The sequence below is a fragment of the Sturnus vulgaris genome, chromosome 5 (genome assembly GCF_052056855.1).
Source record: "Sturnus vulgaris isolate bStuVul1 chromosome 5, bStuVul1.hap1, whole genome shotgun sequence".
NCBI lineage: Eukaryota > Metazoa > Chordata > Aves > Passeriformes > Sturnidae > Sturnus > Sturnus vulgaris.
The window spans coordinates 34315162-34440217 of NC_142247.1; the positions used below are offsets into that span (position 1 = coordinate 34315162).

Below are 125056 nucleotides of genomic sequence, written 5' to 3' on the forward strand. Positions count from 1 at the left end.
TTGCTGACTACCCATTAGTAGTTAGTCAATATGAGTGCAATTGTGGAGCTCTAACTTATAGGAAGAACTGCTGTTCAACCTTTTACAGATTATTAGATTAATATTTTTAATTGATTAGTCTAGTTAAATTGCAGTTAGAAGACAATACCTATTATCTTGCATTCTTTCTGCACTGCCCCGTGCAGAATTGCTGAGGAGGAGGAGGACGAGGAAAAACTATTCAATGTAGCCGCTGCACTTGTATCAGTTTCCAGCTTTGAGGTGTATTCTGAAAATACCATGTTGTGACAGATTTTTTAAAGCATTTTGCCCCCTGTTTTGGGAGATGATGGATGTGCCATACAGATGACCTTAACACACGGCCGCACGCTAATATTCAGAACCGTGCTTTTGTTTGTCTGCAACAATGGCTGTCATTAAGAAAGCTGAGTTTGCCAATATGCCCCCCTGTCCCAGCGCCGGACCCTTCCTGATTGGGCACCGGGAAGCATCATGTGCCTTTGACTGAAATGACATGGAAGATGTATGGTCTGAGTGCTGTCCTCAGCACCACTGCTGTGATGTGAAGAAAACCACGCTGACCCAAACAGACCTGTGCTCAAACAATGTCACACCAAACGAAGACAACATATTGGGAAGAAAAATGCTTGTAAACTGTGTGTGCTGGAAGATGTATTGGCCAGGCGGCCATAGGGCAATCTTTGAACTATTGAAATCTTTAGAAATATTGTTTAGTTCTTGAAGAATACTTACAAACCTAATTAATCAAGCATAGATGGTTATTTTCACTCTTTACATACTGCTTCATTTTGGGACAAGAATAGGGCTGTCACATTTATTTTGCTGACCACTTCCCAGGTGCTTGCTGGCAAAAATGGAGTTTGAACATACATTTCCACAGCAATCCGCAAATAACAGACTTAGGAGAGCTCCTGGCCTTCTCCTAACCCTTAATATGCTTCAAAACCTCCTGAGTGTTTCCATTTTTCTGTTTGGGTACATCTTGGGCTACAACATTTCATTTTCTTTTTTTGGTTTGACATCATCAGAACAGTATTTTAAACCTGACTGAAATCAATGAGTGATGGAGCAGCTAATGGCATAATTTTAATGTCAAATCAATTGTATATGTTCCTCTCAAGAGATGTGTGGATAAGAAGTTCTTTATAAAACCTGTTATTACTGGTATATTTTCTTAAAGCTTCTACTACAATCTTGTGGAAGCTCTTGGGAAATGTTCTTACCATGAATTCCTCTTGAACTGCACATAAACTGAGGACTTCAGTCTCTGACCAAAACGCTGATTCTTTGGATCCACTATCCCACTGTTTTCTAAATTCTGGTATCTCTACATTTAGATTATTGTTTTAATAATAAATGTTTACTGGTTTCAATTTTTTTTTACATATACCACATGGCTAAAGCCACCTAGAGTACATAAACAACTTCTCTTTTAAAATTATTTTTAAAAGTTATCATTATCTTCAGTAAGTCTTGAAACTAATTTGTACAGGCAGTAAACAATTTATGAAAATGAAAGAAACTTTAAAATTTACCTTAAGCTACAATATACAGTAAGAACCATAACATATTGCCTCTTGTTATAATTAAAATCACTGAAACAACATTTTAATAGTTTAATTCCAATTATTTAAATAAATTTAATAAAAATTATTACTTTATGCATATTTTAATGTAATACATTGTAGTAAATTTTATAGTATTGTAATATTATGTAGTAGCATATTATATCACACCCAACATGGAGTGATTCCTGGGGTTATCTTGTGCCAGGAGGTGGACTTCAGTAACCCTTGTGAGTTCCTTCCAACTCAGTATATTATATGGTTCAATAGCTAGACTACTGTAATTTAATACAAATTACTATTCTTATATGCTTTGTAACATAATAATCACACTAGTATGTTCAGGTGGTCTGCTAAAATAAGCCATCATTCAAAAGAAAAGATATTTTAAATCTAATCTTGGACTTGACATTAAATGAAGTTAAAAGCATATGTTTGAACTGCCTTCAGAGGCAATATTTTCCTGATTAATAGATTACTTACTACAGAAATGGGAATCCTTAAGAACATTCTTCAATGTATTTGAAGGCAATGCAGTGAGATATGCCCAGAAAATATGGAACTGTAGAATGCACTCAGGAACTTTTGTGCAGTTCTAATTGCACATAGCAATTAATATAAATTGCATGTTTGCTATGACCTTTTTTTAAAACCCTACCCCCCTAGTAATATCATGTATGTATGTTGAACATAATAAACTGTACATACCAGAGCATATCCTTCCCAGTCAGGCTAGAGGAGGTGTGGGAAAATATTCAGCTGTTGCTTGTCAAGGTCTAGTGCACAGGAAACAGGAGTGGTCACTGCTAGGAATCTTCCCATTTTCAGAAATGAGTTGGCATAAACCATACAAACCCCCTGTTTTGATCAGACTTGAAACTGAACTCACCCAAAATGAAAAGCAAACAGAAGAAGAGACAGACTGGGTGGGGAGTTAAACTGTTGGCAGCAAATGGTCTAAATGAGGAGAAGGCAAATAAAATGAAGAACATATGTAATCTATGATTCTGTCTGGATCTTAAGGTTCTTCTTTCTGCATACAACCTGATTTTTAAGTAAGAGTAGCTGTGTGGATATATGGGCTAATCTTAAACATTCTGAGCTTCTGGATTGAAGCAGGCAGCATTTCTGTTTCCCAGCACTCAGAAATCCCCTCTTGGCATTTAGAAATTCAGGCTCTTTAATCTATAAATACTGGAAGAGCAATGCCTTCCTGTAAAAGGAAAGATAGTCACTAACTTTAGCTTGGTGTTTGTTGCTCTGCTATACAGTTTTGGGGTTTTTTTCTTCATCTGTTTCAGTCTGTTTTAGAGGTGATGACAAATGGGTTGTGCCATTGTGACCATGGCATTTCCAAGTCATTCCCACCAGGGGGTCTTCCCTACCAGGCTGAGGATAAGGACCCAAATCTCCTTACACCCTGTGGGCCAACACTGGCACTGGATGAAAATGCTGCTGCGTTCAGTGCAAAAACAAAGCTTCTGGAGGCTGTGGCTTGGAGAAAGAAGAGGTGAACTGCTCCCTGGGCTGTGGTGGGGCATTGCTCAGGTGAATCAGTTGTGAGAGAGCATCTGCTGGGCCAGAGACAAATTGGTTCTGTGTTAGCTCTCTCATCCTTCCTTGAATGGACTCATTTGTTCTTTCATCTTCAGTAGCACCAAACCAAGCCTGTTTGAGATTTTTTTATATCAGCTAATATTCTGTAGTATATTTCAGAAACCAGTAACTCCATCACATTTTAAATGCAAATGAAAGACCTATCTTTAGAGTGCATTTTCCAAAGCTTGGAGCTCCTCTCCCTTTCCTCCTACATCAATTTAAATACTGATTACACTGGAAAATGAGAATTTCTATCACAAGGAAACTGATATTGAGGTTAATGCAAAGGAAGAGGAACTGAGCTGTAACTCTCAGCAGTTTAATTGTGAGATGTTATTCTGGCTGTTCAACGGCATAGGATATTCAGGTCCCAGTGACCCTTATGAGTCAAATGAGGTTTTGGTCACTGGCTCAGTATGTCTACCTTCAGGTGAGGATGGAGGTGACTTTCTGGCCTCACTATGGTAGGAAGATGGTCTTCCTTTGTGTCAGGTAGTCTCCAGGCACCATTTCATTGGCCTCCACAACTCACAAACCTTCTGCCTGCACCAGCTGCACAGGTTTTATGTATTTCTCTATCCCTGAAGTGAGAATAAGAAGTCTTTCTGTTTCACTGTGTGTGTCTATATGTCATAGTTGCTGAGCTAAATCCTCAGTTATGTTTATATTCCCATAAATTTGCGTAGCTTTTTCCACATTTGCCAGTGTCCTCTCAGCCGCGGGTGAGGAAGGGGGCAGGAGCAGCATCCAAACCTGACAACCTGAGTGTCATGCAGTATGTGTGTCTGGGTGGCCGAGGGTGGTGGCACTGCTGGCAGCCCCAGAAGCCCCAGTTTCCATGGCACTGAAGACATTCTCCAGCCTTTTTCATATTCCACACACACACACACAAAAAGCTCGGAGCAAACACCTTCTTTTGCAGAAATTTGGCATGACCGTCTCCTTCGCTGCTTGCCTGTTCTTCCACCCATCTTCCCACAAAGAGGTTAATAAATGTTTACTTTTTTTCTTGTTTCCATATGGTTTGTTCGCAGGCTTTTGCTTGTGTGTGTATGAATGCTCACTTGCATTGACTGCTGTGAGGGAATTGTTCTACTAATGCTCGCCATCTTCAAATCAATGCCTGCACATAACAACAGAAAGTGCCTCAGATGTAGTGGTTTCCACAGGACTATTGTTAGGCCTTTGTTAGGCATTTTTGAACCTAATAAATAATGTCAAAAGTCTCTATCCTAGCCAAAAATGTTCCCTTTGAAACAGTTCTAATAGTATTTTTGTTCTGCAATGTCTCCCAGTGTTGTGAAGAATTTGTGCCTCACAATAGGAATCTGGTATATCGCGTGCCGCTTTGCTTTTTTGCCTTTTTTTTTTTTTATAATTTATTTTAAGATGTGAATCATTCTTTCCTGAGCAGGCCTAATTCTAGAGGAATTCCTAATTCTTTACATAAATGTTGATTTTTTTTTAATAACCGTACCACTTGGAACTTCAGTGCTGTAAATTCTACTAAATTTCACGAACTACAGGAAGAACAAATCTTAATAATGATGGAATGAAGGGGAGGGTAGCAAATCATTGAACTTAATTATAGGCTATTTCGGTGAACCTTCTTTATGTTTTGTTGCATAACTCATAATTAAATTATATCTAAAGTAGGGCTTTAACAATTGATTTATGCACTGAAAAGCAGTGATAACAATGGTCAAAGATGATCACAGTAGTCCCCTCTGGCTGTAATATCTATTAATTTAGACCATAATGACTATTTATTCTGGAAAAAGCCTCTAATTGGAGACTGTCTGTGATTCATTATGCCTTACATAGTACATATTAGCAATTTCATCTGTCCTTACTATGAAGTATAATTTGTGGATAATATTCCCATTTCAGTGGTGCAGTAGTGGGTAGCAAAGCATGCTAGGAGAAACATATTTGTTATACATATTTTATTTCTGTGCATTTTACTTTGCTTATTTTAATTAAGCTCTGGGGAAAAATGTCAAACCCACATTTCTCTGCATTTATTTTCTCTGTGGCACCAAAGCTGTTGGGTGCTATCTGTATTAAAATACCTATTTATACTGTGGGGTTTTATTTAGTTATCTCATTTCACCTTAGAGATAAAAAAGACACTTTAACTTGTTTTTTCACTATGGTAAAAATAAGTGTTAGATCTACAGTTGGAACTTGTTTGTGGTGTTACATGAGTCTTAAAAAATTTTACTTCTGTAATTGTAATAGAGAATGAAACTCACTTGGGGCTTGATAAATCAAGCTTCTAATACTCCCAGTGGCAGTTCAGTGGACTTAGATCTGTGTTTATTTCTTTGCAGCTAATGTTAGCAAAATAGCTACCTTGGACTTGCAGAGGGCAGAGTGTGGCCTGCTTAGGAGCATCTCTGGCAGAGTCCATTGGGAGGCAGCTCTGAAGAGCAAAGGAGTCCAGGAAGGATGGACATTCTCTAAGAAGGAGATCTTAAAGATATGGAAGCAGTTTGTCCCCACATGCTGGAAGACAAGCAGGTGAGGAAGAAGATACAGTGACAAAGGATGGGGAAACTGGAGGTACTTAGTGTTTTCTTTGCCTCAGTCTTCAATAGTAAGATAGGCTGTTCTTTAGGTACCAAGCCCCTGAACTGAAAGTCAGGGAGAGGGAGCAGAATGAAACCCCCATAATCGATCACCAGTTAGGCAAAGAAGGTGATTTTCCTGTTCTGTTCACATTGATGTGGGCCCCTTGAGTGTTGTGTACAGTTTTGGGCACCACAATATAAAAAAGGCATTAAGCTCTTAGAGAGTTTCCAAAGGAGGGCCATGAGGATGGTAAAGGGTCTGAAGGAGAAGCTGTATGAGACGTGGCTGAGGACACTTGGTCTGTTCAGGCTGTAGGAGACTGAGAGGAGGCCTCATCATAGCCTACAACTTCCTTGTGAGGGGAAGAAGAGGGGCAGGTACCAATTTCTTCACTCTTGTGACCAGTGACAGGACTCAAGGAATTGAAGCTGTGTTAGGGGAGCTTTAGGTTGGATGTCAGGAAGAGATTCTACATGCAGAGGGTGGCTGGGCACTGGAACAGCTCCCCAGGGAAATGGTCCCAGCACCAAGCCCAACAGAGTGAAGCATTTGGACAATACTCTCAGGCACATGGTGTGACTCTTGTGGTGTTCTGTGAAGGGCAGGAGTTGGACTCAGTGATTCTTATGGGTCCCTTCCAATTCAGCATAGTCTATGATTCCAGGAAGAGGAAATGGTCAGTGACCTTCTAAAACACTTTGATACACACAAGCCTATAGGGTCAGATGGAATCCACCCCAGGGTACCAAGGGAGCTCACAGAAGAGACCACTAAGCCACTTCCCAGTCCTGAATAACTGGGGAGGTCCCAGGTGACTGCATGTTAGCTGATGTGATGTCAATCTACAGAAAAATTTGGAAGGAAGATCTGGGGAACTACAGGCCTGTCTGCCTGAGCTTGGTGCCAGGAAATGTCCTGGAGCAGATCATCTTGAGTGCCATCAGATAGCACATACAGGACAACCAGGCAGTCAGGCCAGCCAGCATGGGTTTGTGAAAGGCAGGTCCTGCTTGACCAACCTCATCTCCTTCTATGACAGATGACCCACTTAGTAGATAGGGAAAGGCTGTGGATGTTGTCTGCCTGCACTTTAGTCCACCTTGACACTGTTTCCCATTGAATTATCCTGATGAAACTGGGTGCTCATGGCTTGCATGGGTTCACTGCTCAATGTGTAGAAAATGGTCTGAATGGCCAGGCCCAGAGAGAGGTGGTAAACTGAGTTACATCCAGCTGGTGACTGGTGAGTAGTGGTGTTCTGAGGGCTCAGGACTAGGGAACTGTTTAATGTCTTTATCTGTGATCTGGATGAGGGGATCCAATGTATCCTTAGTCAGTTTGCAAGTGACACCATGTTGAGTGGGAGCGTTGATCTGATGGAGGGCAAACACGATCCAGTGTCTGCCTTTCCCACACAGAACTGTGTCCTGCTGATGTCCCTGTTCTCAAGAGCAAGGAGAAATTTAACCACAATTCACCTAGATGCACAAAGGATAGGTGAGCATGAACTTGCTTTAATGTAGTCAGCTTCAGAAATGTGCTGTAAAATGGGTCCCAGTAAGTGTTTGGGCAGGTAGCCCATGCTGAATCGGTGTTTTGTTGGTACTTGAGGTGGCTATCCTGGCACAGTGTCTCTGTGCATAGTCATTAATCCCCAAGGTACATTAAGTCTCTGCTGCTTTCTTGCTCAGTTACATGGCTAACAGCTCTTCTTTTCTGAGTTCACCTTTAGTTACTGCCAGTGTGAATTCATTGCTCTCCAGCAGAACCCTGAGGAGGTGCTGCTGGTGCTGCTGGGGCTCTCCAGTGGTGTGGGGCTGGCTGGTCGTGAGCTGGCCAGGCAGGTGGCCAGAACTCTCCTCTGGCAGCAGAACAGGAGCTACATGAAATTCAGCCAGGGGCTTGGCTGGCGTTCTGCATCTGCTCTTGGCTGTGTGCTTTTCATGCCCCTGCTGCTGGGGCTTGGCTGGCAGGACTTCGATGTGTGCACCTGGCCCTGCTGCCTTTTGGACCTAGCTTTGGGAGGAAATATTTGGAAAGACAAGGAGAAGACTGTGCGTGATTCCTTGTTCTCTTTAGTAGATATAAGCAGCAAAATCCTAAAAAATCCTGAAATATTCATTTATGTAGTTAAATTAATGACACATGAAAGGAGAGCAAAGTTATATTTGTTCTTCTAGTGACAGAATCGAATTGCATTGTTACAGTCAGGATACACTCCTGAGATCAGATGAAACAGGCTTTTTTTAATGAAGGAAAACCCCTAATATCTTATGAAAACACTGAAAAAACTACCCAAAGGGGACTTTTATTTTTTTTAATCTCTCATCTTCTGAAGTGTATCTGAAATGCACTGGTTGGTTAAATGATTCATTGCAATTACATTATCAGGTGGACTTAGCACTTTTGCTCTTTAGTCATTAATTAAAAGGACTTTGAATTTCTGAATATATTTACTACCTGCAAAAATTTTAAGTTTGTTTCAGAAAACTTACACCTATATTTTTTGTGAACTGTTCCTTCTCAACCACAGCTAGTTACTATTCATGGAGTAAAATTGCTTTTCTAAAGTTACACATTATTTTCTCCTTCCCCTGATGTAAGGATTGGTCTTTCTACAAAGAGGGGTAATGATTTGTGATTAAAGCTTGTTTTTGAGCAAATGTTCATCCATGAGTACAGAAGAATGGTCAGTGTTGGAGAATATGTCTGCCTTAACACTGTGCAGACACACATGATAAACACATGACTGTAGCCAAGTAGAAAAAAAAAAGACAAATTTGCTGCTTGTCAGCTGCCTTTCACAGAGATATACCAACAGAAAAATTGACCCAGCATTTTTGTGTTATCTACAGAGTGCTATCAATCACAGGGAAATATAAATCCTAATTATATTCTAATTAGAAAAAAACCCATAAACTCAAACCCATATTTGTCATGAAAAGCCTTTGTACTTGATACTGAATTTTCAGTTTATTCAATTTATTGTGCTATTACTGATGTCCATCCACATTCATCATCACAATTTTTTTTTCATTTACACCACTTAGCCAAGCTAATATTAAAGCTGATTTTTCTTTTGCCAGGTGTCAGTGTTAGGATAAAGCATTTTGGAAAATTTCAGCAGGCAGTATTTGCCAATGTACTCCAATAGAAATAGATATGGGCAGTATATTGTTTTCTTTTTTTTTCAGTGAGAAAAATGTATGTGATCATGATAGTAAGTAGAAAAAGGGAAAAAAAGATTGTCTGTATTTATAGTTGGAACTTCGTACAGAATATGAGTTAAGTTTCAGTCTCAGATTATGTAAGTAGGATTTTCCCATGTGTACTGTAGCTCTGTTAAGAGTTTAGTGTTTCATTCTCCCGAGCTGTCACTGACCCTGAGCACACAGAGATTTCACATATCCTGAGAAGACAACTGTGAGTGTGGTATCCCCCTTTCATGATCTCAAACATTGCTTTCCTTCTCTTTTGCCTATGGTGCAGCAGCCTGCTGTCATCCCCAGCATCAAGACCCACCAAGGGGGCAATGATTCCCTTATTCTCTGGGAATGGTCTTCTGTGACTCATGAGCTGTGTAGGGGGAGATGTCACCTGAAGGAAATGCAGTGAATGGGGAGCACGGTGTTGTGGAGGATAGTGGAAGAATATGAGAGGAAATGCAGGATGGAGGAGGAAAACGAGAATAGTGACATAACCTGAGTTGCCTCACACTGCTGGTAGGTAGAGTTTTGTACTTTGACCCCTGTCAGGCATTTCTTGTGAAGCTAGTTTGGCCATATATGTCTAAGTTGTACAGCATGTGCCATTGGTTGTGTAGTGATCATTTTCATCACTGTTTTGAGTGGTCTCGTTCGAGACAGCTTTTGCAGCAAGCCAAAAAATCTTGAAAATAGTTGATTTTGAAAGAGGCACTGATAAAAGGTTACATTTCAATTACATTTTAATTCTGGGTAACCATTTCCATGAGGTTATAAAAGGCTCCTGAAAAAACAAGTTTGAAATTCAGAGGAAAAGGGCATCAAGTATCAAGGATAAACCTATGGGGCTTCCAACTTAGCTTATATTAATAGGCAGGTTTAGTGCTGGTTGAACACTGAGATGTCAATATTTTTGAGTATTTAATTTTTTCTCTTGCAAGCTAGTACATGGACATGAAGTACAGAAAACAAGAAGATAAAAAAGAGATTTCATCATATCTCTAAAAACTGACCAGGGCTTGTCACAAGACAAATTTCCAATGTTATTTGAGATTAAATTCTTTGTCAAAAGACAGCTGAAAGAGATTTTATAGTGATGACTTTGCAAACTCTTGAAATTGTTGAGCTTTGATTTGCATTTTAGAAATATCTAGCTTTAAAAGGGAAAAAACATTATAGAAGTTGTAGGTGATTTAAATTGCTTTTTTAATGGGAGGGGTAATAATGGTAAATAGTGTTATGTCCATTATTTCACAGTCTTGAAGAAGTGGCTCTGGAGTGCATCAGATACAGCATCACCAGCCAGTCGAGGGAGGGGATTGTCCAGCTCTGCTCTTCACTGGGGTGGCCTCACCTCGAGTTGTGGGGACAGTTTTGGGTGCCAGAATATAATGGAGTTCTTAGTGTCCAAAAGTTCTTAGTGTCCAAAGTGGGGCCATGGAGATAGTGAAGTGTCTAGAGGGGAAATCATATGAATAGTGGCTGAGGTCACTGGGTCTGTTCAGCCAGGAGGAGTCTGAGGGTGAACCTCACTGCAGTCTGCAACTTCCTCATGAGCGAGAGAGGAGGGGCAGACTCTGATTTCTTCTCTATGGTGGCCAGTAGCAGGACCTGGGGGACTCCATGAAGTTGTGTCAGGGGAGGTTTGGATATTAGGAAAGGGTTCTACACCCAGTGGGTGATTGGGCACTGGAACAGGTTCTCCAGAGAAGTGGGCACAGCACCAAGTCTGACAGAGTTCCAGGAACACTTGGACAATACTTAGAGGGACATGGTGGGAATTCTGGTTTTCTGTACACGGCTGGACCCAATGATCCTTATGGATCCTTTGGGACTCCTGCTATTCTGTGACTCTGTAGTCACTGACCTAGTTCAGAGGTGCGAGTTAGTGAAAACAGAACTGACTCTTTGCCTGCTGTGGAGTTGTTGGAAGTTTTGCTGCTACCTTCAACAGAACTGAACTTTCAGGCATTTTTCCTGTCTGAAGCTGCTCATAATGGCCCTTTGCTACAAATGCAGATGCAAATGAATGTGCTTCATGGTTGGCTCTGCTGAACTGGGGCTTTTTCAGACTTGGTCACTATATTCCTATGCAATGCTGCATTTAAGAATCAAAAACAAGTCAAAATTTGATTAACAGAGAAATTAGACTTGTAATAATAAAAATGAGAATTTGATTTGGATAAATGAATGGCTTTAGGTGAATCCTTTATTTCATGGAAGATTTACCTTAGGAATTAGATTTCTGTAATTTAAGTCTAGAAGCTTTTATAAAATGGCAGCTTCTGTGTTTCATGTAAGCATGAAGAGAACATGCACACTCAAAGAGGTTTCAGTAGGCAGTATAAGTATTGACTTGGATAATCTGCATGAGAGCAAAAATATTTTCCATCTTTTTTCTTTAAAACAGCTGTTATATACAAATGAGTAAGTCCATTTCAGTATCTAAGATGTACTCATTGCATCTAGCTATGCAACACACAGTGATTCTCAAAGGCATGCTGTGAGAATTGGAAGCAGACAAATGAAAAGTTATGGAAAAATGGCATCTAATTCTGTCAGAATTGCTGTTGTTTTTCCCTTCCTTAGTCAATTTGTATATCTCCTGCCTTTACTGTGCTTTGGATGTATGTTGCTAAGAACTGACATATCTACTGATATTCAGTTTTACCATTTGTATTAATAGGGGTTTTTTATCTCCATTTCACTATGACATTACATCAGCATTTTGTGTGTGCCCGCCCCCCCATACTTCCCCAGCTTCAAGATGTGCTCTTTTAGATTTTTTTTGTGTGTGTGACTTTAACAATGTTCTGTTCACTTTTCCTTGGATAGACCCAACAATTGCTTGTTGACCCATTTTAACCCCTTTTGAGCATCATCTTCAAAGTGTAACTGTCCTTGACAATGAAAGAGACCTTCCTATTGTCTGGTCCTTCCAGGCAATCTTTAGCATTGAGTTAAATGGCTTTCAGATGGAGGAGTTGGCTGGAAGGAAGGAGACAAAGTGGTCTGTTGTTTCTGAGTGACTTTGCTAGAGTTTCCCTTTTTTCTTTTAGAATGGTGCATTTCTATAGAAGATGACAGACGTTTTGACAGGTGCAATATGCTTTGAACTGTTGTGTCAGATAATTCTTTTGTCTTGGTTTTTCCCAGCAGAGTGGTACATCTCCTTAGGATGCTGATATGCATATTGTTTGCTTTTCATTTAGTGTGGTGAAGCCTTCCATCCTCCTTTTCTCTCTCCCTCTCTAACGTTTTTAATGGCTCTTTGCATATATAGCTGACCCAGATGGGAAGATGGAGTGTCCATGACTTAAACCTCTCTTTCCAAACTTTTGATCATGATAACTGACACTTAAAACTCTGGAAATTATAATGGTAATAGAGAAAGAGCTCGCAAAGACACACAAAAGCACAACCTCAAATAAAATATTATTAAAATCTCATCTCTGACTGCAATGAACTATGCTTGGGTGAAAAACATGATTTCAGAGCTCTTACTTCAGAGCAGGAAATATTTAGCTTTAGTCATCTGACCACTGGTCTAGGTGAAAACAAACTGTAGTCCTGTCATATGATGAAAACAGGTTTGAGAGGAAAAGAACAACTCCAAGCTAAGTTTTAATATTTACATTTTGTCTTGCTTCTACTAAGGATGCTTTATTTCTTTCTTAATACTCTTACTGATGAAATTTTTTTCTCAAGTAGGTAGATTAATTTATTTGGAGTATGCAGAGCATGTTCTATGTTTGTAGGCAATGTTTTTGAAGTGTCAGCTCTGGGGGTTTTTAGTCCTGCTATGAATTATTGTGTTGTAAACAGCTGCACTGGTAAACTAGGCATGCAGAGAATATATTGGGATTTGTGCCTGATGCTATCTTTCTGCATCAGTCCCTGCTTCTGCCTGCTGCCTTCCTGCCTGTTTTTGACTTAAACAGAGTGTTTTACTATTACCTTTGATGTTTTCTTTTTATTTTCAGAGTTAACATCCCTTCTTTTCGTGGCCTGAGTATGACTCTCATTCATTGTGTCATGAATGACATCCGTGTTACTGAAAGACAATCTGACCCTGAAAAATTGAAAACAAGATCTTCTTTTGCCGTTGCTTCACATGGCACAAACTCAATGGGGCAGAGAGATTTAAAGGCTGCCAATCAAACAGAGGAATGGACAACATAATTTACTGTAACAGGGAGAGGTAACTTGGAAAGTTCTACTTTATGGATCCTTGCAGAATATCTAAGAACTCAATTTAATAGCTCATGGAATATGTGTTTTTTTAAAATACTCATACGAGATTTTTTCAAAATCAAGGACTAGCAGCTAACTCTCTGTAAACCATAGTTGGCTGACCTAGTGGCCTGATTTCTGAGAATTGCAGGAACCCATCAAACTGTATTTTTCACAGTCAGAGTGACTCAATCTCAATCTAACATTTTAGCCTACAAGGCAATTTAAAAATTACATGTGTTATGGTATATAGTGGGTAATCTTGAATTGAAAAAAAGTATAATTACCTCCTCTAATAATAACATTTATGGGAAGATTTTGAATGGTGCTTATGATAGGCCAAACAATAAAGAGCTATATTTGTCTCTTTATTAGTAGTAGATGCCTCTACTAGTGCTGCAAAGACTTCTGCAGCAGTACTTAAGCACTTGAGATCATGGATCTGAAACACATGGCTAAAACATTGTTTGAAATTCAGTCTCCTTCCATAGAAGGGTGCTAGTAATTGTTACACTTGACTGTAAAAGTACTTATTTGGGATCACTGAAATTTTCAATCTCTACAGTTACCTTTTCTTCTGTGAATTCCTGTTTACATTACAACGCTTACTTTTGTAAGTCAGTCATACAAACAAGATACAAAATCTGTTTTATTACCTATTCTTCTTAGCTGAAAACACAATATTTTTGCCATCTCTGTTCTGTGCTCACCTGTTGCCATAGTCTCTGGTTGTAGATTTCTTTATTTATCAGACTGATAACTGGTTGAAACTCCATATGTCTAAACAGTAGAAAATATATTCACAACACCAGAAATTTCTAAACTGATTTTTGTAGTTATCTATTCTAGTTTTATGTAGGCAGCTAAGAACAGGTTCTCATGAAGGTTGTTGAATGGTCTTAACAAGAGGCCTATTTACTGACACCAACTCTAATTGGAGTGTGTCATGGGAAGCTCTCGTCTCAGGAGATCTGACATTGTTCCAGGAAGAACCAAGCAGATGCAATGTTAAATTGCTTCGGGCTCTTTTGCAAAGTAGAGCATTTCTGAAGCTGGGAGAATTTTGCCAAGGGACTCACAGGGCATGAATTTCTCGGGATGATGTGCATCACATTCAGTTTTATGGTTTCCATTTCACTGTTTGAGGACATTGCATAGCTGAATAGATTGAAGGGGAACCCACGCCTTTTTCACAGGAGTCTAGTGTAAGCATGGCAGAGTCCTTGTTATGCTCATCAGTGAGATGGGTATTTATTAGTTGATCAGTATCTGAAATTTCTATAGGGTTCTCATAAACAAAATGAAGGTGATTGCTCTTTTGATCAGGTCTAGTAGGAAAATATGCAAAGAGTTCTCACAGGCTGCTGATGTCTCAAAATATCTCCACTGTAACAATTCACAGGCTATACAAACTTCATGGTTGTCAAGTGTTCTGCTTGCCCTTGCCATATAGACGTCATGGTTGTCACTGGAGATAGAGCGCTGTACCTTCTGCTCCAAACACATAGGCTCCTACTGTCAGGGCTGGTATCGTGTTGGGAGCATGGGGAGACTATGCAAATTGGATAACATAATGCTGCTCATATGAGAGCTGACTGTGCTAATTCCCACGTTAATCCTGTGAGTGAGAGCAATATGAACAAGACACTCACCCCAAGGCTGGCTAAGGCCAAGCCATGTGCTCCCACCACTGAGAAAAGCTGTGGCTGCTCTCCAGGTAATCAGCTGGACTCCTGACTCCTCACTAAAAGGTGCACCCACCACCTGAGAGCATTTTCTATTATCCTAGAACTGCTGAGTGTGGAATAATCTGTGAGGAATCCACTGATGAAAAGACATTTAACATCAGCTCTGAATCTTTCCATCAATTTGCTGAAATTTGCATCACCCAGTCAGCAAGAAGGCCATTTAGGCTTGCCTTTGTCGCAGGAACTGTTTCACTTTGTCTGGCAAAATAACAATAGATTGATGCAGCTTTCTTAGAGAGACAGAATGGGAGAAATAGTACTTTTCCCTGTTTGATGCTCAGGAACCATTCCAGGCTCATGGGGTGGGAAAGAATCTACTAGTGAGTCAGGCGATGATAGTTGTAAATCCTTTTCAGCTGAAAATATTCTATTCTATTCTATTCTATTCTATTCTATTCTATTCTATTCTATTCTATTCTATTCTATTCTATTCTATTCTATTCTATTCTATTCTATTCTATTCTATTCATGCTATGCTATGCTATGCTATGCTATTCTTTTCCATTCTATTCCATTCTATTCCATTCTTTTCCATTCTTTTCCGTTCCATCCTGTCCCATCTCATTGATGATGCTTAACCATTAAGGTTTTTCATTTATGGGGGATTTCTCTCATGCAGGAATTTAAGGATGAATTGAAAGAGATGATGCACAGAGGCAATTCAAAGTTGCTTTGATTTCTACTGAAATACTTTATGTAGAATTTAGATGGTTTCTAAAATGTTTCTGAATGACTTTGCTCTTTTTATTTGAGCTGAATGTTTCCTGCTTTGATGTATTTTCCTTTTATAAAATATTAATTTTAGAAAAACAGTATGTTTCCCAAAATCATACTGATTATATCACAATATTTAACAAGATTTCCAAAGTGATTTCTTTTCAAGTTCAAATTACTTTGTTCTGCATTTTCTTACTTATCTTTATTTTGTAATTTATTTTATGATACAAGATAAGAAAAAAGGAAATATGAAATATCACCATGACATATTTGATGATGTCAAAATGAGGTCCATCATTGTATGGATCTTTGCAGTAAAAGTTTTTATTCTACTTCCATGGGAAATATCAACATAGAATATTTTAAGTTAGATGCACAACAGGTGCATCACTTTTCCTGTAGTGTTTCTTTTCAGGTTTCCCAGATTTGGATATGAAAACCAAGAAAGCAGCTGCTGCTTCCTTTCCACTGAGTTTAGTTTATACACAGATTGCCGTTTCAGCATTTTTTGTTCTTGCTTGATTGAGAATTGAGACCAATTGATTGGCTTGGCTTCAACCTGCCCGTTTAAAGTCTTGAGGGTGACCCCTAGTATTAGTAGGGTAACTGATAGATAAATAGAAGGAATCAAGTTTCTATTATTAACTGAGACTTATAGTAATAATGTCAATCATTTAAATTGTCTGGGTTATCTGGGCTAGTCAGGGTTTCCTGATCTTGGAACATGACTGTTATGCCCTGGCTCTGAAGGTGAAGGGGATGAGGTTCTTATTAATAGATACCCTTGGGAAGGGTAAAATCACTGGTGCTTATATATATATATATCTATATATCTGTAGGGTTTATTTCGTAGCAATGGAAATGGGGTGCTTGGCAGGTTGGGCTATTATTATCTATAGTAATACAGCAGTATAAAAACATTTCAGACTTCAACTGAAATTCATTTGCTGATGTTGATTGTAGAGAAAAAGATCACAGAAGGTGTTTTAGTACTGTGTTGCGAAAGGCATTTTAGAGGAGTATTGCAATTACTGCAAAAAAGAGGAATACACATGCAAAAAGGCACTGGAAAATCTGGATGCTATATTTTATGTTTATAAATATTTTATATTTATGCTTTAATACCTGTTTTACTTTAATTTAATATTGTGGCATTTTTTCTTTCTTTCTCTCTTTAGAAGTCAGAACAGAAGGGATACTTCCTTAGAATTCTCTTAACTATTCACCAAAAACCCCAGCAAATCACTTTAGCCCTTCAGAAAATGTCAGCATAATTAATAGCATTGTTTTCCTTTTATGAACAGAGTTTTGAGTGTTGGTTATGGATGCAACAATGAATACATTGATGGATAGCATCAACTTTCTGTATTGGAGAGCCAGAAATAGGAAAAGATATACCACAAAAGTATAATTAAAATGATTTAGGAAGAAAGAAAAATTTCCAAAGAGCTTGCAGGATATAAGAGGCCAAATATTATTGAACCTACTACCTGCAATCTACTGTTGAACATAAATGGTAGGAGGCCACATCAATGGGACATTACTTTGCAGTAAATCTTAATCTTCAACTGGACAACAATTAAAACATTTGCCTGTAAATATGCTAAATCTAACTATCTGGAAAGGAAGTCGTGTGTGAAGTGTACCAATCTACAGAGACCAAGAATGTTTTCACTGAGCTCAGATTTATCTTCCTTTTAGTGAAGCTCTTATAAAGCCAGTCCTGGAGGGCACCCTGCTCTTCCCTTATACAGTCCCTCTGGTCAAGGGCAACACCTCAGTGGCTGAGGATGCATAATCATTAATGCTATTTAGGAATACATATTTGTATTCATTGTAGATATCATGAGCTTATTGACAAGGCTCATAAATTGGAAGTTCTGAGCCTGGGAACTCCTTCCTCCAGAAGCACTGAAATGCCAACCCACAGGTGGTGTTCTCAAGGACTTGTGTTTTCTTTGGATGTGTGTACAGTCACGGCATCATGAAGGTGTTTAAGTGTAAATGAGAAAGGAATTTGGTTATTAACTTAGGACTTGTGCTTCTCCTGTGGTGATGAGTGAGCTCTTTCATGGTCCTATCACAGCTCCCAGGATCAGTTAATGATATTAATTTCGGGCACACACAGAGTTTTCCTCAGATTTTCTACAGCCTTACTCTCTCCCTTCTCTAAATTGTATTCTATTGTCTTGAGATGTAATTTGAGAGTTTTTGCTGTCTTTGATTTCCTATTATGTACACTGTGGGAGAAACTGAACTAATCATGACATAGTCACATCTGCAAAGTGGAAATTTACTTTGGTAAAATTAACTGAGACACAGACACATTGCATGTGTAGTAAGTAAAACTGGGACATAATCTCCACTTGCTAATGAATTATTTCATAAGGATGTACAACTTGAAAAATGAACACCTAAGTGGTAAGCTATATTTCTGTGTCCCAGCATTGCTTTGCTGGAATGATGCATATTCCTGGAGGAAATGCAGATGAGATTAAATAGCACACAGCTTTTTAGCCTCCATTCTGAACACGATGCACTTTTCTGGACATAATACAGATGAGAATATAGATCTTGTGCAATCTTTAAAAAAAAATGTTTCTTAAATGGTTTTCACCTTGATAGCTTTAAGGTGGGTTTCCTCTATCAAGATGAAGATTCTTGATGATGAAATATTTGACTTATGGCCCAATTTCAAAATATAGAGATTGCTGTAATTTATTGAGGTGCAGGAAGAGGAATGACATTGATCATCTGTTGTTCAATTTAGTTTTAATTTTTCTGATGGATGAAGGTTGAAAAAAAACCTTAGTTAATTTTTATGTGTCAGCATTTCAGTAAAATGCTGGTGTGGGTTTCTCTAGTACCTATGACTTGGATAAGGTTGGGGGTGGATGTCCCAAAGTGAAATCTATATTTATTTTTTTATTATATGCAAGGGAGGAAGAGAATCCAAGACCTGTATTTTCCGTAGCTGCACAGATTATTTTTGAAACACCTGGTTTGAACAGAGTTTACTCTTGAACCGGCTAGGACTAATTTTGTTCCCAAATCATTGGGGACACTGCAGCATAGCATGTTTACAGTGTGTTTAATCCTATTTTACTATCTGAAAAGGGTCTCTAGTCATATGTGTGTGCCTAATCCTGCACCACTGTCCAGACCAAATAAACCAGGCATCTTTCCAAGGCCAAGTCTTTCAGTTATCTTTCAGAATATCTGTGACCTGGCTACCTAGAACACACCAAAAGAGAGGGTTGCTTCAACCTGCAAGGATCACCCTTGCTCCTACCAGAGTTTTGCTCCTGAGAAGAAACATGCCAGAAGAACATCACTGCCTCTCTTTGACTGAAACTTGCCCTTAGCTGCCTCAGAAGTCATAGTTTTCAGGACATAGAGTGTTTATATTCTATTGTACATACAAAGGAGAAATAAAACATGTATTTATTTTTGCTTTTATTTGCTGGTTTAAGAAAGTGGAAAGTCTAATGTGTCTAAGAACCCATTTTCCATTAAGCACTCTCTTTAGTTGTGGTCAGTATGAATGACAAGCTGCTCACTCAATCTGAATTTTGTGCAATATTTTATTCACCTGTAGGTAACCAATTTAAATTTTGCTACAAGGCTTCTCTTTGTTTCTCACATAACTAATCATATTAAATTATTTAAAAATTTATCTCGTAGTCCAAATTCAGTGCAATAAGGGATAAACAGTAGACAAGGAAACTTGGGACATTCTGGACTCTCTGTCACTTCTGTCTACAGCATGATCCACTAACTGAATGAGCCAGTTCAGCCAGGGAGTAACATTTGCCTAAGTGGGCACGGGTTTCAAAATCTAGGCCATACTTCTTTACAATTATTTTTCTTTATAATTTTATTCAAACTTTTTCACTTCAAGATTACTCCTCCAGAAGAAAAGCAACTGGTATCATTATTATATAGTTCTATGGCTTGTCAATCACAGGATGTTTTCCAATTCTATTAAGTTTTGTTTGTAATGAGACAATGGCAATGTGTTTTTTAGATGTACTAAAAATTATAATCAACAAAGAAAATGGAGCTGTTTAATGGGGATGAGAAGTTATTTTCTTTCTAGTTTCTTATTACTCTACTGCTTAATTTCTGGCAGCATTGCATTAATGTTAAGCACTGGTCCCCAGCACCAAGTGGCAATTTATCATCTATCTTGGCAGGCTTCCCTGCTTCATCCTGCACCTGCCTCCTTGAAAGAAAACAAGACATCAGATACTTATTCAAATAATGCAGTAGCTGATCAGCAGAGTATCTACACAATGGTAAGTTATCCATGATGAAAGGACAACTTTTTCATGCATTATATGTGACATATGTGTCCTTTCTCTTAAGATTTATGACATTCATGACGGTGACTATTGTTACTATAATCAAATCTTTTACAGCCTAGCTGCAAAGGTTCAACTTATTGTCAATAGATTTCTATATGAGTCAATCATGCAATTTCATAAATGCTTTGAAACACCTGCACTCTCGTTGTAAGTGCAGAAATAGCAGTATCATGATCTCATCTTTCAAGTCATGAAACTGCTATGTCTCAGTAATTCCTTATTGGCAAACAAAGTGGGAGAAGAATCAAAACTATATGTTCATTTGCATTTGCTCCATATAATACATACATCTGCCACATATATACATTAGTGTGTATATATATATATTTGTACCCACATATAGAAATGTGGGCCTGTGTATGTACACAAACTTTTTGAAGAATAGATTATGGCTTTAAAGCAGAAATAAGATGTCAAGGGAAAGATGTATCTATGAGTTAGAATGTGAAGAGAATGGCAGGAATTATTCATAAAAAGGATCAATAAAATCTTATTCACAAATATGAAAGGAAAGGTCATGTGTTTTACCAGAAATTTGCATTTTACCAGCCTCACTGGGAACAAAATGTATAACTGCTAGAATGCAGGATGTCATATTCCTGCTGGCATGGAAAGGGGGTCCTTGGCTTAAAGCATTAATTAGCCTGAGGTGTGGAAACCAGTTCTCTGCAGTGTCACTGATCCCCTGGGACTGTCTTCTGGCTTCTCTGAGCCTCACTTCCCATCTGTAAAATAGTTAAATGTAGCCTTTCCTTCTGCATTGTTTGTATGGGCAATTAGCAAAGACACACAGGCACCAGTTAGCTACTTGTATTTGGCCCAGAGTGTTTAAAATATTAGAACAATGCAGCTGTATATGGCAGCATCGTGATTTATAAAGCTAGGTTATGTTCCATTAAGGAATACTTTATTATCTATGATTGCTGGGAATCCATATCAACAATCCACTCTGTTAGGATCTGTTATTAAAGGTAATTCTTTTTTGAGGGCTCTCAGTTTAATGAGAAAAACAAAGAGGGGGTAGAAACACTCAGTGAAAATGGAGCAATTAAAGAAAAGTGGCAAGAGTATGAGGATATGTGTTTTATCCAAGTGGTGGAGGTGAAGAGGTACCCTATAGAAGTACATTGTACAGTGAAGATGTACCATGCAGAGCTGCTCAAATCATTAAAAGACAAAATGCTTCTTCCAGAGCAGACACTTGAATTTAGGAATCTCTATGCCAGGCAAAAGTGTTCTGGGGTTGGGAAATGGCCCATCTCTCTCTTTCTTCTCAAGCTGTTGTAGTCAGACTAAATTTTTGAATGTGGCAACAGAGAAGGACTGCAGTGATGACAACAAAGTACTTTAAGCAAAGCTGTTAATTTAAAGTGCATGTTGGGAAGGATTTTAGCACAGAATGCCACATTTGCCTACTGAAATGCCATCTACAAGAGCCATTTGATCTGGAGGCTGTCTCTGAAAGAATTCTTCATATTGACATTCTGATTAGGAATTTCCTTTTTTTTTTTTTTTTCCCCATAGCCTGGTCTGCAGTGAGGTCCTGTTTTATTTTCTGCCCAAAAGGAAGGTTTTCTAGTTGTCTGCAGAGCTTATTCTATAGCTGTCACATAAATGGGTTTCTAATCTGTCATAGAGTGCTGAGCATTAAGAAATATCTGCCTCCTGAAGATCTGCAGATCTGGTTCGGCTTTTATTCCTGGAGTTGTGAGAGGGTTCCTGTGTATTTGGAAGGCTTCTTGGAAGACCTTTTCCTGTTGTAGTGCTCGCAGTGGTGCAATCATCAGTGCCAAAAAGCTGGAGGTGGGCCATCTTACTGTTGCAGCATGAGAGCTCGGCAGGTATGTTGAATCCAAGCCTTTTTATTGCTGCTCTGTCCTACCTAGAAAATTGGTTTTCATTCTTTCAGGCTAGAATTTTGCTACATTTATGTGACCTTGATATTTGACAGAGGCCATTCTTCCTCCCAAGGGAGCAGAAAAGGAGGAGAAAATCAAAGCATGTTGATCACAGTAACAGTGCTCTTAACTTCTGAAACCATGTTTTAAAAAGAGCCAGGGCCAAGTACTGTGGACTCCTGGAAGCTGACAGACAACACTAATTTAATACTTAAACAAAACCACAAAATTTCAAATGTCTCCTGGGTTGTAGTGGTTGGGGTTCTTGCCATAGCACTAGTGCAGCTCAGTAACCGTGGGCAGGTTTGGCAGCAAAGGGTTCCTGTAGCACATCATCCCCCCACAAATCAGAGTTCTCTGCTCCTCACAGCGTGACCTAGGACTGTGCTGCTCTTGCTCAGCACTCCACAGCTGGGGCTAGTCTGGGGAGTTGATTCTGGCTGTTAGACCTCAGAATCAAGGAGAAAAAAATACTGGGAATGCACATGGACTTTTTTTGGTGTGCCATACTGTATATATGGCTATTTGATTTCTCAAGATTCCTTATGTGTTTGGATACCCTAATATTCTTAATGAGTCCTCGTGTGCAACTGCTTAGTAAATACCAACCTTAATGCTAGTGACTTAAAAGCTTTGTTCAGTAGCCACAAAGGCAGAATAAATGCACAAGGCTTTGTGTATCTGGTTGCTTGGGCAAGTTGCCTTACTTAGCAAATGCAAAGATATTAAATTTCTATTTAGATGATTAAAAAAGAGTTTCTTCATGTTTTACCGCATGACTTGCTCTGTTTACGGTGCATTAGGTGTTTACTATAGTGATAGAAAAACGGCACCTTCTCCATCTCCCTCTCTTCTCCTTTGTAACAGATGTTTCCTCAGAAGGACTTGCTGATCACCTGTATCTCCAACAGCATCTAACAATATTTCATTTTAAAAAAAAGGTGATACATATGCTCACCTTCATTTTGTTAAGTTTTGATTTCTAAAGGTAACAGCTAGTGTCAGGTTTCTCAAACTGCTTCTTCTATTTCTTGTTTTCAATTGACACAGTGTGCTGTGTCAGCAAAATCCACAGCTCGCTGCCACATTCTCTTTTGTGTGGCAGTCGTTTGACACATGAAACTGGCAGCTGCTCTTAAAGGACCCTGCAAATTAACCATATTAAAAATACAAAATGTGGAGGGCTTCGTTTTCACGACGGTGGGAAGCTTTCTTTTTAATTTAGGGGTAAACCTTTAATTCAAGGGTAAACCTTTACTGCCATAATTAAAAAGAAGAAGGAAATAAGAGAGTGTGTTACATGCAACAGGATTGCTAACACCAAAAAGATAGGACGAGATGGGATCAGAACAGCTCAAGGAGGGGTTATAGATTCAGGTCTTCCAATAATTATCCTGACACCTGTGTTTTTGACTGCAAGCAACAGTGTTTTCTGCCTGCTGTCACTGCAGATATTTGTGCTCTGTTTGGCTCCTACACATAATTGTCACCAGGGTCAGAGCCTCTGGGAAGGGTGTGCTGATGATTATGGAAACAGTCTTAGACCCCTTGGAGCACTCCTGTTTTTCAGTGAAGTTGCACATGACCTGTGGGCCTGCATAGACTATAAACAGATGCAATCTATGCAATGCACTGAGTCTGAAAGACTGAAATAGAACCTAGCAATCAGCACTTGAAAAATTACTTTGTTGGCATTCCCCCCCCCCCCCCCCAAATTTATCCAAATCTGGAAACAGTAACTTTCAATTATTTGGGCAGTTTTAGCGTGGGAAGTTTTCATTTATCTGAGGAGAAAGAAAAGATCCCATAAGATGAGTCGGGCAGGGTCTTCCTTTTGGGATGGAGTTTTTAAGCATAAAATGCAGCTTTTTACACTTGAGTTTCTGTGAGGCAAGCTCATCCTGGTTTAAGTCAGTGCTAGCCCAATCTATGCTTCAACAATCTGTGAGAAGTAAGGGGAGACCTCATGGCCAGAGGAGAGGAAGCAACATGAACATCATTTTCCAGAGGAGAGTAGGCAAACCCAGAGAATGAGTACCAGGGAGTCAAACTACCATGGGGAAGTTATGGCCCATTGCCACTGTAAAAAATTCCCATTGTAACAGCATCCAGTCTTTTCCTCTGTGCTATGAGCTGGACCACACTAACACAGAATGTTGAGAAGAATTTCCTGTAGTCCAAAAGGAAAAGAGCTGCAAGGTCTTCAAAACTTCCTAAAGACTTGACTCCTGCCAATCTGTTTTAGCCTGCAGATCTGCAGCATTCATTGCATTGGTGAGCAGTGGCCAGAGCTTCAAAGCAGCAGCTGTGTCAAGTGGCCAGAACCACAGTTGTGTCCACTCACACAAGTGGTAAATGCACTTAAGTGTCTTTCCTTAAGTAATTTCAGATCAAAATGAAAATTTAGAAAAATATTACAGATTTTGAGTGAAAGTGAGAGAATGCAGAGAATTCATTGCTATATTTTGCATTGTTTTCAGAAAGTGTTTGGCTCTCCAGAATTAAAGAGTAAGGAGGACAAAAGCCTTGTGCTGTGTTTCTTCATAATATTAAAAATGTTAAAGATCTATAATAAATTTTTAAAAATATGCATAAGAATTACTTTATCCCTATCCTACTGATCTCTAGGAGAAGATACTCTGTTACTTCAGTTGCATTATGGGCTGGACCTATAATTTTGATCAATATTTACTTTATCAGTGTTTTATCAAAAATCAAAGAATTTAAGGGGTTTAGTTCCTCAGTATCCCAGCAACCTCTCAGTTCAGCATGTACGGAAAATCCATCTTTCATCATGAGTGCATAAAGTGAGTTGTTAATTTGTAGTAGGAAATTTTTGTCAAACTTACATATTTAATTTGCTTCTGTCATATGAATGAAGCCAACCATAGAACATTCATCTGGAAAATGCCTGCCAAAGGTCTGTTTCATGAGTGTCCTTTGCATGGCCTGGAGTTGGACTCAAAGATCCTTATGGGTCCCTTCAACTCAGGATGTTCTATGATTCTAAGTATTGAGCAAAGCCAAGATGTTCTTATAAAGGACTTTATGCTTGCAAGGGAAAGACGAAAAAAATGGTGTAGTCCCCTCCTGAGATCATAGCAAAGCTTTTCTCCCAGTGGTATGAGCAGCACCAACCCAAGGGCTGGAGAAATCTGTGTGTCTGGGCAGATGTCAAAGGACTGACAACCTTTACCCACTGGAAAAGGAAAATACTCGGATTTAGGGCTGTGCTATCTTCCACACAAAGGTCCAAATGTAGCCCAAGAGAAAACCCTGTGAGACATTTCAGGTAGTGTTAACTGGCCTCATCAGCCTGGAAGGCACTGGGTGTCTGGAACAGGAAGAAACTAGGTTAAACTATAAATAGGAGCAGCACATCTCAATCAGCAGCACTCCATGGAACATGCCAAGTTACCTGTTATCATTAAACAGGAGGATTTGTGAATTAGTCTGTCATGTCCATATCAGGTGAGGGTCAGTGACATGAGAGCAACATGTTTCATCAGGACTCTGAAAATTGCTGCTTGCTCCTTTTCCTGAGCATCCTTTTCCTGATATCTGAGAGGGTGCTGCCTTCCTATCCTGAACGGGCTTACAAATCAGTTTTTAAAGCTGAAGCAGTCCCTTAAAAAGTGGTTCCCACTGCATGTTGAGATATAAAAGTTGTGAATTTAGCTGCTTTATTTGGTTAAGGACAGTGTAGTGATACTTCTTCTGTTTCTCGCTGATGGAATTTCAGGAGGAATGTGCAATATGCAGGTTTGGTCTCATCCAAAAGTGATGCACAACAGAAGTTTTTCCTTTGTCTTCAGTAGTCTTTTATCTGGCCATTTGTGCCTTTTGGCAAGCGATATACAAATTAAATGAGTCATAAAAATGGACATACAATTAAAGTTTAGATTGGCTTTGTTTCACTAATATCTGAAGTAACCATGCAAACCAAAAACCAGATATTCAACTGAAATATCAACATACGAACAATTTTGAAACCTGAAAATATGTGGTGAAAGCATTTGTGATAATATTTGAATAATTTATAGGTTATCTACTTGACCATTCTGCCCACAGTAATCCAGGTAAAAATACAGGTGAAACTAATAAAATATATTTCTAATTGCAGCTTATTCTTTTAGTAATTTTAAATTAGGCCAGCAACTGTTAAGTGCTTTTATTTAGGAATAGAAAAAAATGCGGGAGCTCCCTAGTGGTCACAATACATCTCTCCAGCTAAGTCACATTCCCTTTAATGCTAAAAATTTCAGCTGATAAAAAGCTTTATTCTAGCTAATTTAATAATTGCAAGCTATTTTAAAGATATAATTTAATTAGTAATGCTTCTGTCATCCTGTAAACCTATTGTTTTGAAAATTTTCACATCAAAATCAAGAAAAGCAATCAGCACCAAACCCAAATAAATTAAGCAAGGGTAGAAAAAGAGATTCCCTGAATTTCCAGTATTGTGTACTACACATCCTTCCTGAGAATGAAGGGAGTTTAACATAAGCAGAGCAAACTCCAGGTTATTTTCTCCACAGGTGTGTATGTCCCACTACATTGAGGTCTCATCCATGCCTGGAGACCTCACACATTGTGCAAAGCAAGTAACTACTGGTAACTATGTTTTGGCATATGTTTGACACTGAAGAGAATGACTGCCCCTGGGGCAGTGTGACTGTGAACAGGGGCTCTGATGGGCCTCTGCAAGTAAGGGCTGGTTTTAGTAAATACTTAGAAATACATTTCTACTTCTCCATTATTGAAGTGTTTTATGAGCTATAAAGAGAGAGGGGGGGAAAAGGATGTCACATCAAATTGTGTGTATTGTGGCTATAAAACAAGGCTCAGTATTGAGTCTATATGTTTCCTACTCATGGTAACAAAATGTTGTTGCAGCTAGCTTGGTTTCCAAAATCAGAGCTCCCAGAGGATTTATATTCACACTGTATTAGGGTTAGTACTTCTGTTCTCACTGAAGCAGTCTGATACCTAATACACCTGTGAGGCACAGACATTGCAGCAGAACATGTATAATTCATCATTTTGCTTAGGATTTGTGGGAAGAAGTGAAGAGGAAACATTGCAGTCTTTTCTCTCCTGCTCATATGTGGCTGTGAGCACAAGGCTGACCCCCCAGGTGTCCTAATGCAGTCTCTTCTGACACTCACTGGCACTGTGTGGGCATAAGCCAGCTGCAATTTTGAAGTCCTCCTCCTTCCTTTCTGCCTTTGAGCATAACTGCTCTGCCTGATGGCCATCCCCTGAGCTGGGCACTCCTGGAGCAGAGTCCCAAAGCAGCCTTGCAGCCTGGCCCTCCTTGTGCTGAGTGTTTCAGCATGTGCACACTGCTGGCTCATGGATCGTTCCCAGTGCAGGCACTCACGTGCCAGTCCACAGCCAGGGCACTCAGCACTTTGTGAAACTAAATCTTCACTTTGAGCGTCCTTATGTGTGGAGCAGTGTCTCCATAGCACAGCTTTATGCAACCACTAAGGTGTGATTATGGGCATGATGTGTCTGATTTATAGTACTGAAATCAGTGTAAAAGGTCTTGGTTTCTACATTAGGCTGGGACTGTCTAACACAGCCTTGAGTATTCTTCAGTGCTAGGAGATAATTACAAGATTTAGTGTGCTTCTAAAGGAAAGTTACTTCTTATTATGTTTTTATTTGCAGTCTTCTGGAATAAAATCACCAAGGACCCTCAAAAATACTTTCTCTACTCCCAAAATGCATTGAAATGACTGGTTGGGAATAAAAATATCAGAATCTACTTTGTTTAAAGGTTGCTGCTGACCATCCCATTTACTGGGTAAGTAGGGAGCAGAATCAGGTATACAGTTAATTACATACATACTAAGTACATACTGAAGAAGAGATTAATTTTGCAATTTTATGGGAAATGACAGAAACAGCTGATTTCCTGAACTGCATTTTTTTTTTAATACAAAACAAAGAAAAAAATTTTTCATGTCATCCCATAAATCTCTGAGCTCCTCAACGTATTTTAACACTGGGCATACTCCCTTCAGCAAGTATTGTACTATTCCACATAATATTGAGTTATTATAAATTCAAAGTCCATTTTAATGCTAAATAATTAATGCAAGTATGGAATTTTTCCTCTTTGACAAGATATTTGAATGTGTAAAATTAGATATTTAGATTTTGAAGAATCAGACATAAGAAGGTAAGCAGCTGTGACATGAAGGGCAAATAATTATGTGCCCTGAATTCACTATTAAGGATGTATATAGCCAAAAAAGCACTATTTGAAGGCTTGATCTCTTTGTTATGATGCAGGAGTACCCACAGATAGAGCAGGTTTGGGATCAGGAGTAATTTACAGTGTGAGAGAATAAGGGAAGCATGGACAGTTCTGTTGCAGGATGGCTTTGTGCAGGGTTTGTGGGGTGCTCAGTTAGAGCTCGGTGGGGATCACCTTCTCATCAGCCTCCATCAAACCTTCCACTCGTGTCGAGTCTTAGGGTTTCTATTTAAGTGATGAGGCCGTTCCTACCCCTCAGACACTGAAAATTTTGTAGAGTCTCACCAGTCAAATAATTTTGCATTCCTTCAGCTGCTCTTGAACATTAATGCTTTAGTAAAGTGAATATCTTGTATGTACATTTCCTATCCCTGGTATTTCCTGCTACGTTGAAACACACAGAGCTGTGTTGTTGTCCACCTGCCTGCAGCAGGGCTGAGCTCACCCAGTACCACCCAGCTTTGCTTCAGTCCACAGCCAGCCCCAGGCTCTAGAGTGAGCTAGACTGATGGTGCTCTGACAGGCAATACAGGAAAGGAAGCAAAGTGGCAGCCCTGTGTCTGTAGTTCACACCTCTAGAATGTCATTGAAAGTGAAATTTATTAACCATATAATCAGTGCTATTATCAGAAGCAGTCTTCAGTCTTCACCCTCTCTCACAGAGTTGCCCAGCATTTAACTTTTTTTTTTCACATCATTACACTGAACTACATTTTAAAGTTCTCTGTTTAAAAGTCCTCAAATTATCTTTGTTAGCTGCCTAATGTTTTCCTTTTGTTTCTTGAGGTTTTACCGTGAATTAGATCACAAAAATAACATTTAGGTATGTAGCAGAATAATATGTTGTTGTGGAGATGGGGGCCGAAATAACAGCATGACAGTTTCCTCCTTATGGTATTGTATATTTCTGTATGTGATCCTGTTCAAATTACTCTTTCTAAAACTGACTGCTTAGCAGGGGCTGTCTAGGTAGGAAATGTGATCCTGTTTGTCACAGAGTCTGTCAATGTGTGAATGGAACTGCTAAACTGATTTACAGTGCTTTAGCACAGCTACTCCTGGACATGTGAGACTACAGTTACACAAGAATTAGGGAGAAGACATCAGTGGTATTTTATTTATGAAAGGTCTGTACGCATTCTATAATTAGGTCACTCTAACCACAATAATTTATGAGCTGTAGTTGGCAGAAAATAGTCTCAAAAAGTTAATTACCATAGACGATGACTCAAGAAAGTCTGATCTGTAAATGTTTTGCAGCTAAAGCAGTGTTAATTATGCAGATACTTGCTTTAAGAACTTTTAAAGTCCTCCCTATTTCTTGCATAGGACATGCTCAGAGAGCTCAGATAGATGAGATGATGCTCTTCAGACATCTCAAAGGTCTTAGCCTCAAAACAGGCTTGAAGCCTCACCTAAAATTATTAAATTAGCTCTTTTCTTCTGGTTTGCCTTAGAACAAGGGGGTGTACATACACTTCCAGCAAACAGGTCACTTGGGTTATCTCAGTCTTTACAGATAATGGCTTTATATCTTCTTTGTGATTCTTTGGGAAGCTTTGCCTGTCTGAAGACCAAACAATAAACTGCAACCTGAACATGAGCTCTTTTAAAATGCCCCAGCAGCAGAAAAAATACAGATTATAATTTTTTCCTCTGAGATCCCTTGTGAGTTCTCACATCCAAAAATGCAGCATTTTCAGCTCCCTGCATTTTTACCTGCATAAAGTGACTTGAAGGTATAGCTTATTTTGCAAATGATGGTACTTGCTGCTCTTTATCAATGTGTTTTAAAATATTTCTTTAGACTTTTCAGATTCCTCAAATGAACATAGCTACTTATCCTCAATATCTTTTACTGTGGGCAGGTAAAGACCCTTTCTCTCAGTCTCTTTTTTTTTTAAGTCTAAAGGATTTTGTGTAGGAGCCAAGACCACTAAATGTAATATTTTCATTTCCTCTTGCAGCAGCAGGGCAAAATATGCTGCAAAAGCTGACCAGACTGGGGGAAGAGAAGTAATGGAAATGAGGTGACTGAAATGATGCAGCCTGCAAGGAGGTGTTTCAGAGTGAGGGACATCCTCGTGCCCTTGTTTCAGGTCTGAACCCAAATTTATAATGTAATTAGTGGTTTGTCTACCCAACTATGCCCTCACAGCCAGGCTGTTGTGTTCTGTATCTCAGATTTGAGGGTTTTGCAGGAGGGAGAGACAGATTGGCTCCCATCAGTGGGAAAAGAGCAACAGTGAGTCACTACAAATTTATGGCAGGTGATGGCAATCTGGAGGAATAACTTCTAAAATTAACTTTCCACTGTGCTAAGGAAGCAGTCCTTGTTGCAACTACTGCCTTCAAATGGCTTGCACAGCTCTTGCAGTGGCTGGTGAGAGACGTGGCCCTGGAGCCACTCAGGCAACATGCATTTGGTCCTTGCTTTTGCATCTGCCACCCCATGACTCACTGGGCAGAGGGTGACAAAAGTTTTGGGGCATTAGTCTGAGCTAAAATTGCACTGTGTCCATCACTTCATTAGAGAAACTCTTGTAATGTGCAAAACATGGGAAAGCATCCAGATTACAGGATTTTTAAATGTGGTTTCATTTTCCTTTCTCATATATATATATATTTATAAAATATGACTCTTAAAAGATCTTTTAAATATTAAACACGGTTTTAAAGGAAAACATAAAACCTTCTAATGCTGTTATTGTCAAATATTTCTTCACATATTGTTGATTGGAATAATATGAAAAATAAAGACCAATATGCTAAAATAAGGGCTTGGGTAATTTTACTGATAAATTTGTTAGTATTCAGAACATGATAAAAGTATATTGGTCCTTGCTCAGTCTCATTTGTTGCAACATTTTTGGACAGGTTTTAACGAGACTGAATCCACACTGGAGACCTGACAGTCACTTTACTGCACAATTGCTTAAGACTCAAGATGGTACATGTAAGCTGAGGATTGTTTCCTTAAGGCATTCTTAACTTTTATATATTGTGTTCACATTCTTGTTGAAGTGCATCAGCTTGCACATCTAACAACAAACAGTTCTGATTCCCTTGATAAACTCCTGGTTCACCCCTGGGTTCTAGTCTTACTCCTGGGTTTTAGTCACTTTTCTTATCTGATCTCTGCTCATGCTTGCTCTTGGGTTTTATTCATCTGATCTCTCAGTTTGTCTTTATTACACGTCTCACGGGCTGCTGAATGAAGGCTGCTCTCAAGTAGCACTTGCTTTTGAAGGTTTGATTGCTTGATTTGGGAACCTTAAAGCTTGTGGATGGTTTATAATCCAATGATTGTGTTTTTCTTTTCTCCAATATTACACATATTTGTGTTCATTCTTTCTGTGGCCTTATGTATAGTGATATATTTATACAGATAGTAAACTTCATAAATGCTATAATGGGCAATTTTGGATGACACTTATAAGATACTGGATATGGCTCTGTGTATTTGTGTGTGTTTTTGTAATTTCTAAATCACTCGAACATTTCTAAAAGATCCCTGGGCATGAGTTTTATTTTTCTGTCAGTAAAAAGAACCAGGGATAACTGCTGACCTATGAACCTTCATATCACCACGTTACCACCATTGGCAAAAACTCTAAAACAACTAAAGTTCTGAAATTAAAAGCACCTGGAAACCTTACTAAGCTGTCAGTTATATCAGATGCTTCCACCAACTTCTTGCACTAGCATTATTTTTCTGGGAAATTTCCCACAGAAAATTGAATGAGAAGGATTTTTGCATGGTGATAGAAGGCAGGAGCATTTTTGTGCAAAGGAAGTTAGTGATTGGATAATTCAGATTGGGACTGTCACTTCCTACATCAAATAAATGTGAGAAGACAATGGCAGTAGTTGTCAGCAACATGAACAAAGAGGAGCTATTTCTGATGGTGCTTGGAGGATGAGAAACAACGCCTGTTAAAAGAAAAACGTTGTCAAGATTGGTAATGCCACTTTGAAATTGATGACCAAAACCTTGAATTTGATGTGGAAAGATAAGGTGGGGTAACAGGGTAAAAAATGATCTTATTTTTTTCTGGGCATCATACAAAGACTTCCTGACCCTGGCATTGCTAATGTATAAGGTGGTTACTAATGTAGGGGCAATTTCAGCATCAAGGGGCTTAAAAAAAATTCCTCTCCTCTTCTGCTCATTTTTATTTTTTTATGGCCTACTACATGTAAATCACAGCAACATACACTCCACTGTACACAGGCTGGGCAGATGCAACGCTGGTTTAAGAAACCTTTTCTGAATCTAGTTGCTTTAGGAGATCTGATCCTTGTACATCCTTTTGAAACTAGCCCAGTGTTTGATAATTTCCTTCTTTAATTCTGATCCACATATTTGCATGATTGTTGAGCAACTTTATATAACTTTTCTACTGAACACATTTCTACAACTCCAAGCTCCATAAACTGTTTCTGAATCCAGTGCAACTACTATGCAAATGGGAGAAGAATTCAGACTCTTAGGCAAATATCTGAAGCTTAATTTTTATCCTGATCTGATGAAGGTTACTGTGAATCTGGTTGCAGTAATACTGAATTACTGAATAGTACCTCTGAAAACACATGCTAACAATGCAGGTCCATGGTCACTGTCTCCTATTGTATCCCAGTTTTTTATGCTGAGACTGACAATGCAATTGTAAGACTATGTGGGTATAGTTTTTGTTGTGATTAAACAAACTCTTGTTGGATCTTTTTGACATTCAGCTGTTGCTGAAGATGTTAAAGCAAAAGTAAATGTACTAATCATTGGTAACAAAGCAGCCTAATCCAAGCTGACCTACAATTTGTTTAGGATCCTTTGGCACAACAAAGAGATTAAAGTATATAAAAAAAGAAGAGGTAAATAGTGGGTCAGAGATTAGAAGTGAAAAAGGAAAAGGCTGGCTTCTCCCAGACCACACACTGATAGTGGACTTTTGGTCACTGATTGTTAGAAAATGTTTCATGTTTCACTTTCCCCCCAGGACCTTAGAAACAGAAGGTTTGATTGGCACTTGTCATGACTGATAGAGAGACGAAGATGCTTTGGTTAAAAAGGAGAGGGAGGCAGCCGTGTCAAAAGCAGAAGTAGTCAAAGGATGATTCCTCCTTTCTGTGGTTTTGTCTCTTTCTAAATTATTCAAATCTGGGTGGCATCTTAGGATAACTGGCATTTTGACACAGCTTAAAGGATTGTCTCACTAACTCTATTGAGCTAAGGCTGCCATCCTTTTTAAGAAAAATTATAAAGAGGCAGATCTTCTATAATCTGATATGTATACAAACCAAAGGCAGCTTGATGCAGGCATCTTAAATATTTTGGAAGGGGGGCAGCAATTTTATCCATTTTGTGACTGATTGTCTTCCGCATCCATCTGCAAGAATGCTACTTATTGGTCTAAAAAAAAAAGCCTTTATTTGATTTTCTTTAGAATATCCCTAGCTGCTTGCAATGCATCTGGTGGTTACAAATCCAAGTCAGGCCAGCTGGATCAGAATCAACTAATGTGAGGAATTTTCTCAGTCGAAAGAAGGTACCTCACCAACAAGGAATCTTCTCTATTGATGATCATCCTGATTATGGATTTTTTTTGTGGGGCAATTTCCTTTCTTTCTTTTCAGAAAGGGACCGTGTCCCCTCTTAGTGCTTTGTCTGAACCATGCTGGCTGGCTTAAATGGGCTCCCCAGGGTTAGGAGCTCCTCTGTCATTCTAAGCTGCCATTTTATGCTTTGGTGTCCTCTTCACTTATCCATAACCAGAGCCAAATCCTGCTCACATTCACAGGAATCAGCCACTGAAATAAATAATTGCATAAATTTTGGATTAGAAGGATTAGATGTCCAATGGCATTCTGTGCTTAACTTCTTTAAATCAGTCAGCAAAGCCCATGATTCCCACACCATTACAATCATTGCACTAGGTTGTAGTTAGAAGGGAAAATATCATCTTCGCCCTTGTATTGATGTATTTGCTTTGAGCTCCTAGAAAGCCAACCAAAAGCCTTCATTGTTTGTCTCAGTTTTTTAATTCTTCCTGAAGAAAATCTTTGGTTTTCCAAGAAGAACAACTACATTGGATAACTCTTTGCACATACAGTGCTCAGGGGGTTTCAGAGGTCCTTCATCCCCACCCAACAATAGTCACCAAGCTGAAGTGCTGAATGAAATTAATTGGATAAACATAATTTTTAATGAGAACTGAACTCTAGACAAATTTGTCTGATTTTTTTTTCTAGTAGCCAGTTTAGCTTCTAAGATGAATCTTCTAGACTTTTATGAATAGGACATGCACATTCATTATTCCAATAACACATATCAAGATAATTGTACAAAATTTCTGAGAAGACAACTGAAATGAGAGTAGTGGGAATGTGAGGTAGGCAATTTCTTTACTTGACAAGAAAAGTATGAACACTCAACACTTTGAACTATTAACATCTTGATTTTCTTAGCTTCTAACCAGGGAAGGGCCAAAAGATATGCACCCCTACTATCTAACAATTTTTTTCCTGATTTGAAACAATTCTGTACCTTTATATGTGATTTACCTGTTGTTACCTAGTGGTGAAAGAACCAGTTAAGACCCAGATGAAGAGAAAGGTAGTTTTTTGTTGCGGGTAGGACTTCTGAACTCTGCAGAAGGCCTTTATGAGACTTGTGTGGACTTTGGTAGGCTTGTCAGCCTGAATTGCAGAAACCCCTAATGTGCAGAGCAGTGAGAGGAAGAAGAAGCACAAGTCTTTCCTTGTCCTCTGTAGGGGCAGGTGTTGGACTCAATGATCTAGATGGGTACCTTCCAACTCAGCATATTCTATTTTCTATGATTCATATAAATTCATAAGTCAAGAAGACTCAGACCAACTCCTGCTTCCAAGATAGTGACCTTTAATTTTAAGCTTTTATTTGATTCCCCAGATCAAAGGAGAAGGAGGAAGCTGCACCACTTGAATCAAACTCCTGCCTGCACCATTTCCTATTCTGTTCTATACTTCAGACATGATTGTGATTACCAAGTAACCCTTAATCATCCCAAATCCCAACTTCTGAAGGTTATGTCCTCTGTAAAGTGATATCTTTCATGACAGCAGAAGAGACAGGGGGTCTATTTTCAAAACTAAATCATATACTCAAAACCTGGGCAAGCCTTCTTTTTACACAATTGAATCTATTTGTGTCTATAAAATAATTAGATTGTCATGTGCAATTGGCCAGAAGAAATTCAGATTCTGCACCAGTGACACACACTCATGAGAGTTATAATATTTTTGCATGTGCAATTTAAGCTGCTTTGCTGTATAATCCTGACCCAAGGAATTTTCAAATGCACTGTTTCATCTTATTAGAACCAAAAACTTTTTGTTGATTTTACTTTGTGGTTGGCAAACATGATTTACATTCTTTAATCAGTATGTCTTCACAGATTCTGGAATTAGATCTTAAATTTAAATTAGGCAGCAACAAGTAAAGCAAAACATTGAATGATCAAAATATCCTATACTGGAATTATTGTTCAGATTGCTGAAATCTGTGGCCTTAAAGAGCCGACTGTATGGTCTGTATTTTCCCCAAACTGTGAAATTAGATTCCTTTTATGGATCCATCACGGTAGTATGGAGCCATTAGATACATCATCCTACACTTGTCAGCCAGCCTTTCCTGTTCATTGGGACTGTAAAGCATATTGAGCAGACAATAATGGTACCCTTCAGGATGATTAGGTTGTCACATTTTCCAGCTGAATAATGTACTTTGCTCCTGAATCCCACAAGCAGCAGAGGGCTTCTTTCAAACCCAGGTCTTCCATGTTCCTCTTGTATAAGGTGGTGCCAGGGATGTTTCTTTCTCCTCTGCCTCTGGGTTTTCTTCTCCAGTTCTTCCAGTGTGGTACCTATGAAAGTCAGCACAGATGCCAGGTCTTCAGACAGCTATGTTACATCTTGCAGTGCCAGTTCCTGGAAAGAGGCTGAAATGTGCTGGCAAGCTGCAGTCACAACTGAGTGAAAAGAAAGTTGTTCAAACAACATCTAATAGACTTAATCCCCACTTCCTGCCCTTTCAGGATAACAACTGAGTTTCAAAGGCAGTGCAAACTAATACACAACTCCTAAGAACAGTTTGACAAAGTTAAAACATCCATCAGACTGAAATTGGTGGCAAATAAAAGTCTCTCAAGAGACTAGAAAGGTGAAAGACAAATTTCTTTTGTGAGTGTTTCAATCTACCCAGTGACCTGCAGTCAGGACATGGCCAGGCATGAAAAACACAGCCTGCCCAGAGCAGTTCCTGACCTCGCAGCCCCATTTCCTTGCTGTGTATGCCAAGGCTTGGACGACTTTGGAGCTGTTTTGGTGCCTTGCAGGGAAAATTGCATCTGTGTCCTGAAGATGTTTAACTTAACTGGGGACAAACTCATATCCAGCTGTCTGCTGTTTAGAGTCAATAGGTATTTCAGGGGTCAATCTCAGGTTTATCATTCTTATGTTTACCTCTTCTGGTAGCTGCTTCTTTCATTGGTTGCATCTCTACAAGAAAAAGCTCTCAACTCAAACCCCACTGTGATGTGTTCTCTGTTGCTTCTCTGGAAACTCTCTCGCAAGGCAGTGAGTGGGTCACAAGGTGTCACTGACTTCAGGCCTCCTCCTGCTGTGCAGAGGTACCATGGCTGTGATGCAAAGTCATGATCTGTTTTAAGTGGGTTGGTTTTGTACTTGTCAGTTTTGTGTCATATCTATTATCATCTGAGCCACTTTCCCCACCCCCCAATCAGGTCTGCTTTACACTCTTTTTTTGGTGGCATTAAGAGAGCATTAAGAGAGTATTAGCATCACATAACTCCATGTTGCACCTTTCTGGCTGCCTTGGCAAAAATACGACTATGTAGACATGCCTGGTTTGGATCCCATCTGTAGACCTGGGGATCTACCACAGGATGTTCTGCTGTTCGTGACCATAACAGTGCCATGTAAATCTGCTGAGGTGCCAGCAGGAATTTGAACTTTTCCATTTTCACAAGGGTAGGTGTATGTGCACAAATAAGCTGTGGGGTCTCTTGCCCCATTGTCAGCTGTGCTCATTGTGACAGTGCTCCTCTTCTGGGCTGGGGCATCCACCTCCTGAATCACTGCTGACAGCTCCTAACAACACAAGTGGTGGCCTTGTAGCCAGTTTTCCCATCCACACTTGCTGTCGGCAAGATTCCCACTGAAAATGCCAACAAAGCAAATTATATGCTATTGTGCAATCATGCTATAATCATTTCTGTAGAAAATGCGCCTTTAATAAGTGCATTGCAAGAAATTCCCTTCTCTTTTGTGTTTAGCATAATGAGCCTTCAAGACAGCATTTTAAAGAAAGCATAGCAGTCACTAAGCTCCTATTTCTGTGTTTATTTATCGAGCAATTTATGTTAAGCGGCAAGTATAATTAGCTTCTTTGGATAAACACTAAGCAAACTTGGAGTGTTTTTAAAACATAATAGGGCACCCTGCAGTGGTTCTCTTTCTTAATATTTTATTCAGAAAAGATATTCCAGGATGCCACAGGTTCTCCTGTCTGACAATGTTTAATCACTGGTGTTCCTAGATCCTTTCTCAGCCGTGTCTGCCAGCAAGCAGCTGCCCTCAGGAGTCATTAAGAAGTTTTATCTAGCAAAGTGCTGCCAGATAGTTTGGTAAAATTGTCTAATCAAAGCAAAGCAACTGGCCTTGACTCATTCAGGTCAGGAGGAGAATTAATGAGATGGAGCCCACAGCAGAGGTGCAAATACCAAAGGAGGGCTTGATGCTGGTGTATTCAGGTGTGTGTGGATAGCACAGTGCAGCTCCAAGCCCCTTTAAGAGGTTCCCTCCTGAACCTCTGTGCCTGGTCCTGCAGAGTAAACCTCATGTGTGGAGCTGGTGTCTGGGATCCTGGCAAATTTCTGTCCCTGCTCCAGTTGTTGCAGATCATTTTTATGATGCTGACTCTAGAACTGTCTCCTTGTGACTCCTGTGTGCTGTTCCAAGCTTCTAGATGAGAGTCAGAATATATCTATCCTCTTACTCCTGACACATGTCACTCCTTCTGGTAGAGCCCAGTCCTGAAAAACAGTGTTTGCTCTGTGTTCTTCTGAGCAATCTGAAGATGCACAGAAGCACCCATCCCTTGGGACTTCGTGCAGCCTCTGCACTGCTCTTCCTGCCCAGGTACACACTTGGGGGGTCAGCAGAGTGGAGACCTCATTTGCCCATGGAACTCTAAGTTGTAAGTGGGTCTTTACAGGTTGTCTCTTTATTCAGCAGAGACATTTTACTCGTGCTACCCAAAAAAGCCTGTTTCTCTCTATTGGCCAGAGAGGGAACCTGATGCGTCCTCATTTAGGCTGACTGCTAACACCAGCTAGTAAGAAGTGTTTTCCTCCTTTGGTGGGCTGCAAAGAAGCTGTGAAAAGCCCTCTGAGCTGGCACCCCAGGAGCTGTTAGCTACTGCTTTGCTCTGGCAGCAACGCTGACTGGAGCTGTGTGCCCTCTCTGGTAGAGTGACAGCACAAACTCCTCACTGGCAGTTCCTTACACCAGAAGAAAAACAAGGGGAAGTAAGAAGGAGAAGCTATGTTTATGCATCAGGCCTTTCCTCTTTCACACCTCCACAGTGAACAGTTGGATGTTGCTTATTTTTGGAACAAACAAAATTCAGTAAACACCATCTGCTTCTGACAAAATGAGCAACACTCGCTAAAACAGAAACAACAATATGCATTAAAATACCTCTGAAAGAACAACAGGCCCCATAAAAATATAACAAAGGCTGAGGTTTTGTTCAGTGCCAAAAGTGTTGATTGAAAGAAATTTTTGCATTAAGTCTAAAATAGAACTGTACCTAACAGAATCCTAAAATAAACCAGAAAAGTTACATTTTTTTTTCTGCATGAAGTCCAAATCAGAAATTTAGCAACTGCCTATACATCTGTGTGCACCATGAGACAAGTGGGGCGCCATACAGAATTTACAACAGAGTGCATCTTTACTTCTATGGTGTCATGAGCCCGTTTTTTGCCTTACACAGAACTGAAAGGAGCTCAATTTGATGGGCAAATTCCAAGTTGTACTCTCAGATATCACTTGTTCAGCATTGTCTTCCTGGGAATTGTGAAAGTCAGTCCTAATCCTTGCCCTAGTGAAAAATATCACTAAATTAAGACACTTGGAGCAGCTTCCTGACTTTGTGCTGGGAGGGTGACCTGATGCTCCTTTGCTTCTCAGAGCATATCTCATGTAATCATCAGTGTCACAAAGAGAGACTAACAATTATGTAGTTGTGAGAATTTCCCTGCTGAGCATGGCATGACTTTTCTCTGCCCTCTTAAGTGGGCTGTGGAGAGGGACTTGGGCAAGTTTTCTGTGACCTTGACATCAATATCACATTAAGGCTATGTGGGAACTGCTCCCTTCTGAGGTCAGCCTCTGTGAGCATGTCATCACCTGAACTATCATCCACATAAAAGACCCTTAATGTGCTTCAGACTGCTCCAGGCCACCATCCCTGTTGCACCAGCCAGGTAACAAGGTGCTCATGCAGGTTCTGATTTTGCAAGACCTAGACAAATTTGTAATGTCATTGATGTTGTACCTCATCCATACAGAGAAAAATCATGGGGCTGCTTTTGGGAACAGGAGGAAAACCAGACCATGGACTCCTAAAAAACTCAGCAAAGGGTCTAACAAAAACAGGATCGTATTCATGGAAAACTGCACAAGCTGTGGAGCAATGTGTGTTGAAGTGAGTTGGCCATGGTGTAGGTGTTTTAGCTAATTTGGGCAGCTTTAAATGGAAGAAATCTTTGCTGAGTAGATGTGTTGAATAATGCAATAAGGAAGAGACACCATCCTTGTAGCTCTGCCTTCCAGACTGTCTGGGTACTGACAGGACATTAAGGGATAGTGCTTGAGTCTGTTCAGTACATTTCAGCTGAATGATCCTAATTACTCTGGATCAGCAGCAAAGCTGCTTAATAATACATCATCCCTCTGAGGTCTTTAGACACAAATTTTCCTTCTCCATTATTGACAAAGATGTTAAATAGGAGTGAACCAAAATACATCTCGATAAATGTTGTTCATTTGTAATGACATTTTTAGACCTGTCAGCCAGCTTTAACCCACTGAATAGGTAGTATGATAGTTTGGTGTTTCCAGTGTCTTAATCAAAGTTTCATGTGATACCAAGTGAAATACACAGTAGAAGTCCTAAGTCGATTACCTATATCAACCAAACCAGTAATCTTATCCAGAAAACAAATCAAGTTAGTTTGACAAGATCTATTTTCATAAACCCGTGTTGACTGGCATTAATTATATTTTCCTCCTTCCATTCTTTATTAATCAAATCCCTTATCAGCTGCTGCACTGTTTTGCCTGGGTTTGATGTCAAGCTGACAGGTCTATAATTACCTGGGTCGTGCCATTTACCCTTTTTAAACAGTGGCACAATATTAGCTTTCCTCCCAGCTCTGGCTCTTCCTCAGTGTTTGGAAAATGAGGAGCCAAAGAACTGCTTCAATTTCTGTTAAAACTCTTGGAAATAATTTTCCAGGTTGGCTGACGTCTAACTTTTATGCTTGCTTTTTAATACCTCTATAAGCTGCTATTGCAGTAGAAGGCAAGTAATAATCATCCTCTGATTTTGTTTACATCAGTAAATGAAATAAGTGCTCAGTATAGCAATTTGGTGGCTTTTCCTAACTACACTAAAGGGCTGTATATGGAACATGTCTGCTTTTTCCTTGTTGCTGTTATTGGCATTTGTGTCCCTTCTCCTTGAAATCAGTAGTGTAAAGCCATTGTTAGGCGTTTTTGCTTTTGATATAGTTTAAGTCTTCCAATATGGGAATTTACCTCAAAGCACTTTATGAGCTTTGGATGAACAGACTTCCAAAGTTAGAATGAAATAGAATAGAGCAGAAGAATAGAATAGAATAGAATAGAATAGAATAGAATAGAATAGAATAGAATAGAATAGAATAGAATAGAATAGAATAGAATAGAATAGAAATGGTTTGGTTTAGGTTGGGTTGGAAGGGACCTTAAATATTGTCTAATTCCACCCCTATGCCATAGACAGGGATGTTGCCTGCTAGATGATGTTAGAGCACCATTTGATCTGGCCTTGAATACTTCCAGGGAGGGAATATCCACAGCTTCCCTGGGCCTATTCTAATGCTTCATCACTTCCAAGTAAAGAAATTAATTCTAATGTCTAACCTAAACCTCCCCTCTTTTAGTTTAAAATAATTCCCCTTTGTCCTATCATTATTTGCCCATGTAAAAAGTCACTTACCAATTTTTTATAAGATTCCTTGAAATACTGAAAGTACTGAAATTATCCACAATTTGACTAAAGATCTCAGCCTCATGAAGGTCAGCAAGTTTCCAGAGTCCTTCATAGCACACCTGGATGTTGCTGCCATGCCCAATGTAGTACTGTGGAAGAGCCAGAGCAGTCAGGCCTTTGGAGGTTCAGCCCGTGCTGGTTTCATTGTGCATCCTTTCCTGGAGACAAAACAGTGGTAGTGGGGGTAGTTGGTGGATTGTACTGCTTCCTAACTGACCCGAAGACCAAATTGATCTTTCCATGCAGTACCTGCAGGATACCTATTAGAAATATATTTATCACCTTAAAAAAAACAAAAACAAAAAAAAAACAAACAAACAAAAAAAAAAAAAAAAAAAAAAAAGCAGAGGCATGCAGTAATGGGGTAGAAGAGAGATATTAAAAAGAGGGCAAAAGAATTATTTCCTTGTCTCAGTGGTATGGGTGGCAGATGTGAGAAAATATGTCATGAATCTCCCCTCACCTTCCTCCTGTTTTGCTCAGGAATATTCAGATTAAAGATGTCTATTGGGAAAAGCAGGGAGAAGATAATGCTTTTTTAGACAGGTTCTTGCTGTAGATTTCCATTTCATGCTAGACTGCATAGAAGAAAGCAACCTGTGTGCATGAAAGGCGGGTGTGAGGGGTGGGCAGGGTGCTGGTATCGGGAAGGGGAGGCGAGTGCTCAGTATGTAATCAGATAAAGCGAGCTGTTTGGCATTAGTGTGTTAGCTTTGTCCAAGCTCCCAGCATCTCCAAAGGGCCAAAGCACACTCTTCATTTGTCACCCCAGCGCACCTTTTGTGTGAATAATTTCCCATTGGTATTACCCAGAGCTTGGAGTTGATAGCTGGACTGGCCTCTTTGCTTGTACTATTATTTCCAGCAAGCTTCATACATCTGCAGTAAATCCAGGAGGATTTGCAAGTGGGCTGAGGAAGTATGAGTGACAGAATGAGCTGATAAGGCCTGAGTCCCACAGAAACAAAAGGCTTCCCATTTTGTCCTGACAAGACAGGCACTGCCTTGGAATTGATTTGATTTGATCAAGATTTTGCCAGCTGACCCCAAAAGTTCATACAAGGGAAGAATTAAGCCCCCAAGCTCGCTCTCACTCTCTAGTAAACCTTCACATCAGCGCCAAGGATGAGAGTATCTGTTGTGAGTTTGGTTGCCTGTTTGTTTTTATAAAGCAGGATCACTGAGGCTTTTCCTGCTGACGCATTTTTGATGGTAAGAAACTGAAAAGTGTCTAACAACCCACAGCTCTGTGTGGACAGAGCATCTTGAAAGAAACCTCAATTGCAAAGCCAGGCATCAAGCTACAATGCTATTGAACTTTAATGCACTCTGAACGGGTAAGACCTAATGAGGTAAAGCATAATAACTTTCTGTAAATCCTTCTTGAACTTGTGCCTAACCAGGGAAGCATGAGACAGGGGTAGCATGAATCAGAATGCCTGCCTGATATTATAGAGCCAGACATTTTGAAAAGTCACCAGAAAGGAAGGTGTAGAAAGGTACAGGTCTACATCTACTTTGGCAAAAGTGAAGACAAAGTATGAAAGGAAAGCGTGACTGGCCTTGGCAGCTGGGCTAGCAAACGAAAAACTGGTGCTAAAAAATTAAAGCTGTCCAAAAAAATGTGGTCTTGAGACAAATGCATTACTTCATAACAGATGTCATTGTTTGAGCTACACAATTTGGTAATATGCAAGTTTTATCAAGGTGCTGTGAAATAGGTTGTCCTGCCCATTTGTGGGACTTGTGGGAGGGGTACACACAGACCTTCTCCAGTTTCATCACACTTTACTGAGAATCTTCTCTTACCTGTGCCATCTTTATTGAAGAAATTGTGCTTATATATTTATTGCCCAGGGAAGCTGAGTTTGATGATATACTGTTGATTTTTTCCCGTCCTGGCCTTTCCTATTTCATGGCAGAGCTTTGGGAATGGAGGACTGGCTGTCCCTTGCTTTTACAACGGCAACCACACCCTTATTTGCAAAGACTAAGTAACATTTGTGTAACCTAGCGAGAGGTATCCAAAATATTAGGATTTCTATGTTTATGTATATGTGTGAGAGAAAGAAGGAGAGGGGAGAAGAGTGGAGAAACTAGTTTCAGATCAAAGTCTGAATCTTAAATTTATAAGATGTATTTCTTTTTAAGGGGGAATAAAGTGAGTTATTTACAATGCCTCATGGATTCCACACCTGGAAGTTAAAGGACTGTGTGTTGGGGATGCCTGTAAAACGAGGTGCCCTTTGGACCCCCTTAGCCTAGAAAAGAGGTCTCCTCTTTCATATGAAAGTGCTGTGTGTGCTTCAATTTACTTTTACTTGTTTGACACAGGAGTACAAACTTTACAGACTCTTGAACCTATTCTGTGCTTTTATCTACCAGTGGTTGTGTGTTAAATCTATCTCTGCCCATAGTTCATGGCAAACATTGAAAGCCTGTTAAAGTGTTGGATAATGCCATTTAGAAAACATTTTTGATTGAATGTATTGTCATATTTTTCCTGCAATAGGGGGTACATAGAAAGGATTTATTTTGCTTAAAAACATGAAATTTTAAAGTCATTCAAATGCAGATAAGAAAGGAATCCCTTTGCATTTACAAAATATTGATGGACTTTAAAGGGGGCTGATTTTTGGAAAGATAGGTATGTGCCTGTGCATGTACTTTTGACATTCAGTTTATATCTTTTATGCAGTATTAGTTAGACCCCTGGTTTCATATGAAATGGTTGGCTCTGAAAAGCAAGTGTGTTAATTCAGGATTATTGCTAGGAACCTGAAGGTTTGTGTTCCCAGCCCTGATGTTTTAATGGTCAATTCCCAACATAAGTTAGTTTCTACTCCAGCAAAGTTTCTTCAGCTTCTTATAAGTAGAACACTGTTTTTAGAATTTAATTGAGCCCCTGGTTATTCTTTCCCTTGTAGTATCCTTTCTATCTGTCTATAAACATCTAAGATTGCCCAGTCAACAGCATTACTTAATTGGCTGAAGATCCTAATCCAGCTTTCCTGAAAGGAAAAGCATCCTGGACACAGTTGCCAATTATTCCATTATCTGTATTGACAGCCTGGTGTACTTTGATGTCCTTCAAAGCTCTGACACAGATATCCCATGGGAGACCATTGTCTCCAGTTAAAGCACAGTGCTGAAGAGCAGTGATTTCTGTGTCTGCTACCACTGTGTTCGCTGGCTTTGGAAATGTTACTTAATCTTTTGGTTTCCCTATCTGTAAAATGGGAAAAATGTGTTATTCAGGGAAGGTTAAGAGGGTTAATCTTTTGACATTCATAAAATGTTACAAGACCTTCTTTACAGTTTTAAGAACAGACATCAAATGTAATAAAAAACTAAATGGAAGTTATGGAGCTGGGTAGGAATAGAGATTGGTACTGATTTCATGATATGGCTACCTCAGTTTTTCTCTTGTTTTGAAATGTTTTGAAATGACAAGGCTAAAGTTTCCTGTGTAGTGTGACTTCTACCCTCCTTCTTGCATCATGATGTGGCCTTTAAACATGTAACACTGTAGTATTTTCCATAATTTCCTGGCCTTTAAATACTTGACTTTTCAATTGTAATATTTTTTTAATGTGAGAAGCTTACTGCAAGTATGAGAGTTTTAGTTTACAAAAGCAAAGTAAGCCACCTTCCCCTCCTCACAAATGGGGCATGCTGCCAAAACTGATGTGGCCCACGAGCTCTGCACGCCCACAAGATCACCATGCAAGTGTCCCCCACGCCTGGGTGTTCCCCTGAGTGTGTCTGGAACCCTCCTGTATTTGCTTGGCCTATTCCTTCACTACCCTTGTTCATGCTCACGTGCTGGGCCCTCTTTTCTGCAAACTTACAACTCCTCTCGTGGATAGTGCCCTGTGCACCTCGTGAAGCACACAGGAGCCCAGAAACAGATATACAGCCACAACTGTGTGCATGGAGTAAATGCTACAGGTCAGCTCGGAAACAAAGAGCCAAGCACTAATTTTCCTGTTCTTTGCACTAGTAATAAAGCTTGTTTTTCTCTCAAGTGCCTTTTTGAGGTATGATCTTAGAAATATTGGACTAAAAAGTGTTCTAGTACCAGTTACTTCTTTTTTCTTTGAAGGGATTAAATTTTAGTTTTACAACCCTCTTTGAAATATTTTCTTAGAATTATTTCTGGTTTCAATAAAAACAACCTTTTTAATTCTCAGCATTGGACGAAAGTACATTATTCTTCCTGTACCTAAGGAACTAATAGCGCTGCTACTGTGTCTCTGCAAAGCTGGAATACTTACCTGCTTTGGAGTCAAGACTTGGGCTTGTCTTGTGCAGGGGCAGGAGCTGGACTCGATGATACCTGTGGATCCCTTTAAGCTCAGGATGCTCTATGGTACTATGGGTACAAGGTGACTAATTAGCCCAGTCTGAGGGGTGCATGCTCTCTATGTCACCTGTTCATGAGTCTGTTTCAGTACAGACATACTCAGATGGATTCAGAGTTTGGCAGCTGGTTTTTCTTAGGCTTTCCTCCTCTGAGCAAACTGTGTAGCTACAGTGTGAAGGCCTGATCATGACTTTGCATGCAGTCACTCTGTGCTCCCTCCCTGGTAAAGGCAGTGAGAAGAGACAGAGCCTGATGGTGGGAGGGCAGAAGAGTGCTCCTGGCTGTAAAGCACTGAGCAACAGCAGGAAAAATATGGCAGACCCAAACGTGGGTCTGCCCAAGCCCAAAGACTCCTAGCAGCCTTTTAGGGTATATATTATGAGAGGTACAATGCACATGGGGCCCAGTTCCCCCTGACCTCAGTCTCTGTGACTCCTACTGGGGGCACTGCAAGCAAGCTTATATTGAAAGCTATGGAGCTGTTTTTAAACGGTTCTTTACAGCAGAGAATAATTAATTAAACAGGTGGTTCCATGAGCGGTGCTACTAATGATGGCTGCTTTCCAGGATTTCTCTCTCGTATGGATTTCCAGGCTGTAACAAAGGTTGAGCTCATGCTGAGGTCTTTCCCTCAATTGAGGGAATTAATAGGGCCTCCCTCCCTCCCTCTACTCTGCTGTCTATTTTCCTGAAACTTGTAGGTACTTAATTCCTGTCAGCCCTCTACACCTCTGTCTCGCTTGGTCAAAATTGATCAACGATTTTAAAACTTCCTGGGGATGGAGAGAATAAACAAAGAGAGAGAAACAGATGCATGAGGAACATGGCTGGAGAAAAATCCATTTCCTAAGTCGAAATTTTTGCCTAAGATTGGAATGGAAAACTCTCTTTGTTTGCCCCTTTGGCCATGCTGGAGGAAAAGATTAAATAAGAGGAGATCAATGGTGCTGGTGAGGCTGTCCATACAGTTTTGGTGTCCACGTTTTAAATAACTGTCAGTCTTTTTATGGGGGAGAAGAATCACTGAAAAATCTTTTAAGGAATGGTAAAAATGTCTGACAGAAATAATTTAATTTGCTCTGAGCATAATCTTTACTACAGCACGTAAGTCCTTTTACAGGGAGGGTATATTACATAAAGGGTTCTTTAACCTTTCAAAAACTGATTTTCTTGATTTAAAACAAGTTCAAGTGTTGTGTAAGCCAAACATTGGTCTTAGAAACCATGTAACATAAATCCACATGGGATTGTCCATATTCTGCCAGCTTCAGATCAACACAGGAAAGTCTTCCTGAAAGCTGTGCTTTGGCTAGGTACAAATAATTGGAGCAGCTACACAGGAATATATGACATCATTTGGCTTTTGTGTTTCACCAAAGCAGTGTAGATGCTTTAAGAGCCTAATCTGACCTTAAAAGTTGTTTAAATAAGAACTGAAGTTTTCTTTTCCGATCCTCCATTTCTGGCAGAGACACGACCCAGCATCTTTCCCTTCCCGAAGTTGTTACAGGGCCATTTGGTTAACCACTCAGTTGCAAGGGAAGTTGCAATGCTATGAAACACTTGATGAGAGGAAACGTGAAGGTTTATTACGAGTGAAATGTCAGATTTTCCTTCATGGTTTGCTGTTTTCCAGAATCACCAGAGGGCGCCAATGCGGATCTTCCCAGAAGTGATGCTTCCCACAAGATTGGAACATCTACATTTCCCAAGCCCATGTCGGTGTGAAAACAAAAAAAAGGCAACTTCTGAAAATTATCGGTGAAAACAGGTATTAGGTCCTGGGGAAGTGCTCAACACTAAGCACAGTGCAAATCTTTTCTGGAACATATGCCATTAGTGCGTTGGTTGCTTTTGATTTAAATATTTCTTAGATGCTGACAGTGAGATAGACATCTGCAAAAACAGTTTGACCAGAAATTAGTTTTCTCTTTCTTTTCAGCATCATAGTTAAGTTTTGAATTAGGAAAAACACCATGTGATAACAACAATCGTGGAGCATCTGTCAATTTGTGCGTGAAATAGAAATCTCTGCTTCTGTTTTGACATGGAAAGCCAAGACATTTTTGTTGTTTTTATCACACAGATTTGGTTCATCTGGAGTATATAGGATAAGAAACAATGACATTCAGGCATCATTTTTTGTCCTTTTGTACCCTTTAGGACACAGCAATAAACAAACAATGGACATTCCCTCACAATAGGAACCTTTCTTGCACATGCCCAAAAACACAACCTGAAGACAAATGTACTCTTTTAAAAAGAAACAAGAGATTTATGTTGCAAGCTTGTTTAGATACCAGCTAGAATACCACATTGCCACCACATCGTGAATCACTACTTCTCTCTTTACAGTAAAATAATTTTATGGATAATGATGATGATAATAATTCAAATTCTTTTCTGGCACATTTAAAAAAATTATTATCTCTGTTTTCCAGTTCTCATTCTAAATGAACAAGAAATTGGAAGAGCTGAGACTCAACACTTTTTCACCATCAGGTCCTGAATTTCCTGGCAGTTTCCCTTGATGTGAAAGTAGAGTTTCTTTCCTATGAATGTGGTGATGAGGTGACAGAAATAGCAGTCTTGGGACACAGAGAAAGAGGCTAGAAAGGATCTAGTAAGTATTAGGAGGAGTTTGAATGCAGAGGTAACGTAGTTGGTACCATCCACAAAACTCATGAGCTCAGCCTGTGTTTGTGGCATGACCTGACTTTCCCCTCCCATTTTCTCATCCTATACCCAGCAGTTTTTCATGCTGTGTTAGGTGTGAGGAAGCAGGGCCAGCTTCGTACTTTGTCTTTGTGGATGGCAACTCTGGAAACAAGTGAAAAAACTTGAGGATAGGGAATCCTATATGGTGTTTTTTAAATGGTTACATTTGTCCTACTTGATCTCAATAAGAGAGAAATAGGAAAAAGTGTGTCTTTTCTGTGATATAGCTGCTTAATACTGAAAGACAGAAGTTTTTTTGTATACCTGTCCCTTCTGACTGGAACAAACCAAAGGAATTTAATTTCTAGTGGTATCTTTGGGAGAATCTATGGAGGATGCTGCTGTGCAGATCTCAAATCTGAAGAGGTTCTTTTCTTTAACATTTAAAACAAATAACAACAAGCCCTTGCCACACTCCCAGACTGCTGCCTAACCAGGATGGAGCTCTTATGCTTTATACATGTTAAACACCTCCTATTCACAGCTAACTTTGACTTTGTGCCCTGGGCCAGGTGAAAAGACATTTCCAAATAAGAAAGAGAAGTATGAAGAAAAAAAAAAAAGAAAATCCACAACAAAAACAATCAAAGCACAAGAAGCAAACCATAAATTGAAATTTCTGCAAGAGGAGGTGTCAGTGGTCAGTGTTGTTGTGCATCTAAGAAAATAGTTCTCTTTATGGCAATTCAAAGAAAACCTTAAGGAAAAGTAGGGAAAGGAGTTCTTTTATGGGCTATTTTATCCTTTTTTTGTCTGCTCTTGCAGTCGACTTTTTGGCAAAATACTGCATCTTCAGCCAGGAGAAGTTGGCGACGCACAAAAGGGCTTTTGAAGCCGTAAGTGTAAATTCAGACTTCTTTTCTTTTCCTTTCTTCCTTTTTTTTCCCCCTCTCCCTCTCCTCCTGTGTCTGTAGACAGCTAAGCAGAAATAATAAGCACCATTGCTTGCAGTACACGTCCCATGAATTACGCTGACATCAAATGTAACTTTAGAATGGAGGCACGCTTTATTCTTTTCGACGAACTGTTCCCCTATCCATTCTTTATTTACATGTCGTGAGCCTAAGCGCTGCACAGCCAGTCAGAACACACACACAAGAGGGGGGAGAAAAAAGGAGGCCATTAAACAAATTAAAAGGGATGGGGATGACTAATACAGTACTCTTGGAATCTGCAATTTGATTAGTCTGAGTTTAATACACAAAAGCAGCGCCGAAGCAGGAGGGGAGTCGAAGTGCTCTTTAATAACCTTCTACAATTAAATTATGGTGATGAATTTAACTATTCTGTGCTTCTAAAGGGGTCTTATTATCTGATTGACTCTGAAAGAAAGTCAGTATTTAACCAGGGTTCTTGAGTCCAGCTATTGGAAGTCATACAGTAGTTTTATGCATTAACAACTATTTTTTTTGTTGTTGCGTGCCTCTTCCCATTTGAATTCATCTGTGATTTGAGAAAGATGGCTCTAAGGGTTATTCCCACTGCTTTTGATAAGAGTGTATACTGGCTCTTTCTCTGTACTGCCCAGAGTTAAAATGAAAATTGTTTGCTTGGATTTGTCCCTGTTCTGTATTTTTTCTTGTAATTTTTAATTTTCGCTTATAATTTTAGACTACTTCCCTCTGCTGCTCTTCTCTATTGTCTGACAATGCATCATTCAAATGTAGACTCTGTGTAAAGCATGCAGGATCTTTGAAACAGATTTTTTGCCTGTTGAAGTGGTAGGAATACCATTCCACAGTTTATCCTGACTTGTGGTTTTCTCTCTGTCCTTTCCCTTACATGCCTTCTCATATGCTGATGGTGAAGTTGTTGCATGTAAAAAATATTAGTAGAGAGGGGAATTGAATGCATTCCTTAAAATGGTATATTTCCTTTCTTTTTTTACTAGTAAGTATATCTCTTTCAGCTCTTTGATCTTTGACAGAAACAGAGAAAGGAAGGGACAGAGACTTCATAATTAGCCTGATGGCAATATCAGAGAGCTGATTTTATTCAAAGTAGAGGGATATGGTGGAGGCAGAATCTAAATTTTCCAGCTTTTACTTTGATGGCCAAAATGCTGGAGCTACTTTGCAAATTTTGATCTGAATATTTGGAGAGGATCTAGGCTGAGGGGATGAAAAGAGAGAATTATGCAGAGTACTGACTATTCAGCTAGGGCCTTATTCTGATACTTATTTTCATGCTAAGTTGTATCTTTCTCTGCCAGTAGTTTCACTGAAAAAAAAAGAAAAAGAAAAAAGAAAAAGAGAAAGATACTATTTCTGGTGCTAAAATGCTGTGCTATTTGAATGAGGGTGCTATATCCAGCACTCATTTTGTTCATGCCCTGAGTGCCCAAGCAGGGCTTGGTGCCTCTGCTCCATCCAGGGCAGCTGATGACTCTGGAATGGCCCCTGGCACAGCTGAAGGGCAGCACTACCCCACTGCCTACACAACACCGAGTGTGGGGCTGGGCTTCTGGGTCTTCATCCAGCCCTTGTGCAGCTGCTGGCTCTGGTGAATGAGGCCAGAGTGGAATTTCGAGCTCTGCTGCTGCGCAGAGGAGGGAAGGAGCTCTCCCCCTCTCGCCCCGTGTTCCCCACAGTGTCCCCTGCTCCCTGGCAGGCGAGAAACAGGGGGTCCAAGGGGCTGCTTGCCCTCCTTTTGTGGCATTTTGCAGACTGTTACATAAAAAGGTAGGAGAACAAACTATGGTGGTTCACAGCTATGGGATAGCTTGCCATGGGTAGCAAAGGAGCAGCTCATGCAGCTGAGGAGAACACTGCTTAAGCCAGCAGTGAGAGAAAAGTGCAGGCTACATCTCTGGTAGCCCACTGCTGGGTGCCCTGAGTGTCTTAGAGGGGGCTGAAAATTACTCTAATTCATGTTAGCTGCCCCCAGGAAATGTGAAAGCATCCGGAGGCAGTGGCTACAGCAAAGAAGAGACAAGGTCCCTGGGGAGAGAATGTGGGTGCCTGTGCTGTGCTGCTGTTGGCAGGACAATTCCCTGCATCCCTATGCCAAGGAAGCTTGCTCACCCTGAGGCTCCTCTGGCCACGCTGGACACTGCAGATCTCAGCATGGTGAGTCTAGGTGCTCAGGTGTCCCTTTCTTGCTCTGCTCTCGACTCTTGAGCTGCTTAACTGTCTTGGGGCACGTTTCTGAGCACTGATGTTCTCTACAGCTTTGTTAATATGGATGGAGCTGAGGACAAGTTATGTGCCTTTAGAGGCTCTGCTCTATATTTTTTAGGTATGTTTTTTACTCACGGTCTATCTTTACCTCTGTAGAGGGTCGATTAAACCAAACATTTTAGACCAAGGACACTGGAGAAAAATTATATGGATGTTTTGATACTGAAGTTTATTGTTTTGTCTTAACAGTAAAATCCTTCTTTTTGCTTATTAAAACATGTCAGAAATTCCTCATGAGCCAATGATGACAGGCAAACATGATGTCAGTTTTTAACAAGATGCCAACCAGAGGTTTAAGAGAGCTGATTTTTATCAGAAGCTTTTATACTATTTCAGTAGTAAAAAAATACGTTGTGAGTAACATCCATGGCTCATGCATGGTAAAAAGGGCAGCACACTGCATGAAACCTGGGGATGCTGGGCTGAGGAGCGCTTCCTTTTAAGAAGATTGTGCTCCCAAATTAACTTGTTCCTATGCTAAGCATAGCAGAAACAGTGCTGCTGCTAAGCAGAACAATTGCTTTCCCTTTGTAGTCTGCCTGCTGATTTGTTCAGGCCTGCTTTGTGCTCAGCCTTGGCTGGGTCTGGGACGGTGGTTCAGTAACTGTGAAGCTCTGTGTTTAGATCCTAGCCAAATCAGTGACACACAAAATCAGGGCAAGCAGTGAATCCCCAATGTGCCAGGTTTAGGAAATCAGCGCTCTGCACAGATGAGCCAATATCCTGTATTTATTTTGCTGTTTTCTGTACCCATTTCTCTTGCATCTGGGTATTTAATACATATTTCCAACCAGCAACACATCAGCCTTAAATTAAATTCCCTGCTATGAATATCAAAAAACAGGCCCTTCCTTCTCTGTGCTGTTCCAGCTTGCAGCAGTCACCAAGTACAAGACCACACTCCCCCCAAACCTCCTCCCTCTCTCCTCCCTCCCTCCCTAAAAGCAATTTTAAACTGCTTGACTGAATGCAGTATTTGAATGAGGATTTCAGATATGGGCTCAGGCTTTCTCTTTAGCTCACTGTGAGAGAACAGTGCAGAGAAAAGGGTCCATTGCAGTGAGCACACTGACTGTAATTAACTTCAGTATTCACCAGGTAAAACACCAAGGAATTAATCAAGCACACCTAAAATGAACGTGGTAGTACTAATATTAAAAAAAATAAAAATTAATTGTTTAAACCAAGGGGGAATTTGCAAAAAAGATAAATGGAGACTTCTATCTCCTTCCCCTTAGCTAGCTGTGGTGGAGTCACAATGCTGGGAATATGCAGTGTAGAGAAGGAAGCAGGGAAACAAGGAACAAAGGCTATAGTGAAAAGACAAGTGAGAAAAAAAAGTTTGGCTTCCTCAGGTATCCCCCATTCCCCAGTCTGCTGCCAGCGCCATGGATGTGCTGAGCATTGCTGTGTTCATTGCACAAATAAGAGCTTGGATCTGGCCCTTGCTCTCCCTGTCATATAATCTCTTCTGTGAGCTGCTCAAGCTCCATCTAAAAGCTGTCATTCCTGCTCCCCCTGCACTGATTAGCAGGCCTTTCAAGATGCAGACTGCTTTGGTGGTAAGAAATCTCTGTCTAGGTTCCAAAAGACATTGGTTTTCATGCTAACACTGCCAGCTTTCTTTTTTTAGCTTGTTCCTTTTTCCACCTGCTTACCTTGGAGGTATTTAGTGAGGCAGTTGTGCTCCAGCTCAGCTGTGGTGTTGCCAGGCTGACCAAAGCGGGTCCCATCAGTCTCCCTTGTGTTCCTGTTGTCACCTGAACCTGCTCTCCGCAACCAGATTGACTCTCCTCCTGCATGTGGGCACAGCAAGGGCAGGAGGGTTGGAATCAAGGGTGTGGCAGGGCAGCAGGGTGGGCAGGGCAGTGGGCTTCCAGCCCCACAGCGCTGAAGAGAGGAGAGCAGAGTCCATCCACTGGCAGTCACCAGGGTCAAATGCAGCCTAATGGCTCTAGACACATCCATAGCAATTAAGCCGGTCTGAGGTCAAGCCAAGAAGTCAGACCACAGGTCAGGGTCAACAATGTCGCTCATGTGGGGTCCAAGGACAAGTGTGGGAGCTTAAACACAGCTCCTGAGCTCCTGCTTGAGGCCCCAGTGAGGCTCCAGGCTGTCCAATCAGCCAGGTTGGCCAGTGGTGCCACGTCAGAGCTAACCTTGCAGCTCAGCCCACGAGCAGGGGAGTGGCAGCAGAGCCTTTTAGGGTGATCAGAGAGGGCTCTCTGGCAGTCTGGAAGGGGGCAAATAGACTTCCAGCCATCAGCACAAAAGAAGTCTTTCCACTGCTACTTACTGGTAATTCTCTGCAGGAAATATCCTCCTCAACCGACCTGACATCACATTTCTCACATCTGCATCATAATTCTAGCTCAAATTTCTCTCTTGCTTGGCCAATCTCGCGTGAGCTTCTACCTCCTCGGTCATTTGTCACATCCCCGTCTAACAGCAGAAAATCCTGTTCTTAATCCTGAATTATGAGCCTTTGGACATTGAACTTTGCCCCTCCAGTCCTCCCTAACTTCCAATTCTATGAGAGACTGATTCTTCTCTTTTTTGAACTTTTGCTAATTTAACAACTGCTTCTCCTGCTAGGTATTTGCTCACCTGAGCTTAGTGCTTCTGGTCAGGAAGAGGAATGATTCTTTCATCCTCTGACTATTACTGAATTCGAAAAATCTGTGACTCACTATGACACAGACGTTCTTCTTCTGTTTCTTTCTATTTCATTCCATACCCTTCTTTTCTCTTACTCACTCAACCTATCGTTTTAAATATGGGATAGTTATAATTATAGGAGTCACTTTCAATTTTGAATATTGAGTCTGGAATTGCATTTAGATTTTGATTTGTGTAATTTGGGATGTGTTTTTCAGGATGTGTGCTGATTAGCGAGAGTTCTGTCTCTTGCATCATGGTGGGGACACTATATTGGATTGTGCTTTGCATAATGAAGGTGTTTTGGCCCTGCTGCAGAAGTGGAAGACCTCTAGATCTGCAAAACAATCACAAATGGGGACAATAAAACAAGTTTTCCTTTCAATAAAACAACGTTGGTCTTAAAATTTCAACCGTTGATGGCATGGATCATTGCTATGGAAGATTTTAATCTGGCGGGTTGGAAGTTTTAAATCCAATGGAATTCTTAAGGTGTGAACATTTGTTTCCATGTTTCTGATCCTTTGGAAGCTTTGTGTGAGATGAAGTTGGACAATGAAATTTTTTTCACATAAGGTGCCACTGTAGATTTGCTGGAACCTTCTGTTTGTTGGGAGCTCATGTAAGTAGTGGAAATACTTGGTTTCTTAGGGTAAATGTTTGTGCAACCTGACAAAAATAATGTTGTGTATCACATAAATTGTGAAAGATGTGTATTTGTGTATGTGTCTAAAAGAGAGAAAAGTTATATACATAAAACTAAAACCAGCATTACATCAACACTTTACCTTCCCCTGCCCCCAGCACTACCAACCCATAACATGTTCATCAGACTTCTGGAATAGAAGGCTCCATTTCAAGATGTTTGAAAGTTAGGAGTTGGCAAGCTGATCCTAGTCGTGTCCTAAGTCCACTTTATTCTCTTTCCACAATCATTTGCAGAAAAGCCAGTATTTTCCGAGACAGCAAAAGGTGGTTTAGTGGCTGGTCATGAAGAAGGAACTGCATTTTCTAGTCACTTGGTTACATCAGTTTTCACATTGATAACTGAGCTTGCTCAAGCACACTTCCAAACAACCAGAGCTTTGTGGCAGAGTGTAACAGAAGTCCTTAATGTCCTGCCAGGCCCAGGCCATCTGTGTGCAACTGACCCTGTGGTGCTGCCAGTGTCAGTAAGACCTGTGTCAACCTGTGGTCTGAGGGCTGTTTGCACAAATCTGTGTAGCTACAGAGGGCATTTCTGCACAGTTTGCTTCTCTTTGAAAGTGTCTAAGAGGAATGTCCTTGTGTTAATAGCAAAAGCTTCCCTCTGCTTTGGAGCCCTGCCTTGTTCACTGCATGCCTGGCAGGTACATGGAGAGCAGGCAGTGTCCCATGGGGACACAGAGTGGTCCCCCAGCTATCTGCTGGTGTAGGGTACTCCTGCTTTTCTTGCCTTTAGTTCTGCTGAATGGAAAGCTCTAGAGAAATTTGGCTTATCACCTTTTTAAGGTGAAAACTTACTGGAGCACAGGGTCACCTATGCTGTGCATCAGAGTTGTACATCAGACTGGCTGTGTAATGTGTGCTTTCTGCTGTTGCTCAACTATTATTACATAATGAATTCAGTAGTGGAGGGTAAGGATATAAATGTTTAGTGAGAACCCGAGATCATTACCTGTGAGTAATTAGAGCATCTTTTCCTTTCTGCTGCTGTACTTTCTCTGCTGAGAGCTTGTGAAATGCACTCATATTAGCCATCAAAATATTTATTGACTTGAACAGCAAGAGATACTGGCTGTGTGTGCAGGTTCTCAAGGGTGTGGAGGAAGGACATGGTGTGGTGGGATGTGACAGCTTCTTCATTGTTGATTTTCAGTACTGAGCCGAAAACGAAAACTACTGCCTGGAAAGATGCTGAATGGAGACAGAGATCAATAGTCCAGTTAGCCCACAAAAAGTCCCCAAAATACAAATTCTCAGTTTACTTAATGGCAGAACAGCTGTTTGCTACTTGCATATATGACTTGCCTTCTTTTTTTTTTTCATATATTACATTATTATGCACTCAAGTTTAAGTGAGCTTTAGTAGTCACGGATACTCTCCAAAACAGGAATTCAACTCCATGATGTTTACTTCATGGACACCTTTAAAACTGAAAATAGGCTCCTAGCATATATAAGTAAAATTGATTGGGAGTGACTTTATTCTGGATGGGACCTTGAAAACCCTTTCCGTGTCCTGACCATCTCATTCTCATATGTGAAGAGGAGTCCCGTGTTGCTGGAGGTGGGTATCCCTGCTCATCCCTGCTGCAAATCACTGCTCCCCAGGGATTCTCCCCTGATGCCTTGACACATCTGTACTCTGACAGGCCTGCTGCTGCTTCTTCTGTCTGTACAAAACAACTGAAAAAACTCCTTGTTGCTAAGCTACCAACCTCTGCAAGATAAACTTTAACCAAAGGTTGCAACCTGCTCCTTAGCAAAGCTCTGGTTTTGAAACTCCATCACTCCAACACTCTCTTCCAGCTCCCTCTGAAAATATCTGTCACTGCCTGAACGAGCCTGTTCACTCCACTGGCAAGGCCACAGCTGGCTCCCTTTGGGGCTGCCTGCAGAGGATGGGCTGCAGAGCAGGCAGCATGGAGTGTTGATGGTGCACAGTGGTCACCTCCCTCTCTCCTGCCTCTCTTCTTGCTGCCTTTCACTCCCCTTGGAGGGGAGACACAAAAGGAAACTCCACTTTTCAGGACTGTTCCGTTTGTTTCAGGCCAAAATGTGTTTTTGACTGAACAATCACTTTCTGTGCAGACAGTGACAGCTCAATTGGTCCAAGGAGGGGGGTGGGAGGGGTGCTAAGGTTTTCTTTCACTTCTTGTAGTGTTAGACCATGTCAAATGAGACTGTTGAAACAACACTCGGTTTGTTTGTCTTGTGGCCTGTTCTAGGGTGTGAAATGTTAGGACAGCAGCAAAGTGTTTGCATCTCTCCACAGCTGGAGAACACCTCCCACACACCTTCTGCCCCTCTTCTCAATCAGTGGGGACCTGAAGAGCACCTTTCTCTTGACAAAAATTCCCCTGGGTGCCAGGTTTTTGATCTTGGACTCTCTCGAGTATCTAAACAGATCAAAGGCATACTTAAAGAGCTTGACTAAGCTCTCACCCTTACTTGGGATATAAAGTTGATTGAAGTAGGATGCTCAAGTTTCAGGTTATGCCTGATACTGCTTTTTCACTTGATTCTTCCTTTCTATGTGTCATTTCCTGAATGCTATTACTTCATTATCATCTTGATTGAATGGCAAATATAAACCAGTGCAGCTGGTAAACTTGAGAGCAGGGGAGGGAATCTATAACTCTGCAGTTATAAGAAGCATAGAATGCTTCCGTATTTGCTCTCTCTTCCCCAAAAAACAAAAACTATTCTCTTTTTGCCCAATGTCTGCATTACAACTTCAGTTTTTATGTCCTTTTCCTAGAAAAGACATTCCTGGTTTGGAACCAAGACCTACTTTACCATGGATTGTTTGGGTTTTTTTAATTCCCATTACTAATTTTTTTTTGAGGTTCTAGGCATCATCAGAGGCTGACGAAAATCTCTAAGAGATCAGTCCTCCCACTATTTAAGATCTTCTCCAGAAAAGTCTTTCTGTCTATCACTTCAATGAGAGAGAATTGATCTTGCTTCTGCTCTAACTCCTGGAGACAGTATAGAGAAGATTGAACACAAACTTTTAAGAGAGCTCACAATCCTACACCCTGTCCTACATGAACTATTGAATCTGAAGATGCTTTGAGGAACATGTATTTTCAGTAGGCCAGTCTGAATAAGACAGACAATACTAGTAAAACTTCAAGTGTAATAAGAGAACAGCATGACCAGATTTTCTCCACTGACCACATTTACTTACCTTAAACCTCAAAGTGGATGTGTAAGGATCTATGGTCTAGAGGGAGCCAACCAGGCTGGGTCTGAGGCAAAGAAGGCCCCGACACTCAGCAGTTGTGTTAGAAGGTGCACATGTGACTTGGATCTTTCAAATCTAGTAAATATGCTATAGATTATGGTAAGGACTTCTCCAGTCAAAAGCTGGCTGCTCCTTATAATTAGCCAGGTAAGCACTGAAGCTCTGTGAGAGACAGCTGGGGTTAAAAAAAAAAAAGGTAATAATCTTATATGTTAATTACTTTTATCATCAATTCTTGCCTGTTCAAATCTTTTCTTCTATGTCTCTATGTCCCCTCCAGAAGATCATAAAGCCATTTAGATTGTACAGTACCTGTAAATATCTGGTATATCATTTCACTGAGAAAAATAATGAATATTAGTATCTCTGTAGAAAGACTGTAGTGTATTTTAGCTCAGTATAATGGAAAGCCATAGACAGATATAAAATCCCTACTTTCTTTCGGAATTTCTGTATATTCATAAAATTTTTGAATTTTCAAAGTTCTTCTTCTTCTACTACTACTACTACTACTACTGTTGTATTATGTATTGAGACATGACTAATTGGTGAAGAAAGTGGTTTGGAGCCAAAAGAAGCCAAACTACTGTGCTTTCGTGTTCAGTAAAGGGAAGGAGTAAGAGGTTCTAAGGGTTTCCCTCAACTTGAAAAATGAAAGCAGAGCTTAACTATGCATTGTAAAAGCCACACTCTGAGACACTGGAGTTCTGCCCAGAGGGGACTGTCTAATTTTCTGAAAATTAATATTGTGAGTGTTCTTGCAGGAGGATGCTGATGAGATGGGTACTTGAACCCCTAGAAAGTTTTGATGGCCTTGTAAAAAGTTGCTTCTTTATTGACTTACAGTTTAAGTAAAGTCAACAGATCCATTCCTGGAAAGGTGTGAGAAGAGTGGCAAATATTTCCAGTATTTATGCCTTCATTGTTTGTTGTGATATTTGGTTGGTCAATGCTCCCCTTACATAAAGGAAAGCAACCTCACCAGCGGCACTGGCACACGTGTGAGGTATTTTTTTATTAAACAATTCTGTGCATAACCCACTAATAAATTAAATAACCCATGTTCCTTTTCTGTCAGTTTTTGGAAGTTAGAGTAGTATTCAAAGTCTGAAAGGCCTGGAGAGAAATCAGAGCTCTGAAGGAAGGGGAAGGTCAGATGTCAGCACTAGAAATGGGATGTATGCTTTCATTTTTAGACAGGTAATTATGGCCAGGTAGCTGGGATAGAACTAGAAGAACATGAAGTGTACTGTATACTCATGCTACTCAATGTTACATCTTTGCAGATATTTTTTTTCTTTTTTCAGTTGTTAGCATAATTTTGAAAAATGACAGAGGATTTGGGATCTGTCCCATTTTGGTCAGCTAACTTGGCATAACGTAGAGGAGTCTAAATATAGCTGTAGGAGATATTGCTCATTAGGCAACTGAAACCACTAGACAAGATAAAAATATGTCAAATGCTCTGTAGATTTAATTTCAGATTGAGCTAGTCTCCTTGTATAGAAACTCCACTTCTGTGGTAGTTGCTTTTATTTACTTCCTACAACACAACAATTGATTTTATCTTAATGTTTTGTATGTGCTCAAGTATTAGTAAATTTTCCAATTTTACCAATGTCCCATGGTAGTGGCTTGTAAGTTTTTCATGTCCAGAATTAAAACATTTATTTGGCTCTTCAAATGGTGCTGGTTTGTAGCTGATGCACATCAGTGGAGCTGTGCCAGCTTCCTCCAGCTGAGACTTTGGCCCTTCAGTGCTGGCCTTTTTGCAGTTCTCTTATCACGATCCTGTTTGAACCATCCAGACATACAGCACAAACTCTGTTAATGCAGAAAAGCAGTACTGGGAAATACAGAAAAAGAAGTATAAAAACCTCCGTGATTTAATCCAAACCTTACAAAGGCGTTGTTTCTTTGAGCACTTTCTTTGAAAAGACTACCATTTCAAACAAAACAGAAGGAAATTAGTAGGAAGTGATTATGGAGACAGGAAATCTGAAAGCCATGAAACTGTAAATAAAGTGTTATTTGTACTACTGTACTTGGTGCCCTGCTTTGCATTCCCAGCACGAAATGTTAGACAAGGCTTTAGCACTAGAGCAGGGACCAAGTTATTTGGATGTTAAAAATACTCAAAAAAGCAGCAAAAGAATTAAAAAGGTTCCAACCATATATTTCATATGACTTAAACTAGAACGTGTTTTGGACAATTATTTGTATGTAATTCTTCTGGACAGATTTTTATCTGAAACTTGAAGCCTCGCAGCCAGTCTCCATCATAATTTGTTCCTCTCAGCAAAGGATGTGACTTGTTTAGACATCAAACACGTATCAAGTGGCTCAGTGTTAGTATTCTGAAGCATCAGCTCTAAGGCAGGCGCCAGTGCTAACATCATTACACAACTCATGTGGCACTATGATAATACAGTTCAGCACTGCCTGCATTTATTGTTTATCAGACTGCTAAAGCTCATCTTTTCCATCTGTCAGCATTATCTTACGTGATCCATTAATACAGCTAAGAGAGATGCATTACGCTACGCACTTGCATATCTGTTAATGACCCACCTTAACCTATAGTAACAACAATGAGTGAATGAACACGGATTTTAATTGCTTCCATTATGATGTGTTTGCTTTGGGAGTGGTTACTGTCATAGGAAAAGTTAACCAGCAAAGTTATCCCTGCATCTTTAGTTGTTTGTATATGTGCATTCAGAAAATATCCCTTTCCTCTCCCTTCCTCAGCTGCCATGTTTTGTGTTTTCTGCTGTAGTTTCAAAATTATTGGCTCAAAGGGATAATAAAGCAAAGCACTTGAGCAAGACAGCACATACAACTCCAGTATGGTCTGAGGAAATGCTCTCAAGCACCTGAACTTTACAGGAGTGTAGAGCATGTGTTTTCATGTTGTGAGAGTCTTCTGAGTCATGTGGACAGGAACTAGTCCCTGAAAGGCAGAAGGTTGACAGAACCAATACCTAAGGGCTGCCTGTTGCTTCCCATTTCGCTTCAAGCAGAAATGATGTCCTGAAACTGCCATAAGACTTCTGATCCTCAGTGGTTTTTCATGTCAAGAGAACCTGGGGGTAAAATTTGTACCTGGAGGTAGAAGGGACATCCGTTTGGAGGAAGCTTCAAGGAGTCTGGTGGTGAGACCTTCAGTATACTTAGTCTGGCACATCCTCATATGACAAGGAAATGTAGAAGACACCAGCATTATGGTTATTGCTGGTAAGCTTGCTTGCTGCAAGCTTTTAGCCAGGGCAGCAAGGATATGAACAGACAGAATTGGACAGAGCAGACTAAAAGTCAGCTCATGTCAGGAGAGTTAAAATGCAGCTGGTGGCTCACTCAGCCAGTATTACTGCTGGTACAATTTCAATGGCTACAGAAGCAGTTTGCACCAGATATTATCAGTCTTTTTTTAAAACGTGGACACAAAGCAAGGCAAATATGAGGTGGCTGAGTCCTACCTGCAAGTCATCACCATTCTGATGCCTTAAAATCAGCAAACAACTCCTTTGCAAAGGGAGGGGGAAATGATACAGGAAAAGAATTGAATGAAAATACTATACTTACTTTCCTGTGGTACAGTAAGAGTGTGTTGCATAACATAGAGACAAAAATATTTGTGGTGGTCTTCTTTATTGATTTAGAGGATGTTCTTAAATTGTCTTCAGTGTCTACTTGTGTATGGCAGTAACTAAACTACAGCTGTAATTTTTCGTGGCCTCCTTCAACTTTCTTACCCTAAAGCATTTTTCCCCTCACCAATCTGGTGTCCTTGTCAACTTCTTTGGAGAAAGCATTAATATTTGGGGGTGATTGTTTTGCTGGCTGTGCTAATCGGGTTTGTCTCTGCTTCCATCAAGGCTTTTCATCCAGCCTTCCCCCCTTCCCCCTGCTTCCCTCCCTTCCAAGCAAGGCAGCAATCTGTTCTTTTTAAACCCTTCATCATCTTTGCTCTCTCCATCTCAGTTTCCCCAGATTTTAGAGATTGTTGACTATTATGTAACAGATGGCCTGACAGACCTCCGACTCTTTGCGGTGATGGCTAGCTTGGCGCAGAAAATAGCAGCACTGGAGTAAGCATTCAGCAGCATAGACGCTCATGAATTTTAACTCCTCAGTGACAAAGGAATTCAAGGGGGTAAGAGCCAATCTATCAGTAGCCAAAGTAATTAGAAGACTTAGATGGCTCTCTAGTGCAGAGTATCCCTTCTCTGCTATAGGCTGTTCATAGTAGATTAGGATAGTCTATGTCCCATTGATCTCTAAACCATAACTATGCTTCAAAACAATGGGACAGCTTAATCCAGAAATTGAGACATTCAAGAAAGCATCAGTGAGGGCTGTTCTTTTGGCTTGTAATGAAATGTACTTCTCAGCATCAAACTGGGACAATGTATATTGAGCAAAGTTATACTTTGATTTTTGTTTCTATCACATTCCTGGTGAGCAGGCGAAATCACTTGCACTAAATGACCAATATTCTGTCTTTAAACATTTAATACTTGGGGAATTAGTTTTCTTGCCCTCTTTACATCTTCTGTTTTCTTTGTTCTTTGTCGTCCTTGCTTATGTATGTATATTGAAAGAGTTCTTGTAAGTGACAAGAGTTTTGGCACCCTCATATAGCTTTCTGTCATTTCTAGGAAGTTTCTGAATATATCATTCCCTTTCCCAGAAGTCTAGCTGCTTGCCTTTCAGAAACATTTCTGTGTCTGACCAGTCAATGGAAGCTTTTTCTTAAAGTAGGGGAAATGGGGAGAAAAGACAATCAGTTCAGAAAGAACTTCTTTCAAACTCTTTCTTGAAATAGCATCTTCAAAGCAAATCAGTCAGGTATTCAAACCAGAGCTGGTTTATAGTATTTTAAAGATTAGACTAAATAAAAATAACTGGATTAAGTTCTTTCAGAGGCACAAAAGTACTCTACAGAAGTAGGAATGAGGTCAAATTACCCTCCATGGAACTGAAAATAAAGGTAGTCTGTTGTGACTTTGCTGTATCTCTATGTCGCTCTGCATAAATCTGGCAGTGTATGGCTGAGGTAGGTGATGTGTGTCTCTCACAACAGGGTTACCAGCACCACTGGGGCACGTCCAGAGGTGCTGTGTTCTCACACCCATGCTCACAGCAGGGACTCCAGGACTTCTTTTACCCAGAAATATTTGATTTACCTTGAATAACCTTAATTTTCAGTAGGAACCTTACCATCTTCAGCAGAGGGGAAAATCCAGGAGTGGTAAATCAACAAATATCTCCCCTTTCCTCTCTTAGATGTGCTCTTAAACCTCTACAGATGAGGAATAGGCTTTCTTTACATGCTCCTGTAGTTTAGGAATACTTTTCCCATTGGAAGTGAATAGTGGAAAAGTTTAGTTGCAGCCCGCAAAGACTGCAAAGAGTAGTTATGTTATATATGTTATATACGTTATATATATCACTCAGCAAAATGTGTGCTCAGCCACAGTTTGCATTGGATCCTAATCCAGAGCTAGTCCACAGACCCAAACATTTGTAAATGGTGTAGACTATTCTGTAGGGACAAAATTCTCTTTGAAGGTTTTGATTATCTCTTTTCCACTGCCTCTACCTATATGCCGATGCACACATGCAGACACATCCCCCTTCCCTCAGCACATGTCCAACCTCAAATAAGTGCTGCAATACAGGGAGACCCAAGAGACCTTCCACTGCACCTTTGGGACACAAAAGATCACCCCTCCCCATGCCAAATCTCTGTACAAGTATTGGGTTTCCCAAAGATGGTGTATTGAGGAGAGGAGGCATATAGAGGTCAGCCAGAGGCTCCAAGCTCAGCAAGAGGTAACGATCTGCCTAAATTATATGAGCTCTAGTAATGTCATTTAGCAGCAATAAGTCTCTGTTTTAATTAGAGTCACACTGTCCCAAATGGCCATTTTAATAAGGTTTAGAGATTCTGGACAACAATATCTGATCAGCAAAGTCTTCATTTTATGAAACTGCTTAGAATGAGATGAGCAAATGATATCATTGTTGTAAAACTGGCTTCTCCATCTCTGCCTATTGTTTATCCAAGTGGCACAGCTAAGAAATAACTCCCCCAAAAAGAGCACCAGCATCCAGTCTTGGGCAAAAAGAAACCTTGGAAATGTTCCAGCTGGTTGGAGATACCAAGTGACATGAACCCCAATGTTGCAAGCACAGGGGAACGTGGCTGTAGCAAGAGCATTGGTCTCTCATGTTCATGCCTGAGGTCCCTCCTTCAGCAGCAGGAACAAGGATGGCTGTGATTTGAGGGGCCAGGATCCAGGAGGTCAGGAGCTCTGTGCCCACCATGGGGCAGATGCTGAGCTCTCCTCTGGTGAGGTCTCTTAGATTCAAAATTGAGAGTAGTGGTACTTAGTTCTTTAGGAAGGTGTCAGCTGGGATCTGTGAGATGCTTGAGAGGAAAGGCCCTAAAATCCAACTGAGATAAGCTTATGATTAAAACCTGCAGTGTTACTACCCTTAATGGGTCCATCCTGCATCTCAAGTGAAATATTTGGCATCTTTAAATCATAACCAGAAACAGCTGACTTCTGTCTCCAACTTTTCTATGCAAGTATTTATCATGGAATTTTGTACCTTTTGTTGTTGGTGGATTTTTCCTTGCAATAATGCCTCCAAAAACCTTTTCATGTATTGCTTGAACTTTATTAGTTTGGGGAACTTTTCTTAATGCTAATACTGGGCAGCTCACTGAGAAACACAGTAAGGTAGAACTCTCCTGCTGAAATCATATCAGTCATCCCAGGATTTCTTTGACAGTACCCATGATTTTCTGCTTTATTTTTTCCTGGGCTGATGTTTACACAGCCATGTAACAGCAATAATGATAATAATTTTAAGAAAACTTTTTGCATTATTTATTGTTGACTTTGTCTTGTTTAGACAAACAAGTTTCTGAACTTTAGTCAAGTAAACTTGATAGAAACTAGACTTGATAGAACTAGATAGAAATAGCTGGCATCTAAAATCAATAAAAGACAAGTGCAGTGCAATTCATGACTTCTTTGTGAGTCAAATGTTCCAGCCCCAAAATAAACATCTGCAAAAAAAAAGGTCATTTTAATGGGCGTCACATGTGAAAACTACCTGAGGGCAAATAAATGTGGGGATCACGTTCTTATCAACTCTTTCTGTTAATAATAGCCCGGTCACTGGGGACAGTCTGTTAGTGTTGGCCCACCGGGTCAGATAAACAATCCCGAGTCTCTCCCTCTCTTCCCCCGCTGTGACCTGGCCCATCTGCTGCTCTCTGGCCATATGGTACAGAACTATGTGGGACTGGAGACATTATAGTTTTATGCATCTCAATGCTCCTCGCTTTCATTGAAGTTTTGCTGACATGACATTCCTTTGAATATTCCTTGACAAAAGTGGGGTTTGTTTTGGTTTTGGTTTTCATCTCAGAGTATAAATGAACACCAAAGTTTAAATCAACAGACAAGATTTGTAACAGATATATCAGGTACATAGGAAGGTCAGCTACATATTTCCTCCCAGCTTACCTTAAATGAAATGTTATTTTTCCCGATCTTAACAACTAAAAGAGAGTCCAGCATATGCAAAAGAGCATCAGTTTGTTTGTTTTTGTCGTAAATAAGCTCGGTCTAACAGACTGCTTGAGTACCAGGGAGGAAGCACAGTCTGACCTGAAAGCTTTAAGACTTTAGAAAAAATGAAGAAATTAAACCCACTGGGACAAACTATGCCTAGATCAGACATCCCTCTCCTTCTCCAGATGAGGCAAGGGGGTTTCTGGGATGCTGCAGTTCTCTGCCTTGCTCTTGCTGAGGTCTCAACCCCAACCACTGCTCATGGGACCTGTCAGCCATGCTCTGCCAATGCTGGCCCTCAGAGATCTTCATCTGGCCAGCACACCACGGCCTCAGAGCCTCCCTGAAGGAGCCATCCCATTTTCCAGTCGGTCACTGTGTATGGAGAACACACAGGTATAACCTCCACTGAGGGCATGTTGCAAATGTCCAATTAGGCCTAATGAGAGCTCAGCCCAGGCATCAAAGGAGGGAGAGACAATAGCAAATGCACAATACTCCTCCTCAATGATCCCTTTACCACGAGGAGGATGTAATTATTGTGTGGGTTTTAACATAATAAAGCCTATATGTTCATCCTGCACCCAGCATCCTGGGGCCCCTCTCTGCTGGGACCTTGGGACATTGCAGCCACCACATGCATGACAGAGGCCTGAACTAGAAAAGTAAGATGGGGATTATTGTACAAATATTACTACAACAAGCTGATTTACAAATTTTCTGAGGCAAGTACTTGATGGCATAGTTGTCTCTCAGTTTCTGTAAAACTTTAAATAGAAATAAACCCCCAAACAGTCAAATCCGTATCTATGCCACTCCCTCCCCTTGTGTTTCTCACAGTCCCCTCATGTTTTCACCTCCTTTGTTTAAAGTCCCACAGAATATGTCATGTAAAGCTCCAGAGAATTATAAAATCAGTGTCTTCAGAAGAATGCAAGGTTTTAAGCTCTGTTTTCACTTTGTCAATCAATCCTGTTATTTCACAGTTCTAGGGAGGTGTCTAAAATTTGTTCATTAAAAGAAATAAAAACATTATGACAGGCCCTACAAATCTAGAGATTTACTCTCTGAGGCTATATTTAATGCCTAGAAGTCAGAAATTAAAGAACAAATTTTCTTGGAACATCTGAAAATTCAGATGTGATTGAGAGTCTCAGTGCTGGAATTTGATGTAGATAGGCTGCCTTTCCTGCCAGACAAAGAGCCCGACCACCTGCTGCCTCTGTAAAATAGACCTCCAACCTCATGATGTCAGAGTGAGTTTTGGCATGTCCTGGCCCAGCATTTAATGGATCAAAATGTGTAAGTCCATCACTCTGCTGCTGAGTCTGTATGTGCTCTAAGGATGCTAGCAGCACTGTGGAGGGAGAAAGGGGAAATGAAGAAGGAGGAAGGGAGGCAGCCTCATCCTCCTCTCCACTCATCCTGTTGATCAGTGAAGCAAGACTCCCACTACCTGAAAAATAATACTATTCTTTGCATTAAGATCTTTCTGAATCCTCTTTAGCTGGGAAAATTTTACACTTAGAAATCAGGGTTTAGAACTTACTAAGCAGAATGTCATTTCACTAGTTGTTTTGCACCTCAGTAGTGATTGTAGAGCAATGCTTGCTGCCCTGCTGCTAAAGGGAGAACCATATTCCTGCCACAATCCCAGGCTTGACTACCATTTACCTCCTTTCCCTTTGGAGAAACTGATACTCTGGATCTAGATTGCAACTGATACTCTGGATCTAGATTGCATGTTCTGGGGAAAGCTTTCACAGCCTAATTTGCAAAGGAAAAGAACAACCACACCCCTCGCCCCCCCACCACCAAACTTCCATGACAAAAATGAAAAGCAAATAAGAATGTGATACATTTCTTGGATGATATGATAGTATTTACCATTTACAATGACACTGTTATTTCCATTAAACAGCCTATTCCTTTCAAAAGAGGTGAGGAGGGAAGAGATGAAAGAAAAAGATAGTTTACTTGGCAGTTGCATTCAGTGCTGCCTCAGAAATCCTCTGGACCAGGGACTTCTTGTATTAAGGGCTGTAAGGAGATGTTTTAAGATTCATAGAATGTACTGATGTTATACTGTGTCCATCATATCAGAGAATTTCATATGAAATAGGAATTATTGTAAATTGAGTTGCTCAACAATCTGCACCAATCTTGTCATAGCCATGATCTACCTCCCTCTGTACAGCATCTCTGTCAAAATGTGCAAATAGAGTTATAAAAAATTACAGAATAATGTGCTACTAAGAGTTTATGTAATCTTATGTTTCAATCAAGAAACTTATTCTTAGTTTGCAGTATGACATGTGTACGTGTGTTCCTACATAAGCTATTGTGGAACTGAAGTGGCTATTGCAGTATATTTTTCACAGTTTAAGAAGACATTCTAACAAAACCCACAATGCCAAATGAAAATAAAATTGCTGAATACTGATCTTCACTATTCTAATCACAAGCACGTGGATTGTCTCACCACTTCTCTCCCTGGTGGGAGAACTTTCACAAGTTCCCTGGGCCTGTAAGCCTTTAAGAGCCATACTGTGTATTTTTGAACCAATTTATACTATACTGTATCCTATACTGTGTATAGCCTTTAATAATCTTCAGTGAACAGGATTTCTTGTAGGAAATCAGACTTGTGTGAATCCAATATCCTAATGTAAGAAGGGACTATATATGTTGTTTCACTGAATGATGCAGCCAGCCCAGGAACTGCTGATTAGGATATAATGTGCTCCTGGGGAAAGGCTCTTCCCAAACCCATGGAAGTGGATGATGCCCTCAAGCTAGAGTGCATGTCTCATTCTGACTTTTTGCTTCTAATGCTCAATAGTTTGAGTCTGTGTTCTCTTCCCAGATTAGTATTGAGTGACCAATTGAACAAACCAATCGAAAAATTGAGCAAGGTTGGAGTGAAGTTGGATTAATAGATCATGTTAAGTACTGTGGAGAGAAGCTGATGAAGGAGCACGGAAAATGGGTGAGTGGTAGTTTCCTTATGGATTCATTTACAAACATGTTAATAGAAGAGTGATTCTTTTTGCTGTTCTCTTTTCCATTTTCTAATGTGAACTTTTCTGCACAAAATCTATTCTTAACACAGGTTTATTTTCATCCTTACATATAAAAAATCTCTATTACTACCTCAATATACACAGTCAGGATTTCTTATGGTTTGTGAACATAGGAAAGAAACCAAAATCGACTTGACACCTGTCAAGTACAGTACAAAGACTGAGATGGGGTCTGAACTTGAACTTGTGCAAAGCTGAGTAATACTAGACTGTTATCTCGTCATTAAGAATTGCTTTGAGTCCCTATCTGTTCAGCAACTCTAATTAATGATCATTTAACTGTACTGTCAGCCCTGTTTAAATCTGAGTGTTGCCAGTTGCTTCCTTCATGCGGGCAGCCAATAGGTGCTGGGGGAGTCGTTCATGCATAGCATTGTCCCAGTGGCTCTGGGCCTATAGCATCCCAGTTTAATAGGGCATTCAGGGCTCATTAGCGAGGAAACACATCAGGAGTGACCGCTCCACTGCCACACGTTGCAACTAATAGCCTCGCCGAACAGAATCGTTTCTGTTTCTGCTCACTTGTTTTTGAATCCTTTCAATGTCAACAAGTGGTCATGTCGGCAGGAGCCCGCCATTCTCCCCAACAGTTTTATCCGTTGCTCTCCTGAGCCAGACTTGTGTCCTCCTCCATTGTTCCAGCCACAATGGAGCCTGAGCAATCACAAAGGCTTCACAGCCATTCATCATCAGCTCACGAATTCTGGGGTTGAGATTACCCGCCAAACTTTTGGGCCATCGTTTTGGCATGATGTGTGAATGCCCATGAAATACAAATAGTTTCTGAAGTTTACACTTTTGTTGCAAATGCATAGGATGGCAGTGGGGGGCTGTGGTGAGGGGACTGGATGGAGGGAAAGAAGAGGAAATAAAATCCAGTGTTGCTCTGGCTAAAAATAGACAAGATCCTGTGGAGGCAAGATAAGAGACAATGAGATTTCTGCTGGAACGAGAGGTGTTGAAAGGAGCAACTAGGGAAATGGAGGTGTGTCCAAAAAAAGTATGATCCCACTTTTGGCTCACAGATTTGGAAACAATCCCTTGGCTTTGGCAAGGAGGCACAGACAGCTCTTGTGTTGCTGGGATCCAGGAAATACAGGGAGAGGGTGCCTCTGGGTGAGTTCCCCTCCTTCCATTCATGAGGATAACCAGCATTTTTCCTGGTTACTGGAAACACGACAGGCAAAACTCTCCCTGGAAGCACACACCTGCTGCTTGTTATTTGTATTAGGTTAGCATTTAGCCCTTGTTGAGCTAAATGGAGAATGAATGAATGTTTCACACCTGGAAACATGAGATTTGAAGCTGTAGTGGCTTTACCAGGATCATACTGTTAAAGTCAGAGATGAGAATCAAAGCTAAAACATGCATGTATGTGTGTGTTTATCAGTTTATTTTATGTATTGCTTCTATGGTGTTCTGCTCTTCCCTACATCTCCAGTAGCTGGGCTGAAACCCCACCTGCTTGACTACTAGGCAAATGAGATATTCATTTATAGTGTACTGACTATCAACTACTCCAAATGATGCACTTGGGATGATGCAGACAGAGTGCACTGTGGCCATGGCATTTAACAGTACCATCAGATGTTGGCTGGGCACATGGCACAGAGCTTGCTGAGCCCTTCCACTTCTTCCTTACCATGCACTCTTTCAGGCAATTCACATTGTGTTGATTTTTCCTGAGTCAGGATTAATGGCTATATTCCAGTTGAAAGAATTTGATTTGGAAATTTTTGGAAACATTTGGAAATCTTTGAGTATCCTTCAGTCTCTCTCCAGTAATTTCAACATGCCAGGAAGTTATAAGGAAGTTCAAAAGTGTCATGAGAAAAGTAAAGATGATTTTTTTTTGTCTGTCACTGAAAAATTAAGTTTTTCATAAACCACAATCATAGCCAAAGATGCTTTTCAGTGAAAGCACTGAGAAGTGGTCTCCTATTCCATTTTACACTGTACAACAACTAGTGGCATTTCTTTTTACCTATTGCAATAATCAGAATTGGAAAAAAAATTGACTGCCTTTACTCTGTCTTCCTAACAGGTGAGTATGCACTTTATGGCCCAGATTATTATAGAAGTACCAAGTACACATTGCATGTGTATCAAACACATTTCCTGACAAAAGTTTTGGGGGTAGAGCTGAAATGGTCTCCAACATCAAAGATAATGGAAAATACTGAACATTTTTACACCATATTTTATGTGATCATTGCCATTCAAAAACAATCACAAACCACTGAGGGTGTAAGTATTGTGTTTCCTGTTATCACATTAAGATCTTCTGCAATCACAAAGGACTGGCTTTGGAAAGCGAGCTTATATGAGATTAATAGTTATCTATTGGAGAGTTGCACCCAACTGACACTGCAGCAGGGCAGGTGATTCTTCTTGCCTTGCTGCGTTTTTTAACGTGTTACTGATGGGCACAGGGATCACTGATTGTCGTGTCTTGCAGACAAGATAAGCAGGAGGACATCACCACAAGGAATCTCAGCAGGTTCAGGTGTAGTCTAGGTGCATTCCAGACATCAGGACTTTAATGGGCATATCCATGTCAGCACTATATCTTTAGGCATCGTTAGAAATACTAGAACAGGGACCCCAGCTGCCCGTGGGGTTAGGCAGCAGCTTTGCAGATTTTATGTGTAGATGTGTGTAGTGGAGCAGTGGAGTAAAACCCTGACTGTGGTAAATCAGAGGGGTTTTGGGCTTCAGTATATTTTCAGGTACTTGTCCCAGTCAGTCCTACCAGACTCATAATGGTATGCATCTATTCAAGCTTTTCAAGGACAGAATTTTTCTTTTTATTTTCTTTCTTTCTCTTTTTCCTTCTTTTTTTTTTTTTTTTTTCTTTTTTTCCCCCTCTCTAAAGCGGCTTAGGACAGAGGTAACTGCTCCTTTTCACAGTCAAAGCAGGATATTCTGAACAGAATGTTAACTAGACTTGGGGCCAGACTGAAGAAGGATTTGAACAGTTTTCAGATCTGGGTTTTTAGCTTCAGGATCACAAGAAATAATATAGAGGGGAAAATGTATCTGGAAGATTTATAGATATCATACTTTGAAGTTTATTTAGTTATTCTAAGAGTTGCAAATTTTCTCTAAGAGAAGGGAAATCATGCTGTGTAAAAAAATTACTTTTATTTTTTATTTTTTTTCCCTGTTGTTGTAGTTGAATTTTGCAGCAATTTTATGAGATTGTTGATTAGCTGAATGGACTTGAAGGCTTTGAAATTGAAAATGCTCCAGGCTGGGTAGGTAAAGCATTCTGGTGCTCTTCACAAAACTCCTCCCTGAGATGCACACAGCCCTCTACAGCTAGAAACCAGACTTCTTACATTTTAGTCCTGCAAACACTTAACTGTATGCATTTGCCTAAGCATAAACCACTCCTTTGCTTAAAATTCTGCACTTTTTGATGAGGTTTTGTTATTCTGAAACAGAAATGCAGTGAAATTTATGTGAATGACTAAATTTGTGAATTTGAAGCATGTGGACAGACAAAACAGTAAACTGAAATATATGCTTGCCTCAAAAAATGGAGGTTTCTCACTAAAAAAATGCCTTTTATTCATAGCTCCTAAAATCACATCTGAACGCATAATGTTCCTCTGCATAGAGAGATGATGATTGGAAGTTTTTTTTTTTAAATATAATTTATAATGAAAGTAGCTTGGAGGGAAGTATTCTGAACTATACTGAGCAACTGACGAGGAGCAAGCTTTGTCCCTGATACCAACCACATCAGTGAATGATATTGATTTCTTTTACCAGATACCATGCTGGTATTTCAAAATGCCACATCTGAACTGTGGCTTCTTATCATCAGCAGGTACATTTTTCAGTGGTGAGTAAGCAAATTGAGAACCTGATGTGTGACATAAGTAAGAACCCAGGTCCTGTGTTTCTCAGTCTTACTTTGCATTTTGTATTTGCCTGCAAGTGTTATTTTTAGGCCAAAAAGTTATATCTAGTTTGAGTCAAATCAAGGATCTCCCTTACCTCTGTAATGATGCAGATGTTCATCATGTGTTCTTTTATTTCTGTGCTTCACATCTGAAACTTCTGGGTTTAAATAGTAATATTTATGCAGTGGGGTAAGCTTAGATATAACAATAGTACAAGATAGCTGAAGGCTGGTTGTAAGAGGGAAAGCTTAGGCTTCAGCAACAGTCTCAGGGACCTGATGAAAGGATTAATATAATGATTGGGCAACTCACTTTTCACTGCTGCATGCTCCTCTGAACATGGGGATTGCTATGTGTGCAGAGTTCTACAGCTTCAAAAGTGAAAATCCTTTCACACTTTCTGGGGTTGTGATTTTGTGACTTGAGAGTAGTGATTATCTGGTGAAAAACCAAGTGAGCCAAACCAAACCCTATGTTTTAGTGCAAACTTTGTGGTGTAGTTGTTAGTTTCTCTTTTTTTCTTCTTCTTCTTTGGACAAGTAACTTAAAGAATAGCCTTTCCTTGTTGATTGCTCTACCATTCATCGGACAGCATATGGTTTTTGTCTTGGGAATCATCCAACATGTCACAAAGGCAGTGATACTGGACAGTTACTAGGCAGCTTTTGTATACTTTGGGGATAGGGGAAGATGGTATTTTAATAGATTTCCTTGGGGATCTCTTAGAAGGGTAATTTAATTGTTGAAATCAAATTTTGGGCTCCTGTCACAAATCATTACCTTATCTTTCATCCATCTATTCCCTTGTTGTTCAAACTAATAAAACATGCACACTGCTCTCCATTCATGTGACCCCCTTCATAGGTTTTTAACTGGTAACCCTGGCTAATAATGGGTAGGTGGTCTGTTTCTGGGTGAGGATTTTTTTGAAGGAATGGATAGTTTCTCTAGCTACCACATCAACAAGGGTGGCAATACTCATTCACGCAAGATTAAAAGCTACAGAGCCACATCAGTGTTGGTGAAATTCAAGCCTCAAAATACCTCAAAGAGGAGGATGCAACCTGAGGCACCACCTCAAATATTTGCATTCTGGACTTTGGCAGGCAAATTCTGGGCAACTGAGTTATTGGTGGAGTGATCTTGAGACCCTTCTTGGTGAAGCCATTTGTAACGATTGCTATGGTAGCATTTAATCAGTTCCAGCTTTCACTCAGTAATGCTCTCAGAAGACAGATTGCTGAATTTTCTTGCAGCTGTTTGATTGAAACATCTAAGATGAGGTGCATTAAGATAGTGGGAAACAGCCTGTGGTCCCACTGCTCCAGCTGCCCTTCACCTGATCCAAGCAATGTGCCACCTGCAGAAACATTCAGGCAGCACCTGCATCTATCCTGTCCCGGTCTCTCCAACCTCTGTAGTTTCTCTCATTCCTTCAAGAACTTGCAGCTCCCTGCTATCACTTTGAATGCTGCAACTCTCCTGAGCATGCAAAAGTGAGGATCTTTTTTCCAGCAATTCAGACAGTAAGGAGGCAGGCATGGGGGTTGAGGAGCTCTGAACTGCCAGAGGACAGTTAAGGCAAGAAAAAGTGAGCAGCCAGCAGATTTGGGGCAGTATACACTATGAGGCTAGTGGTGTAGTCTTGGGGCATCCTTCACCCTTTGCTAAAGCTCAGCTGACCTTCAAACTTCTTAAATTTGATGGTTCAGCCTTCTGGTTACCCCTTGAATTTAGGAGTGGAGAATAGAAATTTTGCTTATTTCTCACTGTTTGAAAACATTGTTCAAATGTCTCTGTGTGAATGGTTGGGTTAAGTGATTATGATTATTTATAGACAGGATTTCTGAATTTGTCCCAGCTCTACTTGCATGGAGATAACTGGGGTTTTAAAGAAACCCCATTCATTCCAAAGTCCTCTTTAAGGCCCTTTTTAAGTGTTTCCTTTGCAGGCAGTGAACAAGCAATATCCATCCCTACCATTAAGTATTTACAATCTAAAAAAGCAGAAAACAGAGTATTGAGGAGCATCAGGTCCAAAAAAAAAAGTGTGTGTGTTCAGACCAAGGAGGTAATAGTCAGCAGTTGCATGCTATTTGCTCTCTTATTTATTTGCTGCAATTCTGTGGTTACTTCTTGTTTTTCACTACAGCATCCTTTAAATTCTGTTCCCTTTCTTTTTAAAAATATTATTTTGGCTTTGTGGGCTCAGAAAAATTGTATTTAGAAACACAATGAATTATTTAAATAACGTTTAGATACAGCCCCTATCATCCTAGAATGGGAATCATTGCAAGTTTATATGTGAGCTTCTAAAATAAAGGGATTTTTTTCCCTAGTTACTTCTGTGAAAACAAAAACGAATCTGGTACTTTATGCACTCGGGAGCTGGTGCTGGCTAAGTGCAATTCTTATACATTTCTTTATTCCCAGCGCTCAGAAAACCCTAGCTTTTTTTTTTTTTTTTTAATGTTTCATCAAAAATGTTTTTCTGGAACAAACCAAAACAAACAAAACCCAACCGGTCTTTTGTTGGTTGCTCCACTTCCCAAAAGGGTCCAGGGCACTCAGTGACACAGCATCTGTCTTGGATGCTATTGAAGGCATTCAGACTCTAAATGCTCTTCCACTGACGTTCTTTTATGCTGTGGTATTTGAAAAACTCGTACAACAGGGCTGGAGGAAAGGAAAAAGGCATCTTTTGAATAGGGTGGAAAATATTTAATCTTCTCTCCACCTGATTTATCTCTTAAATTCTCAGGAACTTGTCTGTGCTTTTTTCTACTTTAAGGAAAGCAAAGTATCCATAGATCTTTATTAAATTATTGTTTTTGCTATTAACAACAGGTTATTGGAATAATCCCTGTAGGATTTTAAATTGAAAGCTGGCTGAGGTCTTCAAGCACCAGTGCCCTTTTACTAAATTGTGTTCAGGATTAGACCCTAGATTTGTGCTGCTTATTTTGAACTCTATGTTCACTACTTTTAAAGGAGAAAATGAATTAATGCAGTTTCTTCCTTAGCAAAGCCTGTGGACTAATTTTAGTCTTTTCAGGACTGTCCCTTTAAACCATCCGAGGTGTTTATTTTGTGTACGAAGAAAGACTTTACTGCTCTGAGTAACGTAATCCTGGCTGTGTGTAGAAATGGGGTGTGTGTGTATGTAAAGAGGAAGGCCAATTGTTCTTTTTGTTCTTAAAAAACAGTGTTGCTTTTTATAAAGAGATTTTACTGTAGCCCTCAGTATTCTTTCTCATTATAGAGAAATCCAGTGAAATTGTATCTATTTCCTCAGACTGCTGTCCTAGATACCTTAACACCACATGGGTAGTAGATGTAATAAATTAGAGGGGATTTTTTGAATCACCTTTGTAGAAGTGTTTGTTCTTGTATCTTTTATTTTACTTCATAAAAAGGAAAAAAAAACATAAAGAAAGAAAGAAAAAGAAAAACTTCACAGAACAGTAAACCTGAGGCACGGATTCGAATGCCAGACAGTTGAATGAACAGGATAATCGGGGTATTTTTTTTGACAGGTGCGACAGCCTGCCTATGACTGGCATTATAATCATTACCATTTTAATAAGGCTCTAATAGGGGGGCCGATAATTCAATGGGGTGTGAGGATCCTAATTCAACTCCCAATCCCACATGAATGTGCTAGAATTTGTGGGCTTTGTTTTCCTCTTTTGTACCCCTGAATGCAAATAATTACTGGCTATAGATTCAAAAATTCTTAGAACTGGAAGCTAAATTAGCTCTCCTAATACTGCACAAGAATGTCAATACTCAGGGGGGAAAAAAAGGAAGTAAGTGGTTTTTGGTTGTTTTTTTGTATTACACTTGTGGTACTGCAAAGGTTCTTTAGCTTAAGTGGTTTGGTTGGCAGTGTGAATAATACCAGCACTGTTTGTAAAGGACATGCAGCTCCCTTTCCCTCGCTCTCCCCAAAAGGAAAAGTAAAAATATTTGTCTGAAAATAATTTCTGGAAAATCATATGCTGCTTTCTACCTGGCATTTTTGTTGATGTTGCCTTGCTCTGCTCCAGATGTGTCTGTCCTCTCTGAGTTGTTTCAGCAGTGGCAAGTGGTATGTTCAGGATCTGTGGCTGTGCTTTCACAGGAGCCCTATGGGCACTACAGCAGTCGGTTTATCCCATTCAGATCATCCTACAACACAATTTCAAATCCTGAGGCAGCACCCCACACTGCAGTTTGAGGCTGAGTGCTGAAGATACCCTGTGGATGCAGGAGCTGTTAAACACCTGAGAAGAGTTTTTCCAAATGTAAGAGAATACACCAATCTCTGCTTAGGACACCACTTACATTTGTGTTTAATGGCATTTGAGTAGCTATTTTAAAACCCAGGAGGTTAAGGGGTCAGCAACTCTCCTTCCTTTCTCCTACCAACTCCTACCATGCGTCTGAATCTTGGGACAGGACGAGGTAAGGGGGAATGGACACTTCTCTCTGTTAACAGCCAAAACGAAATCTTTTTTTTTTTTTTTTTTTTTGTCTCTGCTGACCTATGCAATGAATTTCTCTATTCATTTTTGATCAACAATGCATATTATTATTTCTAGCTAATGACCAACAGTGCTACATGGGACAAGCCTTTGAAGAATTGAGAGGGATATTTCCATATAACCCCTTGCAGCTGGAATCAGCTTCTCCCGCCCACTATTTCTGATCCTAAATTAGCTGTGGAGTCTTGCCATGCTTTCAGTCCTCTTTCTCTTTCTGCAAATGCATTGCCTGATGTATAAGGAACATGACCAGCACTTAGTCTATAAGGGAGTAAAAGATAAACAAAGGCACTTTATATCATGTAAGAGTGGGAAATAACTGAGGTGGACAAACTGATCTGTGAAAACCAGCCTGAACCTTTGCCCCAAACTGAAATGCAGAGTTTTGGAGCTTGGCCAAAATCTGGTTAATCTTTCTCCCTCTCTGTCTTTTAATGGTATTTATGGTTTCACAGCACTTCCTGGTTTCATCTGGGTCCAAAAGCAGGAGACTGAAATATCATTGAAGAGGCTATTCACAGTGTTTCCAGCTGGCTAGGACCATGAAATGAAAGATGTCTCACAATCAGGTCTGTTCTAGGAGGGTTTCTGCTCAATTTCTGTCCTGATGAGGTTCTGATGAACAGCCAAACTGTTAGAAAATTATCCTAATTAAATTGAAACTTTGAAAATATACCCATGCACAAAATAACTGATATCCTTCACCGGATGAACCTGTGTAAAGAGAATTAACTCATTAGGTTTCTTTTTTGCCTTTCTGTGCAGAAGATATTATTTTTTCTTGACCTTGGAAGGCTCCTCATGGACTTGATATGTACACAGGCTATTTCTGCTCTCTTTGGGATAATGTTTTTTATGCATTTCAAGTTTTCATGAACACTAAGATGCAAACTCAGTCAGTTTCTGTTTTGATTCAGACATTGAAACAACTTCTCAATCCCGTGGCTTCTTTGAGCAGAAAATGACAGGATTTGGAAACAATCACTGCCTTTCTGCAAGTGCTAGAAGGAATATATGGAGGTCTGTTCCTCATTGCACATGGTTTGATTTAGGCTGGATGTTGTTACAGATCAATCTGAGATGCTGGGACAGGCTGTGAGGAGCAAAACCTAGAGATGGAGGGGGTAATCTTTTCCTCTGTTTTAGCTTATCTTTTGCTGCCATTGTGGCTAATTATTGTTCTTGTGTTAAAATTTTCCTAGTTTGGGTAAAACGTTTGTTGAGAAGTTTGTGAAGAACCAACTGAAGATGTCCCTCTTCTTCTTAGGCCTTATTCAGTTTTCAGGGGGGCAAGGTAAAATCCAGTAGTTTGGAGAGGACCCTGAGAGTACCCAAAGCTCTCCCTGCTGACTTGGACCACATAAAATGGTTGTCTTTCTTCTAGGCGCTGGTCAATACCTTTATTCTTCTCTCTTAGACATCACAGGAGGCTGTGCTAGACTGTCTCTTGTCTGGCAAGCAGTGTCCTTAGGGACTCTCTCTGGCTGAGCAAAGGTTCCAGAAAAAAAAATCACAAATATTTTAAAGATTCATGGTGGATGTGTACTCACCTGCTATTCCTCTTATCTGTCAAATTTTGCTACTTTTATCATCACTGTGTCATCACCGTGTCCAGATGTGGGCCCAGAACTGAGCATGGCTCTGGAACAGCTGTCCTGCCCCAAAAAGCTCAGCAGTCTGAGAAAAATACAATATGCCTAAGGAACATAAGGGAACAATATTTGTCCATCCTGTGATGGAGAAAAACTGTTTCTAAACTTTGATGATTTGTTTAGGCTACTGAAAAGAGAGTACAGGGTAATTTATCTTGTTTTGTAGCTCTCCACGTGCTCCCTGTTCCCCGTCTGTTTGAGCAAGGTTTCTTCTTGGGTCATGTTTCAGCCATTGCACCTACATAAGACATTCAGGAAAATGTTTCTGTGGGTTTAACAAGACTGGCTATCAGTCTGAAATCCATGAGGAGAGACCCAAGCCACCAGGACTCTTCCCACTTGATTCCAGCCCAAATGAGTCCAAACTTGCTAAGGAACACAGAACAAAGAAAAACTTTGCCTTCCTCATTGAGGGACAAAGCAGGAGGGAAAAGGGGATGTGAAGATCTGAGTTCCTTTCCCTTAATAGGAGCTAGGAAACTAGGCAAGATTTATTTTTGTTGTTGAGCTTCTAATTGGGTAGCAAACTTTCTTGGAGTTAAAAGATAAGTTAGTTAAAGTTGTCCCAAAAATCCAAAAGAAAGCAAACACCACTCTATTCATAATTTTTAGTGATGCTACCCAGATCCAAAGGGCTGTGATGCAGCATCCAAAGGAATTATTTCTGCCTATGTAACTGGTCTGCTGCCTGGTTCCAGCATTTCTCTTCCCTCTGCTGCAGCTTGCCCTTGTCAAAGCAAAATCTAATACTGAACTGTCCCTCAGCAGATCCGTTCAAGGTTGATGAAGTGTTTTGGAGAAGGGATTGCTGCTAAAAAAGCTGCTGTAAAAGTTTTGACCATTAGCATTCACTTTGATGTATCAAAAGTAACCATTTTTCCCTAAAGTGTTGGAAGTTTCATTGTGTGAAGAATTTAGATTAACATTAAATACAGAAGGTTTTAGAAATCATTCACCTTGAAGACTAGCAAAACTGGCATATTCACAGCAGAAGTGAAAGACATGTTTTATCTGTGTTGTCCTTTGTAATTATGCTGCTGAATAACAGGAGTATTATCACACCAGGGTTAGTGCCAGAGGATTACCCAAAGTTTTTCAAATGGGATGGTAAAGTGGTGCAAACAGGTGCATAGACAAAGAGCAAAAAGAGGGGAGGAAAGTGAGAGAAAGAAAGCTGAAGCCTCCTAATTTCAGCCACATAGCAAAATTAATGGTTTCTCTAAGTGAATAGCATAGCTAGATTACTATTGAGCCTGTAAAATTAGAGGAATGGGTCAGATTCTTCATTTCACTCCTGTTTTAACTTAAGCAAAGGAGGTAATTTTCATTGTGCTTTACCTAAAAAAAAAAATCTTTTCATTGCATAATTTTGCAGTGGATAAAGTGACTCATAAGAAGAATATGAACTCTGAAATTTACTTCCCAAGAACTCTCTTTGCAAACTGGGTGCTACAAACTGGGATTTCTTTCTGAACATTCCACATGTGTGCATCCATAAAGAGAGAGGAAGGCATTTCTAAATGAAGTTAAATACCTTTACAAGCAAAACAGTCAACATAAGCACATGCTCGTTATATTTTGCTGTCGCTTGTTTTTGGTATATATCTGTGTGTTGATTTGTTTGTGTACATTAGAATGAGATGGGTATTTCTTAACCTCTTCAGAAAATAATGTTGTACTTTTGCACAGTTCCTTCGCAAGATTAAACTTGGAGAAAATTTTTAGTGCCCCTTTTGAGCATGAAATGTATCAAGAGATGCATTTCGGTATTTACTATTAATTACCACAAAGCTGTTAAGGTTTTGGATATAGACGTCTAGAATAATCTGGGGAGGGAGGGAACAGGACATTTGGGTATTCTACCATCTTTCTCAAATGGTAGCCTTGGGAACATTTCGTGGTGGAAGGAAGCAAAACTTCAGGAATTTGGGTCACTGGGGAAACTGGCCCATCTCAGATTTCTGTGTTACCTCTGTCTGCTGGCTGTCACTGAGAACAGGGGAATATTTTAGTTTACTGATTGCCCTGCTTTTGAGGTAAACTCCCAGGTAACTATAGGCTGGTTACTACCACTATGGTCCCCACAAAGATCTGCAAGAGTAATAGGGGGGTAGGAAGAGTCTGGGATGACATATTGTTGTTCACTCTGACTAATGCCTGCAGTGGGATTTCTATGATTCTAAGCAAGACTTTGAAGGCATCTATGGCTTTGTTTTGTAATTAGAATGTGTCAGTCTCTGAAAGGAGGTCTCCTTAGAATATTTGCTATAAAGAATTATCAGTATAAGTATCTGTAATTGCTGGTCCCTGAATCACATGGTGGGGGCAAATCATGGGCTTCATGGCTATGCAAATAAGCAGCAGCCTTGCGATGCCCCAGCCCCTCTGTTTTCCTGTCGTCTCTGTTCTTGTGCATCACTAAAGGGCATTGAAATTGCACAAGTCAGTCCTCTCAGCGGGCTTGGTGCCCTGCTGGCTCACAAGAAAAGGGCCAGCAGGGAGTTTAGGGGCAACAGAGTACACATGTATGTGCTCACTCCACATGCACGCCCTGCCTGTCAGCCCAGCAAGACCCGTCACCCTTCTGATTGTCGTTTTGATCCCATTCCTTCAGCTGACATGCTCTGAGTCCTCCAGCCAGGGTAGTGCAGGACTGACACTTTCCTGTCCCAGAAAGAGCCCTGAGATAACACACACAGCAGACTTTGTGGTCAATCAGATTCAGTTTCTATCTGAATTTAAAGCAGTGGTGTTGACTTGATGACAGCAGCTAAACATCGTTATCTTTGTCTATGTCATAACATAGCCAAGAGGGGGCATTGAGATCATGCCTAGGTTTAGAGGAACTCACAAACCAGAAATTAATTCTTTTTGAGTTACTTTTTCATTTCTGTGTATATATGTGAAAAAATAGCACTTCTTTGTGTTTTGGAACAACTTTACTGAAACAAAATATTTTGGCATTATCAAAACGACTTTTTTTCCGGTTCTTAGTAAAAGAAAAAAATCAGTAAACTCAGTTTTGTTGACAGGGTCTGTATTGCCTAATAAGAAAGTATTTAATTTGAAAATGCAGGGTAAGTCTAGTCACATAGCTCTCAGGACAGTTTCTAGAGGGTGAATATTTCATGATCTTGAAAGTCAAGCTCTGCATGAAAATTTGTGCCTCTTGTGTGATAATGCAGTAGCTGGGATCAGCAGAAGTGTACAAGATAAGACATTCTTTCATTAGATATGGTTGAGAGCAAAGCTTGCCAAGCAAAGTATTTCTGCCTTGCTGGTTTGCCTGAAGTTTGATCCATGGATATGGATATGTTGAGGTTCTTTTATATTCTTCCTTTTTACCCCTGCTCCCTAGGAAGCCATGCATGATTAAGCTGGCTCTAGGTCTCAATTTTTGAACTTGTCTACTTGGCTAGAAGAGAAACAGCCAGATGAATCTTTCTTGCTGGAATAAAGCCTGAAACTTAATCTCAGCATACTATTACCAGCAGAGGATCTAAAGAGGGGTGAGGAAAATGCACATGCAAGTATTTTGCTGGCCTTCTGGGACAGCACCAGTTCCTTTGACCTTTTGTGGGGCATCATGTCTTTCAAGAATGTTCCACTAAGGAGGATGACAACAAAATGGAGTTTGTTGTCAGCCTGAGAAATTCACTCCTTGTGTTTTCTGCAATAGCTTTAAAAGCCACTATTTCATCTCATTTCATATAAGCCAAACTGCTAGGGGACACAAATTAGTGCTTCTCCATGGATGCTTCCAGTTTTCCATTAGCAATGGGGTCTGGCCACAGAATTTGCCTAGAGTTTGGATTAGTGTGTTCATAGGACTCATCAAACAAAACTAGGAGAGTAAAGACTCTGTAGAGAAGATTTCCCGAGGCAACCCCCTTGCAGCTGTTAAATATTTAAGTTGTAATTGAAGTTCAGACATATTGATTGCAAAATGACTCATTTAGAGCATGGAGATTTTTTCTTAAATAAATAAAGATTACTTGGTCAAGTGGGCTGCGACATACCCCTTATACAACTAGTAAAAAATTCAGGTAAATTCTGCTTTATAAAAGATATGTGTGACAGGAATATGTATGGGGTACAAAGCACAGCGCTTGTCACAACTGTGAGCAAAACTGTGTCCAGAAGTTATGCGAGAGCCCAGGAAAATATGGCTAATGGGGAAATGGATCCCTGCAAAAGAGAAACAGTGGCTTATTTTCTAGTTGCAAGGGAATAAACAGGATGAGAAGAGTGCTGGCTGTCAGGCTGACTTGTGTGGCACAAGAAGTCGGGTGTTCCTGAAGCGTTGGGAGCGATGCAGGTGGTGTTGTGCAGCACTGCCTGGGCAGGGTGTCAGCCTTGCTGACAGACCAAAGCCCCTGGCTATCATTTCTGTGGTCTGCTTAGAACCACAGCTTGCTCTTTGATCATTGTGTACAGGGAATATTAGCTGCAAACCCACAGGGATTTCGTTTTCAAGCAAAACTTTCACTCTTCCATAGCAAGGGAGGAAGGTTACAAAGGAATTCAGGCTGACTTCAGCTGTGTTTTGTTGGATTTGTTTGTTTGTTAGTTAGTTTGGGGTTTTTTTTAAGACTTGCTCCTCTCTTGAAAGTTGTTGTTTTTTGGTTTCTTTTCCACCTGGAGCCATTTTAAATAATTCTAACATTTCGAAAGGGACAAAATCTAGAAAAAGTAATATTCTCACCATGGTCACCTTTACCTCTCACAACTGGCTGGAGCAGAGTTCAACAAATCTGTGAGGACACCCAAAAGAGATGAGATTTGTACAAGATTATGGAGATTTCCAAAAGAGTTGAATAACCACCATTTTTCTTTGCTTGTATATTTTATTTACATGAATTTATTGAAATGTCGTAGTCCCTGAGGGAAAAAAAGTATTTTCTGCCACTATCAGATATATAATCAAACAAACAAACAAACAAAATGCTATTGTACAGGAGGATGATAATGCCAGGAACTGACATTTTCCTTCTACTCCATTTATCTCAGCAATGCACTCTTAGTCTGGAAACTGTGATATTGAATATTGTCAGGTTGGATTTCCACTAATTAATGAAAAACAGGCTGCAAGCACAAAGGATTAATGTGGCCTATTCAATCTGATCACAAACATTTTGAGAATCTGTTTAGCTTTTTTGAATGGTGTGAGGTAAACCAAGAGAAAAAATATCTTTTTTCAACTGGTCAGCCAGAAAAAAAATCCACATGGATTTACCTAATGGGGTCAAAGCCGAGAAAAGCAGAACATTGTTCCCAGGTGCCAGACAAGGCAGTTATCTTATGGAGAGGGATGATTCTGACACTCTAAAATCTTCAGAGCTACTAACTAACCCAGTGAATTCAAGCAGGAAGCTTTGCTCTGCCTTCAGAGGGACTCCTGGAATCAGGTGGAACTAACAACTCCTGTGCTTCCTGGGAGCCAGAGGCCCATTTACGGGGATTTTGCAATGAATGTAGTACAAAGCATCTGAGTCAGGTTCTCAGCTGGTGAAATCAATGTACTTGGTCAATGAAGAGCCTGGCAGTCTATATTCAGGTCCTACTTGGGCGGCGTGGAGTGTCTTTGATTAAACTGTAATCAGAAACCAGCAAAGAGATAATTGGCATGTGCATTACTGCAGAACATGCATAAAACAATTCTGCTAGGCTAAGGCTGTAAATATGTACCTAGGCTGATGTGCTAGCAATGAGCTGCTCGCTTGCTCCTAGGACTTAATTACATGTTACGCCGATCGATGAAAGGTTAAAACAGTTGAATCAATATTTTATTGCACTGCTGTAAACTGTGGTTATAGCATAATAGACTACGAGTGGCTGGCAAGTTTAAAAGCATGTAACTGAATCAAAGTCTGAGTAAGTGTTGTGTGTGCAATTTAGAAACAGTTAATACCTTCCAATTGAGAGGATTTGTTTCTAATTAATATAAAAGCTGTTTATTTAAATCCTAGGCAGGCAGTATTTAAATATACAACAAGTCACCTGGGAATTCCATCTAAACCATTTTGTGGGAAGCTGTTATGCTGTGCTGAAATAAATCCAGCATGAAGTAACTGTACTCTCTTCATTCAGAGTGTAGAACAGTTCTCTGTGTGCTGTTTATTATTTTCTTCTTCTTCCTGAATATGCTAAAATATTCTTGGCCTATTCCATGTTAAAGAATGATGAATGTTACCGTGTTGCTGCAGTTACCTATACTCTTATTGCCTGCATATCCTCAGTCAGCCATTGGCTTGTTTTGAAAAGGTGTCACGTATGAACAAAATTAAAGACAAGCCCTGGAAAAAAGGAACACAAAGTCAATACGCTGAAGACACATAGTATGCTGAACAACAACATTCACAGAGTTTACAAATTATAGTTTCTAGAGCTCCTAGAATACATGACTTTGTTTTTTTGATTGGGCTTTTCAAGTGGACTTGTTAAGATATTTCTAAAATTTTTGTGAGGTTTGAAGGGCTTATAGGTAGTGAGGATAGCATCAAAAAGTTTTAAAACCTTGTTAGCAGAAGAGTTGCTGATTTCTTTGGTTTTAATTTTTAAATTCATTTTACTTTTTCCCCTTGCTTGAAAGAGTGAAATAAATAATGCTTTTATTAAAAAAACCAAAACAAAACATGAAACAAAAACCAACAAAAAAACCCAAACCAAAACACATTTAAAAGTTAAGAATATTTCTGCATAATCTGGAGTGAAAGAGTTTCACAATTTCGTGCTAGTCCATCTTTCCAGAAGTACATACCTGTCATTAATTTTCTCCAGGTAGCTTCATTTTCCCCCCTCCATTTCCCCCCCATTTCATCCAACCTCTCCATTCCCTATCTGTGTGCACTGTGGTGACCATGATAGCTGTAGCTCATCCTGGACCATATCAAAGAAGAAGCCAACAGCACTGTGAAAGACGGTACTGGTAACTCCCTGCTTCATCTTCAGGTCAGAGAGCAGGCTGTGAACTTCAGCAGTTTCCTAAAGTGGGAGAGAGGGTGAGGGAAAATTTGATGGTTTGGGCTATACTTTTGCTGTGGGTTTGTTGAGCTGGGTCATGTGAGGAGTCAGCAATGACTAGTTCCTTTATTATCTCATTTTTATCATGCCCATCACATGATGGATGAGTTTCTCCCTTGCAAACTTGGGGAAGCCAATGCTTTTATTTCATTTCCCCCTGGCATATTGTAAAATCAGCCTCAAATAACTTTCTCTGCTTCTTATTATGTGCTAATGAGGTTTTTTACTGATTATTTATTCCTTCACACATCTTCCTCCAATCCTCTCACCTCAATTCCTCAGTGAGCTCTGGCGCTGCTCACCCATTGTCACCTCCCCTTAACCCAGGGATGTCTGCCCTTCAGGAAAGTAATGTAAAAGTGATGTTAACAGGGATTTTTAGCTGGCAGGTCTTTTAGTGGCATGTAGCATATTTCTTTGAAAGGAATAAACAAATCAGCTAGTTAAGCTCTGTTTCTGCAGGGCTTCCCTGCTGCAGATGATTTCTTCAGTGTGTTTTGTGCCACCTCTGTAATGTGCAGCTTTAAAATCTCTCGGGAGAATAAAATCTGGTAGTTCAATCAGTGGGAAGGAACGTTGTTGTATCAGGACTGGGGAGCAAGGAATGTTCGCCATGCAGACAGTTGTAATTTACAGGCTATAAATGAATCTATTTAGATAACAGAAAAATGAAGCCAAGCCTCATCTGTCTTTTCTTTTCTTTTCTTTTCTTTTCTTTTCTTTTCTTTTCTTTTCTTTTCTTTTCTTTTCTTTTCTTTTCTTTTCTTTTCTTTTCTTTTCTTTTCTTTTCTTTTCTTTTCTTTTCTTTTCTTTTCTTTTCTCTTATTTTCTCTTATTTTCTTTTCTCTTATTTTCTCTTTTACTCAACATAGAAGTTGCATTACCTCCTAACAAACTTGCTTCTGCACATATCTGCTTTTTCCTGTCTGCTGCACCTCTTGGCAGCCACCTCAAAATGTGTTTTAGGATGGATATGTCACTAAGCAGGGGAAAGTAATTTCCCATAACAATGATAAATCCTACTGTAAATTGAGGAAAAATCTCTGCATGAGAAGCTAACAGATTTTAACTATTGGCTGAAAGACATGCACAGCATTCAGTAGCTTTGAGGATGCCTTGGCTCTAATAACAGGCTGTGTGGCTGGTGGCATGAGGGTTATCAGGAAGTTAGATGCCATCTTCAGCAAGGCTTTGAACAGGCTCTCCATAAAGCACAGGTGCATTATGTTGTGTTAAGCCATTTCAGATTGGGCTGCATGCCTTGGGGTGAATCCGGAAGAAATCACTGTCAGTGATCAAATACTGATATGTTGTCATAGCCACTGATGTTAGCGTAATTTGAGTCTTTTATGAGTCTTTACCTTAGCAAAGACTTAGAAGTGCACTAACTTAGAGCCTGGGTTATCTCTGAGCCTGGAGAGCAGGTGGCCAGGCAGTGCTCAGGTGGGGATTATTGCTGCCGACGGTGTTAGAACACTTGCCTTGCACCTGCCTCCTCCTCATAACAAGCACACTGAAGATAAAAAGGGTCCGATTCCCTGGCACTGCCAACCAACTCCACCAATCTTTCAAAAACAAATACTCAACCTTGACTGTAAAATTAAATAGAAAATAAGAGTTACCACTACCTTCTATTGCATGTTGATTGACCTGAGCACTCTCCAATCGCAACATAAAAGATTAGATATCACTTTCCATACAGGTGTATGCAAACCATTTTTTGTCTAAGTGGGAGAACAAATTGTTCAGAGTTCTGGAAAATGTCTGTGTGCACTTTCACAAGTGTACTTAACAAAAGGAAGGCATTGACTTATGCCTTCAAAGGTGGTGATTTACAATGTCCTGTCTAGTGTTTCCAAAATCAAGAATTTTGTTTAAGCTTAGCAGAATGTACTGAAAGGAGATTTCTGATGCAGTGTGTGTGTTTACTATGCAAATACAGGCACGGGCTTTTTAGAAATTAATTACTCAAAGTGATCTCACACAGGAAAGAGCCAGCACTACAAGGGATGGGGGAGAAAGGATCTTCTATTTCTAAGAGACAAGAGAAACTTCAAAAAAGAGAAGGTTTCATGTGGTAAAGTCAGTTTTGGGAGGGATGAGAGCAAGAAAGTGAAGACACAATTTCTGTTTGTAGAAGATGGACGGCATCCTTGACTGTCATAATGGCTTTGAATTCAAAATTCACTGATTGTCTTTACTAAAAAAAGCTATTTTTTTAAGAAAAGGGGAGAGAGAGAGAGAGAGAGAGAGAGAGAAAAGGACTACATTTCTGAGAAAAGAAAATACAGAAACTTGGTAACAGTGCTGAAAACAGCTCATGAAAATTTTAAGCTCAATTTTCAGCAAGTATTGATCACTTATTTCACTAAAGACTGTTTTATATGCTTCCTAAAAAAAGTTGAACAATGATTTCTTGCTTGTTTCTTGAATGGTTTACTTGTTTCTTGAATGGTTTTCTGTTCCCTAAAATATGTGAGTCCTCAATTTCTCTTTCGTTGGTAGTGAAATTATTACTTTTCAAGAATTAGAGATGGAATTTTTGCCCCATAGTGATGGGTCACCATTGAAGAGGTATATCTGCAGGTCAGTTGAAGGGACAAAAAACATTGCTTGGACAAATAAATATTTCTAAACTAGTATGGAAGAACTAAACAAAAAAGATGGATTCAGCTTCAGCCCCCAGCATCAAGGGGAAATGACAAAAATTCTTAATAAATGGTGAGCCCACAAGTGAAGGCCTACCTTTGTAGCAGTTACCTCAGTGAAGAGTCTGTCTCTCTTCTCCATTCAAGGATTCATTATTTCAGAGGGTAATTGTCCTAGTCTGAAAGGATTTATTGATCCAAGAGCTGAAAGGAAAAAAAAAACAAGTTGACATTTCTGCCTGGGCAAAGACAGCTATTTTCCTAGTTGAGAGAGACAGTTAGCTGGATGATGCTGCTGCTTGATCTATGTCCTGGTGGCTATTTAAAATCAAGGACAACATTTTCCTTTTCTTCACTGGTGTGTTCACACAGTGTCTCATGACACAGAGCAGCCACTGAGGGGATGCTGTGTTTTAGTTGCTAGCATGTTTCAGGGCATGGCCCAGAATGGCCAGAGTCAGTGGGAAGCTCTGGAATGTTCTGTGGTGGACACAAGGTTAGGTCCACACTGCTTCATGGGGGTTTCCACATGAACATTCTCCAGGTCTGACAGACCACATACCTGGGCAGATGTGTGGCGGGTCTTGGCCAGGTGGGAGTTCTGAGGAGCTGGCCCTGGCACTCTCACATTGGCCTGATTCTGTGCAGGCACCATGAATCCCTGTGGGAATAAGGCAAGTGGGCATTACATGCCATCATCACAGCTAGAGTGGCAAACACCTTTTTGTACAATATGGACAAGCAATCTTACCTTGTCCTCTTGTCAGATTAATTTCAGACAGCTCTACCTAAAATTCTATTTCCTCTTTTATGCAGTCGTTTCATATGTTATTTTGGGGAAAAATATTCCTAATACATTACTGGATGTTTGCCTTTTCCCCACAAGTATTTTGAAAATGCTTTTCTATGTTTATTCCTTTTATGGAAAGTTTCTTGGCTAATCATTTGGGCTAGGAGATGATAATTTGTCTTTTAAGGCCTTCATACTTCTTCATCTCACTATTTTCCTTTCAATGGGCTCTACAAATCACAACTGCCCACCCTCCCTTAAGAGGGTTTTTTATTATGTTTTGATTGCCAGAGGATTATCTAGGTAGGAATAGATTGACTCACATCATTAAAGGCTTTTCCCACTCTTCAGGCTGTAATATTCAGGTTGTTCAGTCCCAGCCAGGAGGTTCAAACTGTAACTAGGTGCCCTGTTTTCCAGGCTGCATAGGATCTGTGCCACGGATCTCTCAGCCCCGCACAGCAGCAGGGCAAAGCCATGCAGGAGATCTGTACTCATTCTGGGACGTGTCAGAGTCTGCATCATTAAGCAGCTACTCAGCAGAGTAAAGTGCTGCTCATGTCCAGCTATGCTCATGCATCTAATCCTCTGCCTTTGGAACATGTGTGTTCAATTCTCCTCTCAGAGAACACAGATCAGGGATCTTCCTCTTCAGTTTCTTAGGTTTCTGCTGAACATCCTAACTTGCCCAAAGTGTTTCTGCATCAGCAGGCAGGGGCTGGAGTCCTTACTGCACCATTGCCCCATGTGCTGCAGCAGGGAGGAGGAGATAAGCTGTTTAAGGGATTGGGCTACTGCAAACTTGCTTCCTCTCTGAGCAAAGGCCAACATGGGCTTTTCAAGCACATGCTGCATGTCTTGCTGCCCAGATCTGTATTGCCTGCATTCAGCCTCTGTGGTGATGCCATGAATTAGACCCAAATGCTGTTTGACAGCCACAAGGCTGAAAACAAAAATGCAGTAATAAAGCCAGTACTTTGTTACAGCACTTTACACAGTATCTGGTACTGTGTTTGTTGTGGAGGATGATTGCAAAGTAATCTAGGAAGTTAGGATTGGTAATAAATGACAAAAGTGTCTTTCCCTGTCTCACATCATACCTCAAAAAACAACCAGAAACCATGAAGGGGAGGGACAGTGGAGGGTCTTTTACTCTGCATGCTTGGCTGAGCCTCAGACAGGGTGAGAGAGATCATGGCTGCATTGTCAGGGAGTTCAGTGAAAAGACACCCTGTTGGCTCTGAATTTGCTAGTTCAAGGCCGTTCATGTGTTGACAGAGTGCTGAGCTGAGCCCAAATGAGTACTCCTGGCTGAGAGGAAAAGCCCGTGTGTGTGTCAGGCTGATAAAGCTGCTCATCCTGCTGCAAGTGTGTCTGCATGGCAGCATGCTCCCCCCCACGGAGGGACAGTCTCCCTGAGCACTGTGCTCTGCTGGGATCTGCCCCCACTTCAAACTGATGTGGGAAATGGACAATTCGCTTGCTGTAAAAGGGTGGTTGCAAAGTTTGCTTTCTCCCACCTGGTACCTGTTTAAACTGTCAGATCTATTACAGTTGTGAAGGGGTTTTGTCTGGCACATCTACACCCTTATTTCTCATAAGCATTGCTATTTCAAGAGATTTTTGGAGGTGTTTATGGATGGCTGAACACCACAGAGCATTCTGAAGGGTTTCATGGTCATTGGACAAAATCCATGCTCTGCACAGCACATTCACAGAAACTCAGAACACCCTTTCTATTAGATGTGTTTTAAAAATCCTAGAGGAATTACCACATGGCAGCTGAGAATCACAGTTTAACCGTGCCTTTAGTCCCACATCCCCAGTTTTACAAAGCTCAAGGCTTGGCTGAGTGAATACTGCACCAAAATCTGTTTCTTCTGTTATTGCAAAAGGGGGTGTTGATACCACAAAGAGTGTCTGTATAGTTGATCAGAAAAGATATTGCCTGATACTTGATGCTAAGGATGTTAGATTAGGCTTTTCACCTGAGCTCTGTGAACCTTGCAGTACACCTAGACCAATGCAGTATGAGCAGAGCCTACAGCCAGTGGCTCTCAGGGTTCTGATGTCGCTCAGGCTTGCCTGCCAGTCACAGAGTTAATTTCTACACATAGACTGTATGTCATTCCTCCATTAATCTGCTTTCCTAAACATCACCAGCAAGCTCAGCCCACTCAATCTTGCTGCTGAAGCAGCCCCTTTTGTGGCCAAGTAGTGAGCACTCACACTGGAGAACTCCAGCTATTGTGTCCAAAAAACACCAAGCATGCTTTAACCATTACATGTTCAGCAAGAACCACAGCCACATTCACCTCAAAACTAGGAGTGTCGTCTCAGCCAAGCCATCACTTCCGAAGTCTTTACTGGCTAAGAGAAAAGGTGTTTCATGGGTTCGTGCTGGAGCATGAGGAGGTGCAGTGTTGTTAAGGCTCCTATCACCATGCTGCATACAAAGTATTAGAAATGTACCTGAGAACACATGGTCATCTCAGGCAAAATGCCGGTGCCTTTGCTGTCCTGAGGTGCAGTATGGAAATAAAGCTTTTCTTGATGTGCTCAGCTGCAGGAATATTTTCCAAGTAGTCATGTTTCCTCAGTGTTTAAACCAGGTGATTCTAGAAATTCCCTTTGAAACCAAAGGGACTCGGCAGGGATTTTGGCTCGCGCATTTTGCGGGGACTGGAAGTGTTTGCAGCGTGGTTTTGCCAGTCGCTGCCAGGGGGAGTTCCACGCTTTCCAGGCGCGGCTGGCAGCGCTGCGGGGAGCGGGCCGGGCCGGGCCGGGCGGGGCGCGGCGGGCGCTGTCCGTGGTGCTGCCGGCGGCGGCGCGGGGGTGCCCGTTCCCGTCCGTGCACAGGGGCGAGCGTCAGAGCGGGCACGGCTGTGTGCACACGGGCCCTGCTGCGGGGGGTTCCGTGCTAGGTGCATCGTGGAGTCACAGGATGGGTTGGGCTGGAAGGGGTCTGAAGGATCATTTAGTTACAAACCCCTGCCATGGGCAGGGATGCCTCCCACTAGACCAGATTGTTCCAAGGTCCATCCACCCTGGCCTTGGACACTGCCAGGGATGAAGCATCCACAACTTCTTTAGGAAACCTGGTCCAGTGCCTCACCAAATTGTATAATTTTGATATAATTACAGTCAGGATCTCAGTGCAACTCCCACTATTCCCTTACAGGCCTGCAGATTTCAAACCTTTCACAAGATAGATAAACCAATATGGGCCAGGGAAAACTGTAAGAGTTAGTATTGTCTTCATATCGCTTTACTTACCCTGTCAGAAATACCACAAATATACTTTTAAAAGAGATTGAAATATTTCAGAAACCTTTGAGTGATTCTGCTGATTTTTTTCTTCTCTGATTGGTTCTGGTAGAGAGCAGGACATGTCCCATTAGTTATTGTAGTATTTATGTTATATAATAGTATTGCTGGTGGTTATTTTAAGACTTGCTGAAGAAAAACACCCTTTTTGCTACAGTCTGCCAAGCTTGATTCATTCATGTGATTATGGGCACAAACACCTCTGCCAGTTGCAGCCCAGATGTGGGAATCAATATATAATATTTCTGGGGTACCAGAGAAACCAGTAAAATTGTTTGGCAAAAGTTGTCTTGCAGATAATGAGAAATATTCCATTGCTTCATTTCTGAGCAGCATTTCTTTTGCTGCTCATTAGCTAGAAAACTATTCTGGATCTAGTCAAGAGGAATGACCTGCTCATTCTGTCATGTTCTGCTGGTGGCAGGTACCTCTTGATGTTCATGCTTATAAGTACATAACCTGTGAAGAAAAACATTTAGGCCAGCAGGCTTTTCACTGGCAGCAGAAAAATGCTCCCCACTGTTAGAATGTACAAATGTGGGTCTGAAATTCCATCCCTCCTTGGGGTGGTGGGATGGTTCTTTGTGCAGACCTCTTGATTCACAATGTTCCTTTGCAACTCACTCCAGGTAGCAGAGTTACCCAAATGCAATCACAGCTAATCCTCAATGGAGAAGCCCAGAGCCTTTTTCTGTGTGTCTCTCCATGTGTTTTGATGGTATCCTATTGGGTACCAAATCCTTTCCCTGGATCTTAGCATTGGGAATGTGACAGAGCCACTGGGGGCTATTTTGGCTCACAGGATGCCCACAGCAGGTGCTCCAGCTCTGGCCAGCTCTGGAGCATCACAGAGGCAGCTGCTTAGCACTCACTGAGGATCTGGGGATGTTGTTTCCATTGCCTCATGCTCTTGATTTGAACCTTTCAGTGTCTGTACGCTGACCTTTGCGTACTTGCCCTCCTCTTACTGGAGTGAAAGGGACGAGTAGTTCTTGCCCCTTTGTTTCAGAGAGCAGTTCATTGTCCACTCTGTTTTCTAACACAAAATAAATAAGGAAATAATTTCATCATTACTTGTTAGTTTGGCTGTTTTTTAATAGGGATGTTGGGCAGCTGCACGGAGCTTTGAGAGTTTCCTTAGAAAACCCCAGGCCTTAAATACAAGAAGCAAAATCTTGGAGAGGGTGCAGAATGACAATGTACTTTGCTCTCTGTGTTTGGCAGGACTGGCAAATGGATGTATAATGTGTTTCCTAATCACAAGGAAATCTGCCATGTGATCAATTATTCTTTAATTTCATCACTCTAATAATATGTCATCTTGGATTTGTGACACTGTTGGGCAGCACAAATGACCAATGAGGGTGATTTGGCCTGTGTCAGTGAACAGCATCTGCTCAGCCCCATGCCTGCAGAAATGCCTGAGGCAAGGTGTGAATTTAACTTTGCTCCCTTCCTCAGCAGATGCATGTTTTTAGGCTGAAAACAAGTATATGATGTAAGGGAAATCATACACAACTGAAAAATCCATTCTGATTTCTAATTTAATTTGGTTGGGTTTTCTTTTTGTTAGAAACCAGAAAAAACCAAAAGAACAACAACAAAAAAAATCCCAGCCCTTCTACGATCCCTGAATGCAGGAAAGGTATTAATTCAGCTACTTATCTGGCCCATTGCCTAGAAACCTCACATTCCAGTGTTTTCTTCTCCACCACCACCAGAACACAAAATGGATTATTATACTTGCTTTACCGATGGAATCTGAAATACAAGGAGGCAAACTGTAGGGTCAAATTGTAGGCCAAGGCCCCATCTACTTGGCTTTTTCAGATTACCTTTCACTATAACACACCTCAGTTTATGCCAACAGGACTCTCTTAGCTTCCCCTTTTTCCCCTTCCAGCTGCAACTTTTGTCAAAGGTTAGTAATCAGGGTATGAAAGGTAAATAAGCTTTCCACCAAAGATCTCTGTCGAGATAAATGCCTCTCCATGAATCAGATTGACATCAGGAAAACAGCTGAAGACGCATTCTGAAGCCTCAGCCCCACAGGATCGTTAGGAATATTACTGTCCCGACCTAATGAGCTACCACTGATCCTAAACAATGTCTAGGACAAAAGACTAGAGAGGGATTGGCTCCCCTCACCCTGCTGCCTGCAGACTTCTGACAACCCATTAAGGTTATAGCTATTCAGCTCTGTTCAGACAGCCCTTTTTTCCTTCTTTTTTTTTCTCCCTAACAACTCCCAGCTAATGAGCAGACAGCGTTACTTTTATTTTGTGAAGGGAATGTATGGCTAAATAGGTGTCTGTGCATGGCTCTGGAAATTGGAATGAGGTGAGGAAAGCAGAGGTAGAGAGACTGGAGGTCTTTTAGAAATGTCCCTGTCGCCTTCATCTGTCAGGCAGAGACCCTTGGCTGAGGAATCCTCCTCGCAGGGATGGGTGAGGATTTGAGACAGAGCCTGTGTGACATATCAGGCCAGCAGAGAGATAGCAGCCAGGTCCTGCAGATCACTGGTTTCGCAGAAATGGGCAGGGGAGGCAAAGCCAAAAGGCATCTTGGCATGTGCCGTCGGCTCTAGACACTCCTTGGACGCTGCCCTTGCCGTGTGCCTCCATCTATTTTTACTATAAAAATACCCGAAGGCGCCAGTCTCTCTCTCTCCCTGTGCCTGCCCCCCCTTTCTCTCGTACTTTACTAAATGATTGGAGTTGCCCTCTTCCTTTTGCGCCTTCCCACCTCCTTCAAGCTCCCTCTTCAGCGACAAGCAGCATCACTAATTGCTTTTTAGGGTCTCTTTTCTGCTCTCTGTTCAAAATTCATGGGGCATTCCCTGGGCCCATTATGCTCCTTTCTGAACCTTTTCAGCTTCTTTTACAAACTTAGCACTTTCTGTGCTTCTCTTAGCCTTTGCAAAAAAAAAAAAAAAAAAAAAAAAAAAAAGTTTGGATTTTTTTTTTTTTTGGCAAGCAGGCCCCCTCCCTCTGCAGCCCCCGCTCCCAGCCAGAAAAGCACACGCACGGGCCCACCTCCCATTGAATGGCAGGCTTTGTGCAGGGAATTTCCGGAACACAGCCCAGGGCTGGAGGCGCAGTGTGAGTGGAGGGGCTTTGGGCAAGGAGCCTCCCTTAAGCCCACCCTATTACCACGGTCACTGTTTGCCCTGGGCTCTCTAAAAGGACTATTGTTGCCTGTTGCCAGGTATTCCCTAGCAACACTTAAGCCAAGCTGCCTCCTCTATTTATGGCAGAAACTTTTCAATGGTCTCCAAAACACGTGCTTGTCAACTTCAGAGAATACCTTCAAACAGACACAGAGGGGGAAAAAATAATCCCTAGCACTTGCTTTAGTTGAAATATGTGTGTTGGGGGTGTTTTTCAATTTCTTGTCATTTACCTTGGATCAGAAACCCAAACAATCACAATTCGAAAACAAAAAGATCCCTCCCCATCACCTTCTTCCAGCCCCTGTCCCCTGCACTGCTGAGCTTTTCCACCGGCAGGTGGGTGGGGGTCATTTATTAGATGGATGAGCTTTTGCTACACTTTGAATCTTTTAGCACAAAAGATTGCTTCATTATTTTAAGACAGATTTTTATTTCTTTGTGTGTGCCAGAACCCTTACAAGAACCACCATACTTCTTGTGTGTTGTCCACCAGCAAATGACCAATTACCAAGGGGGGTTTAGGGTGGGAAGGTGGTCGCTAATATACCTGTACAGCATACACATGGCACCAGCAAGTCACATCACCAAATGGTTGAGGTAATCCCGTATGATGGATGCACACACCTGTGGATTTATTTCAGGAATTACATATTCCTAGGCTTGCATTTCTGCCTTCATTTTGTCAGCTACAGACAGTCAGTAGTTCGGTCAAGTTCAAAGAGGGAACCAAGCTGCTGCATCTCCAAAAAAGTTGCATATATATTTTGGTGATCAAGTGTAATGGTGTAAGAGAAAAGCTTTTTACAGCAAGTCTCACTTGATAGAAATAGTCTTTGTTCTTTGTGTGATGTCATACAAAGAGTTTCAGCATAAATTGGCGTCTTTGCTTCTATCACATTACTTGGAGATTGTTACTGCTAAAAAGCACTAGTCATTGTCACTTTTGGGAAAACCTTATCACATAACCAGAAAATATAAGTAAGGCCAAGATTTACAAAGACAGCTGAAGCAATGTGGCACCCACCTCATCTTGAATTTCAGTGGACCGTGAACACCTCTGAGCTGCCCACCCACATATGCATAATAGCAGTGGATGCATTCCCAGTGCAGTGTCAGCCCATGTCTGGAGTAATAATCTGAACTTTTCCCATCTGCTAATTCGCATGGTGTTTCCTGACATGTCCTTTAAAACTTCAGTACATTAACATGACATCCTGGCCCTGGGACTTTTTTCTCAGCTGTACCCTCCACGCTGCCATGGTGGCCCCAAGATTTGAGCTTCTCAGAGCCATGCATGAGTCCAGCCTGAGGCAGCTGCCTGTGATAGGAGCACCATGGAGGCCTTCAGAGCTGAAGCAAAGCCCCAGGAATGAAATGGGACTGACTGACAGGGAAATGCTCTGCTGCTGTTTGCTGCTCTCTCTCCCCAGTAGATGGCCAAGGTCAAAGTTGCCTTTCTTGTTCTGAACAAGAATATGAAAATGTTGCGTAGATGCAACTCATTCCGTGTATGATTTTGGGTTGTGAATCTCTGATGAGCTGTGTCAGGCTTTTAGAAAGATTAGAGCATATACTGCATGGTAGTTATCTTTTATGACCTATAACTATGGAAGCTACTCAGTCAATGAGCATGCATTCTTACTTCAAAATTACACATGGGTTTTATGATAATCCATCTTTTCCCAGATGTGTGTGCCAGTGTCTCCACAGAGAAGTGAAATAAATATAGTATACTCATCTATCTGCCCTGGTGCTTCTGCATTCCCATCTGCCATGGAATAGTTCCTGCTTGCAGCTCAACCTTCAAAACTCAGTTTTGTTTCTGTTTCATAGAAGTAATGTAATTAGGAGATGCTAGATTTCCTCTGTTAACATATTCCCCTGCAGAGCTTGACATTACAGTGAATGTAAATGGTTTCATGAAGTGCAAGATTAGGGCTGTTTAAATAATTGTTGTAATTGAAAATATGTGTATTATTATGTCTCAAGATGTTTTAGATTAAATTAATGAAGTTCACATCTGGACGAGCAGATATTAACCCTTTATGTGTTTCTGATCCCTTAGCTAGGTAATCTGAATTTCAGATTTCTGGTCCAGCTCCCATAACACAACAATTCTTAGCTTTGAAATAGACTATGTTTTAGCCTTTGATATTTATTCTATTAATCTCCAGATTACACTGCTTGTCTTAGAGCAAATACACCAAAACCTACTGTCTTGCTCTATGGAAAGTCTGTCCCATAGTTCCTACGAAAACCTATGGAGTGCACAAGACATAATAGAGATTTCTGCCTTGCCCTTCATTTAGTTAGCAACTATATAGCAAAATATTTCAAAAGGCCAAGATTTTTATTTCTGGAACATTCACTGTTGTCCTTCTGCATGACTAGAGGCAGTGTAGCAGAGGCATTCATATTCCTTTTCCAAGTCTCTCCAGAGTTCTTAGCTACTTTAGCCCTATGACCCCATTTAACCTATCTTTAGCACATAAAGGTGCTCAAATAACTTTAAAAAAGGCATGGAGAAAAGGATTCTCTACAGAGGGACTGATCACTCAATACGTTTTATTTATTTAAAAGGGTTAACTTCTAGCTCCTGCCTTTGCAACTGGCTTACATGCATCCTAAATGTGATTCTGTAAGCCGCGCAAAAATGATGGTTCCTGAGTGAACAGACGGATACAACTCTGTGCAAGCTGTTCTTCTGTGGGCAGGCTTACCCAGGAATAGCTGTGGTCATCCCTGCTTACCTGTCTCAAATTATACAATTTTCACCTTAAAAACAACCCATAAAAATGGTATTTACAATTGCCAGCCATGTTTGCCAATGGTCAGCACAATTGTCTGTTACATCCATTGAATAAATGATCTACTAGCTGAGATAATCATTGTATCGTAGTTTGGCAACTACTCATTGATATATATGCCAGAACTTGAAGTGATTCTGGAACAGATTTTTCAGCTTCTGATGAAATTAAGTTTTCTTGTCTCACTGCCATGTAAAATGACACACTTGTCCACATTCTTGAGGGTACAATATTTTACTTTAATCAGATGAGAACTATGACTTAAGTCATTCTCAGATTCCAAAACACATTAGTTTGCACCTTGCAGACACCTGTAAAAGTCTCAAACTTCCTTAAGACTAGAATCCCAGCATTTTAATTCTCGCCCTCCAGGAATACTGAGCCATCACTGAAGACCACAGTCTTTCCTCCTGAAGCACCTGGATTACAAAAAGATGCCATGAGTAAAGCTGGAGTGATTCTCATTTCTCCTGTGTCCGTATACAAGTCATTCTTGGAATATAAACTGTGTCTCCTGCATACCCAGACACCATGGTCTTCAGCCACCCAAGATCTCTAGAAATCTCCATTCAGTTCACCTGTAAGCAACAGTTCAAACTAAGGTAACTAAAGAAACAGAGAGGGTGAGAGGTGTGAAATAAAGATGAGCTCATTACACTGCTCAGCAGGCAGCTGGCTGTTTCACAGCTGTCTCGCATCTGTAACAGCTGGTTCTGGTAGAAAAGCCAAGGACATGGCTGTGGTGGAGGCTGTGTGTCCCTCTTAGTGCTGTCTTATAGAGAATGGTGGTGGTCTGATGCCAATGGGGACCCTTGCCTTGTTCCCATCCAAGTTATTATCCATATGGATGTGGATGTGCCGAGGAACTTTCATACACAGGAAGCAACCAAAGATGCTTTTAAATTAGCATTAATTTTTTGTTGACTTTTTCATATTTCTCAGAATCACCTGTGGGCTTCCAGACAAAATATTTCCTCTGTATAGGCCTGCTGTGACCCTGTTTTTATTGTGTGGAAAGTGCACGCTTTTTGTTGCTTCAGTGAAGTCAAAGGAGTCCTAAACAGACTCGGAGACTCCATCTACCTGAGAGGACAGTCACTGGTTTTCAGAGGCTTTTCGGACAAGGCTGAGAGCCAGAGGCCATGGCATGCTGAGAGTGAAGGGGCTCCCTGCTGCTGCCTTTGCTTCATCCCCTGAGTCAGGTGAGTGTCTCACACAGGCCAACAATCCCACTGCAGCAGCAGGTTTTTGCTTCACTCAGGCAATATCTTCCAGCTACCAATGGTCTCTGTTGGTCCTGCCTAACCCGTACTTTGGGGCTGATAACCACAGCCTAAGAAGTGCATCACTGGAAGGTTGCTGACCCTCTTCTAGTCCAATCCTTTGCCCTGAAGGCAGTGTCAGCTAGACAACCATTCAGAGATTAATTGACTTATATGCGTAGTAACACTGTCATGGCTGTACAGCAGTCTGCTCACAGCTGATTTTATTTATGTACATATTTGAGGCAAAGATTAGTTTAAAACCTATAAAACAGTAAGACATGCACAATGCATAGCTGTGGGTTGACTCTTGGCATAAGGATGAAAGCTGGAATAAAGAGAGGGTAAATGCTGCTTTGCTTGCTTGTGTTCGTAGCTGGATGTTTCCTACTCCTTTCCCCTATCAGTAAGAAAGGAGTGGAGAACTGTTATTGCTCTAAGTCTTCAAGTTGCATATTTTATTTTTCCTGTTTGTGTTATAGTGTTAAAAATGTTTCTTAAAAGAGGTGTTCTCTAACACCTTAGGGTCTGAGGCTTATTGTTCCCTACAGTGGGATCTGAAAGGCCTTCTTCCCAAAGACTTGGAGACATCTCTGTCTTCCCTCTGGACATAAACTAAACTGTGATTTATTTGCTTAAGCCTGGATGCAGAGTATCTCGTACACTTGTACTTAAATCTGGGACCATGGAGCCTTTCTGCAGTCAGGGTCCCAGGGCATTGTGTACCAGACTAGGAGACAGAGTTCTTCATAGGAACTCAGTGTTGTTATGAGGCTTCAACATTAGCACAGTGTCTGGAGCTCCCAAGCACTTTAATAATAAAAACAACAACAATAGTAATAACATGGACATGGGTGCATGGATATGCTACATTGCCCCTCTAGTTCACAATCCCTCTTGCCTACAAAAAAGACAGAAACTAAAACTAGATGAATTATTAAACTGAATGTGACTGCAACCCAGCTAATATGAGAACTATTTTCAGTTGTGGCAGAATAACTAACAATGGAAACAGGAACATATTTATATTATCCTGAAATTATTTTTCAGAAGAGAACTTATGTCTGAAAGACAGACTCCATCAGTAGCTGTCTTCACTTTTCCTTTTTACATTTATTTTTATTTAAAACAACCTTGTAAACAGAAACTGGATTTTCCAAAATCACTCTTATCAAGGTCTGTGCTTTCAAAAATGTCTGTAAAGCAGTTTTTTACAGACAGTTTTTAACTGGATACAGATCCAGTTGAAGTCTATAAATAAATCCTATTGCCTATTTCTGTATAGAAACTGAAATGAAGACAAAGCTTTCACTTCAAAATCTGCTTGGATTTTCAGATTTCATTTATGGCATGGGTTTCCAAAGATTAACTTTTTTGCTTTCAAACTGCATTAATAGCATTAGGCATCAATTAATCAGATTCAAAATTTGGAAACAAAGAAAGTATTTTGTCTGTATAATCACTGAGAGGCCATATACCAGGATCTTTTCTTACCAGCCTTTTTAATGATTATTTCAGTCCAGGTTTTTTTTTTTAAAGGAACCGCTAAAATCTAGGCTTTGAATTTTGTAAATGAGCCTGCTGCCCAACGCACTTCTCAGCAAGATAAGGGCAGAATGGCATTTGCAGAAATGTTTAGCTATCTCTCTAACAATCCTGCTTGGTTGTGGGCCCCTTGGTAACAGCTTGGCAAATCTGCAAAAGGAATGCGACTATATAGTTTGTGTGTGGATTGTTGAGTCATTATAGCCTCCAAATTGCACAGCAGATCATTAATCATAGGCCAAGATAGGCAATCACTGCAGAAACCTGATGAAAAGGCTCCAGAATAATGCCTGCTAAATCATGTTTAACATGCAGACCTTGCCTGTGCAGATATGGAAAGGGGGAGGTAAGGAAAAAAATTATTCCCCTTTTAGGAAAGAAAACTTCTACTTATCTTTGATTTGCATTCAGCCCTCCCTCAATAGTCCTTAAGCCTGTTATTTAATTCATTTTGGTGCCAGGTCCCATCACAAAGCGAAAACCCTAACCAGGACCTATGCAGTCTATGACCTCCAAACCCCCTGTCTTTTCTTGTCAGTTCTATGTCATTTGTGCAGTTGAACTCCACCAATTTGAAATGCTGACCTCTTCCATAGACAACCTTATTCTCCTTGAGTGAAAGAAAGGGCCAAGGCCTACAAACCACTCAAGCGAGAGATGGCAAGAAAAGAGAAAAGTGGTTGACTCGTAAATCAATTTCCACAGCCCACCCAAAACCCACATGAACAATAACTATGGTATTTTTTAAAAGTTCTGCTGTTGTGGTTTTCTTAATTGAGCTTATTCTATTTAGAAAAAGTTTTGAGCTAAGCAAAATTGTTTGTTCAGGGTGGAAAATTAGGCCAGATCTTGCTCCCGATCCAGTTTAGACCAGGGTATATTTTTATCAAACCTCCATTCCCACCTGTCATCTGCACAGAAAAGAAGCATAGTCTCACAACAGGTCTTTGTCTGCACTGGAAGAGGTGGCAATATCTAAAGAAAAGGAAACATTTGAGGCATAAATATGTCTTTGCAGTACCAGTATGCAGGCAGAGAGATGGTACCTGCCTTTGTGCCTCACAGCCTGCCCGCATGGAGGTAGCTGTGCAGCTCTGTCTTTGGGCCCTGCCAGCCCCACGTGTGTGTCTGTGGCCTGTCCCAAGCCCCTGGTGTCCCGTGAGCAGCAGAAGAACATGCATACATAAGGGCTGCATCAGCACACGCACTGCAGTACAGACATGGGAGTGGGCATGAGGCAAAGAAGCCAGCGAGAGACCTGCCACCACACAGTGAGGCAAATTTTTAAAGACCTATATTACACTCCCTGGGGGTCTGATTCTGCCCGTGTTGCTCTCTCAGGAAGGTTTCCTACTCCTCAGGTGGTCTCATTGGATTCAATAGCTGTGTCTTTGAAGAGCAGATGCAGAAATTGCCTGGAGCACACCATGCCCCAGGCCCCCATCCCCATTAGCATGTTTACGCTTTTCAGAGGCCTGAATCTGGCTGTGCTGTTTCTTACTGCAGTCACATCTCTGGGTTTAAGTATGGGACATCCTTAAAGAGCATTACTCATCTTCTCAGTGGGAAATATCCCCTCTTCCCTGCCAGACCTGTGTTTCTCAGTCCCGCTCTCCCAGGATCATAATCTTCTGGAGCATGGGATAACTTGTGAGTCCCTCAGCAGAAGAAGGTCCAGCCCTTAGGTTGAACGTAGCAAATGAATTTTTAAAAGTTTTTCATTGACTGGGTTTAATTTTATATACACCCAAAGCTTAGTGTCACTAACAACATATTTATGGCATGGCAGAAAAATCTCTGTAAGGAATTAAATACAATATTACTGCCTTGGCTCCTCACATCCTTAAGCCATACCATACTGAAGGTAGTATCACCATGTGCTTCCCTTTGTTATTTTTTCCTTCTACCTCTGGCATTGGCCCTTTTTGCGCTACTCAAACTTTCCCTCCAGCCTTGGTTTCTTGAAACAGAATGATGGTACTTTATGATCTGAAAATTCCTGATACCTTGCAAGCAAAATAAAGTGTGATGTGTTGTTATGAAGGTAGGAAAGTTACTCCATCAGAAAAGAAATACCTACAATGGCAGACTAACTCCTCCAAGGAACCTGGCCTATTGCATTGGATTTTCTCAAAATTTCTGTGAAAATGCTGGTGGGATATGGTTAATGTGAGGGTTTCCTCATCTGGGAGAGCAGATGCTCCAAAGGAATCTGCCTGTGGAGCCAGCTCAGCCAACATGCCACCATCAGGTCTGTGCCTGCCTGCCCTGGGGCTCACCAGCTCTGAGCCCTTGGGCAGAAGGGAGATTTGGAGCTTTTTATCCCACTTGACCCTCCATACAGATGACCTTCCATCATCTGGGGCCAGCTGATGCTAAGCAGTAAATTAAATTCAGTGGCATGCTGTCTCAGTTCTCAATGGCGTTTCAGTGCAAGTGTCGGAGCCCATAGAGCAGGGCTCATTACACGCTGCTGCAGCAGCTGGAGCTGGGGGGTGTCAAGCTCATTACCTTTTATAATATGCCCACCGATGGAGCTAGGTGTGCTCTAGATGGATTTGTCAGAGGCCAGCACTTTTGTCTGGGGGTGAAGCATTGCGTTAATCTGACAGGCAAGACTCCACATTATGCAGAAGGAAGAATTCAACAGGAAACAGATGCGTGTGGATAAAAATTAATCAATGTTTTTGCAACCTGCACCTCTGAATGCAGCATCTGTAGCCGTAGAAAAAAATATATTCTCTCCTTCCTCATATCTTTTCCTCAGCAAACCAAAGCTTGTGGCAAGCAGTTTGCAAAGTTTGACTCCAGTTCTGTGAAATCCTTATGTGTGACTGAAGTTTTCAGCAATAATTTTGTTGACTTTCTTGGTCAGCTGTGTGTGCATCGTTGTAAAGACCAACAATTTAGAAATTATTTTGCTCCTGAATTTTTGAAGTAATGCACCAAAATCTTTATTTTACTGCTCTTCTTACTATTCTAGCATACGCTTCCATTCCAAGCTCACCTTCCAACACTGTTTTGTTTGGAATGCATTGCAAAATATTTCAGTAGTCAGTGTGCATTCACCTAATTTGTAGTCCAGAGAAAAAATGTGACATGCCTGTAAGGAAGAGAAAATAACAAACTCAGAGAAGAAAACTGGTGGTGCCCAGACTCTCTGGATAGATAAGGCATATCTTGAATCCATTCATAAAAATCTAGATCTTTGGGGAAAAAGAACCTCAGATGTATAACAATGAAGTCAGAAGAACAGGGCCTGCAGAGAGTCTCTTGCTGGCTACTGTCCATATAGCACAGCAGTGGAGAGCTGAACTGGAAAATCTGAGTATAACACATTTGTCGTTGCAGAGTGTCTTCCTGGGAGCTTTGTTTTTTAGGATTTTTAAGGTTAAAAGGTTCTTTCTGAAATTCTGAGCTCATTAGTACTTACTGATTACAGCCACTGGGTTACTGATGGTGTACAATGTCTCTGCTAGAGGAGTAAGAAAAGTTTACAGAGCTAGGAGGAGGTGAGCTCAAGGAAATGCACTGATACCATACACCTTGTCCTTCCAGTGCCTCCTGATTCACATTTCTCACATCCCTATTAGAAGAAGTAGGCTGCTGTATCTTAGGTGGGAACCTTACAAGGCCCAACATTGCAGCAGTCAATTTTAATTTCCTGTTTTCTTGGAAAGGGAGATGGCAAGGATATCTGTGAGTGGCCTCGATTACAGCAGCAGCAGCTAGCAGGCATGCATTTAACAGTAGTGTTAATAAGGCACATGCTCCTGGTTGTGTCTCACAGAAGTAGTTGCTCAGCCCCTGCTTCTTTTCATGCTGTGGTGTCATCTGGCACAGCTAGATCCTTGTTTGGGTTATTTAATTGCTTCTTTGCCTGCCTTATGCAAACTCCATTTGTAGCTGGGCTTTTGGGCACTCGGACCCATGACTGCACTGCATTTAGTAAGCACTCAGCTCTGTCTGTAGGCAGTATTTCACACAGTCACCCAGTGACTTTATTCAGTTTGCTGGTCCCCAACGTTATTGTCACTCTGCATCATTTACCAATACAATTTTCACAAACAAAATTAGTCATTGCAATGTAGGTGTATGGAAGCTGTCCCACTCTGGAAGGATTCATTAAAATTCCCATAATAGTCTCCTTGTCAGGACTCTTGCCTGCTGTCTGGGAAGTATTTCAACAAGTCTGTCCTACTGTTGTGTTAATTAAACATTGTTCTATTTATAAATGCTCCATTGGTCAGTAGCAGTTCCCCACACAGAGAGAGAGGAGTAGTGGTAACTAAAAGTGAAGTGCCAAGAAGACGGGGGTTGGCCATGCAGAGAAGCCAAGGGACAATCCAGACTGAGCAAAGTTCCCCTCTTGGATCTGTCATCGTCCTCGTCACCTGCCCTGGGGCTGCAGTGGTCTTCTGACATTTAACTTGGAGCAGGGGAGGAGGGAAGGAGGTTTGCTCACTGCTTTCTCCAGCAGCTATTTTATTTTTGTTTGTCTGTACATTGTAGTCTCTTCACAGTGATTGCCACAGGGTCTTGGAGAAGGTGAAAATATATTTGAAAATACATCTGCCTTCAGATAGAGACCAAATAGCTGAAATGAGGATAAGGCCATTATCCTCCTGTGTTTGTTTCACACTCCTGCCAGCCTTCTCTACAAGCTTCTCTATTTGCACAAACACCTTTCTGACATGTGCATGAACACAAGAAGAGGGACCTGTGGGAGCCCTGGGGTGTTGCTGACTGCTATGGAATAGTCTCCTGGGGCTGTTGCTGCCTGGGTGCCAGGAGGATCTGCTCAGCATTGCTCTTTCTATATGTTCCCATTTTACTGATCAGAACCCTGCTCTGTGCTGTACACAGCACTGCTGTTTGGTAGGGTCCCCTCTCCTTCTCGTGGCTTCTGTGACTTTCTGCCACAGCATCTTGCACTGCATCCTCTGACACTGCAGGTCCATGTCATCCTCCTTTCTGCACATGTAGAGACAATTGCTAGCATTTTTTACCCAGCATTGTTTTCTACAGGTTTGCTGGCCTCAGAGGCAGAAGTTGGCCACCATCCTCACCAGCAAGTCCCTAAGGGGCAGAACCCAAACCTTTGTGAAGACCAGGGGGATTTGGGATTCAGGTAGGTAGTACCTGCTATTAGATACTTCTGAAGTCTTCATCTGTGCTTTCTTCTTGGCTTCCTGGTCTTCTTTCAACTCAGACTTGTTCTCAATATACTGTGCTTCAAACATGAAGATGTTTGCAAATGGGTATTTACCCTGGAAGCTGATTCAGGCATAACTCTCAAGCTGCTGCAGCCCCAGATATGAGAAGTGGGAAGCCAAAGAGGAAGAAGAAAAGGAAGCAAAAATGAAAGCAAAAAGTATAACGTGCTGGCTCACCCATAGACAGACATCTGTCTAGAACCTTAATTGGCTGGTAAATTCCAACTTCAAATCATTGAGCATGCAAAATCTATGAGAACCACAGGAGACTCTGGAGTTCATCTGAGCAGCAACACAGCCAGTAAGAGGTAGAAGTGATACTCTGGAAGTATGGAAGTTGTGCCTCTTTTATTTGTTTTTTCCATAGGCACTCTAAGTGTCCTTGCTAAGTCAGGGCTTATAACTAGGTAGGCCCATATGATGTGCATTAGAGTAACCTAAAATGTGGCTTGCTATAAAACTTAAAACAAGATGAAGCAAAGAGTGTCCCACTGCCCATTTTTCAGACTTTTGAATCAGCTGCTTCAAATGGAGTCTGTATGGCATGGAGGAATATATACACACATATATGTGCAATTAAAATAAACTGCAAGTAAAAGTCTTGGGTCTTTAAGAAATGCCCTTCATCTGAAGGTTTCAAATGGCTGGTTATTAGTGGTTAAAGTGACCCTTTGCTTGTAAACCAATAGTCTGATACTATTCCATTTATTGTCTTAAAGCCACTGCTATCCCACAGAGACACAGTAGTGGAAGGAGGCAGGACTGTGGGTTTTGTGTCAGCTGGTTCTATCATCATTTGCTGCTGTATCCCCTGAGATGCAAAAGCAAAGATCTCCAGTACAGGGACACTAAAGTACGTCCTTAAATGTGACTGCCATTTAAGAGGTGGGCTGGCTTCCTGCCTTGCTCAGGGAAGCCTCCATCACCCTCTAGCAGGCCCTTGGCAAGCAGGATGGGGAACCTCTCTGTGCTGTTGCCCAGGCTGTGTTTGTCCTGGATATGAGGCAGGACTTTGCTCTCCCGCACTGTCAGTCAGCCGCTTTTCAGGAGCACTGTGTTCACATCTACAAGTGCACACACGAATTATTGTTTACTCAATAACAAATCAAACAAATTCTCTCCTATTCAGAGCAAACCACAATGATAAAAAGGAGCTGATTTCTACTATTATGAGCACCGATTGATGTCTTCTCTTCTCTTGACTGTCTATTTCACATACAGGTGGCTTTTCTTTTTCTTTTTTTCTTTTTCATTTGGAAATGTCATCACCACTTAATTAGCAATGCGTTGTTACCTGAAAGTAAGAACAAACCTATCTTAGGCCATATGGCAGGGTTTTAATCTGTACTGTCACGGTATAATCATGTCGAAATGGCTTCCCTTTTCAGTCAAAACTGCATTTCACACTTTACCAATATGGGGCTTTTCCTTTCCTGTTCCAGAGTAATATAGCCCTGACAGTCCAGAAAGTGCAAATTAAAATAGCTCCAAGCTGTGGCCGGCAGCAGGAGGGGAGAGTGAGCAGAGAATGGTGTGACTGATGGGGATGGAGGAAGACTCCATCCCAAAACGGGAACCTGTGCTCTTTCTGTGATCTGCTTGTGTGAAATCGAACCAAATGAGTTTGGGCTCCATTTAGGAAGACAATTCCCCTCCCCTATAGCAAAGGCCTGGATTATGCCACTGGGGGGGTCTTTGTGAAGTTTACCTTTCCTTCTCCAGTGCTATTTGGAATATATAGAAGCAGAAACCAAGAAAGCTACCTGTTTGTGCAAAGCAGGACTGACCAGCAGAAAACTTTGCAACTGACTGCTATAGCTGTTTACAGGGTCTAAGAGAAGATTGAAATACATGGTTTGTTGGGTAACATTTTCAAAGGAATTTTACTCCTAAGCAACTTACAGATGTTTACTCTGATGTTTTAGGATACGTAACTGTCCTTTTCTTAGGTAAAGATGAAAAACTGGATTGAATCCTGTTTGCAGTGGGATAAAAGGAAACATGAGTTGTCTGTCTCCCAAGAAAAATAAGGCAGTATTAGTACATACTGGCTCTTCCCACAGCACCTTGCACAAAGCAGAGTCTGGATCAGAGAGCCCCTCTCTCTTATCAGTTTTCTCATGTTGTCCCAATGCTGCATATCCTCAGGCATCTGTGAAGAACTACTGATGGTCTCTGTTTAGCACTTGTGGATCTCAGGCTAAAATGGATTAAGTCAGGACAAAGTCATAACTAGCAATGAATCTAGATAGTTTCAGTCCATGAAACCCTTAGTTTCCCATGCCTGCATTTTTACCCATCTTGCCCCTCTGTAATTAGAATAGTAAGTATCAGGTAGCCAGATAGAGGGGGGAAAAAGTATCTCTTGAAACTTCTCCCCTTTCCTACCCATTGCTTGTATTTCTCCAGGACAGAAGTGTCAGAGCCAACGAAAGTTCTCAGCTCTCTGTGAGGTTTTTCTTTTGTGTATATCCTTCAAGTGACATATCTGTCTCCAAAGCCACAGAAGATCCCTGCCTTCTCTGAAGGGGAGCAGCAAGTACCATTTTGCCTGGATGTACCATGCTGCTCCAGGGAATGCATGGGACAGAGGGCTGGGGTTCCTGTCCCCAAAGTAAGAGTTTCCTCCCTACAGGATGTGTAGGGATCACACAGCTCTCTAACCACGGGCAGTCTGATGTCTTTCACATGCTGTCTGAACTATGTTGCTGTATCCCTTTACAGATATAGCCCCCAGAATACCTCAGATTGGAGGGTTGGAGGTACTCCTTTCCTTCAGTCACTTTGTATTTTTGTATTTTCAACCCCTATATGAACACTACAGTACACAGCAGTAATCTCCCCCACTCTTTCCGACCCAGCAGAAGGCTGAATATAGAAGCTGCTCAGTGCTGATCTGCTCCTTATCAGTTATTAACATATACATGTATTTTCAATGAGACAACAAAGGCAACAAGGGCAAAAGAAAACAAAGAATTTAAGTGATGGTCTGAGGTTTTGCTCACAGTAAGAGATGAACCAGAGCTCTCTTGCTATTTGAATGACTGGTAAAACTGTGCTTTGGCCAGGAAAGTCAAAGTCTAGATGTTCACTTACAGAAATCAACATCAGTGCAGGGGAAGCTTTAAATATTTTAGTGTCCTTGTAGGTAGGTATTTAACTAGGGAAAAGGACTTGAGCATATGAGTGGTTGATCTGGCTAGTAAAAACTGTACATTTGAAACAGATTTTCCTAAGAAATTCTAAAGAGTAAGATTGCTCTGGTGCTATACATAAGCACAGCTTCTCTGACATGAGGTCCTTCAGCCCAGCTGCAGGTTGGCCACACAGGACATCTGCATGGTTACAGACGTGGAAACTTAGAAGTGAGACTGGGGGGAGAAGAAAGCAGAAAGCAGTGACAGTTTTGCCAGGCTGCTGTTCCACCAGGTACCTCATGTGCTTTGCAGGGCTGATGCAGGAAAGGGTTGAAGGTGTAAAGAGACGGTTTCGAATGTGTGCCTGCCCGTGTGTGTGTTTGTGCAATGGTCCTGAGAACAAATATAGTTCTGGAGCATGAAACAGAAGGATGAATATCAAGCGAGAACATCCAGCTGCAGGTCCTTTCGCCTTCTTTTTCCAGCTTTTGGATGAACTGCAAAGCTGAGGGGGACTGTTAACTGCCTGGGCCTGTCCATTTGTCTCTCTCACTTTCCTTCTCTGTCCCTAACCCCCCTCCCTCTCCCTCCTGCAGCTCCAGAGGATGGAGGTGCGATTCGCTATGCCCGTTTTTTATTTCCAGCACGCTTGACAGGCTGGGCGAGGAAGGCGTTAATGTTTTCTGACAGGCCCCCTCTAATTGTTGGAGCTTTTCTTCTCTGCCTTTTCTGTGAAATTCTGACTTAGGCGAGCAGCATAACAAAATGCTCTGGCATTGAAATGTGCGCTTGCACTACACTGGGCTCGGGGAAACAGCATTATTCATGAAGATTTTCAGCTGTTTTTGTCTTTTAACTAACCTTTGAGTTTGATCAGAGACTAGCCGGGCTCCCTTTCTCAAAAGGCGGTCTTGGCAACCCGACAATGGAACCAAACTGTTTTCCCTGTTAAAGAGATAACTATGCCGTTGAGTTGGTACATGGGGGAAATTAATCTTCAGGCGCATACAAATGATAGCTTTACCTCAGTCTGCAATCGCCTGCATGGGATTATTAATAGGACAGGGGTAAGGAGCAGATTCAGACTGGGGCAGGGAACTTAAAAAAAAAAAAAATAATTCGCAACCCCAAGCCCATCATCCCTTTTGACTGTATAAAGCCTGCGATTGATTCTTCACCACTTGCCTTTTGCAGCAGGAATTAGCCCCGCATTGTGCGGCCTGACACGCTAAGAGCTCTCTCGCTCGGGAGCTCGAAGTTGCTGCACACTGGGACGCACCGGGGTGGGGGCGACCGGGGCGGGCGCTTCTCCCCTCTCCCCTTTCCAAGAAGCGAGGAGCAGGGAGACGCAGAATCGCCCCACACTTCAAGTCGAGCTAATCCCTGAATGCACTGAGTAATACGCGCTGCATTATGGAGCGGCGAGCCAGAGCGTCCCGTGTGTGCCCCCGCACCCCCGCCCGGCCGCGCCCGCCTTTCCTTGGGCAGGTGCCCGCTCCCCTCGCGTGCTGCCGGCCCCGCCGCCGCTCGGCCCGGGCAGCGCGGAGCGGAGCGGAGCGGGGCGGGGAGCGCGGGCGGGCGGCAGCTGCGGCGGGCGCACGCCGCCCCCGAGCCCGGCGGGCCCCCGCCGCGCCGCCGCCGCCGGGATAAAGGCTGAGGCACGACACGCGCGGGGACAGCGCTGCCCGCTGCCTGCCCGGCCCCCGCCGCCCCCCCGCCTGCCCCTGCGAGCCCGCACACAAAAGGCAGGACCTGCGCCGCGGGGAGGGGCAGGAAAGAAAAAGGAAGAAGGAGGGGGAACAAACAAACAAATTTAAAAAAAAAAAAAAAAAAAAAAAAAGGAAAGAAGAGTGGAGGGAAAAAAAAGATCTTTACAACAGGGAAAGTACCCCCGGGCTCCCCAAAAGCCAGTGCTAGCGGGGCTGAGTGCGGGTCGGTGCCTCTCGCTGAGGGGAGGGTGAGGGGAGGGCTGGGGGCAAGAGGAGACTCAAAAAGGTGCTCAGCCCTTCCTGAGGACAGGGCCTGGCGGGCTTCCCCCTCCGTTCTTACCTGTGCGAGAGCAGTGGAGGCGCGGAGGCTCCGCGGGGCCGGCGCTGTTCTCGCGTGCGGGAAAAAGTTTGTGCATGAGATTGCATCATGGGGGGAGCCGTGGGGAGGGGGCAGCGGCGGAGCAGGAATGGGGAGTGGGGGTAAACCGTGAGGCTCCCCCGGCTCCCCCCAGCTCCGCGGGCGCGGATCCCGCGGGCCGTGGTGTAGGGAGGCGGGGGTCGCGCTGCCCAGCGCCGCGGGCCGGCCGTGCTACCCCGCTGCCCGAGGGTCTGGGTTTGGGGGAGGGCACATACTCTGCGAGAGGCATTTGTTAGCGGGACACTCTTCGTGCATTACGATAAATAAACACACAGGTAGATAAATTAATAAATCCGTGGCCAAGCAACCTTCATCTGCACGCATATCCCCTCTCCGCTGCTCTTCCCCCACCTCCCCCACCAATTTCTGAGTAGTTCTAAAACTTATACTGCGCCCAAAGAAGTCCCTGATTTATGGAGTTTACTAATGCTAACTGAATACTGTCTGTCAGGCAGCGCTGAAAGGCTCTCCGCGCTAATACAAGAAAAGGCTTTGTGTTGCTAAGCGATTAGAGCAGATGTAATGAGATTTACCCCAATCCTGCTTTGCCCTTTCCCTATCTTCAGTAAAATTGTGTGTGTGTGTTTTCTTTCTTTCTTTCTTTCTTTCTGGAGGGGGCTGAGGGGAAAAGGGAGGGAGGAGGTGGTGAATTTCTGAGCCTGTCTTATACATTGTAGCGAACAACAGCGTAACTTTGCCTTTAGTTTAATGAGTCTGGATATTTACTATTCAGAAGTGAGCAAAAAAGAACACCTGTCTACACAAGGAAGAGAAATTTCGCCTTTGTAACAGAATGAAACATTATCCTAATGTTATATTCATAGCTATAAATTACTCGCTACACTTTCTTTGCATACCTTATCTGTACACTTGCAAAAGTGGGTAAATAAAGAGGGAGATGCTGTAAAGGGAGAGCGGATGGCGGCATATAACGGTTATTATTTTCATAACTAAACATTAGTTCCACGAGCGGTTAAAACAATGAGTGTTTGTGCTAAAGTAATGAGGGATTTCGTGACCCCACCGTGTCCCGTCCTCCTCCTATTCCCTCCCCCCCCGCCCGCGATTAAATCACGTATTGATCATTTCAGGGCGTGGGGGGAGGAGGCGAAGGGGCAAACGTGTATATACTTTTAAAGCAATGCAGGAAGGACTATGCATTGACATACACACGTATGTCCATGTGTACATATGCTTCCGTTCACATATACATATAAATATATATATATGTATATATATATATAGAGAGAGAGAGAGAGAGAGAGAGAGAGAGAGAGAGAGAGAGAGTTACACATACACACTCATAGAGGGAAAATTCCGGACTCCTCCACCAAAGCTTTCCCCTCTTCTTTTTTAAAAACAGCGCATCCCTCGCAACTCGACGCACATTTGTAGCGGAGCGGACTAGTTTTTTTCCTAACTCCATACTCCCTCCGGTCTTTGTTGGGTATTGGAGTTTTTTCTTTTTTTTTTTTTTTTTTTTTTTTGTAAGATGCATTTTGAGCTTCGCTTTCCGCTTGGCTTGGTGCACGCAAACTGAATTTGCAAGTGATGCAGGAGCCAGGCGAAAATAAGGCGAATTCTGGTCACGTCCTTGCTAACTGACAACAAGCAGGCTAGCCAAAAAAAAAAAAAAAAAAAAAAAAGCAAAAAAAAAAAAAAAAAAGCGGGGAATGGGGGGAAGAGTCCAATTTCTTTTTGAGTCTTGGTAATTGGGTACTTTTACAGGCAGATCACGCTATTTGGGCAGAACAACAAGTTTGGAAAGACCAATATCTCTACGTTGCCACCGATTTCTACTAATTTATTTATTTAGTTAGTTTTATCTCCCTTCTCCTCTCGCTTCCCGTGTTCCCCGCGACGTTTTTATTTACCCAGTCACTGTCTTCGCAGAGGCAACACAGTGCCCCATGTTTTGGGTGGAGGCGGCTGTGCCATCCCCCGTGTTTTCCTGCCCCGTTGGGTCAGAGCCGCGGAGGACAGGGTCACACAGCCGAAACGCGGGATGGAGCGCCCTCTTATTTAAGACTTGGGCTTTGGGGGGAATTCTGTAATGTGCAGTGATTTCAGGAAGGACAATGCAATCATTAATCATCCCCTCGCCTTTTGATTTGGATACACATTTGCAACACAGAAGGGCAAGAAAACAATGGTGATAGCGCTATATCTTTGCATATTTATATAGAGATAGATAAAGATATATATGTTACATCCATCAGATACAAACACTTCATATGCAACTTAGCTCCGGTATAACATCGATTAACATTCTGTCCTTACATTCATCGTTGTCATGGCACAAAGAAAAAGAAATTGCATGCAGTAGGCAGCTGATAATTTTAATTTAAAAAAAGTTTTATTACGAAACTAGTTTGTATAAAATAGGGTTATACAGGACCTTTGTAAGTTTGTAATAAAACAGTAAGAAAAGGCAGTGGTGGTGGGGCTGTTTGTTTGTTTGTTTGTCTGGTTTTTCTTTTTTCCCCCCTTCCCTCCCCCCCCCCCAAAAAAAAACCCAGCATATGAAAACAAATGGCTACCGTTTTGCGTTTGGACAATAGCTGCATAACTTTGTTCACTTTGAACATTGTTTAATGACATTATTAATACATTAACAAAGTTTCTATAAAGTAAGACACATTGGTGCTAAAGTACATCTGGAGGAAATCCAAGTCCTTTACAAAACCACATACAAAAATGGCAGTTGTAAGGTAACGTTGACTACGAGTCTAAACATGAAGAGGTAATAAGCATTACATATTAAAAAAAGTATCAAGATATACAGATTTTAAACCATTTGTACAAAACCTCTATAAATCTCTCTCTCTCTTATGTACAAAAATAGCTTAATATATCCCCAACCGGGTTAGGATAGATACAAATAGATTTTCTTATCATAAAAAAATTCACAAAAAAGAAAATTGGAAGCATTCTATGATGGAAACGAGAAGAAAAGCTTGGATCGAGGGGAGGGAGAGGCAGGGGGGATGGGGGGTAGAGGGGGCTCCAGGGACTTCTTTGAGTACAGCGTAGCTTAACTTCAGCATCTCCACAGACATCGGGAAACTAACTTTGTCCACAGGTGATGAATGCCAGTCTCTGAAGGGCCGCGGCGGCGCCGAGGTGAGGAGACGGGCCGCCTTTCTGCTGAGGAGGAGGAAGAAGAGCTCCTCCGCCGGCCTAGGAGCGCAGCGCATTTTCCCGCCGCCCGGGGGTCCCCCGCCGGACACCCACTCCGCCGGGGCGCAGTCCGTGGCAGTGCGACGGAGTGCCAAGGCCGGCCGGTCTCCGGAGCCGGGGGCGACCGTCCCGACCTCCCCCGCTCCGCGCAGCGCTGTGCCCGCCCGCCGAGAGACGTGCCCGCACCGCCCTCCGACGGCAGGGGAGCTCGAAACGCAATAGGTCCTTTTCCTGCGCGGATTTTTGTCTCTCTGTGTGTGATCTGTTTTTGTGCGGGTTTTTTGTTTGTTTTTTTTTGTTTGTTTGTTGTTTTTGTTTGTTGTTTTTTTCCCTTTTGCAACTGTCCTGTAACAATAAAAGAGAGAGGAGATCAGAGCCGCGCTGGGACCAGTGCAGCGTCGGGCCGCAGAGCCGCTCGCAAGTACCGCGGGGAGTCCCGGCTGCGCCCCCTCCCCCGGCGGCGGCGGCCCCGCCGCCCCTCGTCCGTCCCCCCGCTATCCCCCGACCTCCCCCGGCCCTCCGCGGGCGCCTACCCACCTGCGAGAGGGCGGCCGGTGTTCAGAACCAGCTTGTGAAGTCGAGAAGCTCCTGCTCCTCGGGGCTGAGCGGGTCGTAGGAGCCCTCGTCGGAGGAGTAGGAGGAGACGGGGGAGCCCGCCATGGAGTTCATGTCGTGGGAGTAGCTGGGCGAGATGGTGGGCGAGAGGACGCCTGCCTGGAAGGCGGCGCTGACGGCGTCATGCTCGTCGAGCAGCTGCTGCAGGGCGCGGATGTACTCGACGGCGGAGCGGAGCGTCTCCACCTTGCTCATCTTCTTGTTGGCAGCGCCGTTGGGGACGTGCTCCCGCAGCGTGGCGAAGCCCAGGTTCACCAGCTTCACCCGGTTGCGCTCCCGCTCGTTGCGCCGCGCCACGGCCGCCGGCTGCTGCTGAGGCAGGCTGTACCCGAACCCGCTGAAGTTGAGCCTCCTCTTGCAGCGCATCAGCTCCGGCGAGGCCGAGCGCTGCCGCTTGGCCGCCCGCGGCGCCGACGGCTTGCCGCCCGGGGAGGGCTGCCCGCCCGCCGGGCTGAGCTGCGGCGGCGGCGCCCCCGGGGGCGGCCCCGGAGGGGCGGCTGCGGCTGCGGCGGCCACCGCCGCGGCGAAGAAGCACGCCGGCTGCAGGAAGGGCGGCTGCCCGGCGGCGTTGGACATCCTGGCGGGGCTGCCGCTGGCCATGGGCGAGGGGGCCTCCTTGTGAGGCGGGGGCGCCCGAGTGACGGCCGGTCCCCGTCCCCTCACCACCACCACAAAAAAAAAAAAAAAAAAAAGAAAAAAATACAAAAAAATCAAAAAGAGAAAAAGTGAAAAAGAGAAAAAGGAAAACTTGCCACGTTCAATAAAAAAAAAAAAAAAAAAAAAAAAGACAGAAAAAGAGCTAGGCGACAGACGGCAGGGGAAAGGGACAGCGGCGACCGACAGGAGCGGACGGCAGAGCCGGGCGAGCGGCGGGGACGGCGGGCGGCTCTGCCCGCCCCCCTCCCTCTCGCCCTCCGTGCGGCGGCCGCGGGGAGGCTCGTGGCGCTCGCGTGTGCGCAGGCTGCTTTGCAAAGCCCCTTTTGCAAAAAAGTGGCTGAGGATTGTGTCTCTTATAAGGGGCGGACGGGGCTCGCCCCCCCCCTTCTCCTACACACACACACACAGATACACACACACACAGACAAACCTCCCCCCGCCACCCCCCGCGCTCACACACACGCACACCCTGCACCTTGCGCCTTCCACGCTCCCCGGCTTTGCCGGCCGCGATGCGGGGAGCGCCGCCGCCTTTTCAGCGCGGGACACACACACAGACACACAGATACACACGGACACGCAGACAGACAGACACACAGACACACAGACAGACAGACAGACACGAGCCCCCGCGCCCCCCGCCGCACACGCGCTGGCGGCCGCGCGGCCCCGCCTCCCCCCGCCGCTCCCCCGCCCCGCGCGCCGCCCCCGCCGCTCGCGGGTTTGTTGTCGCAAGTGCGTGCGCCCGGCGCGTGCCGCGCTCCCGGCCCTGAGCAAACACCCGCGCCGGGGCGCCGCGCGGGCCGGGGGCGGGGCGGGGCCGCGCGCGTGGGCGCCGCGGGGGGGGCGCGCGGGGGCGGGAAAGCGTGAGGGAGGGAGAGAAAGGGGAGAGCCCTGCCCGCCGAGGGGCTTCAGGGACGGGACGGGACGGGGAGCGGACCGGGCTGAGGCAGGGGCCCCAGGGTGTGCGGGGCATCCTCTGCTGGGGCCACCTCAGTGGCACCTGCCGGGATTCGGAGGGGACGGTGCGGGGTGTGTGGGCACGGAAGCATCTCGAGGCGTGGGCAGGCAGAGCTGTGGGCGCCCGCGGGAAAAGCGCCCTTGACATTGGGGATCGCTGCGCGTTCGGGGAAACTTCGTGCGCGGGACCTCGGCTTGTCCTTGTCCCTAGAAAGCACCGAGACGCCTGGTATCGCTCACGGAGCGCTGCCGGGCTGAGCTCCGTGAGTGTCCGAGCCCCACCGCCGGGGCTGGCGTTCCGCCCCCCGTCTCCAGCGGCCAGAGCCGCGTGTGCCCGGCACAGCACCCGCCCCGCGGACGGCCTGATGGCTCTATTAGCCAGCGACAACCGCGGGTGAGCCGGGCTGGGTGATAGCAGGAGGGCGGCTGAGAGCAGAGCAGGGTAGAGACTTCTCTGGAGAAGTCACCTCGAATTACCCCTCTGGAATGCTGAGCACCACGGGGTGAGACTGTGTCAGGAGAGAAAGAACAAACCCCTCCTGGGCACGTCCCACGCGGACGGTCCAGCACGGGGAGGGAGGAGATTTGCCTCATAAAGTCAGGGTGTGTCGGGCAGAGCTGGCAGGTGTGGAGTCAGCCCACCCTTCACTGCCAGATCACATTTCCCAGGCCACACAGTCTGCTTGCTGGGCTGGGGAAGCCACTGCGCCCCTGCTCTTCCCGTGGCATCCAGCAAAGTGGTCACCAGCTTTCCAAGCAGTCAATGGCATTGGCCTCTAACTGGGGAGTCCGGATGGACCTGGCCTATGCAGGGGAGATTATCACTGCTCTCAAGTGAAGTCTCACTTGTGGTTCAGGACCAAATGAGGAAAAGCAGCATTGAGGTGCAGAGAGTTTGAGGCTGGTTTGCCTTGGGGGTCACATTGACCTTTTGGGCTCTAGGGGTGTAGGCAGCCTGGGAGGCATGGCCAGGCTGAGCACTGGAGAATGCTGATCTTGGCATTCTCTCCCTGCCCTCCCGCCTTTCACATATCCATGTATTTCTGAAATCTCTAGCACATTTTCTGCCTTCTACTCTTGTCTCATTTCCACTTCTCTCTGCACTTTTCCACTCTGTGAACTCAGATGTGTGTGCTTTCTAACCCACTAAAAAGAGCAGAGCTAAGGTATGACAGCCTTGCCATGGTGATATTATGGCTCTAGGAAGTCCCTGGCAGGTGGCTTTAATCCCTGGTACTCACACCAGCTCCAAAGTATGGAAGGAGGGGACCTGCACAGCCTATGTTAAGGACTGGAAATGACTGCAAAGGTAAGCCCTGTGCTGTTGTTGACCTCAATTACAGCAGCCTGGAGCTATAGAAATCACTTCTTCTCATCTGCCACTGGATCTCTGACTCTGGCTCTGTGTGTGATCTTAAAAAGTGCTAACCAGACACATCGCACAGGAAAACCTCAATGTGTTAGTGAACTATCTGCTAGCTAGTGTTTTTATAATTTTTTAACGTGTCAGCTTTTAAAGCACGTGTGATGAAAAATGTGAAATTGTTCTGTGTGGTCATATTTATTTTGTGACCTCTTCACTGATCACTGACCAGTTTCTGACTTCTGGCCTGCTGTCTCATCACATGGGAAATGTTTTAACTTATTTTATCTACTCTTGGGCAGAACAACCAGACCATAGCAGGATAAAATGTTTGCTTGTATTTTCTCTTTGAGGAGCTCATCTTCTTCAGTTCCAGGTCTTCTGGATGATTTGTTCAACATCTGTTGTCTGATGTCAGAATGGACTGCTCCAGAATGGAAGCAGAATGGAAGCAGTTCTTGCATCACCAGCTCTTTATTGTGACTTTGGGAAGCGCTAACAGAAATATCAAAGTAATTTCAGCCCTGTAAAACATATATATATGTATATATATTTAAACAGACTAATTCTTCTGGAGTACCCAACTTCCAAAACTAGTGTAGAAGCACCATATAGGGACATTCCTGCCTTTTGTCCTGGAAGTGGCAGAACAAGACTGGAGTTTCTGGCTCCCTTCTTCTCCAGTCTCAGAGGGCTCTTAAAAAGGCAAAACCTGTGAGTCCCAGAGGTCACAAAGTGTAACTCATGTAATTGTGTCTCAGTGGCCCTGTACCCATTTGGCTACCCTGGGTCATGGTACGTGTTTGTATGGGGGATGGATAAGGGGGGCAGAGCCTTTTCCTCTCTTGTCTCTTTCACTACCACCGGGGAATGACTTCACCCGTCATATCTGAGGTAATTCCAACCTCAGCAGCTCCTCTGTGTGCTCACTGCACAGAGTGAGGGCTCTGGGGCTCTGCTCGCTGTGCAGAGTAAGGGACCAGATTCCTAGAGAATAAATATTGTTCCAAGGTCCCTCCGCCTCTACCCACTCCTATCCACAGTCCTGCACCTGCGCCTTAAAATCCTTAATTCTAATATAATGATAAATAGCCCTTGCCCTTTTAATTCAGCACTTTTACTTCGTTTATTTATTTATTTATTTATTTATTTATTTAAATCTTGAACTGTCATTATTTTCTAGTGACTTTTTTGTGTGCCTAAATTGTAGCCACACTCATGAGGTCTTTTGAAGTCCTTCCCTTTTTTTTTTAAAAAAAACCAACTCTGGTATGCTTTTTTTTTTTTCCTTGCCACTTCTTTTCTTTTTTAAAGGCCATTTACGTTATGATTAAATGCTGTCTTGGAAAAGCAGAACGAAAGTCGTTAATCTATATAGATCTTCAAAGAATCGATACATTCGGGACTTCTGTAGGATTTGTTACACTCCATTTTGTTACAGTAGGCAGCTCGTCTGGATTTGGGCACATGTGTTTCTCTCCCTCCCCTCGCCCTCCCCCTCGCCTTTCCAGCTTCCCCCCCAAGAGTGAAAATAAAGTAAAAGGTCTTTCATGGTAAACAAAACCAGCTTATTCTCCACATAGAACACATGAATAGCTGGAAAAAAAACTTACAATAAATGGTGCATTTTTTTCTCTGCTGGGTATAGCATTCAAGATCAGTCCAGTATTCAAGAAGCAGTCCATTTTTTGCTCAGCAAGAGAGTTTAGAAAAGAAGCGTGGGGTCTATTCAAGGATCTTTTCCCCCTTCACAATTGCTAGGCTTTATGAAACCTATCTTCCATGCCTTGTCAGAGTATTTCTGGGGACCAATTAGTGCTTTGTTGCAAGGCTTCTTTGCTGAATCTTTGAGCAGCAAGAAAAAGCTCTCTTGAGTCTCCCCTTATTTTGACTATTTCAGTCATTACTCAGTGTAATAATTAATATGACAACTGGACGCTGAAGTTTGTATAGAAACACCTCGGCTGCAGGAGAGAGCGTGCAGTGGGTGGTAACAAGCTACAGATCAGACTGAGAAGCCACACACACAAGGAAGGGGGGAAAAAAAGAGAGAGAGAGAGAGAATAATGAATGAAAAGAAAGAGAGAAAGAATAAAGATAAATAAATAGTTGGTGCGGCCTGAAGAAGCATAATACAGCCTTAGAAGGAAAAAAAAAAAAAAAAAGGCACTGAGAATGGAGGGGGGGGGGGGGGGGTGTTCGGTCAGCCCCAGAGAGGTAAACTTATTTTGAAACAGTTTCCACGTAAATATAATTTTCAAAATTTGCTGCTTTCAGAACTCAGGAAAGTGAATTTCTCCTGAAAAGGCAAGATGTTCCTTTGGGTAAGTAATGTTTAAGGTCCGTGCGTTTGCACTTCTGCATACTTTATAAAGTTTAATGACTCTTCCTAAGCGTCCCTTTATGGAAATGAAAACTTAACCATGAAGCCTTATTCTTGAGTATTTGTTGCCCATCCTGCCCAGGGTGGAGAAGGCTGGTTATTGGGGTAGCAAGTTTGAGTTTTCTTGGTGTTGCATCGTCTACAAGAGGAATAAAGCCTGTGCCCCAATGAAGAATTAAAAATGACGTTTGACCAGGGACACTGCTGAATTCTCCTCGAAAGGCGTCTTGGGATGAACACTCATCACTTCGCAGACATTTCTTGGGCTGCCAATTAGGGCATAATAAATAATTAGAGGTTTTAAGCATATTAGATACAGCTCATGCTAATGAGCTACATCAGGTCTTGTGCTAACCTGAAGTGACAGTTTGCATATAGGGCTAAAAAAAAAACAACAACCCACCACCACAGGAACAAAAAACCAAAAAACAAAAACCTAAAACCAAACCAGCCGCCCAAGCAGCTTTTCCCCCCGCGGCCCCGTCCCGCTCGCCCCTCCGCGGGTCCAGCCGGGCGGTGCCGCCCGCTGCTCCCCTGCCCTCCGCGCCCGCGGAGCGCAGCCCTTAGCTGCCGGCTCTGCCGGTGGCCCCATTGTGCAGCCACGAGTTGTGCGTCTGCCACAGCCCCGGGGGATAAATCACACCGGGCTGCCCTCCCGCGTATCCCCAGCGCCACTTTTTGGTGAGCTGAATTTTTTTGGGTGAGGGGTGGTTTGCTCCCGGCTCCTCCGAAGCGGTGGTCGCCTGGTAGGAGAGGGTTTGGGTAATGCCTGCTCAGGCTGGGAAGCGGATCCCCCGCTATTCCCGGGGAGGGCAGGCAGTGGGGATAGAGGGGTCCCCTCTCCCGCCAGCCGTCTCTGCCGTGAGGACACAGTGCCACCTCCCGGCCACCCGCGCCCAGGAGTGAAGGAGCCAGGGAAATCCGGGGATGGACGGATGGATGGATGGATGGATGGATGGATGGATGGATGGATGGATGGATGGATGGAGTGCAGCCTTGAGGTCTCAGAGAGCTCAGTTCTGTAGTGAGAGGGAATATGGCTGGGCAGCTTTGCCAGCATAATGCAGAGGCAGGTGTGAAGAAATGCCGGATGTCAGGGGTGTAAAGGAGGCCTACAGCACCCTGAGATCTCTGGTAAATGCATTCTCATATTGGTAAGGGGGATGGCCCCTTGCCATGCACGCACAAACAAACAACCTAAGATACTCATGAAATCCTCATATAGGATTTTTTCCCACTAGCTTCTGTTTTCGTTAGAAAATCCCCCTTCCACTGCTCACTCCTCCCTCACATGCTCTGGGACATCTTGAACCAGCAGGTTAGGCAGGCAGCTGCAGGCCCAGGATAGGCCCAGTGTCCTGGCACAGGAAGGGACATCCTCGCCCAGACACCAAGACTCACAGCTCCAAGGAAACCGCCGCTCTCAAATGGGCGGTAAAGAGCAGTCTGAAAAGCAGCCAAAGTCCGTGGCCCCTTGAACTCGCATCGCACAGGCCAGGGGAGCCTGCCAACTTCAGTGCAAAGAGCCCTGTGAGCTGCGGCTGAGAGCACAGCCAGAAAGGACTACATGTGGTGTGTGCACCCAAAGAAATTGTGTTTTGGAAGGAGAACAAAAACGGTGTGTTTTTAGGCAAAGACAAGGTGGGACATCAGTGCATGTCTGCATGTGGTTGAAAGAAGAGGGAGTGTGCGGTGCTGCAGCAAAAGCCCAGAGCAGGACTAACAGACTTAAAGCCCAGGTGCTAAGACTGGCCAGGGAACCAGGCACATGAAGAAACTTGAAACCCAAGTGGGAAAACCTGGTTGGCAGTGTAGCTGCTGGGGGATGAACCCATGCTTGGTGTGCTGAAGTAGTACTTCAAAGAGGACATGGAAGCTCCAGTAGTTTGGACTCTGAAAGGGCCCAAGGTAACAGATGCTGATGCAACTGCATATTCCTAGAGTAATGTCACTGGGCACACATGTACTCACACACCCCCACACACCACTTTACTCCAAAACAAGATAATTTGGGAATTCCTCCCGGCAAGACAGAGCTTTGTTTTCTCCGGCCAGTGCCTTTTGCTACCAGGTAACCTCTGACAGTGCAGACTGACTAAACAGTGGACTGGTGGCAATGCACTGATGGTATTATTATGATTGTGAAACAACAAGGGTAAGAGATAAACTTGCAAAATAAATACAAAAAGCAGGGGGTAGGAGGCAAAATAGATAATTACAAATATTTGGCATGAGCAGCATTTTGTGTATTTGATATTTCACTTGGTCTTGCCATTACCATTGGGTAGAGTGAACATATGTAAGAAAAGGAAGTGAGAAAGGGAAGGAACAAAGACCAAAACCATGTAAAAGCCACAAAGAAATTAAAGAGATATGAAAGATTAGTGAAAAGAGAAAGAATAAGGAAAGAAGGATGAAGGCACAAACAGAGGAAAGAATAGTTTATCTCACTGAAAAATACACCAGGTGGCAAGACATAGTGTGTGGGGAAAGCAAACAAGACTTGTTGCTGGAGTCTGTCTTGTCCTGCACAGGGGCTATAATCAGTCTTGTCACCATCCTCATTTCACTATTGTTTTTTTCCAAAGTAGCCTTCAGTCTCCCTGTCACGGATAGGGCTGTCTTGTGCTGCACAAACGCAGGACACAAAATACTGGCTACTGTCATGAATTTACTAGCTGAGTAGTTAAAAAAACAGTGTTTTTTCTACTACTGGCAATTTCTGGGGATACTTTCCCCTACTGCTCTGCCTTTCCTTGCCTCATCCTACTGCCACGTGAGCAGCGTCCAGTGCGTTTAGTGTGCATCACATTTGGCTATCTTCACCTGCCAGCCCATACCACAGGCTTGCTGATCAGTTCAGAAACAACTTTCTATCCCTAGGCAGTTTTAGGATGCTCATAGAAGCAGCTCTTCTGAAAAGAGGTATGTATTTGCACCCAAAGAATGGAGTTACTTCAGATGCACGTTATGTAACTGATAATTTCAGTGGGATGGATTCTGACTCCATGGTCATGGAGTCCAACACAGATTTGCAGTGAGAATCATGAAAATGGCTCCACTCAGTTTCCCCTCTGTAAGGCCACTGGGTTTTGTATGTATGAACAATTTACAGTAAGTCTTTGCTAGTGTTCATCAATCTGAGGTTGCACAGATGTGTATAGTAGAGCTTCTCCCAAGGACAAAATAACTGCAAAGAGAATTTGTCTGCATCATGAAAATATAGCAAGACTACATGCCTTGGTGCAATTTGTCTAAGTAAGACTTCATCTTCACAAATAGCCAGATAGATGCCTAGTTGCTTCATTTTTTCACCTCCCCTCTGATTTTGGGCTACAGCTTTCCAATTTCCTTTACCCCCTTTGGTGACTTATTAAGCCAAATCTGGGCTCTTTCATATAATACTTTACTAACCTTTCCTGAAATCATTTATGTGTCCCCCCCTGTTGCCCTTGTGCTTTCCATGGGTGACACCATATGGAAGCAAACGTACATCATCTGCAGTTCTTCTTCCTGCCCTGGAGCTCTGACCTACTCTTTCCTGCTCTTTTTCTTCCTTTACCTTCTTCCTTTTCCCCATGCCCAGGTCCATTTCCCAGTGTGAGGTTCATGCAGCTAACTCCTGTCTCA

At 42.0% G+C, this 125056-nt stretch overlaps 2 protein-coding genes and 3 long non-coding RNA genes across 8 annotated transcripts; 3 read left to right on the top strand and 2 right to left on the bottom strand.

Annotated features, from left to right (window-relative positions):
• The first annotated feature begins 4077 nt into the window (after positions 1–4077).
• On the top strand, positions 4078–27728 carry LOC148223651 (uncharacterized). The gene is made up of 6 exons (XR_015804177.1): positions 4078–4170; positions 5519–5708; positions 12946–13163; positions 19857–19958; positions 21664–21868; positions 27602–27728. It is a non-coding gene; the product is annotated as an uncharacterized LOC148223651 (long non-coding RNA).
• A 2432-nt stretch (positions 27729–30160) lies between these two features.
• LOC148223652 (uncharacterized) lies at positions 30161–55154 on the top strand. 3 transcript variants are annotated; one of them, XR_015804178.1, is made up of 6 exons: positions 30161–30292; positions 47577–47711; positions 48382–48563; positions 49424–49494; positions 51535–51726; positions 54714–55154. XR_015804178.1 is itself a non-coding variant. In XM_088166141.1 (6 exons), exons 3-6 carry the CDS (start codon positions 48394–48396, stop codon positions 54723–54725), a joined length of 324 nt encoding a protein of 107 aa, XP_088022267.1. In that variant the 5' UTR covers positions 30161–30292; positions 47577–47711; positions 48382–48393; the 3' UTR covers positions 54726–55154. The 3 variants fall into 3 exon arrangements, 1 of the variants encoding a protein (XP_088022267.1); XM_088166141.1 differs by having other exon boundaries at positions 48382–48442; XR_015804179.1 differs by lacking the exon at positions 51535–51726.
• Positions 55155–68808: 13654 nt separating this feature from the next.
• LOC148223653 (uncharacterized) lies at positions 68809–115420 on the top strand. The gene is made up of 4 exons (XR_015803899.1): positions 68809–69031; positions 99354–100183; positions 106817–106919; positions 115351–115420. It is a non-coding gene; the product is annotated as an uncharacterized LOC148223653 (long non-coding RNA).
• LOC148223654 (uncharacterized) lies at positions 84042–112446 on the bottom strand. Of its 2 annotated transcripts, XR_015803898.1 has the most exons (6): positions 112191–112368; positions 111003–111086; positions 89448–89546; positions 88983–89089; positions 85425–86198; positions 84042–84807 (listed from the first exon to the last, which is right to left on the bottom strand). It is a non-coding gene; the product is annotated as an uncharacterized LOC148223654 (long non-coding RNA). The 2 variants fall into 2 exon arrangements; XR_015803897.1 differs by lacking the exon at positions 111003–111086 and having other exon boundaries at positions 112191–112446.
• A 183-nt stretch (positions 115421–115603) lies between the features above and the next one.
• Positions 115604–116663, bottom strand: ASCL1 (achaete-scute family bHLH transcription factor 1). Its single transcript, XM_014876950.2, has 2 exons — positions 115986–116663; positions 115604–115793 (listed from the first exon to the last, which is right to left on the bottom strand). The coding sequence occupies exon 1, from the start codon at positions 116661–116663 to the stop codon at positions 116007–116009; it is 657 nt and encodes a 218-aa protein (XP_014732436.1). The 3' UTR covers positions 115604–115793; positions 115986–116006.
• Between the last annotated feature and the right edge of the window lie 8393 nt (positions 116664–125056).

Bases quoted from the DNA above. Each gene is read 5' to 3' on its own strand.
- LOC148223652 (XM_088166141.1), top strand. From the start codon at position 48,394: ATGAACAAGAAATTGGAAGAGCTGAGACTCAACACTTTTTCACCATCA. The intron at 48,443-49,423 runs GTCCTGAATTTC...CTGCTCTTGCAG, and splicing joins CAACACTTTTTCACCATCAG to TCGACTTTTTGGCAAAATAC. The intron at 49,495-51,534 runs GTAAGTGTAAAT...AATTCATGTTAG, and splicing joins ACAAAAGGGCTTTTGAAGCC to CTGCCCCCAGGAAATGTGAA.
- ASCL1 (XM_014876950.2), bottom strand. From the start codon at position 116,663: ATGGCCAGCGGCAGCCCCGCCAGGATGTCCAACGCCGCCGGGCAGCCG.